Genomic DNA, 144179 nt, shown 5'->3' on the forward strand with positions numbered 1-144179 from the left:
AGCATTTGGTGCAACAGTTAAGACACTGGGTTGTTTGTATCTCAGAGTACCTGGGTATGAGTTCTGGCGTTGCTTCCAATTCAGCTTCCTGTTAATTGGGAAGATACTGGGAGGCAGCAGATTATGGCTCAAGTACTGAGTCCCCACCATTCATGTGGGAAACCTGGACTGAGTTTCAGGCTCCTGGCTCCATCTTGGCCTAGTCCTGGCTGTTGGCTGTTGGCTGTTGGGCATATCTAGAGAGTGAACCATGAAGAAGGTCTCTCTTTCTCTCTGCCTTTCAAATAAAGTGAAAAAAAAAAAAAAAGAAAAAGAAAAAAAGCAGATTGTAGCTTACATTAAAATTATCAGTATTTTTATTAGAATCAATATAGTACTGATCTAGTCCTGGTCGGGGTGCTGGATTCTGTCCTGTTGCCCCTCTTCCAGTCCAGCTCTCTGCTATGGCCCGGGAGTGCAGTGGAGGAAGGCCCAAGTCCTTGGGCCCTGCACCCCATGGGAGACCAGGAGAAGCACCTGGCTCCCAGCTTTGGATCAGCATGGTGTGCCGGCTGCAGCGCACTGGCCACGGTGGCCATTGGAGGGTGAACCAACGGCAAAGGAAGACCTTTCTCTCTGTGTCTCTCTCTCTCTCACTGTCTACTCTGTCTACTCTGCCTGTCAAAAAAAATATATATAGTACTGATAGTTAATGTATTAAATGCTTACCATGTGTGTACAAAATCCTTCTGAAGAACTCCTCAGTTGTCTTTACCACAATCCTTTGAGAGGTATTGTTATTTCCTATCACAGATGATGAACAGTATTAGAGTAGTTACATAACACGTTCAAATGTATCACTAGTAACCAGAAACTGCTTCTGAACCAGTATCATATGTAATCTCTTGCTATTTTTCCATTATTTCATTTTTCTGTCTAGAAATAAGAGCTATCTATTATATTTAATGCCCCTCAGTAAATATTATAGGTTGTTTCCTAGATGACACTCTTAGTGATATATATATATATATATATATATATTTCATTGGAACTAGAAATAGCATCTAAAGATTTATTTATTTATTTTGAAAGAGTTACAGAGAGATTTTTCCATCTGCTGGTTCACTTCCCAGATGGCTGCAATTGCCAGCACTAGTCCAGGACCAAGCCAGGAGCTTCATTTAGGTCTCCCACGTGGGTGGCTGGGGCCCAAACACTTGGGCCATGTTCTGCTGCTATATCAGAAGTGGAGCAGCCAGAACTCCAACCAATGTCCATAGGGAATGCTGGTATTGCAGACAGCAGCTTTACCCACTATAGTACACACTGGCACCACCAGTATTTTCTAAATGCTATTGTTGGCCAAATACTGTTATATTTATGGGACATGGTAAATACTAGATACTTAGTTAATATCTAATTACTGTCTTGAAGATTTATTTATTTGAAACGCACAATGACAGAAGAAAAGACAGCCATCTTCCAGCCACTGGTTCACTCTCCAAATTGTTGCAAAGACCAGAGCTGATCCAGGCCGAATTCAGGAGCCTGGTATTCCACCCAAGTCCCCTACATGTGTGGCAGGAGTCCAAGCACCCTCTGCATCCTTCCCAGGCCAAGAGCAGGGAGCTGGGTCGGCAGGCAGCAGCTTAACCTGCTACACCACAATGCTGGCTCTCCACTTTCGGTAAGTAGAGACATCCATGAGAGTGTGTACAACAGAACCTGGCCAAGTTGAGCTCAGGAAGACTGAAGAATTTTGGGGGGGAGAAAGTGGCAAAAAGCCTTTCACCAAAAAAAAAAAAAAAACAGCTGATTGAAGACCCTGAAGCTGGAAAGTCTGAGGCATTGTTAAGAGATTAAGCAAAGCTACGGTGGCTCACCCTTGGCATAAGATGGGACCCTGTGATTGCAGGATCTTGTGGCCAGTTTTATTAAACAGTGTGCACCCTGGCTGAAGTGAGAATGCATGTTTGCCAACCAGTAAAGAGGCTACTACCAAGGCATCCTTCTTATCTTTGGTAGTGATGATGGAGATGAAGAGGGATCAATGTGCCAGGTATTTGGGAGGCAAACTTGTTAGGGTTTGAGAGTTTATTGACAGAGGGTATGACGGGGGCGAGGGTATGAGGGAGACAGAGGGTGTGAGAGAGGACTACTCTCAGGAGAGTGGCTTGTGCACTTAAGATTTACAGTGGTGCATTTCGCCCAGACAATGGAAGAGAACTAAATTTAGGGGTCAAATGCATTCCATTTTATTGAATGTGGATCTAAGTGCCAAGAAGACGTTCAAATTCCAACCCTACTGATGAAAAGTGTATGCATCACTGTGGATCACGTAAGAGAGATCGGGCCTGGATATATACGTGACCACAACCCTTCAAGTGCCGGCATCCCAGCTGTGCCACATCACCTCGCACATAAAATTTTTGGTATGTCAGAAAGGCGGGGAATTTGGACTATTTCCTAAAACGGCACTCAAATTTTGACAAGAACCACCTTATTAAAATGCTTAATTTTACTCTCTAGTCCCGAAGCGGAATGCCCAGTTGATGACCGCATCACTTTTAAAGTTCGACATTCTCCCACCTTCCCACAGGCTTACGGTTATGTATTCATTCTATCATCAACCTTGCCTTAAACTGTTTCTTTACCGCCACTGCCAGTTTTGCTCAAGAGAGCACAGAGACAAAGCTCGGCCTCCCGCCAGGCTTACAGGTGCGGCTTCAACTGTGACGTCTCGGCTGACGCAACCTCAAGGGCGGCGGCAGGCGGAAGAGGAAGTAGGGCTGCAAAGGGGGCGGGGCAGGTGGCGGAAGTGGAGGGCCGGGGGGAAGTTGTTGCCCTGAGCCCTCTTCCGGCGCGAGCGGCCGGAAGTTGTGGCCCGGCTGTGTCAACCCAGGAGCTGCGGGCTGGGAGTGCGGCTTCTACCGGCGCCATGGGCGGGAAGAACAAGCAGCGAACCAAGGGGAACCTGAGGGTGAGTGCAGGGTGGCCTGGCTAGCCGGCGACGCCTTGCCGGACGGCCTCAGCGGGAGGGTGTGTGGAGCGCAGGTGTGGGGAAGTGTGTGTTTGCGTGTGGACTGTGACCTGTCTGTTGTGTGTGTGCGTCCGAAGCGGGGTGGGTTACCTCTGAGCGCGTTTGAGGAATTGCTCCACAGAAGGTGTTCCGAGCCACAGCTGTCCCCACCCGATCACCCGCCTAACAGTTTTCCGTAGGAGAAGGTTCAGTGTCAGCTTCACTCGGATGGCCGCCTGGCCGAGGTCGCGGTGGGGGACGGTGCTGGGAGCTAGGGGACTTGGGTGGGAGGAGGATAAAATGAGTTTGGTGTTCTGGGCACTTCCCGTCGCGGTCCTCCTCCGAAATCTGCAGTGGCTTCCCCGCACCCCTCGGGGTCGAGGCCAAAGTTCTCACCACGGAATGCGGGGTTTATGTTGGTCAACCTGTCGCCGCTTTCCGTGTCGGACCCCATCTTCGACTCCCTCTTCCTGGCTCACTCTTGACCTTGCCTGGCGGTTTCCCAGTGCTTTTCTGTTAAGTGGCTCCAAATTTTGCTCCATACAACCCAGTGAAGTCTCCTGTGATCTCCCGATTTTAAATCGTGGCTCTCTCAACATCCGTGTTCTCTTTTCTTGCTTTATTTTATTACGTGACAATGTGACTTTAAACCTACAGGGTAACTTACCATCTTGTTTCACAAGGAGATGTATTTTGAAGGCAGATGTTTCTATTTAGGGCTGTCATGTTGGAGCCTAAAACAGGGACTGGCATATAGTAGAAGTTCATAGGTAGTTGTTTAAAGAAGGCTCTCAAGTTTTTGTTTGTTTTTTTGTTTTTTAAGATTATTTATTTGAAAGACAGAGTTACAGAAAGAGAGAGGGAGAGACAGAGGGAGGTCTTGCATTGACTGGTTCACTCCCTAAATGTCCAGATGGCTGGGGCTGGGCCAGGCCAAAGCCAGAAGCCAGGAGCTTCTTGCAGATCTCCTACATGTGTCCATGGGCCTGGCAACCTGGGTCATCCTCTGGCACTTCTCCAGGTATGTTAGCAGGAAGCTGGATAGAAGTGAGCAGCTGGGACTGGAACCAGTGCCCATATGGTGCTGCAGGTGACAACTTAACCTGCTACACCAGAACACCAGACTCCCTCAACCCCTGCCCCAGGTAGATTCGTGTAAACCCATATGATTATGGATTTTATAGTTTTTTATATATATATATATACATATATATATATATATACACATATATATAAAATGATAGTTTGTTATAGCACAGTCCAATAGTATTAGCATGCTTTCTCTCCTGTTTTTGATTCAGTTAATTGTAGTGATTTCATTGCCATATTTTCTTAGATCTGTCACTTGAAATGTTTAACATAATATCAAAAATTACAGTAACTTACCTTGTTAAATATTGTGCTAAGTACTTTGCTTACCGCAACCCTGGCCCCAACCCATATATTCTTTTTTTTAAAAAAAGCTTTTATTTAATAAATATAAATTTTGAAAGTATAACTTTTGGATTATAATGGCTTTTCCCCCCATAACCTCCCTCCCACCTGCAATCATCCCATCTCCCATTCCTTCTCCCATCCCATTCATCAAGATTCATTTTTAATTATATACAGAAGATCTACTTAGTATTTACTAAGTAAAGATTTCAACAGATTTCACCCACACAGACACACAACGTATAAAGTACTGTTTGAGTAGTAGTTTTACCATTAATTCGCATAGTACAGCACATTAAAGACAGAGATCCTACATGGGGAGTAAGTGCACAGTGACTCCTGTTGTTGATTTAACAATCGACACTCTTATTTATGATGTCAGTAATCATCCAAGGCTCTTGTCATGAGCTGCCAAGGCTATGGAAGCCTCTTGAGTTCACAAACTCCGACCTTATTTAGACAAGGCCATAGTCAAAGTGGAAGTTCTCTCCTCCCTTCAGAGAAAGGTACCTCCTTCTTTGATGGCCTGTTCTTTCCACTGGGATCTCACTCGCGGAGATCTTTCACGTAGGTCATTTTTTTTTGCCAGAGTGTCTTGGCTTTCCATGCCTGAAATACTCTCATGGGCTTTTTAGCCAGATCCAAATGCCTTAAGGGCTGATTCTGAGTGCTGTTTAGGATATCTGCCATTCTGTGAGTCTTCTGTGTATCCCGATTCCCATGTTGGATGTTCTCCTTTTTAATTCTATCATTTAGTATTAGCAGACACTAGTCTTGTTTATGTGATCCCTTTGACACTTAATCCTATCATTATGATCAATTATGAACTTAAATTGATTGCTTTGGCTAGTAAGATGGCATTGGTGCATGCCACCATGATGAGATTGATTTAGAATCCCCTGACACGTTTCTAGCTCTACCGTTAGGGGTAAGTCTGAGTGAGCATGTGCCGAACTATACATCTCCTCCCTCTCTTATTCCCACTCTTATATTTAACAGGGATCACTTTTCAGTTAAATTTAAACACCTAAGAATAATTGTGTGTTAATTAAAGAGTTCAACCAATGGTATTAAGTAGGACAGAAACAATACTAAAAGGAATAAAATAGTAACTTGTTCCTTGACAGTCAGGACAAGGCTGATCACAGCCCATATATTCTTTACTTATACCTAGATTCATGAATTGTTAATATTTGGTCATATCTATTTTTTTCTTATTAAAGATTAAGTTATTTACTTGAAAGACAGTTACAGAGAGAGAGAGAAAGATCATCTTCCCTCAATTGATACACTCCCCAAATGGCTGCAATGGCTGGTGTTACCCAGGCCAAAGCCAGTGCCTGGAACTCCATCCAGGTCTCCAACATGCGTGGGAGGAGCCTAATATTTGGGCCATCTTTTGCTGCTTTCCCAGGTGTATTACCAAGGGTAATAATGGATTGAAAATGGAAAGTCTAGACTAACTGGTGCTCATAAGGTATTCCAGTGTTGCAGGCTGTGGCTTAACTTGCTTTGCTACAGTGCCACCCCCCATATTTATTCTCTTTCTTAATTGTACTTTCCTGAAATATATAAGGTAATTGTGCAATTCAGATTTTAGATTCTTTTTTCTTTATATTTTTATTTATTTATTTGAGAGGTAGAGCTACAAAGAGAGGGATTGACAGAGAGCAGGGTCTTTTGTCTGCTGTTTCATTCCCCAAAATGGCTGCAATAGCCGGAGCTTTTGCTGATCTGAAGCCAGGAGCCAGGAGCTTCTTTTGGGTCTCCCATGTGGGTGCAAGGTCTTCCACCACATTCCCAGGCCATAGGTAGAGAGCTGGATTGGAAGAGGAGCAACCATGACAGGAACTGATGCCCACATGGAATGTCGGCACTGCAGGCGGACGCTTAGCCTACTACACCAGAGCTCAGGCCCCAGACTTTAATTCTTTTTTTTTTTTTTTTTTTTTAATGAGACTTGTATTTGTTTCTTTTTTACCGGGATGTGGGTACTTCAGGCCAGGATGTTAACCCACTGCGCCATGGTGCTGATCCCATAATTCTTAAATACTTTATTGTATAACATCTTTTTTTTTATTTTGACAGGCAGAGTGGACAGTGAGAGAGAGAGAGACAGAGAGAAAGGTCTTCCTTTGCCGTTGGTTCACCCTCCAATGGCTGCCGCGGCTGCGCACTGCGCTGATCCAAAGCCAGGAGCCAGGTGCTTTTCCTGGTCTCCCATGGGGTGCAGGGCCCAAGCACTTGGACCATCCTCCACTGCACTCCCGGGCCACAGCAGAGAGCTGGCCTGGAAGAGGTGCAACCGGGACAGAATCCGGCACCCTGACCGGGACTGGAACCCAGTATGCCGGCTCCGGAGGATTAGCCTATTAAACCGTGGCTGCGGCCAACATTTTTTTTTTTTTTTTTAAAGATTTATTTATTTGAAAGGCAGAGTTACACAGACAGAGAAGGAGAGGCAGAGAGAGAGACAGAGAGAGAGAGAGAGAGAGAGAAAGAGACAAAGAGTGATGTCTTCCATTCGCTGGTTTACTCCCCAATTGGCCGCAATGGCTGGAGCTGGGCCGATCTGAAGCCAGGAGCCAGGAACTTCTTTCAGGTCTCCCATGTGGATACAGGGGCCCAAGGACTTGGGCCATCTTCTGCTGCTTTCCCAGGCCATAGCAGAGACCTGGATTGGAAGAGGAGCCTCCGGGACTCGAACTGGCGCCCATATGGGTTGCTGGCACTGCAGGCGGAAGCTTTACCCACTATGCCACAGCACCAGCCCCAATGTATAACATCTTCTAAAAGTAGTTCTTTTCTTCTGCATAATCATCAGCAGTTATAACATGCAGAAACTGTAATTTTCGTGTATAATGTACCATCTTGTATTGATATTTCTTACGTTGTCTAAATAGTATTCTCTATAACCTTTTTTTTTTTTGTGTGTTTCTTTTTTTACGATTTATTTGTTTATTTGAGAGGCTTAGTTACAGACAAGAGAGAAGGAGAGACAGAGGGAGAGATGTTCTATCAGTTGGTTCATTCCCCAAATGGCCGCATCTGATGGACCTGGGCGTATTTGAAAGCCAGGAGCCACAAGTTTCTTCCAGAATTCCTATATGGGTGTAGGGGAGCAAGCACTTGGCCATATCTACTGCTTTCCCATGCCATTAGCTGGGAGCTGGATCGGAAGTGGAGCAGCCAGGATTCCAACCAGTACCCAGATGGGATGCGGGCTGGCCCCTCGACTATTTTTGATACACAATTTTGAAACCATCTGGGATTCAATTAAGGATCAATCACTCATTTAGATATCACTTAGGTCCCTTTAATCCAATTTTCCGGTCCTTATTGTGTGTGTGTGTGTTTTTTTTTGTTTTTTGAGGTGGGCATATTTTATGACATCATTAATTTGGAAGAGTCTGGGCCATTTATTTTGCCTAAATTTGTTTTATCTAATTTTTTTTTCTTATTGTTAGATCCAGGGTAAAGGTTTTTTTTTGTTTTTTTTTTCCAGGAATACTTTTTAGATGGTGATTCTTTCCTAGTGTATCACATTAGGGGCATATGGAATCTCTGCCCTATTATTGGTGCTATTTCTTTTCTTTCTTTTTTTTTTTTTTTTTTTTAGGATTTATTTATTTACAGAGAGGCAGAGAGAGAAAGAGAGAGGTCTTCCATTCACTGGTTCACTCCCCAGATGACCGCAATGGCCGGAGTTGTGCTGATCCGAGGCCAGGAGCCAGGAGCTTCTTCCAGGTCTCCCATGCAGGTGCAGAGGCCCAAAGCCTTGGGCCATCTTCTACTGCTTTCCCAGGCCATAGCAGAGAGCTGGATTGAAAGTTGAGCAGCCGGGACTCGAGCCAGCGCCCATATGGGATGCCAGCACAGCAGGTGGCGGCTTTACTCACTACACACAGCGTCGGCCCCATTGCTATTTCTTTAGTTACTTGGTTAAGCTGGTGTACATTATAAAGTTATTTTTTAAAAAGATTTATTTATTTGAGAGTCAGTTACAAATGGAGAGGTAGGTCTTTCATCCTCTGGTTCACTCCCCAAGTGGCCACAATGGCCAGAGCTGGGAGCTCTGAATCAGGAGCCAGGAGCTTCTTCTGGGTCTTCCATGGGGGTACAAGGGCCTAAACATTTGGGCTGTCTTCCACTGCTTTTCTAGGCATATCAGCAAGGAGCTGGATCAGAAGTGGAGCAGCCAGGACTTGAACTGTGCCATATAGGATGCCTGAACCTCAGGCAGAGGTTTAACCTGCTGTGCTACAGTGCCGGCCCCTAAAGTCATCTTTTTCCATTGACTAATAAACAGTATGTGGAGTGGTAGCTTGAGACTGTGAATGTCCTGTTCTCTCACAAACTTTTACCTACTGGCTTCAGCACCCTTGATGATTCCTGCCGGAATCAATTACCATGATGGTTTTAAAAGTTGTGTTTAAGGACTGGCATCGTGGCACAGTCATTTAGGCTTCTGCCTGTGATGCCTGCATTTGTATGAACGCCAGGTACAGGTCTCAGCTCCTCCATTTCAGATCCAGCTCTCCACTAATGTGCCTGGGAGAAGTAGTGGAAGGTCCTGGGTCCCTGCCACCCATATGGGGAGATCTGAATGGCACTCCAGGCTCTTGGCTTTGGCCTGGACCAGGCCCAGCTCTTGGGGCCATCTGGGGAGTGAACCAGCAGGTACAAGATTTCTCTGTGTCTCTCCTCTCTGTCACTCTGCCTTTCAAATAAATAAATATTTAAAAAAATCCCTGAGATTCAATATATGCAATAGTCCAAGAAATGAGCTAGTTACTTTTGCCTCATTTTAAAGATGATAGAACTAAGATTAAGAGAAATTAACTTGCCTAAGCTCATGTAGCTAGGAAGTTACAAAGTTGGGATTTGATCTTCAGAGTGACATTCAGTCAACAAAAGATTGATCACTGGATGCCATGTATTCAGAGATGATAGACGGATGTCTGCCAGCCTTGAACTATTAGTCTCTTACAAATATATAAGGAAATATTGTAATTATTTAAAGAATAGTGATAAACATATGAGCAAAAAGTACATGAATGGGAAAGGATGGTGATTTGGACATGAGGGAATAAGGTGTCCCAAACATGAGTGTTCTGAAGTACAAGTAGGGTTTTTGTCAGGCATTGAAAGTGAAAGATGGGGGCCAGCACTGTGGCGTGGTTGGCTAAGCCTCTGCCTGCAGCACTGGAATCCCATATGGGCGCCAGTTCAAGTCCCGGCTACTCCTCTTCCCATCCAGCTCTCTGTTGTGGCCTAGGAAAGCAGTGGAAGATGGTCCAAGTACTTGGGCCCTTGCACCCGTGTGGGAGATCCGGAGGAGGATTCTGGCTCCTGGCTTTGGATTAGCTCAGCTCCAGCCATTGCAGCCACCTGGAGAGTGAACCAGTGGATGGAAGACCTCTCTCTCTCTCTCCTCTCTCTGCCTCTCTGCCTCTTTGCCTCTCTGTACCTCTGCTTTTCAAATAAATAAATCTTTTTTTTAAAAAAAGTAATTGATGACATCTTTTTTATTTCTGTTCACTTGGTTCCCTTTAGAAAGTAGGCCAGAATATTCCTTGTCAAATAAATTTCCCAAACGCAATTTTGCTGGATATTTGTGTGTTGTGTATGTGTGTGTTTTAAGATTTATTTATTTATTTGAAAGTCAGAACTATAGAGAGAGAAGGTGAGACAAAGTAAGAGAGAGAGATCTTGCAAAGGCCAGGGGTGGGACAAACTGGAGCCAGGATCTTCATAAAACACATAGGCAATCTTCTGCTGCCTTTCCCAGGCCATTAGCAGGGAGCTGGAACAGAAGTGGTTCAGGTGGTACTCAAATCAGTGTTGCAGGTGACTGTTTTACCTGCTATGTCACAATACCTGCCCCTGGTGTTTTTTGTCTGTTTATTTGTTTTATGATTTATTTATTTACTTGTTACAGAGAGGAGAGACAGATTTCCATTTGATGGTTTACTTCTCAAATGTCTGCAAAGGCTGGATCTGGGCCACATCGAAGCCGGGAGCCTGGAACTCCATCTAGGTCTCCCACATGGGTTCAAGGGCCAAAAGATTTCACGTGTGTTTTCTCTTTGTAGTAGCTTCTTAACTTTTAGTATGAGAAAATTATTGTATATCAGTCAAAACACTGATTGTGATTCAAAACAAATAAATAGAGTTGTATCTTAAATTGATTTTTATATCCATAATAATATAATTTTAGATCACAGAGTTCAGGTTAGGCTTTGTGTATGTGGAAGTGAGTGTATCTACCAGTAAGGAATTCCCAGTTTATAAGCAGCTGTCATTATACCTGCCCCATGGTGATTTCTTAATAAATATTTGTTGAATGAATAGATGAATTGAAAACATGGGTCCCATTAATGAGCCAACTTTACATCACTGTATGGTATAGCTATGTGTATATGCATTCATTTATATGAAAATTAGAAATTAAAATTTCACAAAATAGTATTTACGAAAATCTTAACCACATTTGATATGTTCAATTTTAAGAATGTTCCGTTTCTTTAAAATTCTAGCATGGGCCATTAAATTATGAGCCACTAACGGATTTATATATATATACTATTTATTTAATTTTAAAATATTTATTTTATTTATTTGAAAGACCATTACAGAGAGAGGTAGAGACTGAGAATGAGAGAGGTCTTCCATCCGCTGATTCACTCCTCAAATGGCTGCAACTACCAGACCTGAGCCAATCCAAAGCCAGGAGCTTCTTCTGGGTCTCCCACATGGTTGAATTGGTCCATTCTCCGATGCTTTCCCAGGTGCATTAGCAGGGAGCCAGATTGGAAGTGGAGCAGCCAAGACTTGAACTGGCGCCCATATGGGGATGCTGGTGCTGCAGACTCGGGCTTTAACCTGCTGCGTCACAGCACCAGCCCTTATATACACAATTTAAAAAACACTGTTTTAATGTTTAGAAAACCAGTACATAGGGGCCAGTGTTGTGGCATATAGGGTAAAGCTTGTGTGATGCTAGCATCCCTTTTGGGTTCCAGTTCATGTCCCAGCTGCTTTACTTCTAAATTAGTTACCTGCTAATGGCCTGGGAAAAGCAGTAGAAGACGGTCTAAGTGTTTGGGCCTCTGCCACCCACTTGGGAGACTCAGAAGTATCAGCCATAGTCGTTGCGGCCATCTGGGGAGTAAATGAGCAGAAGAAAGCACTCTTTTTCTGTCTCTCCCTCATTTTCTGTAATTCTGACTTTCAAGTAAATAAATATATACTTTAAAATACATGTCTTTCTTCCTTTCCTCTCTTCCCCTCCCCTCCCCTCCTTTTCAGATTTATTTACCTGAAAGAGTTACAGAGAGAGAGGGAGAGATTAGTGAGAGATATCTTCTGTTCCCTGGTTCACTCCCCAAATGGCCACAATGGCCAGGGCTGGGCCAGGCTGAAGCCAGGAGCTTTATCTGGGTCTCCCACATGGGTACAGGGACCCAAGCACTTGGACCAATCTCTGCTGCTTTCCCAGGCCCATTAACGAGGAGCTAGATAGGAAGTGGAATAGCCAGGACTGGAACTGGCACCCATACGGAATGCTGGCACCCCAGATGCCATCTTAACCTGCTGTGCCACAGTGCCAGCCCCAAATGAATAATATTAAAAAAGAAAAAAAAACAGGAAATAATTTCTAGGATCATTATTGACAGGTTCTTGGTAACAGAAACATTCATCTTTGGCTGGCGCCGTGGCTTAACAGGCTAATCCTCCGCCTTGCTGCGCCGGCACACCAGATTCCAGTCCCGGTTGGGGCACCAGATTCTATCCCAGTTGCCCCTCTTCCAGGCCAGCTCTCTGCTATGGCCCGGGGAGGCAGTGGAGGATGGCCCAAGTGCTTGGGCCCTGCACCCCATGGGAGACCAGGAGAAGCACCTGGCTCCTGGCTTCGGATCAGCGAGATGCGCCAGCCGCAGTGGCCATTGGAGGGTGAACCACTCTGCCTGTCAAAAAAAAAAAAAAAAAAAAGAAACATTCATCTTTGAGTAACATTGCAACAGATGAAAGCTTATGTTAGGAAAAAAAATGTAGTCAAATAACTGTTTGAACCATGGGACTTGTCCAGGAATTAAAAGTTACATTTTGGGGGCCAGCGCTGTGGCGCAGCAGGTTAACACTCTGGCCTGAAGCGCTGGCATCCGGGCACCAGTTCAAGACCCAGTTGCTCCACTTCCGATGCAGCTCTCTGCTATGGCCTGGGAAAGCAGTAGAAGATGGCCCAAATCCTTGGGCCTCTGCACCCGCATGGGAGACCGGGAAGTGCTCCTGGCTCCTGGCTTTGGATCAGCGCGGCTCTGGCTTTGCGGCCAGTTGGGAAGTGAACCAACGGATGGAAGACCCCTCTCCTTGTCTCTCTCTCTGCCTCTCCTCTCTCTGTGTAACTCTGACTTTCAAATAAATAAGTAAATCTTAAAAAAAAAGAAAAAGTTACATTTTGAACTCTACTTAGACTCTGGCTTTTTTGTTCTTCTTTCTTATCAGCCTTCAAACAGTGGCCGAGCTGCGGAACTCCTTGCCAAAGAACAGGGAACGGTTCCTGGATTTATTGGTTTTGGAACATCACATAGTGACCTGGGCTATGTTCCTGCTATTCAAGGAGCTGAAGAAATAGACAGTCTTGTAGATTCTGATTTCCGAATGGTGCTGCGGAAACTGTCTAAGAAAGATGTCACAACAAAATTAAAAGTAAGCTTTCTTTTCATAAAAACTATTAAGACATTTTTTTGTTAAAAAAGTCACATTGGCATATCCTATATGGAAATGAATAATTTATCACTGATAAGTTTTTTTACATTTGTACTTTTTTTCTGAAACAAGCATAAATTTACTTGATACTTATCTTCTGGGTTAAAGATTAGTTCATTGCTCTGGACTTTGTAGTTTCTATATTAGGGAATGTGGTTTTGATTCTTTTGAATGGGTTGGTTTGTTTGTTTGTATGCATTTTATTTTTTTCTTAAAACAGTGGAACCATTTCTTTCATAGTTGCCTGTGAAAAAACACCTCAAATTAATCCCATATGACACAAACAGAAATAATGTATTCTCTTGTTATATGACATTCACTAAGTTTCCAGATCAGCATAAATGTAATCCACAGCTAATATCCTGGATGTTAATGATGTTAATACTTTTAGGCTATGCAGGAATTTGGAACCATGTGTACAGAGAGGGACACAGAAATAGTAAAAGGAGTGCTTCCGTATTGGCCAAGAATTTTCTGCAAAATTTCACTTGTGAGTATTAAGACTTTACTAGTTAATTTCCTTTATATGTTCTTCAGTTGAAGTCACTAGAACTGTTGGGTTTAAATGGTTTATTTTTGGCTAGGGTTATGAAATGTTGTCAGCATTATTATTACGGATTGGATTTTTGGCTTATAAAGAGTGTTAGGAGAGCCTTTTTTTCACAAATTAGTTCATTACTAGAGAATCATCCAGATGCTTTCCAGTCGTAATAAGTTCTGACAATTATTTTATTCCTTTGGATGTTTATTTTCTCTAGGAGAATAAGAATGAGTTGAATATATCTTTTTTTTTTTTTTTGACAGGCAGAGTGGATAGAGAGAGAGAGACAGAGAGAAAGGTCTTCCTTTTTGCCGTTGGTTCACCCTCCAATGGCCACTGCGGCTGGCGCATCTCTCTGATCCAAAGCCAGGAGCCAGGTGCTTCTCCTGGTCTCCCATGGGGTGCAGGGCCCAAGCACTTGGGCCATCCTCCACTGCCTTCCCGGGCCATAGCAGAGAGCTGGCCTGGAAGGGGGCAACCGGGATAGAATCCGGTGCCCCAACCGGGACTAGAACCCGGTGTGCCGGCACCGCAAGGGGGAGGATTAGCCTGTTAAGCCACAGCGCTGGCCAAATCTATCATTAAAATAATCTTAGCTCATTAGGAAAGGGAGAAAAGAAAAAAATTATTTTTTTTTTTTTTTTTTTTTTTTTTTTTTTGACAGGCAGAGTGGACAGTGAGAGAGAGAGACAGAGAGAAAGGTCTTCCTTTTGCCGTTGGTTCACCCTCCAATGGCCGCCGCGGTAGCGCGCTGCGGCCGGCGCACCGCACTGTTCCAATGGCAGGAGCCAGGTGCTTATCCTGGTCTCCCCTGGGGTGCAGGACCCAAACACTTGGGCCATCCTCCACTGCACTCCCTGGCCACAGCAGAGAGCTGGCCTGGAAGAGGGGCAACCGGGACAGGATCGGTGCCCCGACCGGGACTAGAACCCGGTGTGCCGGCGCCGCAAGGCGGAGGATTAGCCTAGTGAGCCACGGCGCCGGCCGAAAAAAATTATTTCTAATAAAAAAATCTCAAATTCTTGATGCTTCAAACTTAGATTAATTTAGTACATAACTGAATTCTTGATAATGTGTCATTTATTGAATGCCTATATATGCTTGAATTTGTTTTTATGGGTTATAGTTTTTTTAAACCACATTTATATTTTTAATAGGATCATGACCGCCGGGTTCGAGAAGCCACGCAACAAGCTTTTGAAAAACTTATCCTTAAAGTAAAGAAACACTTGGCTCCCTATTTAAAAAGTTTAATGGGCTATTGGCTAATGGCTCAGTGTGATACATATCCACCAGCTGCGTTTGCTGCAAAAGATGCATTTGAAGCTGCTTTCCCGCCAACCAAGCAACCTGAAGCCATAGCATTTTGTAAAGATGAAATTACAAATGTAAGTTTCTATGTCTTTTTTGCTTAAGTATTTAAAGAATATAAAGCATAATACAGTGACAATCCTTCTGCTGCCATTGTAGAAGAATGAGTAAATATTTTCAACAGAAGATTGCCTTTTTTACATAGTGTTTGACAAAATTGACCATTTTAAACAGAATGTGTACTTTGATTGAATCTTTTTCTTGAATTTAAAGTGTTCATTTTTTTTTTTAAAGATTTATTTATTTATTTGAAAGGCAAAGTTACAGAGAGGCAGAGGCAGAGGCAGAGAGAGAGGTCTTCCCTCCGCTGGTTCACTCCCCAGATGGCTACAAAGGCTGGAGCTGTGCTAATGCGGAGCCAGGAGCTTCTTCTGAGTCTTCCACAAGGGTGCAGGGCCCCAGGGAATTGGGTCATCTTCTACTGCTTTCCCAGGCCATAGCAGAGAGCTGGATTGGAAGTGGAGCAGCTGGGACTCAAACTTTCACCCATATGGGATGCTAGCACTGCAGGTGGCAGCTTTACCTGCTACGCCACAGCCCTGGCCCCTGGATTTTAACTTTTTCAAGTTGAAGACCAATTTATTAGAAGTTAGGCAAATGAAGAACAAAGTGTTTGCATTATAGCCAATATGTCATACTGTCTATAAGACATTTTCCACGAATATACCATTGGGCACCATTCCCATGGGTGTATGATCTTGGGGGATGTTCTGTGCCTTCATTTCCTCACATATAAAATGATAATTAACTTGTATTCCATTAAGTGGCTGTGAGGATATTTTACTGTGTGTAGTGTGGTTAAAGTGAGTTCTTGGGGCAGGCCTTTGGTACATTGGTTAAGATGCTGCTTGGGTTACCTGCTTCTTATACTGGAGTGTCTGGTTCAAGTTCTAGCTCTTCCATTTCTTTCTTTCTTCTTCTTCTTCTTCTTTTTTTTTTTTTTTTTTTAATTTATTTTGTTTATTTGGAAGACACAGTGACGGGGCGGGGAGTGAGGGGAAGGGAACACAGAGAAACAGGAAGAGGTTTTCCATCCATTGGTTCACTCCCTAAATAGCTACAACGACCAGGCTTGGGCCAGGCTGAAACTAGGAGCCTGGCACTCCATCCAGGTCTCCCATTAGGTGGCAGGGGCTGAAGCACTTAGGCCATCTGCTGCTGTACATTGGGAACTGTGTTGGACATGTAACAGCTGGGACTCGAACTGCCATTCTGACATGTGATACTACCCACATGATGTAACCCACTGTCATAGAGCAGAGTACAGTGTAGTCCTTCTTTGTGGGCAGTGCTGCTCTCAAAAAGAGAGACGAGGGAAGCAGTGTAATTTCTCTCAGATTTACTGTAGTTTTTTTTCCCTACTTTACTGCTCTGTGCAAGAGAAGGAGGAATAAGTAGCCAAAAGTATGTGGAGAAAAATTTCTCATGATAGAAACTGGCGAGTGGAGAAGTACCCTTTCCTTCTTACCCCAAAAGCAGGCAGCTTGATAGGAAAAGTAACACAGGTAAAATTTGAATCTATATAATTTTACTGTTCGCTAAGATGAGGTTTATGGAGACTATTAGACACACACACACACACACACACTCTAAAGTATTTCCATCTGTTGGTTCAATCCTTTAATACCAGCAACAATTGTGACTGGGCCAGGCTAAAACTGAGAGTTAGGAACTCATTCCAGTGGTTCCATGCAGGTGGCAGGTACCCAACTACTTGAGCCATCACCTGCTGTTTCCCAGGCTGTGCTTTAGCAGAAAGGTGGAATTGGGAACAGAGTCAGTGCTAGAGAGCAGGTACTCCGATAGGGAATGTAGGTATTATAACTGCTAGGCTAAACACCTGCCCCTTGGGGATCCTGTATATATTATGTTACATGTTTTATATATACATAAAATTGGATTTTACTTAACTGTGTCCTGTCCATTCACCATTGACAGTTCAGTGACAGCTCAAGGCTCTGGTATTTTTTTTCTTGTGTAGGTGCTGCAAGATCATCTTCTAAAGGAAACACCTGATACACTCAGTGACCCACAGTAAGTTGTATTGTTTCTGTAACACATGTTAAAGATTTGCTTCACTTACAGGTAATCAGATGATAATTTCACTGTGACTTTTTTTTTTAAGAAGTGTTTCTAAATACGGAGATGAAAATACTTAATTTAATGCTGTGTGCCTGGTGCTGCATTGAGTGCTTTTACTTGCAGATTGTCCTGCTGTTCAGCTAGGATTATCAAGAATCTATTAGAATGATTCTACTAGAGTTGTTTTCGATGTTTCCTACATTTACCTTTAAAGTTTGGTTCAAAGTAGTTGAGAAACTACATGCAATTCCACTGAAAAAATAGGAGAATATTTTACTTTCATGCTTATGTTTTAATCAGACTTGTAAGAATCCATAAGGTGAAGTAGACACCAGGCATATTTGTTCTATAGGATTGCCTTAGTACATGCTACTGAGAGTAATATACTGGCTAACTTTTTTTTAAGCCACAGCTTTTCATCTACTTTCACCTTGCATTAGAAGTAAAATAAGTAGTTAAAATTCTGTGTTTGTATCTTGTGAGGAATTAGCACAGAGCAAATAGGAAAATTAAATAAAGCAACTATATTAGATACTTAATGATAACACATGTAATATAGAAGTGCCATGTATATAGTTTGGCTTTTCTCAATCTTTGTCTATCTTCATTTCTTTTCACATCAAGGACTGTTCCAGAGGAAGAAAGAGAAGCTAAATTCTATCGGGTTGTAACTTGTTCCTTATTGGCATTGAAGAAATTACTTTGCCTCTTACCTGATAATGAACTTGATTCTTTGGAGGAGAAATTTAAGTCTCTTCTATCACAGAATAAATTTTGGAAGTATGGAAAACACAGTGTGCCTCAGGTACCTTGATCTTTTTTTTTCCTCATAATAATTTAATTGCCAGTTTATTCCTCTAGTTAAGAGATTCAGAGACAATTTGAAATTTACATTCCTTTCTCATATTTCTGTTATTAAGAGTTTGTTTTTTCACTGCCTTCCAAAAAAGTGATTGACAAGTTCTTTTATTGTGTCTTTTTTAGTTTTCTATGTAACACAGTAGTATACACACACAGAGTTGTATTCCTATTTTGGAAAACAGAAGATGCAGGTAGGCAAAAAGGAAATAAAATACCGATCACACAGAGATTGACTCTTAACCTTTGGTATATAGTAATCCAGACTTTTTGCCATGTGTTATAAATAAATATATGTATTTGGTGTATACACACACATAATATATCACACACACACACAAATCTGCAATGTGGTATTTTCACTTTACAATATACAAGTGAATGAGACTCCTTATTAAATGAATGGGGTTGGGTCCAAAGGTGAGATGTTGAGAAGAATCATTGAAGGATCAGAATAAAATGTTAGCAAATATCTAGCAAGAAAATGCAGACAGAAAGCAGGCAGTGGCAATGTTAATAACAGAAAATAACTGAATTTTGGGGAAAATGCATTAAATGGTATAAGGAAGGTCCTGAGAGTACCTGTGGTTAGAGGGCAGAGCCCTGAATTTCTTTCTCAGACTCCTTCTCTCTTCCAAACACCTTTCCATCTCATCTCCCTCCTTGTCATTTCTTTATTCTTAAAATGCATGTAATCTATGTCTTCCTTAAATTCTTTGAAAGACTGAAGAAGCAGCCTCTGTCTGAAATTCCCTTCCGTCTGCTGGTGTTCAGATTCTCCATGGGGTGTTCTCCCGACCTCTTTGTACACTGCACTTGGGCTTTCCTTCATTTTCTTTACAGGGTTTTTGCGTGATGTTCTTTCCTGCGTTACTGTGCTGACGTGAGGTAGTTTCCTGCTCTTTTTCTTGCCTTGAGAACACAGACTGTGGGACCTCTTCCTACCCTTGGCCACAAGCAGGCAGGTCTGCAAGGCAGTGAGTCAAGTATCTTAATCTTTTTAAAGATATTTCTCTGGTTCCCTCCCCCCCCCAATTTTTTTAGTTAATATTTATATTTTTGTGTATTTTTTTATGTTCAAAACTCTGTAAGCACATCTTTGTGATGGATCAATCTGGATTGAATTATCTTTCCTATTGGAATGTTAGGCTATTTTCACTTTTTTATTTAGTTTGGGCCTTGGATTTAGAGCTGAATTATCATTCTCCTCTGTTCCTGGCATCTTGAAATTGTTGGTATGTTCAAGGCTCTTTTCATTTTTTTAAATTTTTAACATTAAAAAAAATTTTTTTAAGATTTATTTATTTGAAACAGTTACAGAAAGAGGTAGAGCCAAAGAGGGAGAGAGATCTTCTATCCACTGGTTCACTCCACAAATGACTGCAATGGCCAGAGCTGAGCTGACCCAAAGCCAAGAGCCAGGAGCTTCTTCCGGGTCTCCCACGAAGGCGCAGTGGCCCAAGGACTTGGGCCATCTTCTACTGCTTTCCCAGGCCATAGCAGAACTGGATTGGAAGTAGAGCAGCCGGGACTTGAACTGGTGCTCATATGGGATGCCGGCACTGCAAGCTGGTGCTTTAACCCACTGCGCCATAGTGCCAACCACTCATTTTTTTTTTTTTAAGATTTATTTATTTATTTGAAAATCAGAGTTGTGGAGAGAGAGAGGGAGAGACAGAGAGAGATCTTCCATTCACTGGTTCATTCCCCAGATGGCCGCAAAGGCCAGGGCTGGGCCAGATGGAAACCAGGAACTTCTTCGAGATCTCTCCCTGAGGGGAGCAGGGTCCCAAGCACCTGGGTCATCTTCCACTGCTTTTCCCAATCCATTAGTAGGGAGCTGGATCGGATGTGGAGCAGCGAGGACAGGAACTGGCATTCATATGGAATGCTGGTATTTCAGGTGGTGGCTTTATCCATTATGCCACAGCACCGGCCCCCAAACTCTTTTCACTTATTTATTCATGTATTTGTTTTTCATTGGATCCCTATCTCCTTCTGCATTTTCCATCTCCAACAACTCACCATTATAATGTTTTTGACACATGTCCTATTGTTTGCATAATTGATTCTCATTATTCGTTGTTTATTTTTTAATATTTATTTTATTTATTTGAAAGAGTTAAGAGAGTCAGAGAGATAAAGAGATCTTCCATCTGCTGGTTTACTCCCCAAATGGTTTCAGTGGCTGGGGCTGGGCCAGGCCAAAGCCAGGAGCCCGGAGTTTCATCCCAGTCTCCTATGTGGGTGCAGGGGCCCAAAGACTTGTGCCATCTTCTGCTGCTTTCTCAGGTACATTAGCAGGGAGCTGGATTTGAAGTGGAGCAGCCGAGACTTGAATCGGCATTCCTGTGGGATGCTGGCACTGTGGGTTGTGGCTTCATCTGCGTGCCACAACGCTGGCACCTGTAATTATGTTCCATAAAGTCATTTATTAGAGTATTGCTTCTAGGAGAAATAGAGGAAATACTGTGAACCTCTAGTCACAGCATTTTAGTCAACTGATCAATACATAACCTTGTTTTAGATTTCTGTTTGAAGACCTTTAAAATACTTGTATATTGACCTGTTAATAGTGAACGCATGACTTACAGCACTAGAACTTGAGCCTGCATGTAACTTATCTAACACAAAGTAAGGCACTGAACAGGAAGTGGAGTAGCTGGGATTCAAACTGGCCCACACGTGGGTTGCCAGTGTTGCAGGCAGTGGCTTTACCTGCTTCGTCGGCCCCTGGCACTCTGAGTTTTGATTTCAGGGTTATAGATTTTGGGAAGTAGGTGAATTTGCAGAAATGGAATCTGCAATAATGGGGATTGACTTGTGATTTTGAAAGCGAAACTTTTCTGTGTGCGTGATTTTAACTTATAGAATATTGTGTTCAAACCCAGATGTCGGTTTCCTAAGCAGCACCAAATGCCTGCCCCTGATTCTCTTTGTTGCTAAACTGCCTTTCTTAATCTACTCAGTCCACTATAGCAAAATACTATAAACTAGGTAGTTTATAAATGATAGCAATTTATGTCTCACAGTTCTTGAGTCTGGGAAGTCCAACATCAGGGCACCAGGAAATTCAATTTCTCATAAAGACTTGCTTTCTCTATTCAAAGATGACACCTTGTTTCTGAATTGTCACATGAGAGCAGAGGCAGAAACGCTAACTTGCATCTTCAAGTTTCTTAATAAGGGCACTAATGCCATTCATGAGGGTGGAGTCCCCAAGAGTTAGTAACCTCCCCAAGGCTCCACCTCTTAGGACTGTCACACTGGCAGGTTAAGTTTCTTTTTTCTGCCTTTTTTTTTTAAGATTTATTTATTTGAAAATCAGAGTTACACAGAGAAGGAAAGGCAGAGAGAGAGAGAGAGAGAGAGAGAAAGAAAGAGAGCTCTTTCATCCACTAGTTCACTCTCCAGTTGGCCACAACAGCCAGAGCTGTTGCGATCCAAAGCCAGGAGCTTCTGAGTCTCCCACGAGGTCACAGGGGTCCAAGGACTTGGGCCATTTTTTACTACTTTCCCAGGCCATAGCAGAGAGCTGGATTAGAAGTGCAGGAGCTGGGACTTGAATCGGCGCCCATATGGGATGCCAGTACTGCGGCTTTACCCCCTACTCCACAACGCTGGCCCCACGAGTAAGTTTCAGTATCTGTTTTGGAGAGAAACATTTAGACTATAGAACTATTCTTAAACTATGAATTGAGTTTTATATTTAAATTAATTTAGGAATCATGCTTATTTTTTTAAGATCTGCAAAACTGTTTCCAGAATCCCTTTCAGTGCAGATTTCTTTAATATTACTTTTGAAATACAATAACTATTGTAGATACAGAGTTTGTGACTGATAAATCTAAAATATTAAAGTCATTCAGATCCCTGCTATTTTTTGTTTCTGTTAACCATGGCTCACGGTGTCTTGGTTTATATGTATTTGACTTCTTTAGAGGCTCCAGAAGAAGGCTCTGCCACTAAAGAGGATTTGTATTTTTTCTGCCAATGAAAGAGAAAATCAAATGAATTCTTCTTCTTCTTTTTTTTTTTTTTTTGTACTTTTTTAAAATAAGGATAAGGGAGGAAATGTACAGTTTGGCACATGTTCCCATGGACTTACCCCTAAGGGTAAAGCTAAAAACTTGCCTTAGGACTCCAAATCCCATTAAGCTGGGTGGTACTAATGCCATAAAGTTAAAGTGGTCATTTTAAGTGCGATCAGATGGATAGGAATAAGTGTTAAAGAGATCACATAAGACCGGCACCAAGGCTCAATAGGCTAATCCTCCACCTGCGGCAGCGGCACCCCAGGTTCTAGTCCTCGTCAGGGCGCCAGATTCTGTCCCGGTTATTCCTCTTCCAGTCTGGCTCTCTGCTGTGGCCCGGGAGTGCAGTGGAGGATGGCCCAAGTGCGTGGGCCCTTCACCAGCATGGGAGACCAGGAGAAGCACCTGGCTCCTGGCTTTGGATCAGCGCGGTGCGCCGGCTGCAGCGGCCATTGTGGGGTGAACCAACGGAAAAAAAAAGAAGACCTTTCTCTCTGTATCTCTCACTGTCCACTCTGCCTGTCAAAAAAAAAAAAAAAAAAAAAAAAGGGATCACATAAATAAGACCAAGTGTCTGCTAATAACAATAGATAGAATTAAAAAGGAGAGAATGATCCAACATGGGAAGTAGGCCACACAGCAGACTCATAGAATGACAAATGCCCTAAATAGCACTCTGATCTCAGAATCAACTCTTAAGGCATTTGGATCTGGTTAAAAGGCCCATGAGAGCATTTCAGGCATGGAAAGCCAAGACACTGTGGCAAAAAGTGACCTATGTGAAGGATCTCTGTGAGTGAGAGCCCTGTGCAAAGAAGGGGCCATCAAAGAAGGAGATACTTTTCTCTGAAGTGAGGAGAGAACTTCCACTTCGCTTATAGCCCTGTCTAAATTCTGTTGGATTTTGTGGTCTCAAAAGGCTTCCATAGCCTTGGTAGCTCATGACAAGAGCCTCGGGTGATCACTGATATCATAAATAAGAGTGTCAGTTGTTAAATTAACAACAGGAGTCCTGTGCACTTACTCCTCATGTAAGACCTCTTTCCTTAATGAGTTGTACTATGAGAATTAACTGTAAAACTTGTCTTCAAACAGTACTTTATATTTTGTGTGTCTGTGTGGGTGCAAACTGTTGAAATATTTACTTAGTATAGAGTTGGTCTTTTTTATATATAAAGATAATTAAAAATGATCTTCATGGAGAATGGGATTGGAGAGGGAGTATGAGGTGGGATGGGAGTTGGGGTGGGAGGTTGGATATGAGGGGAAGAACTGCTATATTCCTAAAGCTGTAACTATGTATTTATTAAATAAAAGCTTTCTTAAAAAAATAAAAATTTATTTTATTTGAAAGTCAGAGTTACAGGGTGGGAGAGGCAGACACAAAGAGAGAACCGTCTTCCATCCTCTCTAAAAGGCTGCAATGGCCAGCGCTGGACCAGGCCAAAGCCAGGAGCTGAGAGCTTCATGTAGGTCTCTAACGTGTGTGCAGGAGCCCAAAGACTTGGTCCATCTTCTGAGGCTTTCCCAGGCACTTTAGCAGGGAGTTGGATTGGAATTGGAGTAGTGAGGACTCGAACCTTGAACCAGAACCCATATGGAATGCTGGCATTGCAGGTGGCAGCTTTACCCACTACACCACAGCGCTGGCTCCCAAATTAATTTTTTCTATCTTTTCATTTGTTTTGGTGATTGCTGTTATCTTTTTAAAAGATTTATTTATTTATTTGAAAGTTACAGAGGCAGAGACAGTGATGGAGAGAGAGTGCTTCGATTTGCTGTTTGACTCCCCAGATGTCTGCATCAGCCAGGGATAGGCTGGGCTGAAGCAAGGAGCCAGAAGCTTCTTTTGGGTCTTCAGTGTGAGTGGCAGGGGCCCAAGTACTTGGGCCATGTTGCTAGGCCATTAGCAGGGAGCTGGATCAGAAGTGGAGCAGCTGAGACTTGAACCAGCACCCACATGGAATGCTGGCATCACAGGCAGTGACTTTACCTGCTATGCCACAGTACTGGCCACTGCTATTTTTTTAAGCATTTAATACTCTAAAGAAGATTTTGAAAAGTATTTTAAGTCCATTTCATTTTATTAGTGGGAGGATTAATATGAATAATCTGTCTGTAAAACATCTTGTCAAACTTTACTAGATTTTAATTTAGCTTTCTTTTCTTTCAGATCCGCTCAGCTTATTTTGAGTTAGTTTCTGCTTTGTGCCAGCACATTCCACAGTTAATGAAAGAGGAAGCATCCAAAGTGAGCCCATCAGTTCTACTAAGCATTGATGACAGTGATCCCATTGTCTGTCCAGCACTCTGGGAAGCAGTACTCTATACAGTTACAACTGTTGAGGTATGTAAGAGAGGCACAGATAGGGCATTGGAGAATACTTGTCTTTCGAGGTGTGCTTTAGAACCCTTAGATATCATACAAGAGAGAAATTATCAGATTATAGTATCTAAAGCTTACTGGAAAACTGCCTTCTTAGAAATAAGATACTTAAAAAAAAAAGAGATGCTACTTAATTCAAACTTATTGTAAATCTCAAACTACATATAAAATGATGTAGAGTTTTCATTTTGCATTTCATTGAGCCAGTATTAACTGTTCTTTGAAGTTTATGTGACACAATACAAAAATATAATATAGCTAACCCTTTTATAAAGCAGCTTTTTTACAGAAATCCTTTTTTAAAATATTTATTTTATTTATTTGATAGATATAGAGAGAGATAGAGACAGAAAGAGAGAGGTCTTTCATCTGCTGGTTCACTCCCCAAAATGGTTGCAACAGCCAGAGCTGAGTGGATCTGAAGCCAGGAGCCAGGAGATTTTTCTCAGTCTCCCATGTGGGTGCAGGAGCCCAAGGTTTGGGCCATCCTCTGCTGCTTTCCTAGGCTCATTAACAGGGAGTTGGATCGGAAGTGGAGCAGCTGGGATTCAAACTGGCACCCATGCCACAGGCTGAGACTTTAACCTGTTGCGCCACAGCATCGGCCCCCCACCCCCACCCCCCTTTTTTTTTTTTTTTTTTAAGATTTGTTTGAAGGGCTGAGTTAGAGAGAGAGATGTCTTCCTTACCCTGGCTCACTCCACCAATACCCTCAATTGTCCAGGCTGGGCCAGGCCAAAGTCTGGCCTGGAACTCCACCTTAGTATCCCATGTGGGTGGCAGAACCCTAGGTGCTTGGACCATCTTCTGCTGTTTTCTCAGGGGCATTAGGGGCCAGCTGGATCAGAATTGGAGCAGCTGGGACTTGAACTGCTGCTCATATGGGATGCAAGCAACCTAGATGGTGACTTAACTTGCTGTGGCACGACACTAGCTCCAATCAAGTGTTTCTGATTAACACTGTCCTGTGGGTGTGTGTAATACATCATTGTTATATATAATGGGATTATAATGGCAGAGTTAGTTTTTAATAGTGGTGAGGGATTTAACCCTGTATATAAAATGCTTGCTTTTTTGAGACTCTGAATTGTTTCTTAATTGGGAAAAGTATGTTTAAAATACCTAATTATTGTTAAATGTTTGCTTTGGTTAGGACTGTTGGCTTCATGTTAATGCAAAAAAAAGTGTGTTTCCCAAGCTATCAACTATGATTCGTGAAGGTGGTCGGGGTTTAGCCACTGTCATATATCCTTATCTTCTGCCATTTATCAGCAAACTTCCTCAGTCCATTACAGATCCAAAAGTGGATTTCTTCAGAAATTTCCTCACTTCTCTTATTGCAGGGTAAGGAATTAAAATTCTTTATTTTTAAAGCAAAAGAGATTTGTTGTTTTTATACTCATTTTCTTGTTAATTTTTTAAAGATAATTTTACTGTTCATAAAATAAAGTTTTCAGAGAATTATGTTTCGAATGCTTTTCTTGGGTACTTTGTTTTTTTAAAAGATTTATTTATTTATTTGAAAGAGTTACAGAGAAAGAGAGGGAGGGAGAGTCAGAGAGAGAGAGAGATCTTCTATCTGCTGGTTCACTCCCCAAATTGCCACAAAGGCCAGAGCTGGGCTGATCTAAGACAGGAGCCAGGAGCTTCTTCTGGGTCTTCCATGTGGGTACAGGAGCCCAAGTACTTGGACTTCCATTTCTTTCCCAGGCACATTAGCAGGGAGCTGGGCTGGAAGTGGAGCAGCCAGTGAGCCAGTGCTCACATGGAATGTTGGAACTATAGGTGGTGGCGTAACCCGCTATACCACAGTGCCAGTCCCTGTATACTTTGAGGACTTTAATAGTGCAAAGAAAATCTGATAAATATGGTAAGGTAGCTCCTAGATGAAAATAGTCTGTTTTTAAAATGTTGATAAATTAAAATGCCTAAGTGCAAAAATTGATCCAGTGAAGTTTAAAGTTTCCTTATAAAGCAAAAGGCAAAAGCTAGGAGCTGGGAATTCAATCTAAGTCTCCCACATGGATGGCAGGGACTCAACTACTTGAAGCCAATACTCTGTCTCCCAGAGTCTCATTGGGTGAAACTAGAGTCAGGTGCGAGAAGTGGATATTAAAATCAGGCACTCTGTAAGGGATGTGAGCATCTCAACACGCAGCTTAACTGCTAGGCCAAATTCCCGACTCCCCCTAGTGTTTTTTTTAACTATTTTCTATTTGATTAAGTTTTCTCTTCGAAATTGGCAGTTAGGGCCAGCGCTGCAGCTCAATAGACTAATCCTCCGCCTGCGGCTCTGGCACCCCAGGTTCTAGTCCCAGTCAGGGCGCCGGATTCTGTCTCGGTTGCTCCTCTTCCAGGCCAGCTCTCTGCTGTGGCCCGGGAAGGCAGTGGAGGATGGCCCAAGTCCTTGGGCCCTGCACCCGCATGGGAGACCAGGAGAAGCACCTGGCTCCTGGCTTCGGATCAGCGCAGTGCACCGGCCGCAGAGGCCACTGAGGGGTGAACCAACGGCAAAGGAAGACCTTTCTCTCTGTCTCTCTCTCTCTCACTGTCCACTCTGCCTGTCAAAAAAAAAAAAAAAAAATTGGCAGTTAGATTGTCATGAACATAAAATAAATCTTTTAGCTTTTCCTGATATATTTTGAAAGTACTTTTTTTTCATATTTCACATTCATAGTCTCATTGGGCTGTATGTATTTTGGTTGTTTGTTCTTAGGTTTTAAGATTTTTATTTTTCAAAAATGTATTTATTTATTTGAAAGAGAAGTATTTGAAAGAGAGAGCTAGAAACACAGAGAGAAAGATCTTCCATCTATAGGTTCACTCCCTAAATGGCCACAATGGTCATGGGCTGTTTCCAGGAGCCAGGACCTGCAGCCTGGTCTCCCACTTGGGTGGCTGGGGCCCAAGCACTCTTACTCTCCTCTGCTGCTTACCCAGGCTCATTGGCAGGGAGCTGTATTGGAAATTTAACTGCTGGTTCTCCAACTGGTGCTCATTTGGGATGTTTGGTTAACCTGCTATGCCATAATGCCAGCTCCAAGATTTTTATTTAAAAAAGTTCCTGTTTGGGTTTATACCTTTGTTCTGCCTTTGTTTTGCTTTTATTTATTTATTTTTTAAATATTTGAAAGGCAGAGTGACATAAAGGGTGAGACAGAGAGAGAGAGAGAGAGAGAGAGAGATCGATTGATCTTCCATCCCACGGTTCACTCCTGCCATAATGCTAGCTCCAAGATTTTTATTTAAAAAACTTCCTGTTTGGGATCATGCATTTGCTGTGCCTTTGTTTTGCTTTTCTTCTTCTTCTTCTTCTTTTTTTTTAATATTTATTTTATATATTTGAAAGGCAGAGTGACAGAGAGGGTGAGACAGAGAAAGAGAGATCTTCCATCCCTTAGTTCACTCCCCAGATGGCTGCAATGGCTGTGGCAGGGCTAGGCTGAAGCCAAGAGTCTGGAACTCCATCTGGGTCTTCCCTGGGGTTGGCAGGTGCCCAAATACTTGGGATATCTCCTGCTGCCTTTCCAGGCTGCTGATTGGAACTGGAACAGCTGGGACTCGAATCTGCGCTCTGATATGGGATGCCAGCATCACAGGCAATGGCTTAACCTGCTGCAGTGCAATGCCAGCCCCCTCCAATATCTTTATTTTGAAAATTCTGAGTTCTTATTTTCTTCTTCATGAGAGAATAATATACAGTTTTTTACTATTTCCTAGGCTGTCAACAGAGAGAATCAAAACCAGCATTTCAGAGTGCTCCGCAGTAATATCTGCTTTTTTTGAATGTTTACGTTTTATAATGCAGCAAAACTTAGGTGAGGAAGAGATTGAACAGATGCTCGTAAACGATCAGGTATTTATCATGTGAAAAATCACCAGTGCCTTTGTACACTGACTATAAAGATAAAATTTGTTGTGATTATTGCCATTTTCAATGGTTAGCCTTCCTTGTAAAGATTTCATTTGTATAATTTTTGAGTTGAATATGTGTTTTGGTAAACATTTCATATTGTCATTGCTACGGTAATGTTCATAATGCCTGAGCACTAGTCAGTCTTTGGTTTTAAAAACCTTGGTTTAGAGAGATGCAATGCATAGCAGAATTTGGGAGGTGCTGTTTGTGATCTCTTTCATTGTTTAAATGATGCAATAATAATCTCTATTGAAATATTTATTCTTTTGTTAACAGCTGGGCTGGGTTTTAGAACCAATGATGAGAGCAAGCAATAAGCCATATGGTTCCTACGGTGTAAATTTAATAAGAGAATAGAAGCCTAGAACCTAGTTGATGTCTCAGATAGTTAACTTCTTTTATCTTTATAATTTAAGAGAGAGTTATGAGTTTTGTGGGCCCTGAGTTTATAGTCTCATGTCTTAGATTTGTCAATAATTAAATAAAATTTGCAAAAACTTGAGTAAACTCAGTAGAAGTAAAAGACCTTGATTTTTAAAAAGGTTATTTATTTGAAATGCAGAGTAACAGAAAGAGAGAAAAGGTGGGGGAAAGATACAGAAAGGCAGAAAGAGAGAGAGAAAGAGGTCTTCCATTCACTGGCTCACACCCCTAAACACCAATAACAGCCAGAACCAGGCCAGAAAGAAGCCAGGAACTTGGAACTCCGTCCAGATCTCCTACATGGGTGACAGGGGCCTGAGTACTTTGGGCATCATGTGCTGCCTTCTCAGGCACATTAATGGGAAGCTGGATTTAAAATGGAGTAGCCAGGACCAAGAATCTCAATCATTAACATCATAGTCAGGTGAAATGTGGTGAAATCATTAAGCTCTGTGGTATGATATGAAAATGATCTGCAAGTTAACTTTTTTCCAAGTTCTGTGGTAGGATTCATGTTTTTCAGTTAATAAATATAAAACTATATAGTTTTTTTTTTTTTTCCAGAATACCTTGTTTAACTTCCATTTCTCTTGATAACTTTTTTTTTTTTCAACATTCTTTTTCAGTTGATCCCTTTTATTGATACGGTTCTCAGAGACCCACTATTGCAAAATGGGCAACTATTTGACTGTTTAGCAGAAACATTAAGTTCCTGGGAAGCCAAAGCAGACATGGAAAAAGATGACCAAACAGCTCAGGACTTGGAAAACGTCCTGCTAAATTTCTGGGGAAAATTGTCAGAGATCTGTGTGGAGAAAATCAACGAGCCAGAAGCTGATGTTAAATCAGTTTTGGGTGTATCTAACTTACTGCAGGTCCTTCAGAAGCCAAAGAGCTCAATCAAGTCAAATAAAAAAAAAAATGGTAAAGTTAGATTTTCTGATGAGACACCTGAACCTGAAAGTAATAAAGAGAATGAAAAATGTGTATCATCAGAAGGAGAGAACAGTGAAGGCACTGAATTAGTGGCTGAGCCTTCTCTCACTCATAATTCTTCAGACCTTTTGTCTCCTCTAAGGAAAAAACCTTTGGAAAATTTAGTCTGTAAACTTGCAGAAATGAGTATTAATTATGTCAACGAACAAAAGTCAGAGCAGCATCTAAGGTTTCTTTCTACTCTGCTTGACTCCTTCTCTTCAAGCCAAGTGTTTAGTGTGCTTCTTGGTGATGAAAACCAGAGTATTGTCAAAGCCAAACCTGTTGAAATAACCAAACTTGCACAAAAAAATCCTGCTGTGAAGTTTTTATATGGGAAACTAATAGGTTGGCTAAATGAAGATCAGAAAAAGGATGCTGGTTTCCTGGTGGACATTTTGTACAGTGCCCTCCGTTGCTGTGATAGTGATATGGAAAGAAAAGATGTCTTGGACAATCTGACTGAGGTATTAATGGCGTATATCCTTCCCCAACCCACTATTATTTATTTATTCCAAAGGCAGAGAGAGAGAGAGAGAGCAAGCGAGCAAGCAACAGACAAAAAGGCAGAGATCTTCCCTTTGCTGGTTCAGTCCCCAAATACACTACAACAGCCAACACTGGGCCAAGCTGAAGCCAGGAGCTGAGAACTCAATCTGGGTGTCCCATGTGGGTGGCAAGTCTCTAAGCACGTGAGACATCACTGCTGCCTTGTAGGGTGTACATTAGTAGGAGACTAGAATTAGGAGTGAAGCTGGAACTTGAACCCATGTACTCCAGTGTGGAATGGGGCATTCCAAGTTGTGTTTTAACTGCTATTCTAGATGCTCATACATCACTGCTGTGTATCTTCCTTTTTCTTTTAACTTTTATTTATCTATTTGAAGGCAGAGTACAGGGTATGGAGGGTAGATCTTCTATTTGCTGATTCATTCCCTAAATGGCCACAATGGCTAGGGCTGAGCCAGGCCAAAGCCAGGAGCATATAACTCCATATGGGTCCTCCACGTGGGTGGCAGGGCCCCAAGCACTTGGGCTGTCTTCCATCTCATTCCCAGGCACATTAGCAGGGAGCAGGATTGGAAGTGGAGCATTCATATGGGATGTTGGCATCTCAGACAGTGACTTAACCTCCTAGGCCAAGATGCTGGTCCCTGTCTTTCTAAATGATTTTAATAAAAGATGTACAAAATGAACCTGCATGTGAATTATTTTGAAATTTTTTGACTGAATGTCACTTTAAAGATCAGCAATATATTCTTGATTGTGATTTGAGACTGCTTGGTAGATGTTGAGCAATACTAAGGTGATAAAGTTGGAATAAAAGGGTGAATTCTTTCAGTCATACATTTTAAATTTGGACTAGCTAAAAAGGTTGTATTGGTTAGAATTTATTTTTAAGTTTTGTTGCTTATTCTAGCAGATTGTTTCTAATTCTGTTTCTTCTTTTAGGAGCACCTGCAGTGGAATTCTCTTCTTCAGGTTATTGAAAAGGTATCTTGAGGATTTTTTAATTTTTCTTTAATTTTACTTATAAATATAGAAAAGTTAAAATTCAAGGTCTTATTTACACACTGAATATGGTCAGGTGGTCAGGTATTTATGTTAGAGAACTTCTTTGCTATTGTAACTTCCCATAATTTAGGAAGATAGCTGGTCTTTATCTTCCATATGTTTATTTTTCTGGATACGTATATCAGGGAAGAATGTACAAGTTCTGGAAAATCCAGTGTGTCATCCCTGCCAGGTGATACGGAGAGTTCTGTGTGTTTTATTTTCTTTTAGTTAAGGCCACAGGTTTCCGGTCTTACCCTAAAGAGTTTTACTTCTGTAGAAATACTTTGGCTATAACACATCAGGAAATTAAATTTTTCATATGCAGGAATACTATACAGGAAGATTAAAACTTCAGCTTTATGTGACTTGCCTCTTGACTAAATAAGAAAATTAGTGATAAAAATCGAAAGAATACAATATATACATAATTTAGAAAAAATTTAAATGGCCTAAGTTTTCTTTCCCAACAAAGATTTAAATGTATAACTAACACTTTTCCACTATAGGTATATTATTAATTACTTTAGCTGTTTTTACTTTTTTTATTTGAGTGTTAGAGAGTTAGACAGGATTCTTTTTTTTAAGATTTTAAAAATTTATTTGAAAGGTGGAGTTACAAAGCGACAGAGGCAGAAAGTCTTCAGTCTGCTAGTTCACTGCTCAAATGGCTGCAACAGTCAGGGCTGTGCCAGACCAAAGCCAGGAAGCAGGAGCTTCATCTGAGTCTGCCATGTGGGTACAGGGGCAAGAGTACTTGGGCCATCCTCCTCTGCTTTTCCAGGCCATTAGCAGGGAGTCTGGATTAGAAGTGGAGCAACTGGGACTCAAACCAGTGTCCATATGGGATGGCGGTGCACAGGTGACAGTTTAACCTGCTATGCCACAATGTGGCCCTTAGAAACAGGTTAAAACAGAGAACTACTATTTACTGGTTCACTCCTACAGATGCCTACCCAGGCCAGAGCCAGGAACTCAGTCTAAGTCCCTCATGTTGGGGGCAGGGGTTTGAGCCATCACTTGCTGCCTCCCAGGGACTAAGTTGTCAAGAAGCTGAAATCAGAAGCTGGGACTGGGAATTAAATCCAGATGCACTGATATGGGATGAAGATGTCTTAACCCATATCTTAATTCCTAAGTCAGCCACCTACCCCGTTTTTTTAAAAAGCATCTTTTAATTGTTTTTCTGTTTTATAGGGATGTCTCTTTTGAGCTTGCAAATTTCATTTATTCTATTTTTAAGATTATAATAAAAAGTATATAACAAAACTTAACCATATTAACCATTTCTTTTTTTTCCCTCACCCCGCCCCCCATATTAACCATTTTTAAGTATGCAGTTTAACTGTGATAACTATATTCATTCACATTGTTACGTAACCAATCCTTGGGACTTAACATCTTGCAAAACTGGAACTGTGCTCGTTAAACAATAAGTCCCCATTTCCCACTAATTTATTTTTATAAAATATAGAATGTTAATTTATTATTCAATAAGAAATATAATTTAGACTCCCTATTTGTGTTCCTTTATCTAGTGCCTCTTCTCCCTGTGGGCAGGCTACATGGAAAGCCAGATTATCTGGGGCCGACATTGAGGCCCAGTGGGTAAAGCTGCCACCTGCCAGGCTGGAATCCCATATGGGCTCCAGTTTGTGTCCTGGTTGTTCCTACTTCCCATCCAGCTTCCTGCTAATGGCCTAGGAAAAGCAGTAGAAGATGGCCCAAGTGTTTTGGCCGCTGTGTCTACATGAGAGACTTGGGTGAAGCATCTTGTTTTTGGATTCTGCCTGGCTTAGTCCTGGCCTTTCTGTCCATCTGGGGAGTGAACCGGATGGAAAAATCTCTCTCTGTCTCTCCCTCTCTGTAACTCTGACCTTCAAAGTAGTTAAATAAAAATTTTTTTTTTTTTTTTAAAGAAAAGCCATATTATCAGAAAGCAGCTTCATAAGCCCAGAATCAGAGCAGAGGGAATTAATGATTTGTAAGAGTAGCCTGATGAATTAATTTCTAGTTTAGAAATGTACCTGCCAGGTAGTTCAGGTGATTATATCAATATAGAAAAATATCTTCTTGGATGTTGTATGGAAGTTCCTAGCCAGTGTTTGCCTCCTGTACTGCTGTGACTTAGTGGTTCCCTTACACCCCATCTCCTTGCAGCTGCAGATTCTTTCATCAGATATGTTACTACATTCAGATTCATGGCTTGTTAACTTGAGAGGAAATTTTAAGTTTATTTTCTATATCAGGATTCAGTAAATTATTGGTAAACTACATTAGGATAGCCAGTATTAAAGCCACCTAAACTTTAGTTTTTTCTTGTTTTATTGAACCTAGTGCTTTATGAACACAATCCTAAAGTCAACTTTGTTAAGAACAAATAAAAAAAAAAAAAACTTAAATTTTGGGACTTGAAAAGGATCTTAATGATTCTTTAAGTTAATTTGTTTTTAGTTTTTAAATTAGCATATAGGTCCCAGTTAAGAAATTTCTCTAAAATCATAAGGCTAGTTTATTGGTAAAGCTTGGACTAAATACAAGCTCTGGTTACCTATAATTTTTTAAATAAAAAGATAAGCAGTTTTTCAGGCATTACCCAATCCACACTTGGATTTTTTTTTTCCAGATTGCTTTGAAATGAACCAAGTTGCAAATTCCTTTCTTCTCAGCCCTTACAGCAAAGAAGCTCTGGGAATATGGATCAGCATGCTTTTTAGGGGTGGATTTACAAGTTTTTTTCTTGCTTCCCCATCCCATGAAAATAAACAACTTGCTTGCTGTCAGATACCTGGCCTCAGTAAATGTATTTCATAGAATTTGGGGGTTAAGTCCCACTTTTCATGTTGAATTTTTACATAATTAATGAACAGAAATCTCTATAGAGTGTTATTTAATCTATCACTAAAGTTCATCCATCCATTATTCAGTGCACATACTTGAAGTATTGATAGCAGGTATCAAAGAAGTTTAAGACATTCTCTACCCTCAAGAAACTTAAAGTCTCATTGGAAAGACAAGATATACACAGATGAACCATTTACATATTAATACAGTCCAGTAAGTGCTATAGAAATGCAGAGAGAAGCTGTGATCATTGTGGACTGGAGTGGATGGGGTAGACTTTTATAAACAGGTGGGATTTGTGCTGATTTTTGAAAAATGGAGTAAAGAGGGGGAATGTTTATGGTTGGGAAGAAAGCATTAGCGCAGCCAGGAAGTGAGTATAAGCAGGTTTATGGGGGAGCAGGGAAGAGAGCAGCCTTCCTAGAACTTCAAGAAATGGGGGAAGGGGGTAGGATTGGGGCCACGGTAAGGAAGGCAGGTAATAAAGTGCTGATCATGGGTCTAATCTTTCCTTTAATTTTATGGTTTTAGGCATGTTCTAGTTCCGATAAACATGCTTTGGTAACTCTTTGGCTAAAAGGTGATATCCTTGGAGAGAAATTGGTAACCTTGGCAGATGGTCTTTGTAATAAAAAGGACTTGGAATCCACTTCAGAATCTTACTTCTCAGAAAAATGGACTCTTCTAAGCTTGGTCTTGTCTCAACATGTTAAAAATGGTAGGGAAAAAATATGGCTTTTGTTTTCTAATGAGGGGATAATCATTTTTTACCTTTTAAGGGGATTCCATGCTGTTTGTTTGCATATTCAGTGAGAATAACAAGACTTTCTTATTCAAATATCTTGATTTTGTAAACATCCTAAATAATTGTTAATCTTTGGAGTGTGACTTGGAAGATAACTTAATTTTTAGCTTCATATTCTAAAAGATTTTTAATGTAACAAAGGGGCTCACTGTAATTTTGTAGACTATTGCTATTTTTTACATAATTTAAAATAATTTTTTTACCTGTGGGCATTTATGTGTAACAGGACAGATTGATTTGTTGATACAGTTTTCTTTAGGCTGATACATAAACACCTTTTTATTAAACACATGGAAAGACTCACGTGGTTATTGACTCAAAGTACTTAAAACATTATTTAAAATACATTATTAATATTTTTTATTTTTTGTCTGAAATTTTCTTCTTTAGATTACTTGATTGGAGAAGTGTATGTTGAAAAAATTATTGTTAAACTTCATGAAACTTTATCCAAAACAAAGAAATTGTCAGAAGCTGAAAATAGTGATTCGTCGGTGTCTTTTATCTGTGATGTGGCCTATAACTATTTCAGCTCAGCGAAAGGATGCTTGCTGATGCCATCTTCAGAAGATTTATTATTAACACTGTTTCAGTTATGTGCTCAGAGCAAAGAAAAAACACATATACCAGGTAATAGCCTACTGCTCAAATGTTTTATTGGAAATTTCCAGTTCTGACTTTCATAGTGTGTAAGTGCCCAAGCTTTATTAATTGAATCACAGTGTGTTTGAAAGTTTAGAGCATTTTGAGTAAATGGCACCAGTCTTAAATACTTTCAGCTTTGGCAACCAACGTAAAGATGTTTGTAGACTTTATGTCTAAAGGAAATAATTTTGTAAGCGACCATAATAGATGAGTTAGAATCTTGGCCTACCTCCCCAACCACTGTTCATTAGCTTTGATAAATTGCTTAATTTCTTGATGGCTCCGCTTCCTCATTCATAAATGAGGAATAATAATGTTCCATATCTATTTTAGTAAAAAAAATTCATTCTTAGTATTTATCACAATGAAATTGAGATTATCTTTGTGAGGACTATGTTCTTGTTTTATTGTTACTTCAGACTTAGAAGTATTCCTGAAACGAACACTAAAAAATACAAAATGCTTTTTTATTTTTTAAGATTTATTTATTTATTTGAGAGGCAGAATTAGAGAGAGAGGGAGAGACAGGTGTTCCAGTTCACTCCTCAAATGGCTGCAGTGGTTGGAGCTGGGCCTACCCAAAGCAAGGAGTGAGAAGCTTCTTCAGATCTCCCATGTGGGTGCAGGGGCCCAAGCACCTGGGCCATCTTCTACTGCTTTCCCAGGTCATCAGCAGGGAGCTGGATGGGAAATGGAACAGCTGGAATTCGAACTGGCCCAAATGGGATGGCAGCTTTGCAGGCGGATGCTTAATCTACTATGCCATAGTGCTGGCCCCATAAAATACTGTTAATAGATGGCCTTCCTTCTTCAACCTTCTAAGTTACCTATTTGGAAGAAGTATGATATTTATTTATTTTTAAAGATTTATTTACTTTATATGAAAGGCAGAGTTACAGAGAGAGACAGGTCTTGCAACTGCTGGTTTACTCTCCAAATGGCTGTAACAATCAGAGTTGGGCTGATCCAAAAGTCAGGAGCCTGGAGCTTCTTCCATGTCTCCCATGCAGGTGTAGGGACCTAAGTACTTGGGCCATCCTCTACTGCTTTCCCAGTCCATAAAAGAGAGCTGGATCAGAAGTGGAGCAGTTGGGACTTGAATCGGCGCCCATTTGGGATGCTAGCCCTGCAGGTGGCGGCTTTACCCGCTATGCCACAGCACTGGCCCTGATATTTATTTTTATATCTCCAAAGGAACAACTTTTTTATAGAGATGTTTACAGCAGAAGAAATAAAAGTTTACCATTTAACATTTATGTGACTGAAGGTCACTTGTATTATGGGTGTTATGACACTTTTGGTAATAAAAGTTTATTTTACATTTTCTTTTTAAAATGGTTTCTTGAATCAAATCTATAATGAATTATTTCAGATATTTTGTAACAAAGTTAATTCAGTGAGTAAAAATTTCTGTTGATATCTTGAATTTAGATTTTCTTATTAGTAAACTGAAAAATACTTGGCTCTCTGGCGTAAATTTATTGGTCCATCATATTGGCAGTACATATAAGCAGAGTACCTTCCTACGTCTGTCTGCTCTGTGGCTGAAGAATCAAGTTCAGTCTTCATCTTTGGATATCACAAGGTAACCTTTTTTGTGCTCAGTTGTACAGTGTCTCTTATACTTGATTACTGTCCATAAACAAGATCTCTTGATTACTGTGTATACCTTAGAAAAATTATTTGTTAATAGAAGAAATCTATAGGACTTTAAGAGAAGATAGAAATTTTTCCAAATATGTATTAATGATCACTCAGGTAAACTGACAGTTAGTTGAGGAATAATTTGTTATAATGCATCTGCAAGACTCAATTTGGAGTCAGTGATGTGATACTGGTACTGTCCTGTGTAGTAGGGTACTGTGGCATGTTAGCCATAACCTCTCATACTATTTGTTCTTGGTTGTTGGGACACGTAGTCTCTGTTTCAAACTGTTGGAAATATATTGCAGATATAAATACAAATACAAATCCAAGTAATACAAGAGAAAATAGAGAATGTATACAGAAGCTGTTGGGGTTGGGTCAAAGAATTATGCTCTTTTCAGGGAATAAGATAGCTATAGTTTAGAAATACCTGCTTTGAAATAGGTCAGGTCCCCTTCGTTCTGAGATAGAAGCAGTACTTCATTTCAAACCATAAATGTTGGATTAAGCCCCCAGCTGGACTCTGTGTGTGTGTGTGTGTGTGTGTCCATGTCCCAGGGGATCACTTTTATTTTTATGTCTTTTTTGTTCAGAAAGTTATTATCTGTTATAAGATATTTCATATGTGCCAGGGTTCTCAAACTGGTCATAGCATAACTACAACAGTTAAGTTCTTTGCATTATTTTCAGTCTTCAAGTCCTCTTGTCTGCTGTTGAAGATTTGCTAATTACATTTCTAGAGAGTGAAGATACTTGTCTTCTGGGAGATTATATTACAAGTGTAATGCCAGCCAGCAATGAATGGGAAAAGATGAGACAATCTCTTCCTATTCAGGTATGTTTGAGGTTAGTGAGTGAGTATCTCATTCTGATTTTATACAATCTGGAGTATCTCTCTTTGCCTTTATGTCTTGTAGCCCTCACAGATTGTATGCTTACTGTTTGTAAGATGTTTGACTGTGGACATAGCCATGGTACAAAAATGAAGAAGGCTTAAGGGGTCCTTAGGGAGTTCTACTTATTTATTTTCCCTAAGGAGGTTGGTTTTTTTTTTTTTTTTTTTTTAAGATTTGTTTATGTGAGAGGCAGAGAGAGAGAGAAAGAGAATTTTCCATCTTCTGGTTTACTCCTTAAATGGCTGCAACAGCCAGAGCTGGGACAATCCAAAGCCAGGAGCTAAGAGCCAGGAGCCAGGAACCTCTTCTGGGTCTCCGATGCGGGTTCAGTGGCCCAAGCACTTAGGCCATATTTCACTGCTTTCCCAGGCCATAAGCAGAGAGCTGGATCGGAAGAGGAGCAGCTGGGACTTGAACCGGCACCCATATGGGATGGTGGCACTTTGAGCACTGGACCCTCCTTAGGGAGGGGTCCCTTAGGGATAATTCCCTATATTAGAAAAACTTATAAGTATTATAATAACTTCATTTTTGTCCCCTGTCTGAATTTTGTTTCTAGTAAATAATGTAGAGTAATGCTTTTATATGTTATTTAATGTATTCTTTTTACAGTGGTTACACAGACCTCTTTTAGAGGGAAGACTGAGTTTGAATTATGAGTGTTTCAAGACAGATTTTAAGGAACAAGATACAAAGACACTTCCCAGCCATTTGTGTACTTCAGCATTATTGAGCAAAATGATCTTAGTTGCATTGAAAAAGAAAATAGGCCTTGAAAATAATGAGCTTGAGGAAATAAGTAAGTATACATGAACATTCATATGTAATAATTTTCCTTATACTGTACTTTAAGTGTTTAAAAATCTTCAGTTTCCTATTGATTATTTTAGTGATGGGAAACATGAGGTGGATTAAGTGAGAACAGTTTAATTGCAAATCAGATGGGAACATACTGCAATTACTTCATAATATTGTTATCTATAGAGGGTAATTTTATATGAAATCAGTTACTCAAGTTGTTATGATATCAAGTATAAGCACCTACCCTAAAGAAAATGGGAAGTGAAGCTTTGGTGTTTTATCAAGGATTCTGGATTTTGCTTGATTTTTGAACCTCATACCTTTATATTCAGCAGGCTGTAATGTTTACCTGGCAATTAGAGGTTCAAATATTGCATCCCAGAAGGACTTATAACTTCAGCACATTTCTTCATTTTGGGACATGGCTTAGAATTGTAGATAGTGGTCTAACTTAAGTTCTGTAACAGTTTTGTTTGCTGTAACAGTTACTAGTAGAGAACAATGAATGCTCTGGGAAAAAGCTAAAACACTGAAATATCTTTCTAGGTGAGCCAGCTGCTTATTTAGTTAATGCTAAGAAAATAAGCCTATAGTTTATATTGCTCAGAGTAAATGTGTCAAAACATAAAACTGGAAATTAAAGAGTTTTTGTAATAATTTACTTTTTTTGTGTTGCTAATCAGAAATTGGCAGTCATTTTTTTTTTCCTCATTAGCCTTTAATAGTTAGATATTAGCTGATTGGGTTACATAGCTTGAAGGAAAGGAATAGGGACTGGAGTTGTGGCATATTGGGTAAAGCCACTGCTTGTAACGCTGGCATCCTGTATGGGTGCTGTTTTGAATCCTGGCTGCTCCACGTTGATCCAGCTCCCTGCTCATGTGCTTGGGAAAGCAGTGGAGAATGGCCCAGTGTTTGGGCCACGGTAACTCTGTAGGAGACCAGATAAAGCTTCTGGCTCCTGGCTTTGGCCTGGCCCAGCCCTGCCCATAGCAGCCACTGGAGAGTGAACCAGCAGGTTGAAGATCTCTGTCTTTCCCTTTCTCTGTAGCTCTTTCAAACAAACAAACAAAAAAAGAATAAAAGGAAAGGCATACATTTTGAATCAGATCTCAAGGCTTCTGACTCCACAATCTGTGCACTGTTTTTATGTATTAGAAACCTATGATGGCTAGGTTTTATAATATACATTAAGTTAGTTAATTCTCTTAACAGTCCTGTGAGATAGTTTGTGGTATATATAGCTTGAGGTAGACACAGGTTTGAATCCAGAAGAGTCTAGCCAAGGCCCATGTCCCGCCTTTATCATGCTGTCTCCCACATCCTACCACATGGGTGTAAAGTTATAATCCCAGTTTGGCCCTTTATTTGTTTTCCCTGATGCAACTTATTGCCACTTGTGCCAAAATAGTAAGAAGATTCTTTCATTGTCTCCAATGTTTAGGTCCCTGTTGTATTCTTGACTAATTAGAGAGTACCAAGTAAGACTTGGGAGAGGAGTGATATTTTGTACAAGACATGTATTCATTATACTTGAACATGTTTTTGTTTAAGATTTATTTATTTACTTGAAAGGCAGAGTTATAGAGTGAGAAGGAGAGACACAGAGAGGGATCTTCTATATTTTAGCTCCACTCCCCAAATGGCTGCAACAGTCAGGGCTGGGCGAGGGTGAAGCCTTGAACCAGGAACTTCATCCAGGTATCCGCATGGGTGCAGGGGCCCAAGTACTTGTACCATCCTTTGCTGCTTTCCTAGCCACATTAGCAGGGAGCAGGATTGGAAGTAGAGCAGCTGGGATTGGAACTGGTGCCCATATGGGATGCTGATGTTACTGGCCTAATGTGCTATGCCATGGTGCTGGCTTCATACTTGAACATCTTTTCTTTCTTTCTTTCTTTCTTTCTTTCTTTCTTTCTTTCTTATTTATTTATTTATTTATTTATTTGACTGGTAGAGTTACAGACAGTGAGAAAGAGAGAGAGAAAGGTTTTCCTCCCGTTGGTTCACTCCCCAAATGGCTGCTATGGCCGGTGCTGCACGGATCCGGAGGCACGAGCCAGATGCTTCCTCCTGGTCTCCCATGCAGGTGCAGGGGCTTAAGCACTTGGGCATCCTCCACTGCCCTCCCAGGCCACAGCAGAGAGCTGGACTGGAAGAGGAGCAACTGGCACTAGAACCAGGCGTCCACATGGGATGCCGGCACTGCAGGTGGAGGATTAACCAATTTAGCCACGGCGCTGGCCCCCATACTTGAATATCTTAAAGCTGATTTGAAAATCATGTCATAGATACTTTGAGATGAGTGATTGTAGCAGTGTTAAAAAATGGGACAGGGAAGTGAAAATGATTTCTTCACAAAGTACACTCGATAATGTGATGCTATTACTGTTAGTTGCAGAACTGCTGTATTCACTGCAGTGGTGTGAAGAACTAGACAATCTACCTGATTTTCTAACTGGGTTTTGTGAAATGCTTCAAAAAATGAGTATTACATTTGACAACTTATGTGTATTTGGTAATACTTCTGGCCTTTTACAGCTGTTATTTAACAGGTAAGAATCCCTTTCAGTTTCTGTATTTTATATGACTGTTTTACTTATGTCTGGCTTTGTCCTCTGTGTAAGCTTACTTCCTGCTCTATTTCGATCACAGAGTGGTTCTGAATATTCCCTATTAAAATTTAGGGATATTAAATCCTTGATTTATTCTTCCAGGAGAGATATTTGGACTTTGCTTGTAGTATTAAATCCATAAATACTTTTAAGGGCCAAATAACAATGAAAGAAATAGAAGCCTATAGGAGTTGTTTTAATTTGTAGTATGTGACCTATTGTCTTCCTGCTCTCTTATGTTGTTAAAAGTTATATGTTGTTAAAAGTTGTCTTAGTATTGTTCTTTAAAAAGCTATTTATTTTAAAGTCAAAGAGAGAATATCCATGCTCTGATTTACTCCCTAAGTGCCCGTAACAGCCAGACCTAGGCCAGGCCAAAGCCAGACTCCTATAACTGAGTCTGAGTTTCTCACATGGCAAGGACTCAAGTACTTGGGCCATCATCTGTTACCTCCCAGGGTGTACATTAGCAGGAAGCTAGAATTGAGAGTAGAGCTGAGATTTAAATCCAGGTACTCTGATTTGGGGTGGGGATGTTCTAAATTGAATTTTTTAAAAAAAATTTTATTTATTTATTTGAAATGCAGAGTTACAGAGGGGCAGAGACAGAGAGAATGAGAGAGATCTGCCATCTATTGGTTCACTCCCCAAATGGTTGCAATGGCCAGAGATGGGCCAATCCAAAGCCAGGAGCCAGGAGCTTCTTTTTGTGTTTCCCACGTGGGTGCAGGGGCCCAAGGAGTTGGACCATCTTCTACTGCTTTCCCAAGCCATAGCAGAGTGCTGGATCAGAAGTGGAGTAGCCAGGACTTGAACTGGTTCCCTTATGGGATGTTGACACTGCAGGAAGCAGCTTTACCTGCTAAGCCTCAGTGCTGGCTCCCTCGCATATGTTTTGAGCCTGCTTTGCAGTATCGGGACCCAAGTTTCCTCTCTAGTCCCACTCCACATTTTGACACAACTTTCCTCAGAGAAGGGTAGTACCCCTTAGTTCTTCAATTGACACAAACCTGGGTCACCTCTGGGAGCTATCCTTTTCCCAGCTGTAGCCTCTGGTCTTCAAGCCTAATCTTTGTTATCGCTCTATTGAAATTTTTTTTTTCTTTTTTGACAGGCAGAGTGGACAGAAAGGTCTTCCTTTTTGCCGTTGGTTCACCCTCCAATGGCCGCCGCGGTAGGCGCGCTGCGGCCGGCGCACTGTGCTGTTCCGATGGCAGGAGCCAGGTGCTTATCCTGGTCTCCCATGGGGTGCAGGGCCCACTGCACTCCCTGGCCACAGCAGAGAGCTGGCCTGGAAGAGGGGCAACTGGGACAGGATTGGTGCCCCGACCGGGACTAGAACCTGGTGTGCTGGCGCCGCAAGGGGGAGGATTAGCCTACTGAGCCGTGGCGCCGGCCTTTGAAATTAAACAGATTAGGGATTGCCTTAGAAGGAGTACTCAGCCAGTTGTGAAGAATATTGAAAGCCTAAACTCCCAGTTCTTTGGGTAACTAATCGCAGTTGCCTGATGCAAAGCCTTGGGGGAATTGATGCCCTCAGAACAGAAGGCAATTTATTTACTTTTACAAAGATTTGAAAAAACTTAAATATGCGTTCAGAATGTAATATAAATTTTTTCTCTTTTTTAGGTCCAGAGAAAATGGCACACTTTGGTCTCTTATTATTGCTAAGTTGATCCTTTCCCGAAGCATTTCATCTGAAGAAGTAAAACCATATTATAAGAGAAAAGAAAGGTATCCTTATTTCAAAAGTTTTTACTTTGTAATTTTTTATTATTTTTCATCTTGGCACTCCCCAATTAATGAGCAATCTCTAGTGAAGGAAATGAAAAATTAAAGGAAATGGAAAGTAAAGACTTTAAAATAACTTAAATTGCTTAAGATTAGGGGCATACCTTTTTTTAAATAAGCATTTTTTATTTTCTAATATGTACTGTGGCATTCTGCACTTGTTTTAAACAAATAACATTTCATAAACTTACTCTCTTTTCCCTAGAAGTCTTCCTGGTAAAAATCTTTTCCCCCTTTCCAATACCCTCTACCACTTTATTTGCTGTATAGAAGTAGTTGGGAAAATCACTTACTACCCTTGTCTTACACAAGGATCATCCTGTTGAAGAATGTTCTACAACTACAATAAATATGTATTTAAGATAAAGTAAAGTATACATTTAAATTCATACTTTAAGCCGGCGCCGCGGCTCAATAGGCCAATCCTCCACCTTGTGGCTCCGGCACACTGGGTTCTAGTCCCTGTCGGGGCACCGGATTCTGTCCCAGTAGACCCTCTTCCAGGCCAGCTCTCTGCTGTGGCCCGGGAAGGCAGTGGAGGATGGCTCAAGTGCTTGGGCCCTGCACCCCATGGGAGACCAGGAGAAGCACCTGGCTCCTGCCTTCGGATCAGCGTGGTGCGCCGGCCACAGCAGCCATTGGAGGGTGAACCAACGGCAAAGGAAGACCTTTCTCTCTGTCTCTCTCTCTCACTATCCACTCTGTCTGTCAAGAAAAAAAAAATAATCATACTTAGCTGATTTACCAAGAAATGTTTTGAACTTACTGATAAACCAAGAGAAATTTTTGTCTAACTGTTGTACAATATCATAACAAAGAAACTGGCATTGATTATAATCAATCTGTTGACCAGATTTACATGTGCCTATATGTGCTAAGTCCGTGTAGGTCACATGTATGACTACCACAGCCCAGGTGATAGAACAGTTTCATTATAAGGATCCCTTGTGTGTAACCTCAGCCAACTCCTTCCTGTTATGCTAATCTCTGGAAACCACTAATTTTTTCTTCATCTCTTATAAATATATTATTTGAGAATGTTATATAAATGGAATTATACACTATGTAGACTTTTGTTCAGTGTAATTTTTAAAATTTCTGATGATAAAGGTAACATGGAATTAACTAAATTACTTGAACTAATTACTAATGAGATGGATATATAGTTGACATACCAAAATCAATAATGTTCTAATTTGTTCATAATCAATTAAGACTGAAAATGAAAATTTTGTATTTATAATTGCAGCAAAATTATAAATACCAAGAAATAAATTTAGCAAAAAATTTGCAATTATATAACTTCTAATAAAGATTGCAAAATAAGATGGGAAGATACATTGTAAAAATGATTGTATCAATTTATAATTTCAATGCAGTCTCAGTCAATTTGTATTATAAACATAAAATACATTTAGAGGAAAATATGCTCAAGAAAATCCAGGAAATCTCAGAAAGAAAAACATGAAAAGTATTTCATCCTACCAAATATAAAATGTGCTATTACAATAATTAAGCAGTATAAAACTAAATAGACAGATCAGTAGATCAAAATTATCCCCAAAAACTGTCCACGTAATTTAGATTACATAATGTTTTTATTACAGAATATACATAAGTGAGGTGAGTCAGTAATAAGTATTGGTAGGATAATCGGACATATATTTGGAAAAAATTGCAAGATCCCTAAGTTATATTATCACAAAAATACAATTTAGATAAAAGCAAAGTTTAAAAAATAGGTATATAAAAATATTAGGGGAAAATAAGGGACTCTATTAAAAGGTGACTTAGAGAAGACTTTCTTAAACAAAGTACAAAACCCAAATCCATAAAGTAAAAGATAGATATTTGATTGTGTGAAAATTCTATCTGCCTAAATTTCTATCAGTGGATCAAAAGAGAAATAAAAGTGTGGAATAGTATTCACCTTTAAAAAGAAATTTTTTTTTTGACAGGCAGAGTTAGACAGTGAGAGAGAGAGAGACAGAGAGAAAGGTCTTCTTTCCGTTGGTTTACCCCCCAAACTGGCCGCTACGGCTGGTGCACTACGCTGATCTGAAGCCAGGAGCCAGGTTCTTCCTCCTGGTCTCCCATGCGGGTGTAGGGCCCAAGGACCTGGGCCATCCTCCACTGCCCTCCTGGGCCACAGCAGAGAGCTGGACTGGAAGAAGAGCAACTGGGACAGAATCCGGCGCCCCAACCGGGACTAGAACCCGGGTGCCGGCGCCACAGGCAGAGGATTAGCCTAGTGAGCCACGATGCTGGCCGGAAGATCTCTCTCTCTGTGTGTCTGTCACTGTCACTCTGCCTTTTTAAATAAGTAAATCTTGAAAAAAACAATTATGTATGGTCAAAAGTTCTACATACTCATTTCAAAAATTAGAAATATGTAGAAAAAGTAACAAAAAATTGGCTAGGATCAGCAGTTGTCAATCTCTTATCACAGTTTATTTTCTTCTATACCATTATTTCATATAGTGGAATTATTAATCTTTTGAGTAATCTGAATAAAAAGAATTTTATGGAATAGCTACATATTTAGAATAAATATACTTCTTATTTTTCTTTAAACAGTTTTTTCCCACTAACAGAAGGTAATTTGCATACCATTCAAAGTCTGTGTCCGTTTTTGTCAAAAGAAGATAAAAAAGAATTCAGCGCTCAATGTATCCCTGCTCTTTTGGGCTGGACTAAAGAAGATCTTTGCAGTATTGATGGTTAGTTCACCGACAATCAAAATCTTGTAGATTTAATCATTGTTTTGGGTGAAGGTATTATAGAACCAAACATAGCTGAAATAAATTGAATTACAGCTGATTGATTCTTAGTTTATGCTTTTCTTGTGTGATAAATTGACAATCGTTAATATATTTCTCTCTGGAAGGGTGGCTGTTCCAAGTTGTAGTACAGACATGTTACAGAATTAAGGGAGGATTGATATGCATGAATACCCTCTGATCATTTATTTTCCATTTATGAGGGTCTTCCGAATGTTCATGAAAAAATTTTATTAAGAGAAGCTTTATTGGGGTGGACCATTGGGCATAGCAGTTAGGATGCTGCTTAGGATGTCTGCATTCCATATCTGAGTGCCTGGGTTCAAATCCTACCTCGGTTCTCAGTATCAGTGTACACTGTGAGAAGCAGCAGATGATAGAGCTCAAGTGCTTGGATCTCTACCACTCAGGTAGGAGACCTAAACTGAGCTCGGGGCTTTTGGCTTCTATCTGTTCCAGCTCAGAGGGTTGTGGGCATTTGGTAAGTGAGCCCATGGGTGGAAAAGATCTGTACATCCCTGTCTCTCTGCCTTTCAAATAATAAAAAAAGATATTTTTATACAAAAAATATTGGATATCTGTACAGTTTTTTATTAGAACGTATTTTCCATGAACTTTTTGAAGACCCCTTATGTAACTATTTCAGCTATGCTTCATTGCTCTCTGCTCAACCATTGATAAAGGCAAAAGAAGGAATAACTTTCATTGTATTTGAAACTTTTTTGAGCACTCATATTAGTTCATTTGTTTACTAATCTAAATAACATGAACACTTGCCAAATGAGAGTTCTTATTGTAGAGAGGACAGATGTAATAAAGTTATATCAAGCGATATCTGATGGAGCAGAATGATGTTCCTTGTGTAGAAATGACAGAAAGGAAGGAGTTTTTACTCTGCTTTGAGGGTGTCCGAAACGACCTCACAGAGAAATAGAAAGACATATTTCACCTGAGTGTTAAAGAATAAATAATTTTCCATGTGGACGTAGTTGAGAAAGGGCAATCCAGATACACAAAAACACACAAGGGTTCAGATAATTCAGTTTGGCTGGCATTTAAGATAGACCATTAGAGACAGAGGGTATTAAATGCACCAGAAGATGGCTTATGTGAAATATTAGGGAATCTAAGGAGACCAGAGTTACTGGATACTTTAGTATATTCTAGTATCAGTCTGTTTTTAAACTTTTCAGTCTATAGCTGTGCTGTTTTGATTGTTTTTATTTGGGAGGTAAGTATGCTCAGTATGTTCTTTACTTAAGAAACCAAAAAAGAAAAGACAGCATAGACTTGTTTAAAACACAGTATCATTCACTCACTACCCCCCTTCAATTCCCTTATTCTTTGTGGCATACTGGGTTTGGAAATGGACTGTGCTCAGTGGAACTTACAAAGTCATTTGTTGACTCCTTGATCTAAGCCTTTTTTAAAGTTCTTAACCTGGATACTTCTTAAAAAGGTTTTTTACAGAGCAGAAGAAGCTCTTTTTTATGGTAACAGCTTACTTTAAATATTTTTAAAATTTTTGATTTTGAATTTTATTTTAGGAGGTTTTGGACATCTTGCCATTTTCAATTCTTGTCTGCAGACCAGAAGCATAGATGATGGAGAGTTATTACATGGAATATTAAAAATCATAATATCCTGGAAGAAAGAGCATGAAGATATTTTTCTTTTTAGTTGGTGAGTGATACTTTATACCTGCTCTCCTCAATTACAATGTGGATCCAGATTATGAATCCTGTAGTTACAGTTTTGTGTACTGTAATGAGATGGATGTTTAAGTCCGTCATTTATGAGTAAATAAGATTGTAAACAGGGACAAAGTGTTGTGGTGTGGTGATTTAAGCCGCTGCTTGTAACATCCACATCCCATCAGAGTGCTGGTACAAGTTATCTCATGCTTGTCATGCAGTTTCATGCTAATGTACCTGGGATGCAGCAAATAATGGCCCAAGTACGTGGGTTCCTGCTGCCCATGTGGGTGATCGAGGAGTTGCTGACTCCTGACTTCAGCTTGGCCTGGCCTTGGTTTTGGACATTTGGAGAGGGAACTAGTAGATGGAAAATCTCTGTCTTTCCTCTGTCTCTTTCATGCTGCCTTTCAAAATTAATTAAAATTTGTAAATGGGATATTTTCTAATTGAATGTCAATATAATTCCTTAATGCATTTTTATTTCTTGTTATTTTGTTTTTGTCTTTATCACAGTAATCTATCAGATGCAAGTCCAGAGGTACTGGGTGTAAATATAGAAATAATTCGATTCCTTTCCCTATTTCTGAAATACTGCTCATCTCCTTTGGCAGAGAGCGAATGGGACTTCATTATGTGTTCCATGTTGGCTTGGTTGGAGGTAAAGTCACTTGCTATGTTTTCATCTCTGTTGGTTTTTCGTGGGTACCTATTTATTAATTGTATTCAATTTAACAATTGTAATTAGTTCCTTTGTAAGCATTTAGAGCAGTATAGATATTTTCCCCACCAGCTACTATTTGACTTAGGTTCTTTATTTTTTTAAAGATTTATTTGAAAGTGTTACAGAGAGAGAGAGAGAGAGAGAGAGAGGTCTTCCTTCCCCTGGTTCACTCCCCAAATAGCCACAACAGCCAAAGCTGAATCGATCCAAAGTCAGGAGCCAGGAGCTTCTTCCACATCTCCCACGTGCATTCAAGGGCCCAAGGACTTGGGCTATCTTCTGCTGCTTTCCCAGGCCATAGCAGAGAGCTGGATCTGAAGAGGAGCAGCCGGGACTTGAACCAGCGCCTATGTGGGATGTTGGCGCTTCAGGCTGGGGCTTTAACCCGCTATGCCACAGCACCAGCCCCAGGTTCTTTTAATGATAAAGTACAACTTGTAGGTAGCTGATAAAATTAGAAATGTTTTTAATGTATCTGACTTGGTAAATTATAGATGATAATTTTCTTTCATAGTTTAGAAATAAAAAAGGAATTTTGGAATAAATTGTTAACTAATGATTCTAATTCCTAGTATTTAATTTTTATTCAGTTTTCTATCAATTATCTTGGTATGTAAAATGTATACATCCTTCAATGGCTTTTTTATTTTAAAATCATAGAAATGAAAGAGGGTTTTCTCTTTATTGCCTTTATCTATAGTATTCTGGTTAATGTCTGCATACCTATTTCATTTTTGTTATTTCTTTAGACAACAAATGAGAATCAGGCATTGTACTCTCTGCCACTTGTCCAACTATTTGCCTGCGTCAGCTGTGATTTGGCCTGCGATCTCAGTGCTTTTTTTGATTCCACAACTCTGGATACCACTGGCAATCTTCCTGTAAATCTAATCAGTGAATGGAAAGAATTTTTTTCCCGAGGCATCCACAGTTTGTTTTTACCTCTTTTGGTGACTGTTACAGGCAAGTGAAAAGGGGCATGGTCATGAGATTCATTGAAAATGCCTTATTAAAAGATTTAAAACAAAAACTTTGGTTCTTTAAATCAAATAATACTAAATAGTAAAAAAAGAGCCAGGAGAAAAAGTGTGGCATCACAGAAGCATCATGTATGCTTCTCTTTTACAGATGAGAATTGAAAAATGGCAAGGTATCCAAGGCCATCATAAATTAAAATAATGAGGCTGGTGTTGTGGCATAGCGGGTAAAGCTGCTGCCTGCGATGCTGGCATCCCATGTGGGCACCAGCTCAAGTCCCTGCTGCTCCACTTCTGACCCAGCTCCCTGCTAATGGCCTGGGGAAAGCAGCGGAAGATGCTGCCACCTACGAGGGAGACCTGGATGAAGCTTCTGGCTCCTGGCTTTGGCCTGGCCCAGCTCTTGCCATCAAGGCCATCTGGGGAGTGAATCAGCAGGTGGAGTTCTCTCCCTGTAATTGTGACTTTCAAATAAATAAATCTTTTAAAAATAATAAATCAGATGACATGAGTATATTATATAGTGGAACCTCTGTATTAAACAGTCATTTGCTGCCTTTTTAGAGGATGAGATGAAAGTCATGGGGATATATATAGTTGAGATGAACTGAAATATATATTCACTTAATATTTCTAGTTAGAACTCTCAAGTAACTTTATGTATAGCTTTCATTTCATTTTTGTAGAGGAGATATGATTGTGAATCAGTGAAACTATGTTATTGCTAACTTTATTTTGAGATCTGAGTGTGTCTTTCCTTTTTGTCACCAGAAGAAAACAAAGATATGTCTGAAACATCATTTCAGAATGCAATGTTGAAGCCCATGTGTGAAACATTAACATATATCTCAAAGGATCAACTGTTGAGTCACAAACTTCCTGCAAGATTGGGTACTAGCCAAAAAACAAACTTACCAGAATATCTCCAGACTGTGTTGAATACTTTGGTCCCATTACTCCTCTTCAGAGCTAGGCCTGTGCAAATTGCTGTTTATCATATGTTGTACAAGTAAGCATTCTTCCTATTGAATCAGTGTTTCAGTGGTCTCAAAAAATAGACTACATATTTAGTTTTTAATCTTTAATTAAAAATGTGTCAGAGTAAAAATATAAAGAGACCTGACTGTATTTAATAATAGAAACCCAAGTTATTTGGTCTTTTAGGTCATTGTTCTCTGTATACAATTTGTATTTAGATAATCCTGGCCATAAATATTTATTGCACAAAACATTCATTGAAAAATATGTTCATTAGGAAAAAAGTACTGGTCTTTCTGCTCTTAAACATTTAACAATGGCCAATTTAATGTGAAGTATTATTCTGATTTTCAGATTGATGCCTGAATTGCCACAGTATGATCAAGATAATCTAAAATCATATGGAGATGAAGAAGAAGAACCAGCCTTGTAAAGTTTTTCCTTTTTTAAAAAATAATTTGGTTTATTAAATTCTCGTAATCCACTTCACTTGATATCTTGAAGACTGAAGCAGTGCAGAAATTCTGAACAGATAGACCCTTTTTCAATTATCTGAAAAATGTAAATGTAATACAGAGTCTATCTTATAATAGAAGATGTTGCATATGACAAGTATTAAGGGAAAGGATAAGTAGCATGTTGGAGACCAGACAGGGCATGGGAGGCTGGGGCAGTTAATGTACATAGACCTTCTATTGTGAAAGAGACATTTAAACTGGACTTTTAATGTAATATTTTAGTAGGCAAAAAAGATAATATAAATTAAGGAAACACCATGTGCAAAATGCACTGAGGCTCATATGTTCAGGATATACTCAAAGAATGGGAAATATTTGTCATTTAATATTTTAAAATTTTTAATATCTTCCTTCACTGTAGTATAAATGAATTTCTTGCTGTTGACCATGTCCATAGTACCCAGGACAGTTCGTTTTTGACTGCAGACTCTTGAGTAGTACTCATTTGTTGAATGAAAGAATAAATGAACCAGTGTGTACAGAGTAGGCAGAGTATAGTTAAAGATAAAACTGGAAGGTCTGGAGTTAGGGAGCAGGGTAATAAATGGCCTTACAGTGACATTTTCTACGACATGGAGCATTAATTGGTAGAAGATGGGTTCTATTCACTGATTCTGGCAATGGTGTGAAGTGTGAATTACGGATAGAAGCAAGCATAGGTGAGAGGCAATTCCAGGAGATAAGTGGCAATGCATGGAGAGAGTGTGGAAAGTGAAGGGATTTCAGAGCTGGTTTTACTAAGATCTAGTGACCACTTGTATGGGGTATAAAATAGAGAAGACATGGTGTTTGAGATAGAGATGTTGAAGGCAGAAGTTGAAGAAAGCCTTTTTATGGGCTGGGGAAGGAAGCCACAAGGGAAGAAAGACCAAAAAGGTAAAAGGAGAGAAGCAAACTAAAGTATCATATAATACAACTCTGAAAGGAGTAAACACTTTTTGAGAATCTCAAGTGTTTACCTTAGTTCAATAAAGAAGAAAATAAACTTATACTGTCATGAATTAATATGGATTTTTAATTTATTAGAAAGGGGTAGTTGTATGATTTTTTTTAAAAAGCAAGTAATTATTCATTCTGATTTGTAGTTTTGATTATGATACTTCTTTATATGCAATATTGCGAAGTAGACAATATGCAGTAAAATAGAAACAGGACCAAGTGTCTTTACTCATCTTTGTCTTTATAGAATGATAAAGTGTCAGTATCAAAGCTCTGTGGGCTCTCCTGACTAGCTTTTGGACTAGGCATTTGGCTTCTCTGGATGTGTGATTTTCTTTTCACCTGTAAAACAGAGTTGAAATAGATGTTTTCTACAAGTGTCTTTCCTTGAAGTGCTAACATCCAGGTTCTATATTTTTATAACATATCTTTCAGATTCTGCAGTTGTCATTATGTGAAACAAATTGGATCTGTAAAGGGTATCTTCTCAATACATTTTTGGAAAATTGAGGAAAAGGTTGCTGAAATGCTTAAAATTCATACATGTTGTCAGTTTGTTGAAAATGTGATGTTTCATCCTTCCTTCTCAGGTCACCACCAGCAGTGCTGATGTCTCTTCTTAGCAAAGAAGAGGACTTACTAGAAAATGTTTTGGGGTGTATTCCTGTGGGACAGATAGTTACTATTAAACCATTGAGTGAAGACTTTTGTTATGTCCTGGGATACCTCCTCACTTGGAAATTAATACTTACTTTCTTTAAAGCCGCTTCATCTCAGGTAAATAAATATGTGAAAACTTTTGGAAGTTTTATTGTAATGTGTTTCTCTGTTAATTTTCTAGTCTCTTCCTTCCCCACCTTTTGAATTAAAGGGGAAATGTCTTATAGATCAATGTAGTGCTATTACTTCATCTCGGACATTCTGTTAATAAGCTTATTCCTGTTACTACTTCCTCACTCCTTTGAACACATTTTTTAAAAATATGTGTTTTTTTAAAGACTTATTTATCCAGAAGAGTTACAGAGAGAGAAAAGCAGAGGCAGAGAGAGAGATCTTTCATCTGTTAGTTCAACCCCAAATCGCTGCAACGGCCAGGGCTGGGGCTATCTGACGCTAGGAGACAGGAGCTTTATTGCAATCTCCCATGTGGGTGCAGGAGTCCAAGCCCAGGCACATTAGCCGGGAGCTGGATTGGAAGTGGAGCAGCTGGGACTTGAACCAGGGCCAATATGAGATGCCGGAACCACAGGTCGCAGCTTTACCTGCTGTGCCACAACACTGGCCCCTCTCAACACATTTTTTTTTTTTTTCTTTTTAAAGATTTCTTTATTTGTTTAAAGGGCAGAGTTACAGAGAGGCAGAGGCAGAGAGAAAGGGAGAAGTCTTCCATCTGCTGGTTGACTCCCCAAATGGCCGCAGGGCCGGAGCTGGGCTGATCTGGAGGCAGGAATCAGGAGCCTCTTCCAGGTCTCCTGTGTGGGTGCAGGGGCCCAAGGACTTGGGCCATCTTCTACTGCTTTCCCATGCCATAGCAGAGAGCTGGATCAGAAGCGGAGAATCAAGGACTCAAGATGGTGCCCATATGGGATGCAGAAACTGCAGGCGGAGGCTTTACCCACCCACTACACCACAGTGCTGGCCCCTCCAAACATATTTTTTACAAAAGTAATTAATCTGTGAAGTGTAACTTTTTTGTGTCTAACTGAATATAGTCACCAAGTCCTTTTGTTGCAGAAACTTTTAACATTCTCATAATAATTAAAAATAATTGTGTCTTGTGAATTTTGGAGGGCAGGAGCAAATCCTGACTCTTGTGAAGATTTCATTTGATAGATCAGTGTAGAATTACCTTACTTGAAAATCAGTGTTCAGAGAAAGATTTATGAAACATTACTGTGTAATTCCAAGTGCTTTGTCTAACTGATGAAAATAGCCTGCCGGCGCCGTGGCTCAATAGGCTAATCCTCCATCTTGCGGCACCGGCACTCTGGGTTCTAGTCCCGGTCGAGGCGCCGAATTCTGTCCCGGTTGCCCCCCTTCCAGGCCAGCTCTCTGCTGTGGCCAGGGAGTGCAGTGGAGGATGGCCCAAGTGCTTGGGCCCTGCACCCCATGGGAGACCAGGAGAAGCACTTGGCTCCTGCCTTCGGATTAGTGTGGTGCTCCGGCCGCAGTGCATTGGCCGCAGCGGCCATTGGAGGGTGAACCAATGGCAAAGGAAGACCTTTCTCTCTGTCTCTCTCACTGTGTCCACTCTGCCTGTCAAAAAAAAAAAAAAAAAAAAAAAAAGCCAGTCATAACGGTTTTACCCAAATTATTCTAGCAGCCACTAGGTGTCTCTCTTGCCTTGTGTTTAGAAAGAAAGATCTCATTGCCCAGAGACTGGAGATACTCCAGCTTTTCTTTCTTTTAGGGAGATCCCCACTTGAAAATCTCAACCCAGTTTTGGTTTAATTAGACTGATAAAATGTGTGCCTTATTTAACCGGTCAATACAAAAAAAGACAGAGTTTCAGTTCATATTTAAAGTGTGATTAAAAATTTAAGACATTCATTTCCAATGTGATTTTTCAGAATCCTTAAGTAATTATGTTGTTGTTCATACCCATACAGTGGTGCAATTATATCAACCTATATAGTTTTAAATTTTATATGTAAGGGTAAAATCAAATCACAGGTAACATTGATTTAGTTGTTAAGCAGATTAATTTTATTTCTCTTCAGATCTGTCACTTTAAGTATGTTTGTGATGTAAAGCTGGTTTTATTGGTTGATTATGTATTTCAAGAGCTCCTTGTTGAACTTTTACATTTGTTTCTCAGAATATTGCTGATCACTAAAAAGTCATAGCAGTAGATTTAGGATTTTTGTATAAGTATTTTTGTCATTCAGAAATTAGGAAGATAGGCAGTCATCATCTTTTTCATTAGAGCCAGGATGGGGGCAGGGATGTAAAGATTTAAACATGGGGCCGGCGCCGTGGCTCACTTCGTTAGTCCTCTGCCTGCGGTGCTGGCATCCCATATGGGCGCCGGGTTCTAGTCCTGGTTGCTTCTCTTCCAGTCCAGCTCTCTGCTGTGCCCAGGAGGGCAGTGGAGAATGGCCCAGATGTTTTTGGCACCTGCATGGGAGACCAGGAGGAGGCACCTGGCTCCTGGTTTCAGATCAGTGTAGCGCCGGCTGTGGCAGCCATTTGGGTAGTGAACCAACAGAGGGAAGACCTTTCTCTCTGTCTCACTCTCTCACTGTCTATGACTACCTGTCAAAAAAAAAAAAAAAAAAAAGATTTAAACACAGCAGCATTTACTATTGAGCCTAAATTTTGAACTGAGCTGTGAACAGAAAAGCTGGAATAACCCAGTAAATAATGTTAGTTAGGTAAGTCCTGAAATAAATCTAGATTATTTTTAAAAAACTTCAATCAGTCCTAAATTATGAACTATTTTTAACTCTGTTTTAAAAAAAAACTCTTAGCAAATCAGATTGAAGCAGGAACAAAACTGTGTATGTGTGTTTGTGAGAGTGAGCAAGTGCTTTATTGAGATATATTTTACATATCTTAATATCTATTTAATGGATATAATTTGATATTTTTAATATACTAAGGTATTTCAAAAAATTTCACAGGAAATGGAATTAAAAGGTAACTATTGGCCGGCGCCATGGCTCACTTGGCTAATCCTCCGCCTGTGGCGCTGGCACTCTGGGTTCTAGTCCCAGTTGGGGCGCTGGATTCTGTCCTGGTTGCTCCTCTACCAGTCCAGCTCTCTGCTGTGGCCCGGGAGTGCAGTGGAGGATGGCTCAAGTGCTTGGGCCCTGCACCCACATGGGAGACCAGGAAGAAGCACCTGGCTCCTGGCTTCGGATCGGCACAACGTGCCTGCTGCAGTGCGCCAGCCATGGCGGCCATTTTGAGAGTGAACCAGTGGAAAAAGGAAGACTGTTCTCTCTGTCAGTCTCTCTCTCACTGTCTAACTCTGCCTGTCAAAAAAAAAAAAAAGTAACTATTTCAGTGCAAAAAAAATTTTTTTTAAATCCTTGCACATTTTTTCATAATGTGCATTTTCCATGAACTTTTTGAAAATCCCGTGTATTCATTGAGCTATAGGTCTAGTGCCACTATCTTATTTTAGAACAATTTCAGCATCCCCTAAACAAACCCACACCTGGAAGCAATCACTTCCCATTTCCTTTCTTATCCCATTAGTTCTGACAACCACTAATCTGAGTTCTGTCTCTGTGGATTTGCTTTTTCTGTACATTTCATGTATGTGCTGTCTTATGTCTGCTTTATTTAGCCTAGCATAATTTTTTTAAAGATTTATTTATTAGAAAGTCAGAGTTACACAGAGAGAGGTGAGACAGAGAGAGAGAGAGGTCATCATCCACTGGTTCATTCCCCAATTGACCACAATGGCCAGAGCTGTGCCCATCTGAAGGTAGGAGCCAGGAGCTTCTTCTGGGTCTCCCACGTGGGTGCAGGGGCCCAAGGACTTGGGCCATCTTCTGCTTCCCCAGGCCATAGCAGAGAGCTGGACTAAAAGTGGAGCAACCGCGTCCCGAACCGGCACCCATATGGGATGCCGGCGCTTCAGACCAGGGCGTTAATCCACTGCATCACAGCACCGGCCCCCAAACATAATGTTTTCAAGATTAATCAGTGTTGTAGTATGTATCAGTACTATGTTTGTCTTTATAGCTGAAGAGTATTCCATTGTTTGGGAATACCACATTTTGTTTATCTGTTTATCTTTTGATGGACATTTGAGTTGTCTTCACTTTTGGCTATTATGAGTAAAGTTGCTGTGAAGATTCAAGTCCACGTTTTTGTGTAGACATGTATTTCAATTTCTCTTTTATACATATGTGTGAGATTTCTAGGTCCCATTTGTGTGTTTTTTAAATCCTCTTGATAATGTCTAATTAATTACTTAAAGAATTTTCTTTTCCTCCAATTTTTTATTTTGAAAAAAATTCAAACTTAGATGTTAAGATTCTTTTTTTTTTTTTTAAGATTTATTTTATTTATTTGAAAGAGTTGCAGAGAAAGGTAGGGCTAGAGAGAGAGAGAGGTCTTCCGTTCCGCTGGTTCACTCCCCAAATTACTGCAATGGCCAGAGCTGAGCTGATCCGAAGCCAGTAGCTTCTTCCAGGTCTGTCACGTGCATGCAGGGGCCCAAGGACTTGGGCCATCTTCTACTGCTTTCCCAGGCCATAGCAGAGAGCTGGATCAGAAGAGGAGCAGCCAGGAATCGAACCGGCGCCCATATGGGATGCTGGCGTTGCAGGATGAGGCTTGAACCCCCTGCGCCACAGCACTGGCCTCGAGAAGTTAAGATTCAATGAAAAGTCATATACATGTGTCCTACATCATAAATTTTTAAAGCTACTATAATTACTCGTGCTTTCTATTTTTTTCTGCAGATGTATTTGAAAGTAAGTTACGTACATCACGATGCTTTATCAAAATTAAGAATATGTCTGCCAAAAACTAGGACATAGTCCTACATAAGCATAACATAGGAATTTAGTTTTGATGCAATAATATTATCTAATTAAGATTTGGATTTCCCTGGTTATCATAGTCATAACCTTTATAGTTTTATTTACTTCTCTATCGAGGATTGACTCAGGGTTTATATTTGTTTTCTATATTTCTTTAGTTGCTTTAATCTGTAATTCCTGTACCTCATCTTTCTTTCTCCCTCCCTCCCTCCCTCCCCCTCTCTTTTTCTTTCTTTCTTTCTTCCTTTCAAGATTTATTTATTTTTAAGGCAAAACTATAGAGAGAAGGAGAGAGAGAGAGAGGAGAGAGAGAGAGAGATCAGGATCTTCCACCCACTGTTCTTTCCCCAAATGGCTGCAGCAGCCAGGGGCTGGGCCAGAGTGAAGCCAGGAGTTTCTTCCAAGTCTCCCACATGAGTAGCAGGGGCCCAGGCACTTGGGCCATCTTCTGATGCTTTCCCAGGTACATTAGCAGGGAGCTGGATTGGAAGTGGAGCAGCTGGGACTCTAACCAGCTCCCATATGGGATGCTGGCACTGTAGATGATGGCTTAACCTACAGCACCACAGCACTGGCCCCTTCTTTTCTTTCTTGTCATTGTTTGAGCCAGCTGTTATATAGAGTGTCACAAAATCTTGATTTGTCTGATGTTTCCTCATGATTAGATTCTGGTTAATTTTCAGCTCAAGAGTACTTACTGGGGCCAGCGCTGTGGCATAGCGGGTGAAGCCACCAAATGCAGTGCCAGCATCCCATATAGGTGCTGGTTAAAGTCCTGGCTGCTCCACTTCCAGTCCAATTCTCTGCTATGGCCTGGGAAAGCAGTGGAAGATGGCCCAAGTTCCTCGGCCTCTGTGCCCATATGGGAAGACCCAGAGGAAACTCCTGGCTCCTGGCTTCAGATCAACACAGCTCTGGCCATTGCAGCTAATTGATGAGTGAACTAGCAGATGGAAGACCTCTTTCTCTCTCTGCCTCTCCTACTCTCTCTTTGTGTAACTCTGACTTTCAAATAAATACATAAATTTTTAAAAAAACAAAAAAAGAGTACTTACTACAAAGGTTCTTATGTGTCTGCAGTGCGTTAACTTAAGCGGGCACGTACTGTCAGTGTGTTCTTTTATTGGTGATGTTACATTTGATTACTCAGTAAAGGCTTGTTTGATTTATTTAATGTGAAAGTCCTTTGATGAATATATTTTAAAAATGAACTAAGTCCTACTATGGTTTGATCCTTGTATTTGAGGTTTTATAATATTCAGCTAATGGTGTCTTTGTATTAGGAGGAGATGTATGATATAGTGCAAGAAAATGTGTTAAAGCAGGTTAAAAATGCCAAAGAGAACTATACAGTGATTGTGAAAAATGAGAACTCCATTATTGAGGCACAAGCAGGAGTTGTGAAGTACGATTCTCACACATATGCCTTCGGTGCTCTCAGTAGTGCCAGTTTTTCCTGTTCCTAAAAAAGGAAGCTAGAAACCCATATGTTTATGAAAAATTTCCCGACTGATGAAATGACTGTGAGGAGACCCCAAGACATTTTGGATTGCTAGTTTGCACCCTGCCCTACAAGGATGCTGTAGGGTTTGGTACAGGATGAGATCAGCCATGAAAATGAGATTCATTTTAAGCAAGAGTCATCAGTTGATGTGGAAGGAATGTATGGAAGACTTGGGAAGAGAGTAAGCGAGTCGTCTTTGGAGAGCGTTGAGTAGATTTTCTGGACTCTAAATAGAGTCCAAGCCAAGGTGAATGTATGAATTTGGAGATGATTTGAGAAAGATAGTAGCAACGTATGTCTAATAATGAGAGGTTGGTCAGAATGTCTGCTGGTTTGTAAGGGAAAGAAGCAGTGCCATGTGGCATGGCACATTTGGAAAATATGAATGACATATAATTGTAGATCTCTTCCATGTAATTATAAATTTTTTTAATTAATGTATTTTTAATTGTGTTCTTGTTGTTAGACTTATATTTGTTCTTTTCTACTGATTGTCTTGATTTAATTTGGTTTACCAGCAAATTATTTACTTTCCACCAGCTTCGGGCACTGTACTCAATGTACCTTCGCAAAACGAAGAGTTTGAATAAATTGCTTTATCACCTGTTCAGACTGATGCCAGAAAATCCAAGCTATGGAGAGACAGCCATTGAGGTCTCAAATAAGGACCCTAAGACATTCTTTACTGAGGAACTCCAGTTGAGCATTAGAGGTCAGTAAGCTCTGTGTTTGTGTTCTTTCTCCGAGATTAGGTTCAGATGAAATTATATTAAACTTTTCCCTGGGGGTATGCAGAATAATCCCAAATGTTTCTCAGCTGTAAGGTTGTTGAAATGTAAGACTTTTCTGTATCTCTATAAATATGACAAATAATTAAAACTTACAGATAAAGTTGTAAAGAATTTAATGAATTTTCAGAGGTTAGTATTGCAGAATGTTATCATATTCTATAAACAAATGTTATATGATAACATTTTGGAGGCATGTAAATAAATAATCTTCCATTAGGGAAACAAAGATACATAAAAAGTAAGTTTAGGTTTTAGCTGAGAGGATAGCCACATATGCATCTAGTTATACTACAGTATTGTAAACAGATACCAAGAATAGCGATTTTTTAATGTACTGTGGATCTGAAGAAGGACTACATCTTGGGAGTGTTGAGGTCAGTATTTTAAGACTTTGGAACGGGGGCCGGCGCCGTGGCTTAACAGGCTAATCCTCCGCCTTGCGGCGCCTGCCGGCACACCGGGTTCTAGTCTCGGTTGGGGCGCCGGATTCTATCCCGGTTGCCCATCTTCCAGGCCAGCTCTCTGCTATGGTCCGGGAAGGCAGTGGAGGATGGCCCAAGTGCTTGGGCCCTGCACCCGCATGGGAGACCAGGAGAAGCAAGTGGCTCCTGGCTTCGGATCAGCGAGATGTGCCGGCCGCAGCGGCCATTGGAGGGTGAACCAACGGCAAAAGGAAGACCTTTCTCTCTGTCTCTCTCTCTCTCACTATCCACTCTGCCTGTCAAAAATTAAAAAAAAAAAAAAAAAAAAAAAGACTTTGGAACAGCATCTCATGAGCTTTGAGGAAAGTAAAGGAGGCCAGATTCCTTTTTATAATTTGCTAGTGGTCTTCAAAAAGTTCATGAAAAATGTTTGTTACAAAAACCCTATGTGTGGATTTGAAAAATTTTTTGCACCAAAGTAACCTTTTTTTTTTGAAGGATGTATTTATTTATCTGAAAGGCAGAATGAGTGAGAGAATGAGAGAGAGAGAGATCAAGATCTCTATCCACTGGTTGACTCTCCAGATTGCCACAGCTGCCAGGACTGGGCTGGGCTGAAGCCAGAAGCCAGGAACATGGTCTGAATCTCCCTCTTGAATGGCAGGAATTTGAGTACTTGAGCCATCTGGGAAGTAGAGACCAATATAGGATGCAGGTGCCTTGGCAGTGGCTTCACCTGCTATACTACAATGCCCGCCCTATGCACCAAAATAAACTTTAAATTTTTTCCACAGACTTTTTTTTTAATCAAGGATTTTAAAAAAATTATTTATTTATTTGAAAGTCAGAATTACACAGAGAGACTAGGAGAGGCAGAGAGAGAGAGAGAGAGAGAGAGGTCTTTCATCCGCTGGTTCACTCCCCAATTGGCTGCAACAGCTCGAGCTGCACTGATCTGAAGCCAGGAGCCAGGAGCTTCTTCTGGTCTCCCATGTGAGTGCAGGGGCCCAAGGACTTGGGCCAGCTTCTACTGCTTTCCCAGGCCATAGCAGAGAGCTGGATCAGAAGTGGAGCCGCCAGGACTTGAAATGATGCCCATATGGGTTGCCTTACCTGCTACGTCACAGTGCCAGCCCCTCCACAGACTTTTGAAGTACCCTTGTATATTATAAGCGGTCTTTCATGTGAAATATAGCACGTTATTTCTAGGAAGGTTTTTCAGTCTCAGCTGGCATTTTCCCTCTTTTTATTCTTTTGGCATTCTTACAATCCTTTTTCAAAAAATTTTTTTTACTTTCTTTTATGTTTTAAATACACAGAGAGATATGTCTTTGATCTGTAGGTTCATTCCTTAAATGCCCACAACAGCCAAAGCTAAACCAAGCTGAAGCCAGGAGCCCAGAATTTGATACAGGTCACCCGCATAGGGAATAGGGACCTAAGTACTTGAGCCATCACCTGCTGTTTCCCAGTATACTTATTAGCAGGAAAATGGATCAGAAGTAGAGTAGTTGAGACTTGAACTAGGCACTTCCCTATGAGATACAGACAAGCAGCAACTCAACTGCTCTGCCAAATTCTCTTATGTTTCCTTTGGAATGTGTGGGGGTTACTGATACTTGAGTTCTGGTTTCTTTAGTGTCTTTGTCCTGTTAGCTGTAGCACTGTTGTTGAGGTATTAAAAATGAATTTCTAAGGAAAGTACTAGTATTAGTGTAAAAATATGTAAAGTATATAAAATATGTAAAAATAATGTTTCTAAACTGAAGAATTTTTTTTCCTCAGAAACAGCAACTCTTCCATACCATATTCCACACTTGGCTTGTTCAGTCTATCATATGACATTAAAAGACTTGCCAGCCATGGTTAGGCTGTGGTGGAATAGCAGTGAGAAGCGCGTTTTCAATATTGTTGATAGATTTACAAGCAAGTATGTCAGCAATGTTCTTTCTTTTCAAGAAATATCTTCTGTGCAAACAAGTACACAACTATTTAATGGTATGACGGTGAGTGTTTTCTTGAGTTTCTCTAGAAAAGTTGAATATTGGTTATGTCTGTCATTATGAACGTCATCATAAAAATGTAGTCCTTGATTAAGAATTTACAGGAATTATCTATGTTATTTTCTGATTCTTGTGTATTAAGTCTCATACCATATGGGCTGGAACAGTGGTATAATTTCATTTACCCACCAAATAGTTTTTTTTTTTTTTTATTCATTAGTTCATTCAAAATAAATATTGGAATACTTGCAGATACCAGGCTGTATGTACCAGTCACCTGGGTTCACAGATTCCTGCACTGTTACAGTATATCTTCAGGTAGAGGAAAAAGGGCAGCACTGGTAGTGTTTCCTGCATTGGAAACTTAAGAGTGACAATATTAAGAGAAAGAGAGTTCTGTGATCTGAGCAGGAAAGGCTCATCTGGCTGGGGGTATCTAATGAGACTTTATGAAGGAAGGTTACTTGGGGGTTAGGAGAAAATGAAAAAAAGACATTTAATTTAAAGAAAATAGTATTGCAGCAGCAAGAAGCATTGAAATGACACTGTAATTTATTTTTATTTGAATGGCAAAGTGACAGAGAGATATCTTTCACCCACTGATTTACCTCCCAGAAACCCACAACAGCCAGGATGATGCCAGACTCCCAAAACACAGTCTGGGTCTTTCACGTGAGTGGCTGAAACTCAAATGCTTTAGCCATCATCTGCTTCTTCCCAGGTATATTAGCAAGGAGCTAGTTTGGAAATGGAGCAGCTGGAAATTGAACTGGCACTCCAATATGGGAGGTAGGCATCCCAAGCAGCAGCTTAACCTGCTCTGCCACACACCTGCCCTAAGATGATATACTCTAATTTCTGTGATTACCCAAGAAATGATGATTAACCAATTATTCATATAGAGTAGGATTCCCAAAGGTGAATTGTCTGAGGGAAGACACAAATTAGAGGTATGTTGGGCAAGACCTCAGTTAACAGTCTAAAAATATTTGGTCCCATTCAGCCACTGAAGATTTTCTATTTAGGCAGGAGTCTATGAAATTGCTGTGATTGCAGTACATAGCATGGGCAGTACATAGCATGTTGGGATACAGCGTGGATTCAAATGAATAATTCAGAAAGACTCAGGGTGGACATTATGAGCAAAGGAATAGGATCTGAGTGAGGCAATACTGGTGGGAATGTAAAAAACAAGAAATGTGAGAGATTTTGTAATGGTGATTTAGTCAGATTTGCAACTAATATCTGGGTTAAGGAAGAAGGAGAAATCTAAGATGATGCTGTGGTTTTTCTCACGGGAAGTAGGAAGGTCACAAGATTAAGTGTGTAAAGGACAATAATACATGCTTTATGTTGGGGTTGCAATGTTAGCATGAAAATTTAAAAAACCAAGTATAAATGCTGTGACTTATGATGGTTGGCCCTGAAGCTCAGGAAAGTAATGTGGTCAAGAAAGATCTGGCAGACGTAGAATTGATATTTGATGCCCTGTATGTGAAAGAGAATGGATAATTAAAAACGCATGCTGTCATTTGTTCAAAAGTGATTTAACTATTATGTGGCAAACCTACCATAATAAAACACTTTTTTTTTGAACATTTATTTGTTTATTGAAAGTTAGAGTTATGCAGAGGGAGAAAGAGAGAGTCTTCCATCCAGTGGTTCACTTCCCAATTGGCCTCAATGGCCTGAGCTGAGCCGATCCGAATCCAGGAGCCAGGAGCTTCTTCCATGCCTCCCATGCGGGTGCAGGGGCCCAAGGACTTGGGCCATCTTCTACTGCTTTCCCAGGCCATAGCAGAGATCTGAATTGGAAGTGGAGCAGCCTGGGCTTGAACTGGCACCCATATGGGATGCCAGCACTGCAGGCGGCAACTATACCCGCTACGCCACGGTGCCAGCTCCCAAACATACTATTTTAGATGAACAGTCTATTTCTTTTAAAATGTCAGTGTCATAAAATCACATAAAACATGACAGGGATTTTAACCTATATGTTAATTATCTCATGTCAGATAAGTGAATGTTTTTCTGCTTTGTCCTTGACTGAAAACTGCTAATGGTCAACCTGTCAGCATTAGTTTTTCTGAAAGATTTATTTATTTTTTAAAGGTTTTTTTTTTTTTTTTTGACAGGTAGAATTATAGACAGTGAGAGAGAGAGACTGAGAGAAAGGTCTTCCTTCTGTTGGTTCACTCCGCAAATGGCTGCTATGGCCGGCGCTGCGCCAATCCAAAGCCAGGAGCCAGGTGCTTCTTCTTGGTCTCCCATGCGCAGGGGCCCAAGCACTTGGGCCATCATCCACTGCCCTCCTGGGCCACAGCAGAGAGCTGGACTGGAAGAGGGGCAGCCGGGACTAGAACCTGGTGCCCATATGGGATGCCGGCACTGCAGGCAGAGGATTAACCAAGTGAGCCATGGCACCGGCCCCTATTTATTTATTTGAAAGTCAGAATTACACAGAGGAAGAGACAGAGAAAGAGAGATCTTCCATCTGCCGGTTCACTCCCCAAATGACTGCATCAGCTGGAGCTGGGCCAGGCCACAACCAGGAATCAGGAGCTTCTTCTGGATCTCCTATTTGGGTGCAAAGGCCCAAGCACTTGGGCCATCCTCTGCCACTCCCAGGCACAAGAGCAGCAGGCTGTATCAGAAGTAGAGCAGCCGGGTCTCTAACTGGTGCCCATATAGGTTGCTGGTGTTGCAAGTGACGTCTTTTACCTTTTGTGCCACAACACTGGTCCTTCAGAATGTTTGAAAGAAAACAATTTGGTTAAAAAAAAATGTCCTTTCTTGTATTGCAGGTTAAAGCTCGAGCTGCTACACGAGAAGTGATGGCTACTTATACCATTGAGGACATTGTCATTGAACTTATAATACAGTTGCCTTCAAATTATCCTTTGGGTTCAATAACAGTGGAAAGTGGGAAAAGAGTAGGTGTGGCTGTTCAGCAGTGGCGGAACTGGATGTTGCAATTAAGTACTTACCTCACTCATCAGGTAAGGTTTCACTTACAGGTTTGGCTTTACAAACTAGGGAAAGAATGGTTAAACACAAAATGTATCTCTTAAGAAGAAAATATAGGCTTCCCTTGGAGATATTTAGGCTTTGGTTCTAGACCAGTATGGTAATTTGAGTATCAGCAGTAAAGAAACTCATTTGAGTTTTTTGGTTTCCCAATGTACATAGAAGTTATGTTTATACTGTAGTCTTTTAAATGTCTAATAACATTCTATCTTAAAAAATATGCATACCATAATTACAAAATATTTTATTGCTAAAACAAAATGGTAATAATAATAATCTGAGCCTTCTCTGAGTTATAATATTTTTGCTTGTGGAGGATCTTGCCTTCATGTTGATGGCTAATAGCTGATGGGGCTGTTGCTGAAAGTGGGGGTGGTAGGCAGTTTGTTAAAATAACACAACAGTGAAGTTTGCTGCATCAGTTAACTCCTCCTTTCACAGCAGACTTCCTGTAGTGTGCAGTGCTGTTTGATAGTGTTTTACTCAAAGTAGAACTTCTTTCAATTTTTTGAAAAATATTTATTTATTTGCAAGTCAGAGTAACACAGAAAGGAGAGGCAGAGAGAGAGAGAGAGACAGAGAGAGACAGAGAGGTAGAGACAGAGAGATCTTCGTTCACTAGTTCACTCCCCAGTTGGCTGCAACAGCAGGAGCTGCACCAATCCGAAGCCAGGAGCCAGGAGCCAGGAGCTTCTTGTGGGTCTCCCACATGGGTGCAGGGGCCCAGGGACTTGGGCCATCTTCTACTGCTTTTCCAGGCCATAGCAGAGTGCTGGATCTGAAGAGGAGCAGCCGGGACTAGAACCGGCACCCATATGAGATGCTGGCGCTTCAGGCCAGGGTGTTAACCTGCTGCGGCACAGTGTCGGCCCCTAGAACTTCTTTCAACGTTAGAGTCGCTCCTGAAACCCTGCTGCTGCTTTGTCAGCTAAGTGTAGGTAATACTCTAGGTCTTCTGTTGTCCTTTCAGCGGCAGTACTCACAGCACATCTTCATCAGGAGTAGTTTCCATCTCAAGAAACCACATTTCTCTCCTCATCCATAAGAAGCAGCTTTTCCTCCGTTAAAGTTTTAATGTGAGATTGCAGCAATTCAGTCACTTCTTTAGGTTCTACTTCTAACTCTAGTTCTCTTCATATTGTCACCTCATCTGCAGTTACTTCCTTCGCTGAAGTCTTGAACCCCCCAAAGTCATCCATGAGGGTTCGAGTCAACTTCTTTGAAACTCTGAATAATATTGATATTGCTCTTAGGAAGCACATATGTTCTTAATGGCATCTAGGATTCAGAGTCCTTTCCAGAAGTTTTCAGTTTACTTTGCGTAGATATGTATTAGAGGAATCACTATGTATGGCAGCTGTAGCTTTATGAAATGTATTTTTTAATTCATAAACTTGAAAGTTAAAATTAATGATCCATGCATGAACTACTGAATGGATGTTGTGTTTGCAGCTGTGAACATAACATTAATGTTCATCTCCATCTGACTCTTGGGTAGTCAGGTGCATTGTCAACAGGCGGCAGTATTTTGAATTGTGTTTTCTGAGCTGAAGCAAAATATTCAGAATACATGTTGCAAGCTGATGTGTTATCATCCAGGCTTTGTTGTTCCATTTATATAGAGTCCGGGCACAGTAGATGTAGTATAATTCTTAAGGTTCTTAAGATTTTCAAAATGGCAAGTAAGCATTGGCTTTAAGTCACCAGATATGTTAGCACCTTACAGGGAATTCTACCTGTTCTTTGAACACTGACGCCAGGCATGGATTTCATGTAAAAGAGCTGGACTGCATCTTCTTCCATCACTGTGTTGAAAATGTGTTATTTATGGGGCCAGCGCTGTGGCACAGCGGGTTAAAAAGCCCTGGCCTGAAGCGCTGGCATCCCATATGGGTGCCGGTTCTAGTCCCAGCTGCTCTACTTCCCATCCAGCTCTCTGCTGTGGCCTGGGAAAGCAGTAGAAAATGGCCCAAGTCTTTGGGGCCCTGCACCCATGTGGGAGACTTGGAAGAAGCTCCTGGCTCCTGGCTTTGGATGGGTGCAACTCCAGCTGTTGTGGCTATCTGGGAAATGAACCAGCGGATGGAAGACCTTTCTGTCTCTACCTCTCTCTGTAACTCTGTCATTCAAATACATAAAATAAATATATATATTTTTAAATGTGTTATTTAACACAGCTACCTTCAGCAGTTCTCTTAATTAGGTCTTCTGGGTAACTGATGAATCCTCTATCAATATGCACTGCTTCACCTTGTACTTTAATAGACACACTTATTTCCTTCAACATTATGAATCAACCTCACCTAGTTTCAGAATTTTCTGCTGTAGCTTCCTTACCTCTCTCAGCCTTCATAGAATTGAAGGGAGTTAAGGTCTTGCTCTGAATTAGGTTTTGGTTTAAGAGAATGTTGCGGCCGCTTTAATTTTCTATCCAGGTCATTAAAACTTTCTCAGTATCAGCTGTTTTGCTTTCTTTTCATTCAAGAGTTTATTTGCCAGAGCAGCAATATTAATTTCCTTCAAGTTTTCCTTTGCATTCAAAACATGGCTAACTGACACAGCTGGGCAAGCTTCCAGCCTGTTACCAGCTTTTAACATGTCTTTCTCACTAAGTTTAATAATTTCTAGCTTTTGATTTCAAGTGAGAGATGTGTAACTCTTGCTGTCACTTGAATTCTTAGAGGCCACTGTATGATTAACAGTTGGCCTGAGTTCAATATTTTTGTGTCTCAGAGAATAGGGAAGTCTGAGGAAAGGGAAAGGGATAGGTAACATCTGATTGGTAGAGCCACTAGAACATACACAGCATTTATTGATTAACTTCATAGTCTGATGTGTGCATCATTCATGATGCCTTAAAACAATTAGCAATAGTAACATGGAAGATCACTGGTCAGGGGGCTAGTGTTGTGGTGCAGTGGGTAAATCTGCTTCCTGTGCCATCTTTCCATTTTGGAACACTAGTTTTAGCCTTGAATGCTCTGCTTTCTGATCCAGGTCTGTACTAAAGCACCTGGGAAGGCTACAGATGATGGCCTAAGGACTTGGGTCCCTGCCATCTATGTGAGATTCTGATGGAGTTCTATGCTCCTGGCTTCAGCCTGGCCCAACCCTAACCATTGCAGCTATTTGGGGAGTAAACCAGTGAATGGAAAATCTTTCTTGGTCTCTCCCCCTCCTCTACTTCTCTCTCACTTTGCCTTTCAAATAAATAAGTCTTGAAAAAAAGAAGATTACTGGTCACAGTTACTGTAACAGGTATATAAATGAAAAAGTTTGAACTATTGTAAGAATTACCAAAATGTGACACAGAGACACAAAGTGAGCATCCGCTGTTAGAATTGTGGTACCTGTAGACTTGCTTAATGAAGAAAAATTTCATCAGTTTCCTGAAACTTGGAAGGTTATTTTTAAACCAGCACTCATAAAACTTCAAATATGTAAATGTAGTCAGGTAGATTTTCTTCTTTAAAATGTAACTCTAAAATTTGAGAAAGTGAATAAAAGAATCATTGGTGGTCTTCAGTGTATAGTGTGACTCTTGTTTTCTTTTTGTTCACAGAATGGAAGTATTATGGAAGGATTAGCATTATGGAAAAACAATGTAGACAAGCGTTTTGAGGGTGTGGAAGATTGCATGATCTGTTTCTCAGTCATTCATGGCTTCAACTATTCCCTTCCCAAAAAAGCCTGTAGAACATGCAAGAAAAAATTTCATTCAGCCTGCTTGGTAAGACTATAGAGAAACTAACTAGCTTATATTTTGTGCATTTTATATATGATACCTAACTTTGAAAAAGAAAACTATGTTAAATTCTATGTTAAATTAACTATGTTAGTTAAAACAGGAGACATATTAAAAAGTGATTTTTCAAAATCTATTAAAAGTAGTTAGTAATTTGCTGAGACTGGTGGCCTCAGAACACTTTAATAAATGGATGTTTCTAAGTGGAACTGAAGCTCATCATACTGCATTTGCTTTGAGGGAGATATTACTTTATCTTATCGGTTGTGTGCATGAGCTGAGGTGTAAAGAATCATAGCATAGCCATTGAAAACATTTAGGTCTGTTGATTTTGAAGATGAAAGAGCAAAAATTTTACTATTCTGTCTTTTTCAGTTTATCACTTGAAGGTTGCTTTTGATGTGTATATGTGAGATAACAGCTGTGAAAAGAACTTCTAACAGTTAAAATCTTTTCTTTTTCAGTACAAATGGTTTACATCTAGCAACAAATCTACTTGTCCTCTCTGCCGTGAGACCTTTTTCTGAGATGCTTTTCCATTTGAAGTGATCCCTGACTTGAACAAGTGAAGGCATTTGGTTTAGATCCATCTGGAAGCATTGATGTGAGGAGGCCAGTGAGCATTATTTTTAAATAGGACCTTTCTGAAAAATTATTTTGGTTAATGTAATGATCCTAAAATCAAGTTTACTTATCTTTAGATTGCTTTGTAAATGTTTGGAAAACTTTTCTTTTACAAAAGAATATTACATATTTGAGAGAAAATATTTATATTACGGGTTTAATCTCTTTGTATATTTAATGAAAAAAACCCTAAATTACAGAATTGGAATATGTGAAAATACAGCTGTATTATACTTATAAATCCATTCAGTTTGTTGTTCTATGTTCTAGAATAGTCCAAGTGAGGCAAAATGAATTGAGAGAGCTTAATTACATCTACCGATATTTTAAGACTTATTTATTAGTTTTGACAAACAAATCAGTAGTTACAACCAAATTGGTAATATTCTAATTTTTTAGATTATTTTAATGATAAAAATTACACTAAGCTGTTAATATGGCTTATCTTAAGCTATTTGAAGCATGCTGTGATATCCTATGTAAAAGAGTAAACTGAACTTAAAAGGTGCCTCCATTTATCAAGGGTCATGAGATTCAGAAAATTCCAATTCATTACACCTATTTTTGCTTGTGGAAGAATTATATCCATGCATTAGTGAAATCTGAATTGTAAACTTGAAAGTGAATGTATTACTCAGCTTGTGTGAGTATCCAGAGGGTAAGAATGTGGTAGAAGTAGTAATTTGATTATTTCATTTATGAAGCAGAGTGGTAACTATGCCTCTATTGAGAGGGAAGAATAAATATTATTAAAACATAGATATTGATAGAAAAACAACATTTAAAAATGTAGGAGACTTTCAATTTTGAAAGCAAATCTTGCTGTTCTTACCAGCCAGAGTTACACTAAATAAGAGTTTTTTTCAGCCTTTAGAAATGAAAAATTAAGGATTTTAGTACTAAGTAATATTCACTATAATGGACTGAAGTGTACAAATAGGTGAAAGCCCAACTTTTGCCACAGCATGATTACCATTAAAATTGTTCCCCAAACATAAGAGTATGAAAGTTTGGAACTTGAAATAATTTTATTGCAGTCTTCCATTTCATGGGAAATTAGTTAGGTTACTTAACAGATCATCTAATCATCTGTGTTGCAAATGTTTAATTGGCAAAAAGCAACTCGTGTTAAATAAAATTACTGCTTACCATCAACTGGGTAGAATGACTATTATTGACATAGTATGAATGTGTTCAGAGGATTATAGTTGAGAGTGAAGTATTATTATGTGGGAGTTACAGGTCTCTTGAATTGTATGTGCAGATACAGTGTCCTACCTAGTTCTGCTTGTCTCTTTAATTTTTCTGCGTAGTATTTATTATCTTCTAGTCTTGAGGCTCAGACTTAGTAAGTGAAATATAGATAAGCAAAATTCTACTACCTCTTCTTAACCCCTCTCTTTAAATAATTCTCTGACTGTAATCCCAAAGGATTGTGTTATTTCCACGTCAAAGTTACGTATCCTTTAAAAATTGTTTTGTAATAAGACATTGTTTATACATGTCCACTACTGGTATTTCTGGACTCCTAACCCAAACCTAAAGTAGAAAAGGAAAGGGAATAGTGGAGCATTTTTTCCATTAGGGCATCATGTTCTTGGTGAATCACTATACTGAAGGATAATTAAAGATCTACTCTTCATACTTAGACTAAATACATTTCTTTATGACTTGTAAGTATAATTGTAAAGCTTGTTATGATTTACATGCTAAAGAAAAAGCTTTCCAAGACTGGAATTCAGACTATCACATTAATTGTTTACATAGTATTGATGACTAAATAACAACCCCTAAAGCTTTAGTGTAAGGTCATTTTAAAATTTCATGAAACTCAAACTCATTAGCAAAATTATTTATTTAAAACCCCAAAGTCAATTGTGAATTTTAAAATTTATTTTTGATTCTTATTTATCACATGCTCTAATGTATGTACATACGTTTCTGTGGCCTAAATAATATGTTATGATTTGGTACATTTTTGTAGTGTGAGTAATTAATGTTATTAGTTAATTGTTACACCATATGTGCCCATTAAAATTCTTTTTAATTACAAAATATTTCAGATATACAGAAAAAATTAATATAAATGCCCTTGTAACTCTTCACATACTATTTTGCCATATTTGCTTCTGATTTTTAAAGAAATAAAATGTTACTCTTTTGTACTCCTCCCTGGCACAGTTCTCCTCCTTGCCCATCTACTTCCACCTTCCCTCCCTCTTCCTGACCCTGAGACTTCCCTACTGTTCTGAAGTTGGTGTGTCTCCATACCATTCAAGATTTTATACTTTGCCATATTTGTATCCAAAAATAGTATAGAATACTTTTAAAAATGTATATTCAGGCACTGGCGCTGTGGCGCAGTGGGTTAAAACCCTGGCCTGCAGCGTTGGCATCCCATAATGGGTGCTGGTTCGAGTCCCAGCTACTCCACTTCCAATCCATCTTCCTGGAATGTACATGGGAAGGCAGCAGAGGATGGTCCAAGTGCTTGGGACCCTGCAAGATCTGGAAGAAGCTCCTGGCTCCTGGCTTCTGATTAGCTCAGCTCCGGCCATTGTGGCCATTTGGGGAGTACACCAGCAGATGAAAGACCTCTCTCTGTTTCTCTACTTCTCTCTGTAACTCTTTCAGATAAACAAAATAAATCTTAAAAAAAAGTTTATTTTAGAAGAAAGTATATTTATGATTTCCTACCATAATGTAATTTTCTGTAATTTGCTATTTTATTTAACTGCTGTTTAATATCATATCAGATTTATTTATTTGAAAGTCAGAATTAACAGACAAAGAGAGAAAGGCAGAAGGAGTATATTTTTTATCTTACAGAATTTTTCAGGTCAATTTAATCAGATTTATCACTTGCTTTTTTTATGGTTGAGCCTTTTTGTGTTAGGTTTTGAAAATTTGTTTCTTCCCTAAGGTTTAAAAGATTCTAATATATTTTGAAATCTCAAAATGTGCCTTACTCAGTTGGACTTAATCCCTGAGATTTAAAAGATTCTGTTAGTTTCCTTGAGGTGTAAGTAAATTCTGTGCTTTGTTCTAAAAGTTTTAAAGTCAAAATACGCCTGATTCACTAGGAATTAATTTTTGTGACAGTTGTAAGTTTTGTGACAGTCTTCATCTGTACTGATAGCCAGTTCTCATGGAATCATTTATTAAATAGTATACCAAGTCCCCTATGATTTTTGTGGTCATCTCCTCTTTTATATTACTTAATTTTCTAATGTGTTTTGGGCTCTAAGAATTCTGTTCCTTTGATCTGTTTATCTTTGCTAATTCTACACTACTTAAATTTAAAGAATAGCTTCATAATTAGTCTTGAAGGTTAATAGTTTTTTTTTTTAAAGATTTATTTATTTATTTATTTGAAAGTCAGAGTTACACAGAGAGAGGAGACGCAGAAAGAGAGAGGTCTTCCGTCTGCTGACTCACTTCCCAGTTGACTGCCACGGCTGGAGCTAGGAACTTCTTCCGGGTCTCCCAAGTGGGTGCAGGGGCCCAAGGACTTGGGCCATCTTCTACTGCTTTCCCAGGCCATAGCAGAGAACTGGATTGGAAGTGGAGCATCTGGGTCTTGAACCGGTGCCCATATGGGAAGCCAGCGCTTCAGGCCATGGCATTAACCCACTGTGCCACAGCACCGGTCCCAATAGTAGTTTTCTAATCTTGTTCTTTTTCAAGACTGCTTCCTGATGCTCCCAGATTTGTTTAACATGAGCATTTGTTCTTGTCTTAACGGAAGAACGTGATGGGTGTCCATTTTAGGTTTTTTTTTTTTTAAGATCTATTATTTATTTATTTATTCGAAAGACAGAGTGAGCTCTACCATCCAGTGGTTCACTCCTCAAATGCTTGCAACAGCCAGTGCTTGGCCAGGCAGAAGCCAGGAACCAAAACCTCCATCTGCATATCCCACCTGGGTGGCAGTAGCCAAAGTATTTGGACCATCATCTGCTGCCTTTCTGGGCAAATTAGTAAGAAGCTGGTTTAGGGATAGAGGTGCCAAGACTTGATCTGGTCCTCCAACATGTTGTGACAACCTGCACCTCAATGGTTTTTAGATCTTATCGTCAAGGTCTTACAACCCAATATTTCTCAGGATCTTTGTTTTGTATTCTAAAATTAAAGACAAAAATGTTATGTATCTGTAATGGACTCCTCGAATCTCTCCATAGATTCGCCTATTTTATTAAACTTCTTTGCAGAAGGACTTGTCACAGCGACATTTTCCATTAGGAGTTATCATGAAGGTCTACAATATACAGTATACAATATACAGTATATTTGATAATGTCATATGTGTGTGTGTGTGTGTGTGTTTTGAGGAGAATAACCTTGGATGGCACCAAAGTATCAAGTAAATTGTGTATTTGGTGTCTGAATTTTATACGAGTATTTGAAACCACTGTTTCCATGGCATTCCAGGGTAATAGGCTATTTTAGAAACCTGCTTCTCAGCTATTTGCAATCTACTGTGCCCAATTGAAGATCACAAGTTTGACTGCTTGGGCTTACATGGTTTCTGGTAAGGTACTGAATTCTGAGAGGCTGGTGTCATTACATAATCAGCAGGCAATGTATTTTTCATTGTTGAAGACCCCATAACAAGCAGTATTTGTGAGAATTTAGTAGGTGAGGGTTTTTTGTTTGTTTTTGTTTTTTGTTTTTTTAAGATGTGTTTGTTTATTTGAAAGGCAGAGAGAGAGAGAGAGAGAGAGAGGTCTTCCATCCGCTGGTTTACTACCCAGAGGCTGCAATGGCTGGAGCTGTGCTGATCCGAAGCCAAGAGCCAGGAGCTTCCTCCGGGTCTCCCACGTGGGTGCAGGGGCCCAAGGACTTGGGCCATCCTCCACTGCCTTCACAGGCCACAGAAGAGAGCCGGAGTGGAAGTGGAGCTGCCAGGGCTTGAACTGGCATCCATATGGGATGCTGGCACCACAGGCTTTACCTGCTTCACCACAGCACCAGCCCCTGAGTTTTCAAAATGTCTCTTCTTGGCATGGATAGTTAATGTATAAAACCACAATCGTTGTTTTCTCCATCAGCTAAGAACAATAGAGTTTCTAGATTTCAAAAGGTTCTACCATCTTGATAATATCCTATATGTGGTACCATTGTATTTGTTTTTGGATATTGATCTTGTACCCTGCAGCTTTGCTGAAGTCATTTATCCTTTGTATTTTTTATATACACAAGCATGCCATCTGCAGTAGAAATAGTTTTATTTCTTCTCCAACCTGGATGCCTTTATTTCTTTATCTAACTGCCCTGGCTAGAACCTTCAGTGTTGAATAAAAGTTGATGAGACATCTTTGCCTTTTTTCTGATCATATGGGGAAAGCTATCAGTCTTTAATCATTGTGTTGTTAGCTGTGGGTGATATAATCAGATCAAATGGTAAAATTAGTATAAGATCTGGAGTTGTTTCAACTAATTATTAATCTAGGCTTCAGGTTTTCTGAGGCAAGGGAAGGTAAGCTGTTGGGTCCAAGGACTGGCTGAAGGAGGATACGGATTTTTGATGTTTGCCATGATGTTAAGAAACAGCAGTTTGTCAACCTCAGCACTATTGGCATTTCAAGCTCCATAATTCTTTGGGGAATTGTCGCAGATGTTGTACGTGTTTAGGAGCATCTCTGACCTCTATCCACTAGAGATGCTAGTGCAAAAAACTCAATTATGACAGTCAGAACTGTCCAGACATTGCAAAAGATCCCCTCAGTGACAAAATTGCCCCTGGTTGAGAAACATTGCCTTAGAACATGGGCTAATCAAACAGCATTTAGTAGAAATACAATGTTACTTATATGTTATTTAAAATGTTTCTAGTGGGCACATTAAATATGTAAGAAAAATAGATGAAGTTAATTTTGATACTTTAACTCAGTACATTCAAAATAGTTCAACATGTAATCAATATAAAATTATTAATGGATATTTTACATTTTTTCTCATGTTTTTGGAGTCTCTTTTGCATTTAAGTTTGTAGCACATTTCAATTTGGATGTGAAATTTTCATCAGAAATTCTGTATTTTTGTTTAGATTTCAGAAAATTTGCAATTGAAAAAATAATTCACATACTGAACTTGTTCCAAGCACATTTAAAATTTTTCCAATAATTGCACCAAGTGTCTATTTCGAAATTTAATTAAAATTACATAAAATTTTCAATTCAATTAGGCCATATTTCAGGCACTCATTAAACACATGTGGCTAGCAACTACTGTACTACATATTACAGGCCTAATCTTAATGTGTATAGAAAGAAGGGATCGGGAGCAGATGTCTGCACAGCAGGAAGTTGCTGTTTTGGATGCCCACATCTCATTTTGGAGTGCCTGGTTTCCTCACTTCTGATCTACCTGCTGATGTGCACCCTGGAAGGCAACAGATGATAGTTCACATCCTTGCCCCCTGCTCCAGGCCTGACTGTTTTGGACATTTGGGGAAGTGAACCAGTGGATGGGAAATTTCCCTCTGTCTTTCAAGTAAAACAAAAATAATTTTTTTTTTAAAGAGAAGGATTCATGATAATCTAGAAAAAATAGTTTGGACTCTTAAACTCCAAATACTTCACCTATGTCTGGAGATAATTTTGAAATTGTAGCTCATTCTTTGGTTATTTTTAAAAACATATATAATAATATGTACAGATTAGTAGTACATTGATCAAATGTAGAATTTTCCACTTTAAAAAATAATCCTTGGCACCAGCGCTGTGGTGTAGTGGGTAACGCTGCCGCTTGCAGTGCTGGCACCCAAATGGGATGCCAGTTTGAGTTCTGGCTGCTTCACTTCTGATCCGGCTCTCTGCTATGGCCTGGGAAAGCCGTAGAAGATGGCCCAAGTCCTTGGGCCCCTGCCCCAAATGGGAGACCTGGAGGAAGCTGCTGGCTCCTGGCTTCGGGTTGGCACAGCTCCAGCCGTTGCAACCATCTGGGGAGTAATCTTCCATCCACTGGGGACTCTCTCTCTCTCTCTCTCTGTCTCTCTCTCTGCCTCTGTGTAACTCTGCCTTTCAAATAAATAAATAAGTCTTTAAAAAAGTCCTTGTGTAATAATTTGACCTGGAAGTTCTGTTTGAATGGGTTCCTGTCTATTGTTTGAAATGGCTGTGTCACAGAGAGGAAGGTACTATATCTTAATGCTCCCAAAACAATAGCTGTAGGTTATTAGAAATGTCCACTATGTTGGTGATTTTAGTGCTTGAGGGATCTGATGTTCTCTGATAGTGCAATTAGTGGACAAAGTAGATCCTTCTTTCTAGGAGTTTAGAAAAATGTGAGGGAATTCGTAAGTGCTAATGTCTCTTGGTGTGGCATTAGTGGAGAGATGTTGGATAGTTGTCCTGTTTTTCAGCCAAGATAAGACATTGTTTCCCTCACCCTTCTGCCTACAGGTGTCATTAATCATAGGTTCCTGATGTTATAGAACAGAGAACCTTTTAACCTTACTTCTGGATAAGATATTTTTATCTTGAGGACCTGAAGTTTGATTGTTCACATTTTGAAATGCTTAGTGGCCGGCGCCGTGGCTCAACAGGCTAATCCTCCGCCTACCGCCGCCGGCACACCAGGTTCTAGTCCTGGTTGGGGCGCCGGATTCTGTCCCGGTTGCCCCTTTTCTAGGCCAGCTCTCTGCTGTGGCCCGGGAGTGCAGTGGAGGATGGCCCAAGTCCTTGGGCCCTTCACCTGCATGGGAGACCAGGAGAAGCGCCTGGCTCCTGCACCTGGATCAGCGCAATGCGCCGGCTGATTGGAGGGTGAACCAACGGCAAAAGGAAGACCTTTCTCTCTGTCTCTCTCTCTCTCTCACTGTCCACTCTGCCTGTCAAAAAACAAAACAAAACAAAAAAAAACCTCTCTCTCTCTCTCTCTCTCTCTTTGCTTCTCCTCTCTCTGTGTTAAAAAAAAAAATGCTTAGTGACATGTTGGAAATCTTCTAAATTGATATTTCGGAGTTCATTTTCAAAAAAAGGACAAGCCTGTTTACCTTTACATAGCTTCTTAGAGATATCCCGGAAATATTGCTTGATATTTTTCATGTCTGTTTTTTGAGTTTCTTACCTGATTATCTATTTTGTTTAGAATTTTTAATTTTTGTTCAATCCCTGAGGGAAAAGCTTATGAAGTGGCTTTATGTAGTGCATATCCTATATGCTTACTTTCAAGGTAATTTCTTGAACTATGAAGAGCTAGGTTATTTAAGCTGCCTTCTATGTTAGTGGTTTTATTTGCTGATTTTAACCACTTTGCTCCTATGTGAGTAATTAATATAGTGAACCAATTGATATAGATTTTTAGTCCAGGACATGTAGTATCTGACAAATTAAGTAGATATTAATTTATCAGATACTAATAAATACTGATCCCTGTGGCAAATTTGTCTTTCTGAGGTTAGGAAAATCCTTAATTAAAGTGCTTAACTTGACTCTAGATCAGGTTCAAAGTCAGTTTCTGTGGATATTAAATGATGTAACTGTTCTGTCCTTAGGAAAACTTTGCGGAAACGATTACTTGTATAGGAGATAAAGAAGATGCAGAAGGATCGCAGGGGTTTAGGTTTTTGGTAAAAATAAAGCTGGGTAGAGGTGCAGGGAAGGGAGGTTTCAGATGGTTTGAATGGGAATGACCTAGTGTCTCTGAGAGAGGCCTTCTTCAAGTTTTTCATTTTGAGGCCTCAGTATAATGATCAAAATTAACTGTTGGGTACTTCAGGGTTATTTCCCCCTAATTATTCTAGAGCTCCTGTGAAGTGTGTTAATTTTGATGTGTCAGCAGTTTCCTATAATGGCTACTATAATTCCAGTTATTTTTAGCAAAATTTTGTCACTTGCCCAGGTTAAACACAATAATTAGGATTACAGTAAAAATTCTATCAGGAGGAGGTTTTGACTTTGACATAGACAAAACAACGATGAATAAGAACAAGGCTACTGCATTAGTTAAAGCTGTGTTGTTAATGATAGATGTGGTTTCCCAACCAAGCAGAACAGAGGAAAGATCAGTGATTCCTATAATCGACCCTAAAATATGGACTAAACCAAGCAAGCTTCTTTCATGGGGAGTACTCTTAGGAAGGTTTCAATAGAGGAACCACCAAAACTGTGTTTGAACATTTTAGCAGCCAGTTGTCATCAGTCCAATGGACCATTAGTCTTTAGGGCCATCTTGTATTGTTGTGGAGACTTAGAGTAGCCTGTACTTCCAACTTCCAAAAGTGTTATAAAGCACTTTTACACTTTTAACAGACATAAGACAATAAGGAACAAAATAATAACACAAAGTAAGAATTTGTACAACAGGTGAACAAAAAAGTGAAATCAAGAAATGGGAGCATAGGAGGGATAATGGCAAAATTTGTGCCAAATGTTTACCTCAACCTGATGTTCTGATTAGCTTAAATATATATAAAGACCTGGTTGTAATTAATTACCTTATATAAAGATCCATGAGGATTTGTTTAAAAATCAAAGATAAAATAAATACAGCAATAATATATCAAGGAAACCAACAGCTCAGATTGTTTTTAAGAAACTTACCTGGCAACAGATCTTAGGAACACTGGGATTTGGATCTCAACATGGTAGTGATGTTGGTCCAAGGATCCATTGCAATATTAGCCAGATGAGGTCTTTCTGAATAATCTTGGTGTGAGATTTGTCTAAGGAAAAGATCAAGATCACGACACTTGATGTCTGAAATGAAAGCTGTATTGCTTAAGGAAGGGAGTTCTGTTGCTTAGGCCCAGTCATTTTGAGGAAATCCAACTGTTAATGTGACAGAGGTCTTGAGTCAGGGATTGTTTTGGTGTTGTGTTGGTTACAGAGGTGGAGTGAATTGACGTCATGCTTACAGACATGGTTATTCTGGCAAGACATGTTGGCCAGCTGGCTTTCTGCGGCAGGTTTACTGATAAATTTACTGTCAATTTGTTGACCTTTAGAAGTAAGTATGAGGTTGTCACTGAATGGTTGGTTTCTAGAGGCAAAGGTACTGAAGCAGATTCTCATTGACTAAGATTAAACAGGGACAGGGTATCACTGATTGATCAAGTAGGTTTAAAACTGGCTCTTATTTGCTTGTTACCAAAGCTGTAAAGTAGTCTTTGATTAAAACTGTAGAGAGAAGCGGCATTTTGATTAATAGCTTTGCTCATTATGTTTTTTTAGTCTTTACTAGATCCAACTTTTTTAAAAAATGAAGTGAAATTTATATAACATAAAATTGACCATTTTAAAGTGGATAATTTAATAGTGATTAGTGCATTAAGTTAGTTACTACCTATCAACCCCTATCCCTGGTAACTACCAGTCTGCTGTGTCATATAAATTTATCCATTCTGGATATTTCATATAAATGGAATCTTATGGTACATGATCTTTTGTGGCTGACTTAGTATAGTATTTTCAATGTTCATTCATGTAGTGTCAGTACTTCATTGCTTTTTGTGGTTCAGTAATATTCCATTGCATGAATATACCATGGTTTGCTTACTCATTCTTCAGTTGATAAACATTTGAGTTGTTTCTGTGATTTCATTATTGTGATTAGTGTTTCTGTGAACATTTGTGTCCAAGTATTTGTATGAGTCAAGTTTTCAGTTGAAGTATGTACATAGATGTAGAATTGTTGAGAATTCTTGAACTTTTCAAGGAAGTAACAGTTTTTCAGAGCAGCGTCAGTATTTTATATTTCTACTGAGCAATGTATGAGGATTTCACTTTTCTTCACATCTTCTTGTTATTGTGCATTTAAAAAATGATAACCATCCCAGGATGCATCAAGCATCTCATTGTGGTTTTGATTTGAATTTCTCTGATGATTGCGACATTGCAATTTCATGTACTTGTTTACCATTTGTATTCTTTGGCGAAATGTCAGTTCAGGTGTTCTTTGTCCCTTTGTAAAATTATGTGTTGTTGGGGGGCCAGAGCTGTGGCATAGTGGGCTAAGTCTCTGCCTGCAGTGCTGGCATCTCATATGGGTGCTGGTTTAAGTCCTGGCTACTCTTCTGCTGATCCAGCTCTCTGCTATGGCCTGAGAAAGCAGTAGAGAATGGCTCAGATTCTTGGGCCTCTGCACCCGTGGGGAGACCTGGAAGAAGCTCCTGGCTCCTGGCTTCAGACTGGCCCAGCTCCAGCCTTTGCAGCCATCTGGGGAGTGAACCAGCAGATGGAAGACCTCCCCTCCCCTCCCCTCTCTTCCCCTCCCCTCCCCTCCCCTTCTCTAACACTGCCTTTCAAGTACATAATAAATCTTTTAAAAAATTATGTGGGACAGGCACTGTGGCATAGCGGGTAAAGCCGCCACCTGCAGTGCCAGCATCCTATATGGGCACCGGTTCAAGTCCCAGCTGCTCTACTTCCAATCCAGCTCTGCTATGGCCTGGGAAAGCAGTAGAAGATGGCCCAAGTCCTTGGGCCCGTGCACCTATGTGGGAGACCCAGAAGAAGCTCCTGGCTCCTGGCTTCAGATCAGCACAGCTCTGGCCATTATGGCCAATTGGGGAGTGAACCAGTGGATGGAAGACCTCTCTCTCTCTCTCTCTCTCTCTCTCTCTCTGCCTTTCCTTCTTTCTCTGTGTAACTCTGACTTTCAAAGAAATAAATAAAATCTTAAAAGGTTAAAAAATTATGTGTTGTTGAATTATTTTATATATTCCTTTTTGCATCTTTGAAAATTCTGTCATCACTTTGACAGTATTATTCCATGGTCTTTTGGAATTCCATTGTTTGTGCTGCAAAGTCATCTGTAAGTTTGTTATTTTTTGAAGAAATGTGTTCCCCCTCCATCATTTTCTTTGTTTTTGGTTTTAGGTAGGTTTATTTTTTATTTTTAATTTTTTTAAAGTACTACTTTTTTATTTTTTATTTTATTTTATTTTATTTTATTTTATTTTTTTGACAGGCAGAGTGGACAGTGAGAGAGACAGAGAGAAAGGTCTTCCTTTTGCCGTTGGTTCACCCTCTAATGGCTGCCGCTGCTGGCACGCTGCGGCCGGCGCACCGCGCTGATCCGATGGCAGGAACCAGGTGCTTCTCCTGGTCTCCCATGGGGTGCAGGACCCAAGCACTTGGGCCATCCTCCACTGCACTCCCTGGCCACAGCAGAGAGCTGGCCTGGAAGAGGGGCAACCGGGACTAGAACCCGGTGTGCCGGCGCCGCAAGGCGGAGGATTAGCCTAGTGAGCCGTGGCGCCGGCCTTAGGTAGGTTTATTATGATGTCTCTTGGTGTAGATATTTTCTGCTAGGGGTTGTAATTTGAATATGCTGTGTAATGTCTTTCATCATTTTTGGACAGTTCTCAGGAACGGTCTTTTCCAGCATCACTTTTATCCTCTTCTTTCTCTCCTCTCCCACCATTTGATTTTTTTTTTTTTTTTTTAATTTTGACAGGCAGAGTGGATAGTGAGAGAGAGAGAGAGACAGAGAGAAAGGTCTTCTTTTTTGCCGTTGTTTCACCCTCCAATGGCCACTGCAGCCGGCGCATCATGCTGATCCGAAGCCAGGAGCCAGGTGCTTTTCCCGGTCTCCCATGCGGGTGCAGGGCCCAAGCACTTGGGCCATCCTCCACTGCCTTCCCAGGCCATAGCAGAGAGCTGGCCTGGAAGAGGGGCAACCGGGATAGAATCCGGTGCCCCAACCGGGACTAGAACCTGGTGTGCCGGCGCCGCAAGGCGGAGGATTAGCCTGTTAAGCCACGGCACCGGCCATCTCTCCTCTCCCACCAGTAAGCTATATACATCCTGGACTGTTTTCTGTTTCGTTGTTTTGTTCTTTTTTTTCTCTTTTTGTTCAATATGTATTTTTTTCTGTTAAAATCTTGTACATTTTCATGAACATATTAATTGGAGTTACCTGGAAGTGATTTGGAGACCTGTGTTTAATAATTCTTCATACAGTTTTTCGCTCAATTTTCAATTCTTGGCCTTCTAGTATGGTTGACAGTTTTTGTCTGATATCTTCTTTTCTTTTTCTTTTTTAAAGATTTATTTATTTGAAAGTCAGAGTTACACAGAGAGAGGAGAGGCAGAGGTCTTCTGCCCACTGGTTCACTCCCCAGATGGCCACCACAGCCAGCACTACGGTGATCCAAAGCCAGGAGCCAGGAGCTCCCTCTGGGTCTCCCACGTGGGTGCAGGGGCCCAAGGTCTTGGGCCATCCTCCACTGCTATCCCAGGCCATAGCAGAGAGCTGTATCAGAAGTGGAGCATCCGGGACTAGAACCGGTGCCCACATGGGATGTGGGCACTTCAGGCCAGGGTGTTAACCCACTTAGCCACAGCGCCAGCCCCATGATTAATATTTTCAGTGAAAAGTTAATGAGTTGAAGCATTACTTGGTGATCTGATCTTTCAGAGAGAACTTATTTTTTGTTTTTAGCAGGCAGGCAGAATACAAGCACCTTTATGTGGGAACCAGCTGATGGAAGAAGCAGGGCCTCAGTCCTTTTGAGGGCTGTTTTTTTTTTGTTTGTTTGTTTTTTGTTTTTACTTTTTATTCAGGAATATTTTTTTCTTAAGATTTATTTATTTATTTATTTAAAAGGCAGAGTTAGTGAGGGGAGGGGAAGGAGGTGGAAAGGGAGAGACAAACATTTTCCATCTGGTGGTTCACTCCGCAAATGGCCCCAAGGGCTCAAACTGGTGCCCATATGGGATGCCAGTGTCACTGGGAACTGGCTTTACCTGCTGCACCACAGTGCTGGTCCCTATTCAGGATTCTTTTACCCTGGCTAACCCTGAATTCTAGTTTTTGTATCCCCAGACCTGTAAGACTGCCTAAAATTCGGCTCTCTTTTTGGTCTCTGGATCACTATTATCTGCTTATTGACCCCGTGTTTTAGCTTCTTAACCCTAGACTACAACTTAAGAGTTAGCAGTTGCCTCTAATAGAAAAACAGCACTAATTATCAATCTTACCTCTACACTTCCTCTTTGGGTGTGGTCTTCATTCTTCAATTTCCTACAGCCTTGGTGGCTCTCTGATTTGCTCACATATCCCCATTTCTGCTTCTGGGTCTATCTAACCTTTGTCTAGAATAATTAGTCTAATAATAATTTCATTCTAGCCCAAATTAGAAGTTCCCACAGTCTGTTCTGTGACATATTCTTCCTCTAGAAGAAACAGCTACCTAGTTATTCTTTGATTATCAATTTCAGTCTTTCTCTTTCCTTCCTCATTTTCTAGGATTTATAATCTTTATAGCAATAATAAGTGTACAGTATTTTAGTATGCTGTACTGAGTACTTTTTGGAAGCCTTTTTCCCCTCTCAATCCATGTAGTGCTTTTATACATTGACAAACTCATGCTTGGATGGATGGAGTCTGGGATGTAAAGACAGTGGTCAAGGCAGCTATAGATCACATGATCCTTTTAAAAAAAGATTTCTTTATTTATCTGAAAGGCAGAGTTACAGAGAGGCAGAGAGAGAGGGAGAGAGGTCTTCCATCTGCTGGGTCACTCCCCAAATGGCTGCAATGGCTGGAGCTGGGCCGATCCTAAGCCAGGACCCAGGTGCTTCCTCGGGGTCTCCCACGTAGGTGCAGGGGCTCAAGGCTTAGGCTGCCATCTGCTGCTTTCCCAGGCCATAACAGAGAGATGGATCAGAAGTGGAGCAGCTGAGACGCCAGCCAGCACCCACATGGGATGCCAGCACTGCAGGCAGCAGCTTTACTCACTACGCCACAGTGCCGGCCCCATAATGATCCTTTTTTAATTTGATCTCTACAAACTAGGATCCCGTCTGCTTTGATTCAAGAACTTTAACTGTGTTTTTTAGTTTGAATTTAACTTAGTCTTTTTTACCTTGGATATTTTGTAGACTATCACAATTTTAGTTTACAAAAGAGACCTATTAGGAGACTAAATAATAATGGCTAAGTAATGGCTAACAAATGGCTAATAATAATTTGTTACAGGTTAAGACAACAAATACAGAAATCAGCCATTGCATTAAAGCATTTTTACACACAAATCCTCACTACAGTCTTTATTATTAAAGACTATAACCTCATTCAAAAGTGCTTCCTAACTAAGCGATAGGTGCCTTTCACTATCCACCTTCTACACTGTCCCTCACGTAAATTTATGAGTTTGATTTTGGCCAGTAGGCACAAGTAGTTGAACTTCAATTCATAAGCAGAGACTCTTAATTGATATTGCATTTGCTTCTAAATCCCAAACACATATTTACCATTATCTAAAACAAGAGTGGACACTAGGATTTTTTTTTTTTTTAATAGACTCAGTTATTTAAAAGGCAGAGTTAAGGAAGGAGAGAGAGGTAAAGGTCTTCCATCTGCTGGTTCATTCCCCAAATGGCTGCAACAACCAGGGATGGCCAGGCTGAAGCCAGGAGCCAGAGCTTCCTCTGGGTCTTCCAGGTGAGTGCAGGGGCCCAAAGACTTGGGTCATCCTCTGCTGCTTTCCCAGGTAAATTAGTAGGGAGCTGGATATGAAGTGTAACAGTCAGGATGCCAGCACTGCAGATGGTGGCTTAACCTGCTGTGCCATAGTGCCAGCCCCTAGGACTGTTCAGAGGTAATTTTACATGGAGAATTTTAAGTGAGTCTCTTTTCATTATCTTCACATCCCATGTGTTCTCTCCAAAATTTAGACCTTGCCGTATCTATGCCTGTCTTACACTGGTTCTTTCTCACCTGCTCTTTCACAAATGTCTTCTGGTTCACAAAAAGTTCTCACTTAACTCTAATTTCATAATGGTGAAGATAGGAAACAAGAAAATTAGAAGAAACAGAGAAACTCTTGGAATCTAGAGAGATAATTTGAAATACGTTGAGAAAAATAATCTGCTATTGACTAACAAGTTATTTTTTTGCAACTCAATGGTTTTCAGTTCTTTGCTTTCAATAAAATTAAAGCTAATCAGGCTGCCAACCAATAAATCATTAAAACTTACTTCATTTTTTGCATATTAATAAGAACAAAAATTAATGAATGCATATTGAGTGGCAAAGAATTGAGTTATTACAAAAGAATTCTCTTTTTACATGAAAAGTATTTTTTAGTGATTTCATCTATAAATAGGAAAAATAGGAATGGAATTTATAGCTGGCGCTGCGGTTCATTAGGCTAATCCTCTGCTTGTGGCACTGGCACCCTGGGTTCTAGTCCCTGTCGGGGCGCTGGATTCTGTCCCGGTTGCCCCTCTTCCAGGCCAGCTCTCTGCTGTGGCCCGGGAGTGCAGTGGAGGATGGCCCAAGTGCTTGGGCCCTGCACCCGCATGGGAGACCAGGAGAAGCACCTGGCTCCTGGCTTCGGATCAGCGTGGTATGCCAGCCACAGCGGCCATTTTGGGGGTGAACCAACAGAAAAGGAAGACCTTTCTCTCTCTCTCTCTCTCTCTCTCTCTCTCTCTCTCTCTCTCTCTCATTGTCTACTCTGTCAAAAATAAAATAAAATAAATAAATCTTTTTAAAAAGTGTTATGGGGAAAGTAACTTCTGAGCCAGAGACCCTGTCTCTAGGAGTCTTGCCGCACAGCCATGATGCTCATCTGGAAGTCTATTCATACACAGTTACTGCTCCCAGCCTCTGTTCTCTTTCTCCTACTTGGCTGAGGTGCATGTTAGAAGACAGTTCTGGGGCCAATGCTGAGGCATGGTAGGCTAAGCCTCTGCCTGTAGCACCAGCATCCTGTATGGGTGTTGGTTCCTATCCTGGCTGCTTCTCTTCCAATTCAGCCCTCTGCTGTGGCCTGGAAAAGCAGTGGAAGATGGCCCAAGTGCTTGAACCCCTACACCCACATTGTAGACCTGGAAGAAGCTCCTAGCTTCTGGCTTTGGATCAGTTCAGCTCCGGCCATTGCAACCATTTGGGGAATGAACTAGCAGATGGAAGACCTTTCTCTCTGTCCCTCTGTCTGTAACTCTACCTTTCAAATAAATAAATACGTAATCTTAAAAAAAAAAAAGAAAGTTCTGCATGGGTCACCTGTATTTCTGTATGTCTTACAAGAGAAGCACTGCTTTTTATTCTGGACTGTTTTCAAAAATATTTGCATAAAGGGGCAGGCTCTGTGGCCTAGCGAGTAAAGCCACCGCCTGCCTGCTGGCATCCCATACAGGTGCTGGTCCAAGTCCTGGCTGCTCCACTTCTGATCCATCCCTCTGGAAGATGACCCAGGTCCTTGGGCCCCCGCACCTACCTGGGAGACCAAGAGGAAGCCCCTGGTTCCTGGCTTTGGATCAGCTCAGCTGTGGTGGTTGCGGACATTTAGGGAGTCAACCAGTGGATGGAAGACCTCTCTGCCTGTCCTTCTCTCTGTGTGTAACTCTGACTTTCAAATAAATAAATCTTTAAAAAATATTTGCATAGTGAACATTCTTGGAAGACAGGGATAATCTTTCTGTCCAAGGAAAAGAGAAGACATCTCTAGATCAAAGAGCAGGCAATCTTACTCTCAGACCAATAATGCTTCCGCAACAAAGAAAGGCATGAAAATGCCCCAAATGAAAGGTTAAGTTTCCCTACATTCATGGTTTCTCTCCTGTAATGCAGCCCACTGTATGTGTAGGTATCCATCTGAGCTCATCCTTGTTGCTCCCAAAAGAGTTGGGACAAGGGAAAACTGATGAAAACATGGCAGTGCTCCTGGTAATTTATTATTCATATGGTGACTAATAAAGTCCGCTGTGACTCAGGAAACTTGCTTCTTCTGCCAGCAGTGGAACTGGCAGATTAATTTGTTAGATTGTGAGTAGGGTAAAAACTAAGATGGGTTAGTTTTCTTGAAAATGCAGTGTCCTGCAGTTTTCCCTCATAGGACTGCCATTAGTGCACTTACTGCAGCCAGTGGGTTTTCATTCAACAGTACACTCCCCAAATGTACTGGCACATTTGCAAAAACATTTCTGTAAGACCTACCACTAAGTGTTATTAGTTAAAAGCCAAGTCTCACCTATAATTCATTCACTCATACCACACCCTTAAGGAGGTTTTTCTTGCCATTTCTCCTGCTTCTGTCAATGAGCCAGGCCATTCTGACTGGGATTTGAGTATCTGTGAGAATAATAGGGAAACTCAGCAAAAATGGTTTTCACTTGGTCATCTTAGGCAAAAATCACATTCAAGGGAATGTCAAAAAAGCATGGTCTAAAAATGAAGTTGAAGTTTTGACTGTGAAATCCTTTTTGAAGACCTCAGAAAGGTCCTAGGCAGTATCTGAGGGCATCGTTCATCAGCAAAAAGGTCCTCTAACTATTCTAGGGTGTGCCTCAGGTTCTTTCAGGTAGTAGAACTTCTAGAAGTGCATAAACTCTTAAGATATTTCAGCAGAAGCTCAAGGTAGAGAAGGACTTATCTAGAAAATATTTATAGGTATGGTGTAATGGAGTTCATCCCAAGATTTGCAGGAGACTACAGTTTTTTTTTTTTAAATTTTATTTAAGATATACAGACTTCATGCATTTCATATAAACGAATTTAGGAATATAGTGATTCTTTCCACCCTACCCTCCCTCTTGCCCGCACTCCCACCTTTCTTTTCCCTCTCCTATTCTCATTTTTTACAAAGATCTATTTTCAGTTAACTTTATACTCTTAAAATGGATCCTACAAAGTTCAGCAGATACTATGAACAAAATACAAACACTGTTCCTGAACAGTAGAGACAAAGCCTGTTCAAAATCATTGCATCTCAAAGTGAGACTATAGTCTTTTTTTTTTTTAACTTTTATTTAATGAATATACATTTCCAAGTACAGCTTATGGGTTACAATGGCTTCCCCCCTCCCATAACTTCCCTCCTACCCGCAACCCTCCCCCCTCCCACTCCCTTTCCCCTTCCATTCACATAAAGATTCATTTTCAATTCTCTTTATATACAGAAGATCAGTTTAGTACATATTAGGTAAAGATTTCAACAGTTTGCCCTTATAGCAACACAAAGTGAAAAAACTACCATTGGAGTACTAATTATAGCATTAAATAACAATGTACAGCACATTAAAGACAGAGATACTACATAATAGTTTTTTTAAAAAAAATTAATTAATTTTCTATGCCATTTCCAATTTAACACCAGGTTGTTTTTTCATTTCCAATTCTCTTTATATACAGAAGATCAATTCAGTATATAATTAGTGAAGACCTCATCAGTTTGTACCCACATAGAAACACAAAGTATAAAAATACTGTTTCAGTACTAGTTATAGCATCACTTGACATTAGACAACACATTAAGGACAGATCCCACATGGGGTGTAAGTACACAGTGACTCCTGTTGCTGACTTAACAATTTGACACTCCTGTTCATGGCGTCAGTAATCTCCCTAGGCTCTAGTCATGAGTTGCCAGGGCTATGGAAGCTTTTAGAGTTCGCTGACTTTAATCTTATTCCGCTAGGGTCATAGTCAAAGTGTAAGTTCTCTCCTCCCTTCAGAGAAAGGTACCTCCTTCTTTGATGGCCCCGTTCTTTCCACTGGGATCTCACTCACAGAGATCTTTCATTTAGGTCTTTTTTTTTTTTTTCCATGATATCTTGGCTTTCCATGCCTACTATACTCTCATGGGCTCTTCAGCCAGATCCGAATGCTTGAGGGTTGATTCTGAGGCCAGAGTGTTGCTTAGGACATCTGCCATTCTACGAGTCTGCTGTGTATCCCGCTTCCCATGTTGGATCTTTCTCTCTCTTTTTGATTCTATCAGTTAGTGTTAGCAGACACTTGTCTTGTTTGTGTGATCCCTTTGACTCTTAGACCTATCAGAGCCATCAATTGTGAGCTGAAATTGATCACTTGGACTAGTGAGATGGCATTGGTACATGCCACCTTGATGGGATTGTGTTGGAATCCCCTGGCACATTTCTAACTCCACCATTTGGGGCAAGCCCGATTAAGCATGTACCAAATTGTACATCTCCTCCCTCTCTTTTTCCACTCTTATATTTAACAGGGATCACTTTTCTGTTAAAATTTAAACACCTAAGAATAATTGTGTGTTAATTACAGAGTTCAACCACTAGTACTAGAACAACAACAACAACAACAAATACTAAAAAGGATAAAGTATTACATTGTACATCTAAAGTCAGGACACGAGCTGATCAGCTCGTGTCCTGACTTGAGACTATAGTCTTGAAAGGAATTATAGCAGTGGAAATGGGATTTGACTGAAAGGTACACATGTTACACGAAAAGAAAAGAGGCTTTGGATATCTACGCTTCTATTTGCAGGATCCTACCTGAGAAAACTACCCAGAGGCAAGTACCTTTTTACCTCTAATGAAACGTGAATGATAAATCAGAGAGAACCAAGTGCCACAGAGAGTCATTTCTGGGCAGGAGTAGGACTGAATCCTAACCAAGAATATTCTGACAATGCCCTGATGAATTTCAGAATTGTTTAGGATCATTGATACCTTTTTTTTTGACAGGCAGAGTGGATAGTGAGAGAGAGAGACAGAGAGAAAGGTCTTCCTTTACCGTTGGTTCACCCTCCAATGGCCGCTGCGGCCGGCGCATCGCGCTGATCCGAAGCCAGGAGCCAGGTGCTTCTCCTGGTCTCCCATGCAGGTGCAGGGCCCAAGCACTTGGGCCATCCTCCACTGCCTTCCCGGGCCATAGGCGAGAGCTGGCCTGGAAGAGGGGCAACCGGGATAGAATCCGGTGCCCCAACTGGGACTAGAACCCGGTGTGCCAGCGCCGGTAGGCGGAAGATTAGCCTCTTGAGCCACGGTGCCGGCCTCATTGATACCTTTTTAATCTCCTATTCTCCTCCCTGTTCTGGGAGTGTCTGTATGAGTGTCCCAGCATTTTATGTTGGGAGTGGGGAGGTAGATCACTTGTCTCTTCAGCTTCAGAGGTCTACAGATAAAGGAGTCAGTATACTCGAGCTGTATGAGGGTACTTCAAAATGTTTGTGTTACATGTATATTATAGGAAAACGATGTCTTTCACAATTTTTGCACCAAATAAATTTACGTTTTAATTCCATTTTCCCATAAGCTTTTTGAAGAACCCTAGTATGTAAGGAACTACTATACCTGAAGGGTACCATATCCACCTAGACCCAATTTTGTAGTCCTGTTTTGCTCTAGTGCCCTCCATTTGAGTATATTTACGATCACTTGCACATTAGCAGTCTTAGAATAGAACAGACCCATCCAGTGCTATAGGTTAGAAGCAAAGGAAATTCTGTAGGGTAAAAACAAAATGACATTTCTGACTTTGAGCTGATGTCTTAATGGAATGAGCCATTGGGGATAAGAGGGACTTTGTCAGGTCAAGAGAAAATGTTGGAAGTGATGTTATGTCATTTCTGACAGGATTATAAAAGATTGCAGCTTCCATTTAGGTCTTCCTGTCTCTCCCTGGTTACTTGCTCAGAAATGATGTCATGAATAGTCTTAGGAAGAGGCCCACATGTCTAGAAACTAAAGTCACCTGCATACAACTATGCATAAGAGATTTCTGAAGACCCATCGTATGCATGGATCTCAATTTTTTTTTAAAAGGCAGAGTTAGAGAGAGGGGCGGGGAGAGGCAGAGAGAGGCCTCCCATCCGCTGGTTCATTCCCCAGATGACTGTAATGGCTGGAGCTGGGCCAGTCCAAAGACAGGAGCCAGGAGCCACATGGATCTCCCGTGTCGGTGCAAGAGCCCAAGCACTAGGGCTGTCCTCTGCTGCATTCCCGGGACCATCAGCAAGGAGCTGGATTGGAATTGGAACCATCGGGACTTGAAATGCGGCCCATACTGGATGTCAGGGCTGCAGGCAGCAGCTCAACCCAGTACGTCACAACGCCAGCCGTCAGATCTCAATTTCTTTTTTTTTTACTCCAAAATGACCTTATCTTTTAATCCACTTTCACTGAACATATTGAAGTACCTTGTGTATAAGTGAACTTTGTTTCAATCTTGAGATAACATCAGTTTATCTGACAGCTTTATTGTAATCTCAGAAACCCTGAGCCAGAATCCAGAGTCCCCCTAGTCCAGCTCCGTAACTAATTGCTCCCAGATCTCTGTCAGAAATAAGCCCTTCTTGTATGCTGCTAATTTGAGGGGGAATACTTTATTATGCAGGGAGAGATAGCTATAATGAAAAACCTGAACACTAGCAAGGTCACCAATCTCAAGGCAAAAATTGTTTTCTCTTTTAAAGGTTTATTTATTTATTTGAAAGAGCTGGAGAGAGAGAAGGAGAGACAAAAATACCTTCCATCCTCTGGTTTATTCCCCAAGCCAGGAGCTTCTTCCAGGTCACACAAGTGAGTGCAGGAGCCCAGGGAATCGGCCCATCTTTTGATGCTTTCCCAGGTGCATTAGCAGATAGCTGGATCGGAAGTGGAGCAGCCAGGACTTGAATCGGGGCCCATTTGGGATGCCAGCACTGCTGGTTAACCTGTTAACGATGTAGCTGTAGCTTCCAGTCCCACTTGTGTGTCCTTTTCTAATCATATTGTGTTTCTCTTGACTCCAGAAAGTTTTTTACATTTAAGAGCTCATGAAATTAGATTATTAGGCCCACCTGGATAATATAGGATAGTCTCCCTATTTTAAAGTCCATAACTTTAATTACATTTGTTAAGTCCATGAACTAACATATTCACAGGTTCCAGGGATCTGGGTATGGGCACTTTTCAGAGTGAAGGGTCATTCTGTCTCCCATATGTGTGTATTCATCTCTAAACAATATATTAATGAAATTTATACTATTAAAACTTTTTATACATTTTAAGATTTGTTTATATTTTATTTGAAATCTTTTTAAAAGATTCTACTTATTTATTTGAAAGGTAGAGTTCCAGAGAGGCAGAGACAGAGAGAGAGAGAGAGGGAGGTCTTCCATCCTCTAGTTCACTCCCCAAATGGCTGCAATGGCTGGAGCTGGGCTGATCCGAAGCCAGGAGCCAGGAGCTTCTTCTGGGTCTCCCACATGGGTGCAGGAGTCCAAGGACTTGGGCCATCTTCTACGGCTTTCCCAGGCCATAGCAGAGCTGGATCAAAGTGGAGAAGCCAGGACTTGAACTGGTGCCCACATGGGATGCCGGCACTGCAGGTGGTGGGTTTACCCACTACACCACAGCACTGGCTGAGAAAGAAATATTTGATCTAGTGTCTCACAACAGCCAGGGCTTGGCTAAGCTGAATCCTGGAGCCTGGAACTCCATCTGAATCTCTCACATTGGGTGGCAGGGACTCTAATTGAGTCTTCAGGTCTGTCTTCCAGAGTGCACATTAGTAGGAAGCTGGATCTGAAGCAGATCTGGGACTTGAGCTAGGCACTCTGACCTGAAATACAGGCATCCCAAGCAAAGTCTTAACTGCCGTGCCAAACACCCAGCGCTTAAAATTTTTTGAGTTTTCTATTCAATGTTTGTGAAATTTATCTGTGTTGATGAGTAATTCACTTATTTTTACTGAAATATTCCACTATTAATTTCTCTGTATTTTCCTCAATGAATTTGAGGTTTTCTCCAGTGTTTCCCACTATAAACAATATTGTTGTAAGCATTTTTGTACACATCCTTGATACTGTAGTATCTAGTTGTGGAATTGTAGATCACTTTACCTGAGGATATCAAATTGTTTCCATTTCCCAGGAAGACTGTGCCACTTTATACCCTTGCCAGCAGTCATGAGTTCCTGCTGTTCCATATCTTCACCAAACTTCTTAGTTTTTGCCAATCTGCTGGGTCCAAAATGATATTGGTTTACATTTTCCTAATGAGTAATATGATTGAAATTTTCACATATTTACTTGCTATTTTATATTTTTTCTGAATGTCATTTAAGCATTTTTTTATTGGATTTCTATTGTTCAGTTTTTACTTGTTGATTTGTAAGAATTTTTTGGGTATCTTGGATGTTAATCTATATACATGTTACAAAAATCCTGTTTTGTGAATTTTCTCATTATTTTAATGGAGCCATAACTCTTTCATTTTAATGTAGCTAGATATATAGTTCCTTGAAGTCTGTACTTTTTTCTTGTTATATAGGCAAACTTTCTGTCCTGCAATCATAAAATTATTATCCTATAGTTTTCCTCGGCTTTAAATTCAGTCTTTCTATTTACACCTTAGTCTGTTTTAGTGTTTTGCATGTAGTATGAGATAGGAATCCCATTTCAGTTTTTCCCCTGAATATAGGTATTTTTACTAGTATTAGTTATAGAAAACTCATTTTGATATGCAATCCTATCTCTATCTTATGTGTTTCTGTCTGCATGTTTCTTTTTGGGCTATTATGTTTCAATTTGTATCTTTGGGCCCAGACAAAACTGCCTTAAGCTGTTATATTAATTAATTACTAGTCACATTTGAGAAGTTCAAGTTCATCCATGCTCCTCTGAGTATCTGTAGTGTCTTGGCTGTTCTTGGCCATTTGTTCAGGTTCCATGAAAAGCTCTTTTGGGATTCTGACTGGAATTGTACTATATATATTCCATGTATATATATTTATATATTATGTGAATAGGAATATTCATGGAATATATAAATGGGACTATGTTTACAAACAGGAATAAACATGGAATACATAACTCTCAATTTACTTAAGTCTTTACAATATCCTTTAATCAAATTTTGAAGATTTATGCATGTTATTCTTATACATGGTAGATATTCCACAGTGCCTTGTTTATAACATAACTGGGAAGTGAATCAGTGGATGGAAGACATTTCTCTCTGTCTCTCCCTGTAACTCTACTTCTCAAATAAATAAAATCTTTAAAAAAAAGTGGCTGTGGGGAATATCTCAACATGCTCCACACCACTGGACCCCTTCAAATTTCACTAAGGTAGGTCACTGAATTTTAGATTTATTTGCTCTACTCTGGCATGCAAATGTCTTACCAACATGTCTACAGTGGCTGCTACTTCTTGCTCAATTGGTCCAATCCAATTGAATGGATTCATGTAGTATCTTGTGGAAGCAGAAGATAATCAAGATCCCTTTAAACTAAATTATGACACAGGGCTGGAGGGTTTATCCGAGTGTAGGACAATGAAATATTGTGGCCTTGACAGCTGAAAGCAAACTGCTTCTGACCAGTGTTTCTAGATAGATGTGAAGAAAGACTTTTGCCAGATCAACAGCTGTGTAGCACATACCAGGGGATGTGTTAAAATTGCTCAAGCAATGAAACAACATGTACAGCAGTTGCAACTGAAGTCACCACTTGGTTAAGCTCACAGTAATCCACTGTCACTCACTAATATTATCATTGTGTAAAAATGCCACCACAAAAGTAAAATGTGCTGGGCATTTATTCTAGTGGTGAAGATACCCATGTGCCACATGCAGTGCCTTGGTTTGACTCTCAGCTGTAGTTCCTGACTCCAGCTTCCTGCTAAGGCAAACCCTGGGAGGCAGCAGGTGATGCCACCCATGTGGGACACAAGATCCTGGCTCCTGGCTTGATTTCTGGCCATTGCTGGCATTTGGGGGTAGGAGGGAGAGGAGGTGAACCAGTAATGGGAGCGCTCTGTCTGCCTCTCAAATAATATATATATAGTTCCTCCATTCTTGTTATTTACCTCCTGACTCTCTTACATATACATACAAGCATACTTTCTCTGTTGGTTTTTTAAAAATATACATATGGGCCGGTGCTGCGGCTCAATAGGTTAATATGCGGCGCCGGCATACCAGGTTCTAGTCCCGGTCGGGGCGCCGGATTCTATCCCAGTTGCCCCTCTTCCAGGCCAGCTCTCTGCTATGGCCCAGGAGTGCAGTGGAGGATGGCCCAAGTGCTTGGGCCCTGCACCCCATGGGAGACCAGGATAAGTACCTGGCTCCTGCCTTTGGATCAGTGTGGTGTGCCGGCCGCAGCACGCCGGCCACAGCGGCCATTGGAGGGTGAACCAACAGCAAAGGAAGACCTTTCTCTCTGTCCACTCTGCCTGTCAAAAAAAAAAAAAAATATATATATATATATATATATATACACATATGAAAGCATATTTAAAAATGTTTGTGAAAAAGTAAAATTAAAAGATAAACCTATTTTGATAGAAAAATAGTCTGGCCGGCGCTGCGGCTCAATAGGCTAATCCTCCGCCTGTGACGCCGGCACACTGGGTTCTAGTCCCGGTCAAGGCACCGGATTCTGTCCCGGTTACTCCTCTTTCAGTCTAGCTCTCTGCTGTGGCCTGGGAAGGCAGTGGAGGATGGCCCAAGTGCTTGGGTTCTGCACCCGCATGGGAGACCAGGAGAAGCACCTGGCTCCTGGCTTTGGATCAGCGCGGTGTGCCGGCTGCAGCGGCCATTGGAGGGTGAACCAACGGTAAAGGAAGACCTTTCTCTCTGTCTGTCTCTCTCTCTCACTGTCCACTCTGCCTGTCAAAAAAATAAATAAATACATAAATAAAGAAATAAAAATAGTCTATGTATTTTTTTTTCATAAACATGCTCTCCATGGACTTTTCAAAGACCACTTGAGCAGATGATGCTGGTCTGCAACTTGCTTTTTTCACTCAGTAGCACATCGTGAACCCCTTCTGGTTCAGTCTGTTTAGACCTGCCCATGTTTAATGCTTAAACAATCAGTAAAAAATGGATATACTGTCACTGGTTTCACCAACCTCTTAACTGATGGACATTTACACTGATTGCATTATTTTGCTATTATAATGCTGAAACTGGAGTGGGTGTTTGATGCACTGGTTAAGTAGCTGCTTGAGACACCATATCCCGTATGAGAGTGCCTGGGTTCATGTTCTGGAAGTGTTTCCAGTGTAGCTTCCTGCCAGTGCAGACCCTGGGAAGCAGCAATGATGCCTCAAGTGACTGGGTCCCTGCCACTAACATGAGAGACCTGAGTTGAGTTCCCCGCTCCTGGCTTAGGCCTGGTCCAGCCCTGGCTGTTTTAGCTATTTGGGGAGTGAACCAGCAGATAGATCTCTGTTTTATGTCTCAGACTTGCAAATAAAATAAATAATAAATAAAGTTGAACAATCTTTCATATATCATATAAAAATAACTTTTATATATAAGATACAAATTATAAATATAATACACATACTCACTTGCATCTGTGTAAACATTTCTGCAGGCCTGAGTCCCTGATCAAAAGGAATGCCCCACCTTTCTACCTTTTTATTCATGACAAATTTCTGATAAAATTCCTTACTAACCAAGGAATAGCTTCAGTTTCAAAATACAGAGAACACATTCAGCTTCCAGCAGTTCTCATCACACAGGTATATCAGGACTTGGTGAACTTGAGCACTGAAAGGATTTCTTGGCCTGCTTGCCTGGACAGTGCAGTGGTCCCATGCAGACCTTTTATCCTCATCGTTTCCAAAATTTCTTCTAAAATGAAGATCGAAACAAAAGGTAAAATCAAACTACTTGGTGATGTGTATGACTACTAAAAATTTTAATAGGATGATAAGCACAGATTATTTACAAATTATATTCCTCTGACAAAACAGCATATAACAAGTATACAACATGGATCAAATAAATGTCTATGAGAGTGAACCTGCAATTCAAAAAGGCAACAAAGTGTTGCTCAGGATCATGAGAAATGAATAGTCCGCTTGAGTGGTTCTGTTCCTTGTCCTTCATTTTGGATGAAAAATGTCAAAGGAATAAACAAACTGAATAGTGATATCATAAGGTGAGAATAAGTATCTTATTTCTTTCAGGCATATTGAATAAAGTAAAACCCTCTTTTTATAAATAAATAAAACTGAAAAGACTGAACTAAGAAAATGGAGTTACCAAAAAAATAAAGAAAACTAGTAACGATGATGTGACTTGAGTGGCTGAAGACATAAGGTATGAGATGAAAATCACACTTGAGGTATATGGAAAAAGAAAAAAGATATAGTCAATTCAGTTATAAAGTAATCTGAAAATGAAGATATAAAAAATCCCAACACTAGGACAGCTTATGAACTAAAGATGAATTAAAGAGTACTAGGATGTGGAGAGAACAGGCACAGTATTATGCGTCAGTGTTAGAAAGAATTAGATTTTGTATTTCAGAATTTGTTTATGAATGGGAAAGAAAACCACCAAAAAGGGAAAATAATACTATTTTAAACCAGAAACATTTACCTCTTAAAAATCTCTCTCGGGGCTGGCACTGTGGCATAGAGGATAAAGCCACCACCTGCAGTGCCGACATCCCATATGGATGCTGGTTTGAGTCCCGGCTGCTCCATTTCCAATCCAGCTCTCTGCTATGGCCTGAGAGAGCAGTAGAAGATGGCCCAAGTTCTTGGGTCCCTGCACCCTCACTGGAGACCCGATAGAAGCTCCTGGCTCCTGGCTTTCAATTGGCCCAGCTACAGCCACTGTGGCCATTTGGGGAGTGAACCAGTAGATGGAAGACCTCTCTTTCTCTTTCTCTCTCTCTCTCTGCCTCTCTGTAACCCTGCTTTTCAAAGAAATAAATATTTTTTAAAAGATTTATTTATTTGAAAATCAGAGTTATATAGAAAGAGAAGGAGAAGCAGAGGGAGAGAGGGAGAGGGGGAGAGAGAGAGAGAGACCCTCCATTCGCTGGTTCACTCCCCAGATGGCTGCAACGGCTGGAGCCGCACTCATCCAAAAGCCATGAGCCAGGAGCTTCTTCCGGGTCTCCCACGTGGGTGCAGGGGCTCAAGGACTTGGACCATCTTCTACTGCTTTCCCAGGCCATAGCAGAGAGCTGGATCGGAAGTGGAGCAGCCAGGACTCAAACCAGAGTCCATATGGGATGCCGGTGCTTCAGGCCAGGGCGTTAACCCGCTGCTCCATAGCACTGGCTCCAAGAAAGAAATCTTTAAATAAAACAAAACAAAACAAAAAAAACTCCTCCTTTAACATTGATTTATGTCTATTAGCTGTTGTCAGTGATTAAATATATTAATATCCCAGGTTACTTTATAAATTATAGTTGCCTATATTATTAACTTCTGATTTTAGCAAAATAAACAATAACATGAAACTTGTAACTTAAATAAAATTTAAAAAATAATTTAAACAAGGCACACACACACAAAAATAGTTAAACAATAAACTATCTTGTATTACCTGGATTATTTTCTTTTATGGTAACCAAGTAGAATAATCCTCTTGGGGACAGCAGCTCTGCAACTAGGGGGAAAACTCTGTCCATGACTTCTCGGCCATTTCTGCCACCAGCCCAGGCCGCCTGTATCCCATGACTTCCTACCTGCGACCAATTAGAAAGACTGTTTTCTTTGATTCTAGTCAAGTTCTATTTAGATAACAAACTCAATCTTTTTGACAAGTAACATCACCAAACAAGTATATATTTTGTAGTGTTGACAAAGAGGCAGTAAACTTGAATCTAAGTTCTGCCATTTCCTAGTTTATGTGACTGTGAGTAAGTTAGTAGTCTTTGTGAATTAGAAAACAATAATTCCAGGGCCGGCATTGTAGTACAGTGCGTTAAGCCACTGTCTGTGGGGCCAGCATCTCATATGGGCGCCAGTTCAAGTCCTGACTGCTCCACTTCCAATCCAGCTCCCTGAGAAAGCAGTGGAAGATGGCCCAAGTGCTTGGGCCCCTATACCTACATGGGAATCCAGAAGAAGCTCCTGGCTGCTGGCTTCAGTTTGGCCCAACCTTGGCCATTGTGGCCATTTGGGGTGTGAACCAGAGGATGGAAGATTCTCTCTCTCTCTCTCTCTTTTTTTTTTTAAAGATTTTATTTATTTATTTGAGAGGTAGAGGTACAGATAAAGAGGGAGAGACAGAAATAAAGATCTTCCATTAACTGGTTCATTCCCTACATGGCTGGAATGGCCAATCTGAAGCCTGGAGCCAGGAGCTTCTTCCAGTTCTCCTACATAGTGCAGGGGCCCAAGAACTTGGGTCATCTTCCACTGCTTTTCCCAGGCCACCAGCAGGGAGCTGGATAAGAAGTGGCGCAACCAGGACAGGAACAAACACCCACATGAGATGCCAGCCTGTACTTGTCCCTACTTTATATGCAATTATATGCCTTCTGATATTATTTGTGTAGTGTGACATATTTCCTTGTTAAAAATTCTTTTATCCATAACCATACATATATAATTTTACAAAGAGAAGTCATACACCTCCTTTTAAAAAGCTGCACTTTTTCCTTTTCCTGTTTTGCTTCCCTGCCCCTGGCCTATCTTCTACAAATAGGGATTTTTCCTTTTGTCCCTGTTTTACAAAGAAATTATTATATTCTATATTTTTACCTCATCTTTTTTTTTAACTTTTATTTAATGAATATAAATTTCCAAAGTACAGCTTATGGATTACAATGGCTTCCCCCGCCCCCCATAACTTCCCTCCCACCCGCAACCCTCCCCTTTCCCGCTCCCTCTTCCCTTCTGTTCACATCAAAATTCATTTTCAATTCTCTTTATATACAGAAGATCAGTTTAACATATATTAAGTAAAGATTTCAACAGTTTGCACCCATATAGAAACACAAAGTGAAAAATACTGTTTGAGTACTAGTTATAGCATTAAATCACAATGTACAACACATTAAGGACAGAGATCCTACATGAGGAGTAAGTGCACAGTGACTCCTGTTGTTGACTTAACAAATTGAAACTCTTGTTTATGGCGTCAGTAATCACCCTAGGCTCTTGTCATGAGTTGCCAAAGCTATGGAAGCCTTTTGAGTTTACCGACTCTGATCATATTTAGACAAGGTCATAGTCAAAGTGGAAGTTCTCTCCTCCATTCAGAGAAAGGTACCTCCTTCTTTGATGACCCCTACACAGTTATTGAGTTATTGACACTATTTGCCTAATTTGCTTGGAATCTAATTTGTTATTCCCACACCCATCATAAACTTCTCAATATAATTTTCGAAAAAGTAAATCATATTAGGAAATTTGTCAGTTTCTCTGGTTTTCATCAGGGCTTCCTTTCCCTGCCATTCCTTTTGCTTTTCTCAGGGGTTCAGTCCCCTCTTTTTCTGAGACTGCCATTTTCCTTTTCCCTTGTTAGCTCCCTTGTTTTGGTGGTACCCACTCTGGATATTTTGTCAGGTAAGATGATCTTTGGGCAGCGTGCACAGAGCTGACATCCTCTGCCAAGCCTACCTCTTGTCACTGCACCAACATGAAGTGGGATCCCTCTGTGGGATGACTACCCTAGGATGCTCAGGCATTCTATCTGCTTGCACTGGAGATGACCCTACAGTGAGATCACTGTGGCACCAAGCACATTCCTCTAGGCCACAGAAGGGAAGTTTCGATCCTCACGAGGGAGGATCCTGCTTGTCTGCTACCAGAGCCAACTGCTGTGTCCTCTCCTGATTCTCAGAGACCAAAAGTGCAGGCCACCAGCACCTTACTTCGTGTTTCTGGATACACTAGTAAGTGCAACCACCATTTTTTATAAGCACAAATTTCAATTATTTGTATAATGATGTCTCCTGGTTCTAATCACTAAGTCTGTTAGCTTTTACCTTTATTCTAAGACATCTTCAAAAAGTGCATGGAAAATGTGTATTATGAAAAAGTTATGCATGATGTCAAAAATATCTTTCATGTAAATAAACTTAGGCAGAAAGGGAAAGAGAAAGATGGAGAAATCTTTGATCTGCTGCTTCACTCCCCTAGCGCCTCAGGAAGGCTGGGGCTGGTCTGGGACCCAGTCTAGGAGCTAGGAACTCAATCCAAGTCCTCCACGTCAGTGGCAAGAATAGAATTGCTTGATCCATCACCACTGCCTTCCAGGGTTCCATTTGCAGGAAACTGGAGTCAGGAGCCAGAGGTGAATAGCAAACCCAGGAACCCCTCTATGGGACACAGACATCCTAACTGTTAGGCCAAATGTCTATACCTAAACTTACCTTTCAATTCTGTTTATACCCTCATATTTCCTTTATGTGGTTTCCAGACCATTAATTTAGGTCTTGACAGTGACCATATCCTGTATTAATTTACTTCCTATTGTTTTACTGTATAAAACATGTTTTTAAGCTCCAGGATAGCTATGTTGTGCTATATTTTGATCTTACTCTTTAACTAATTGCTCAGCTCATGGGGATTGTGACACTAGTTTTGTTTGCTGGGACTACAAAAGAGCTCAAGGCATGGCCTACACTCAAAACATCTGTATGTCTCAGCAGCTGGAAAGATAAGAAGCACACAACTTAGCACCAGGAAAGGGGGTAGAGAAGGGAAGGCCGGTGGAGTCACCATGTTCCCAGAATCTCTTATTCATCCACGAGTCTTCCCAGTAGTTTGCAGAAATAATAGACCATTATTTATTGTTTTCTTTCCTGTTATATAACTAGGCTCAAATTATTTGCTGTCACAAATACATATGCAAATAAATAAATTTTGTGAGTTCCAATTTTTATGCTATTATTGAAGGGCTTTCTTAAATTAGCTCTCAATGACTGTGATTATTAGAATGGAATATTTTTGTCACTCTTTTTTTTTTAAGGATACATTCATTTGAAAGGCAGAGTTATAGAAAGAGAGAAGGAGACAGAGATCTTCCATCTGCTCCCCATATGGCTGCAATGACCAGGGCTGTGCCAGGCTCAAGCCAGGAACCAGGAGCTTCATTCGGGTCTCTCACGCGGGTGACAAGGACCCAAGCACTTGGGCCATCTTACACTGCTCAGTAATAGGGAGCTGGAACAGAAGTGAAGCAGCTAGCAACAGGCATCTCTGGCACTGCAGGCAGTGGCTTAACCCACAATACCGCAACGCTGGTAACTTTTGTCCCTCTTGAGATTTACTCCAACAGTGCTTGTCTAAAGAGTTTTACGCTTCAATTTCCTGGGGCCAGCGCTGTTGCGCAGTGGGTTAAAGTTCCAGCCTGCAGTGCTGGCATCCCATATGTGCACCGGTTCGAGTCCCGGCTGCTCCTCTCCTGTGCCAATCCAAAGCCAGGAGCCAGGAGCTTCTTCTGGGTCTCCCATGTGGGTGCAGGGGCCAAAGGACTTGGCCCACCCTCTGCTGTTTTTCCCAGGCCATAGCAGAGAGCTGGATCGGAAGTGGAGCATCCGGGTCTTGAACCAGTGCCCATATGGGATGCTGGCGCTTCAGGCCAGGACGTTAACCCACTGCACCAACAGCACAGTCCCCCTAAAATAATTCTTTAAAAAAAAAAGTTTCAATTCCCTCATCCTCTCTTACCTTGTGATACTTCTCACCCGAGTTCAGGTGTCAGAATAGCAACAACTTTTTGGTTGCTTCCCTGTCCTCAGCAGTAATAGCAGCCAAATGGACCTTCCCCATCTTGGATTAGAGGTGAATGTACCATTTGTTAGCCTTGGCAGAGAATAATCATGAAAGAATAAAATAGGTACAATAATTAAAGGAAAGCCAGTCCTAGTCCATTATTAAAATTTGTCTGCCTTAACCATTTTCCTGGGAAAAAATTAATTTGGTTTGATTCTTAATTACTAAAATTATTAAAAAATCATGCATTTCAAGATGATTTATTTTAGGGGGCTCACGTTATGGTACAGCAGGCTAAGCTGCCACTTGTATGGTGGCATCCAGTATCACAGTGCCAGTTTGGGTCCCAGCTGCTCTGCTTCTGATCCACCTTCCTTCTAACGCACCTGGGAAGGCAGCAGCAGATGGCCCAGCGCTTGGGTCCCTGCCACTCATGTAAGACCCAAACATAATTCCGGGCACCTGGCTTCAGTCTGGCCTAGCGACTTAGTTCCAGCTATTGTGGCTATTTGGGGTGTGAACTAGAAGATGGAAGGTCTTTCTTTCTTTCTCTCTCTCTCTCTCTCTCTAATGAAATGTCTCTCTCTCTCTGACTCTCCCTGTCAAAAAAATAAATATTAAAAAAAAGATTATTTATCTTTCTTCAGCCTGAAGTAAGTTTTACTTTCTGGTAATATTTGTGAAAGGAGGAAACCTGAGATGTTCAGAAGGATTTCCTATGTAAATTCAAGGCTGACTAAGAAATTCTGTTTCACAAATGTGTTATTCACCATAAAGAATATATAGGGCCTGGCGCTGTAGTGTAGTGGATAAATCGGCCGCCTGCTGTGCCGGCATCCCAAATGGGCACCGATTCAACTCCTGGTGCTCCACTTCTGATCCAGCTCTCTGCTATGGCCTGGGAAAGCAGTAGAAGATGGCCCAAGTCCTTGGGCCCCTGCATCCGCGTGGGAGACCTGGAAGAAGCCCCTGGCTACTGGCTTTAGATTGGCCTAGCTCTGGCTGTTGCTGCCATATGGGGAGTGAACCAATGGATGGAAGACCTCTCTTTCTGTTTCTCTGCCTCTCTATAACTCTGCCTTTCAAATAAATAAATAAATCTTAAAAAAAAAAAAAAAAGAACATATAACAGGGTTGGGTATTTGGCCTTGCAGTTAAGATGCTGGATTACGATGTTGTTATCCCATATCAAAGTGCCTGGGTACAAGTCCCAGCTCTGTTCCTAATTCTAGCTTTGTGCCCGTGAAGACCCTGGCAAGCAGTGCTGATGAATAAAGTACTTGGGTGCCTGACATCTACCTGGGAGACTTGGATTGAGTTCCCAGCTCCTGGCTTTGGCCTGGTCCAGACCTGACAGTAGCAGGCATTCAGGGAATGAACTAGTAGATGGAAAGTCTCTCTCTGCCTCTCAGAAACTAAAAACTGAAGGAAAAAAAAAGAGAGAGAGAAAGAGAGAGAGAGACTATATAACATATACATAGCATATATATTCACACACACAATGAATAGATGAATTAAACACCATGGCTTGCTCTGGATGGAGATTTTAGGACAGATGTAAATTTGTAATTCCATCAGTTTCCCTTGTCTACCAATAGTATTCCATTATGGATAACTAGGAGTACAATCAGATACCTTATGTTAGCAGTAGCTGACTGATGTCATACAGTAAGTTCATTTGATTTGAGAAACAAAACAGCCAAAATTATTGCTAACTAAATCTGTTGTAAGCCTTACCTCTTCAGGTGGAGTCACCACATAGGGAGGATTAAATACTAGGAGATCAACTTTTCCCTTCAATCTTGGTAGCAAGCCTTTGACCTAAATGTATTCAACAAGAATCAGAGTTTTGTATGTTACACGTATAACACAACTTTACAGCTACATCTGCTAACTTAAACATTTACTTTTCTATAACCAAAAGAAATGTTGTGTGGTTTTTTTTTGTTGTTGTTTTTGTTTTTTGACAGGCAGAGTGGATAGTGAGAGAGAGAGACAGAGAGAAAGGTCTTCCTTTTTGCCGTTGGTTCACCCTCCAATGGCCGCTGCGGCCGGCGCATTGCGCTGATCCGAAGCCAGGAGCCAGGTGCCTCCCCCGGTCTCCCATGGGGGTGCAGGGCCCAAGCACTTGGGCCATCCTACACTGCCTTCCTGGGCCATAGGCGAGAGCTGGCCTGGAAGAGGGGCAACCGGGATAGAATCCGGCGCCCCAACCGGGACTAGAACCTGGTGTGCTGGCGCCGCAAGGTGGAGGATTAGCCTGTTAAGCCACGGCGCCGGCCAAAAGAAATGTTTTATGAAATGCCAGGAGACATATCTGCATAAGGAAACTTTAAAAGATGAAATTTTCTGCTTTCTACTTCTTCAATTACTTGTTAATGTTTTGACTGAAAGAATCAGATTTCAAAGAAAGAGTTGAAAACAGTGGCAAAAGATACTGAAAATAACAACTGGTATTTTAAAAATCTTTATGCTGGGTGCAATGTTATATAAAATAAGAAGAAAATATATTTTTGAAGAAAGCAGTTAGGGCAAATGGTCATTGAAAGAATTCCTCTGACTGAAAACTGCTTGATTGGATTATTTTATGACTTCACAGGCATGGCCAAGTAAAACCCCTGTATCTGGATGAGTTTTCACACCTCCTATCCCCTGACCCACAAACCATTTCCTTCAATTATCACTTTGTCCTGACAAGAATTCTAAGCCTGTTTCTTGAGATGAAGTATTTTTTACTGAAGTATCTCAAAGCAATTCCAAAACTGTATTTTATTAACATTCTCACATTTTTCCCATATCTGCACAAATACCTACCATTATTTGCTGGATATTTTTCTTTAAATAAACTTTGTAAAAGAAAAATCTGTTTTACTATCAGAAAATGGAAGATCAGTACAGGTTGAACATTCCCAATCTGTAAATATGAAATTTATAACCTTGTGAACACCAACATGACATCACAAGTAGAAAATTCTATACCATGAAACTTTGTTTCATGCACAAAATTATTAAAAGTATTGTATAACACTGCCTTCAGGCATGTGTATAAGGTGTACATGAAATGTAAATCTTTAGATTTAAGTGTCATCCACAAGATATCTCATTATGTACATTAAAATATTCCAAAATAAAATAATTTGGTCCTACACATTTCAGGTAAGAGATACCCAGCCTGTGTTACTTACTAGAAATAGAAATTGCTGTAAGAATATGTGCAGGGGTGGGAGCTGTAGTACAGAGAATTCTCAAATGGGAGTGTGGGTTCAAGTCCCGGCTACCCCACTTTCCTGATCCAGCTCCCTGTTAATCAGGCTGGGAAGCAGAGATGATAGCCCAAGTACTCAACCTCCTGCCACCCACATGAGAGACCAGGATGGAGTTCCTGGCTTCTGGCTTCAGCCTGATCCATCCCAGCTGTTACGGACATTTGGGCCATTTGGGGAACAAACCAACAAAGGGGTGATCTCTCTTTCTCTGTTACTCTGCCTTTCAAATAACAAAAATAAAAACATACACAAGTAAAAAACACTGCTATATTAACTGTTGTCAGTGTCACTAACCCATGCCTATCCTCTACTTGTAAAAAGCTCATTTTAAGCATTAAAATGTATTAAAAGCACCTAGCCAACACCCTCTCCTTAGAGTGACCAGGATGTGATTCTAAGCTGTCTGACACCTACTCACACTATGTCAGACCACTGGGTTACTTACACATTTTTATGAAATGATGTCTTTGGATTTTGATTTTATACATGGGTTTCTACAAGCCATCCGTTTTTATCATCCAAATAAGTCTGTTGTAACTATGTAGTTTAAAGAGAACACATAAGTAGTACTTTTGAAGAGATGTTTATAAAAGTAACTTTCTTTTCTTCACTTATTTAAAAAGAAAAAGATCACCATTTTTGGGAACAGTAATTCAGATGCTGCCTTGTTTCCAAGTTGAAAGATGACTAATCTGTTATCCTCCCCAGGAATAACACTGGAGTGAGGAAATACATTGGAAATAACCAAAAGCTTTCTTTCAATTCCATAAAGCAATTAAAGTTTTTCAAATTATAAAAACTCTAAAATGTTAATTTTCCAAACATGATAAGGAAATTATAAAATAAGTTTATTTGCAATTACATGATGGTCTATGAGGTACTATGTACTAATTATCACTGCAGTACAAGATTTTAAATGAGAAAATTGATATTATAAACACAGAAAATCTTGGGGTTAAGTCACTATAGGCTGGATATAAAGTCTGGGTACAGGCATCCCTCACATTCATACTCAGTGTTTGAATGGTCTTACAGTCCTGGAATATATCCAAGAACCTAGGAGTAAGTAAAAGAGGCCTCTGATGAGCAGTCTTAAACCCATACAGCAAAACACACAGACTTTATTCATATAGAAGGCACTTACTCATAGCCCCTTAACTCTTAGTTTACACAGAAGTCTAACTTGATTGGCTATCTGATTTTCTAGCACAAAGCACATGGGGAAGGGGGAGAGAAGTTCTATCAACAGGAACAGTGGCAGGCCCACATCCCATATTGGAGTTGCTGGGGTTCGAGTCCCAACTCCACTCCAGATTCCAGCTTCCTGCTAATTCAGACCCTGGGAGGCAGCAGGTGATGATTACAGTAGTTAAATCACTGACACCCATCTGAGATACCTGGATTCAGCTCCCAGCTCTCAGCGTTGGCCTGGCTCATCCCTGGCCATTGTGGGTATTTTGGGATTAAATCATTAGATGGGGGTGCTCTCTGACTAAAATGCATAAAAATTTAAAGCTAGAAATGCAATGCAATGCAAATGCTATTTTGTAAACAGGTAAAGTCAGCTAACCAAAATAGATTATATTTTATATGAGTGTGGGAGTTGATGCCAGTGTTTTGCATGAAGGCAGATGCAACAAGTTTGTAAACTGACCACAGTATCCTTGCTCATGTCTATCTACTGCTTATTTCTTTGTCAAAAGTCAATGTTCACTGTCATGGTCAACTTTAACTACTGAAGGACTGATTCTGGAATGTCCTAGAACAGCTGTGGGACTTCTAGCTTTGGAATCAGAAGATACAGGCTTAAACCCTGGATTTAACATTTTATCAACTATGTAACTTTCAAAAATCCATCTTCAGTTTTCACGCCTGTAAAAAAGATATCCTAAATTTCTTGTATCTGTAAAGTTATACTTCAATAATACTAAGTATAAACACATTAAAGTGCACAATTTTTTTTCAAATCACCAAACTGGTCACATGTAAATCATTTGAGTTCCTTTTTTGATACTCAAGTTTTTTATGAGTAATAAAAACTCCTAGTAAAAGAATTTATTCCTTAATTACTTTTAAGGTACAAAATCATTTGTAAATTTTATTTTATTTTTTTAAAGATTTATTTGAAAGTTACAGAGAGAGAGAAGGAGAGGCAGAGAAAGGTCTTCCATTTGTTGGTTCACTCCCCAATTGCCTGCAATGGCCCGAGCTGAGCAGATCCGAACCCAGGAGCCAGGAGCTTCCTCTAGGTCTTTCCACATGGGTGCAGGGGCCCAAGGATCTGGGCCATCTTCTAATGCTTTCCCAGACCACAGCAGAGAGCTGGATCAGAAGTAGAGCAGCGGGGACTTGAACCGGCGCCCATATGGGATGCCAGCACTGCAGGCAGCGGCTTTACCCACTATGCCACAGCACCTGCCCCTATTTTTTTTTTTTAATATTTTTCATCGGGGCCGCCACCTCCAGAGGAAGCTCCTGGCTCCTGGCTTCAGATTGGCACAGCTCTGGCCCTTGTGGCCAACTGGGGAGTGAACCAGCAGATGGAAAGACCTCTCTCTCTCTCTCTGCTTCTCTTTCACTCTCTGTGTAACTCTGACTTTTGAATAAAATAAATAAATCTTTGAAAAAAATATTTTCATCTACTTGAAAGGCGAGAAAGAGTGAGAGAAAGAGATGAGGTGGGAGAGTGATAATAATCCACTGGTTCACTCCCCAAATGCCTGCAACAGCCAGGGCTGAGCCAAGAGCCAGGAATTCTATCTGGAGCTCCCATTTGGGTGGCAGGGACCTGAGCACTTGAATCATAATCCAATGCTTCCCAGGATGCATTAGCAGGAAGCTAGATTGGAAGTGGCGCAGCTGGGACTGGAACAGGCACTCTGATATAGGATGCAGGTATCCCAAGTAGCAGCTTAACCCACCGCACCATAATGTCCAGCCCCATTTCTAAGTTTTAAAAAGCAGGAAAGCCACTTACCCTCAGCAGAGAAAGAATAATGCAAGTCAAGAGGGACAGAAAGCAGTTTGCATTTCTTATGTCTACCTGCTGTGTGCTACTACAATTTTTACTTATAAAAATACATTTCAAATTTATTACTAAAAAAGAACATCCATAAATTTAAAATATCCAAGTCCTCACTAATATAATCTAAAATATTTTAGCAAGAAAGCATGATGTTAACTTCTTAAAATGCATGATGTTAACGTCTTAAAATACAACAGTGTTCTGTAGTTGTCATTTGGCACTTTTCTCCCTTTCTTCTGATTCAGTCTCCTTGACTTTTGTTGGGGAAGCTCTAAACTATGGAAAGATTATATTAATCAAGCATTTACTTTGTAAATAATATCCTGTTTAATGGGTCAGAAGCTAATTAAATCATTACTAAAGTTTCTTTGACCTAAAATATTTTGACCTTAACTTATCTGAGGGATAAATTGATTATTATTGGACAAAAATTAGTAGCTTACCAAATCTGTAATTACTGGTTGAATATGAACTCGGTTACAACGTGCTGTCTCCAGTGTACAAGCTGCTGCCTCAGGGTTGATGTCAGTGCACCTGTAGAAAAGGAAGAAATTTAAGCTGTTAACTAACTCAAAGAATATTTTATTAATTCCAAACAACAAATCTGGGGAAAAAGTCAGAATGCCTTAATAATGGCAAAGAAAAAGAGCACTGCTTTGTTACTGATGGAAACAGCTGTGGGATAGCAGGTGCTGCAATGCCAGCCTCCCATATGGTCACCAGTTTGAGTTCTGGCTGCTCCAATTCAGAATCCAGCTTCCTGCTAATGTGCCTGGAAAAGCAGCAGAAGATGGTCCAAGTACTTGGGCCCCTGCATCCACATGTGAGACCTGGAAGAAGCTCCTGGCTTCTGGCTTCAGATTGGCCCAGCTCTGGCCTTTCTCGCCATTTGGGGAGTGAACCAGTAGATGGAAGATTCTCTGTCTCTCTCCCTCTCTCTCTCTAACTCTGCCTTTCAAATAAAATAAATACATCTTAAAAAAAGACTGTTGTACTAATATAATTTATGTAGGAGAGAATACATATACATGCACACCCATATCTGAAAGAATTTCTAAAATAATGATATGTTCAATGAAGGAGTACTATGAAGCCACCAAATTAAAATTTAAAATGAATTCTTTTGTTAAGATTTATTTATTTTTTAGTTTATCTGAAAGGCAGAATTACAGAGAGAGGAAGAGAGACAGAGAGAAAAAGATCTTCCATTTGCTGGTTCACTCCCCAAAAGGCCTCAATGGCTGGGGCCTGGCCAGGACAAAGCCAGGATCCAGGAGCTTCCTCCAGGTCTCCCACATGGGTGCAAGGGCCCAAGTACTTGGACCACCCTTCAGTGTTTTCCCAGGCACATCAGCAGGGAGCTGGATCAGAAGTGGAGCAGCCAGTACTCGAACCGGAGTCCATATGAAATGCAGGCACTGCAGGCGGTGGTTTTACCTGCTAAGCCACAATGCCAGCCACAAGATGATTTAAAATTATGCTACTTCCACAATTATGTAGTATGATGGAACAGTTCTGAACATGAAGTTTTAATTTCTAGAGAAGCATAATTTGCAATCTGGGTCCTTATTATTCCATGCTTACAAAAATTATTTCATTTAAGCAGTCATACTCAAAGTGGACGATCTGGATGAACCTGGTACACTTACTTACATGTACAGAGCCTGAGGACCTATCAGAGAGGCCAGGAATGCAGACACCACACCAGACCCGGACCCTACTTCAAGGCATATTTCCACACTAAAAATAAACCACAATAAAATGTTAGTACATTGGTATTAAAACACAACCACAGAAAATAATTCTGCTAGTTATAGTGTGTATTTCTCCAGTAACACCACTCCTCTGCAAATATATGTTAAAATTTATGACAACCATTTTGTGCTTGTTTAACATTGCTTAATTCTTTTTTTTAAACTTTTGTTTAATAAATATAAATTTTGAAAGTACAACTTTTGGATTATAGCGGCTTTTTCCCCTCATAACCTCCCTCCCACCCGCAACGATCCCATCTCCCACTCCCTCTCCCATCCCATTCTTCATCAAGATTCATTTTCAATTATCTTTTTATACAGAAGATCCACTTAGTATATACTAAGTAAAGATTTCAACAGATTGCACCCACACAGACACACAATGTAGAAAGTACTGTTTGAGTACTAGTTATGCTGTTAATTCACATATTACAACATATTAAGGACAGAGATCCTACATGGGGAGTAAGTGCACAGTGACTCCCATTGTTGATTTAACAATTGACACTCTTATTTATGACGTCAATAATCACCCGAGGCTCTTGTCATGAGCTGCCAAGGCTACGTAAGCCTCTTGAGTTCGCCGACTCTGATCTTATTTAGACAAGGCCGTAGTCAAAGTGGAAGTTCTCTCCTCCTTTCAGATTTTGAAAGGTACCTCCTTCTTTGATGGCCCGTTCTACTTAATTCTTTTTTTCTTTTTAAGATTTATTTATTTATTTGAAAGTCAGAGTTACAGAGAGAAAGAGAGGCAGAGAGGTTTTCCCTCACTCCCCAGTTGGCCACAAGGGCCAGAGCTGTGCCAATCTGAAGCCAGGAGCCTGGAGCTTCTGCTGGGTCTCCCAAGCAGGTGCAGGGGCCCAACGACTTGGGCCGTCTTCTACTGCTTTCCCTGGCCATACCATAGAGCTGGATTGGAAGTGGAGTAGCCGGGACTGGAACCAGTGCCCATATGGGATCTTCGCACTGCAGGCGGTGGTCTCACCCACTGCCCAAAGCGCCAGCCCCTGCTTAATTCTCTTAAAAAAAGATTTATTTATTTGAAAAGTAGAGTTAGAAATAGAGATAGAGATAGAGATACAGATCGATCTTCTGTCTACTGGTTCATTTCCCAAATGGCTGGGGCTGGGCCAGGTGGAAGTCAGGAGTCTGGAACTCCATCTGAGTCTATAACATGGATGGCAGAGGCCCAAGCACTTGAGCCACCTACTGCTGCTTTCCCAGGTGCATTTGCAGGGAGCAGGATCAAAATAGTTCTATATCATAGTAAGTGGCTTTATAGTAATTTCTTTTTTTTTTTTAAAGATTTACTTATTTACTTGAAAAAGTTACACAGAGAGAGGAGAGGCAGAGAGAGGTCTTCTATCCACTGGTTCACTCTCCAGTTGGCTGCAATGGCCAGAGCTGTGCTGATCTGAAGCCAGGAGCCAGGAGCTTCCTCTGGGTCTCCCACGTGTGTGCAGGGGCCTAAGGACTTGGGCCATCCTCCACTGCTTTCCCAGGCCATGGCAGATAGCTGGATTGGAAGTGGAGCAGCAGGACTGGAACTGGTGTCCATATGGGATGCCGGCACCCCAGGTGGCGACTTCACCCACTACGCCACTATGTGGGCCCCAATAGTAAATTCAACATCACATAAAAAGTATGGAATAATGTTATTCTAGGGTTGGAAATAATAGGAAAGACATCATCCATTCCCACAAGCAGCTCCTAGTTTTAGCTACCTTCTGAAAGGGTTACTTACAAAAGAAGTATCTATCATTTTTGAGTTGCTAGCGTTAATAAACCCATCAGAATATCCTAAGGTAAACACACCCCTCATTTTACTGATAATAGAGCTAGAGTAGCAAAGAAATTCTATATTTGTACAGCTTATATGCAGAACTGTAAAAATACCTGAGTATCTAATCTTAGAATAATAATATTAAAATGTTGTTAAATATAAAATCTTCACTCTATTACATTTTACCCTTAGTAAAATAATTCCCTTGCCTACAATCATATCCATGCCCCAAAGCACCAATTATCTTACTACGAGGATCAGTTTCACAGCATTTGCTAGCACTTAACTTTCCAGAAAACTACCCAGTGAAAAACTGTAGAGTTGTCTAAGTTTGGAGCCTATCCACACATCTGACAAGCCTTTAATGTGCTATAATAAGTTCTGTGACCCTTACTAGGTGGTTTCTCTTTGAAAATGAACTACCATGGCGTCCTAATTAGAATTCCAAGACTGGAAATATCAACTCTTTTCACAGCACATTTTGCAATGCAATTTGTACTTGTATAAATGGCATGCTCCACCCTACAGTCCAGTAAATCTCAAAGCTCCAATGTCTACAATGAAAAGCTAGTTTAAAAGGAGTTTGGGTTTACACATAGAAAAATATGATCAATTTTAAGAGGGACAAGTAAATACAATATAGATCTTTGAAACTTAACAGCTGTTCGTTTTACCCTGAGAAAACCCAGTTTTGATCTTTAAATAAATCTAAAAACACAAATTCCTTAAATTAAAAAATCATAATGTAGGTAGTTTTTTAACGTTATGAATTTAAACTTTATGGCATCCACTTCAACAAAGCAGTTTTAGTGGTCAGAAGATGCTGCATGTAACTAATTTTTTTTTTTTTTTTCCTGACAGGCAGAGTGGATAGTGAGAGAGAGAGACAGAGAGAAAGGTCTTCCTTTTGCCGTTGGTTCACCCTCCGATGGCTGCTGCGGCCGGCGCATCTCGCTGATCCGAAGCCAGGAGCCAGGTGCTTCTCCTGGTCTCCCATGCAGGTGCAGGGCCCAAGCACTTGGGCCACAGCAGAGAGCTGGCCTGGAAGAGGGGCAACCAGGACAGAATCCGGTGCCCTGACCAGGACTAGAACCCGGTGTGCCGGCACTACAAGGTGGAGGATTAGCCTGGTAAGCCACGGCGCCGGCCACTAAATTTTGACTAAATGAAAAATTTAGGGCCTCAGTTGCCCTAGCCGCATTGTAACTGCTCAGCTACAGAGCTAGAGTGGATTTAAAAATGCCTTCCCGCCTGGCTCCTGGCTTTAGATTGGCTGAGCTCCAGCCGTTGTGGCCATTTGGAGAACAAATCATCTGATGGAAGGCCTCTCTCTCTGCCTCTCTGTAACTCTGCCTTTCGAATAAAATAAATAAATCTTAAAAAAAAAAAAAATGCCTTCCCACTCCAGCATCTCAAGACCTTCCTTCATTTTGGTGCCCTTCCGTTGCTAGAGGGTGATCTTCTTGTGCTAAGTAACTCAATGCCACGCCACTTTTAACAGCTACTAAAAAGTTTTTTTTTTTTAATTTTAAAAATGTAAAAAAATTTGTTAAGCGGCGATGTTTCGGACTTTTGTTCTTCTCAATGCATGATACTATCACCGCCCACCAGGGTCTGTGTTCTGCAGACTACAGCTCAAATGTAAACCGGCAGCAAGCCATAGGGAAGGCACCCGGAGCTCAAAAGCCCAGAGCAGCACCTCGGTATCCTTAGGACAATTCTCACTTCCGCCCTCTGCCGTCAATCAACGGCAGGTGCAGCGACACCGCCTCCTCTGGCCGTCTGCCGCCAGCGCCCCAGGACATCCAAGCCCGCTCCCGCCGGGGCCCGAGCCCTTCTCGCACCGCGCCAGCTCGGCTGCAGCCGCCTCGAGCGCATCCAGCAGCAGGAATGTGTCCTCCGCGGGCTCGTACACGTCGCTAAAGGCCCCGTGACCCACGTGGCCATACAGCGGGGTGGGGAAGCCTGCCGCCGCCATCTTCCTCCTCTCCGCTCCAGGCGCATGCGCCACCAACACGCATGCGCACGCGCTCGGGCGCGCCCGGGGAGGGCGGCCGGGGCGCTAGGGGCCCTGGGGGCGGAGCGTTTCTTTGGGCCTTGGTGATTTTGATTGCTTAGCGAAGCTCTTGAAATTTATAAATAAAGAGTTATGTACCGGCAGTTATTAATATTTGCCGCCACCTTTTGTACATTTTATGGGCTAGCACCTGTTGGTGGGCATCCTGTTTGTTTTTGCTGAAGTGAGTGTTTCTACATTTGGAAATTTTCTAATATTCCTGGTTTGCAAGGATCTGAAAAAAATACATAATTAGCAATTTTAAGGGTTTTTTTTTCCCCTAAACTAAACGCTGAACGTTAAGCTTTGAGCTTAAGATTTTTCTTACTTGCTTTTTTTGTTACAAAAACTGCCTTCCCGTTGCTGAATCTTGAGTGCACGTTTATAAACCTACTTGAGCAAGGTGCAGCTTTCTTGTAATCCGCTGCTGCGTTTGGAATGCTAATAATCTTACTCTGTTTTTTATCAGGTTTATGCTATCCTCACAGACTGAACGATTCTGAAACATTTGGTAGAATTCACCCATAAAACTGGCTGGCTTGGTGCCTTGTCTAGTGGCTGGATCGCTGACATTTTGGGCATCTTCTATAGGTTATTAGACTAGTATGGTATGTGTATTTTCTTCTGAGTTAATCTCTGAGACATACATCCAAAAATTTTTATAAACTGTTTATTAAAGATTGAATAAAAATACAGAAAAGTACTTCTATTACCTTTTTAAAAACCCTGAATACCTACCACCTAGAAATTAACAGTTAATATTATCTGTTTCCTTAAAATATTTTTAAAATTCAGGAACCAAAATATTACAAATAAGGTAGATGTTCTTTCTGTACTCACTCTTAGTTTCATCTTACAACCCTCACTCCAGGATAACTTTTCTCATGGACTTAGTGTGTAACCACCTAACCCATGTTTTTGTGCCTTTATATTCATATGTTCATAAACAGCATTTAGTTTATGTGTCTTAAAATTTAACTGGTAATAGGTTGGGCGTATTATTTATCAAATTTCTTTCCCGGGTAAAGCTTTTGTTTCTTTGTTTTTTAAAGAATTATTTATTTACTTGAAAAGGAGTTAGAGAAAGAGATTGATTTTTCTATTTGCTAGTTCGCTCCCCAAATGGCCAGCAAACCTGGGACTAGAATAAGCCAAAGGCAGGACCTGGGAACTCCATCTGGGCTCCCAAGTGAGTGCAGGAGCACAATTATTTAGACCATCTTCTGCTGCTTTCCCAGACACATTGGCAGGGAGCTGGATCAGAAGTGGAGCAGTTGGCAATGGAACAGGCACTCATATAGGATGCTGGTGTTGCAGGTGGCGGTTTGACCCACAACTGCCCCTGTTTGTTTTTAAAGATTCTTTATTTGACACTGACAGAGAAGAAGGGGGAGACAGAAAGAAGGGCCTTTCATCTGCTGGTTTATTTCTTGAATAGTCATGACTGGTCCAAGCTGAAGCCAGGATCCTGGAATGCCATCTGGCTATCCCACTTGGGTAACAGGGCCCAAGAATTTGGGCCATCTGCTGCCTTCCCAGGCTCAGTAGCAGGGAGCAGGATCAGAAGCAGAGCAGCCAGGGCTCAAACCAGCACTCAGATATGGGACACCAGCCTTACAAGTGATGGTTTATCCCACGGTGCCACAACACTGTCCCCCAAATTTCTTTTTCACTCCATGTGATATGAAATTTATGTTTTTATTTATGTTAAGCTAATTTACTCCTTTTAACTGCCATATGACATTTTATTATATGAAAATATAAAACATTTTATATATGAAATGGATATCACTTGGTAAACATTTAATTCTTTCCAGGTTTTCACAGTTATGAACAACATTGTAATTAGCTTTATTTTTCTTTCTATTTATTTTAAAGGCAGAGACACTCCAAATGCTGGTTCACTCCCACAATTCCACAAGACTTGGTCCTAGGTGCTCTAATAGTCCTGTCCCTGTAATTAGCTTTTTTTTTTAAATTTTTATTTATTTATTTTTTGACAGGCAGAGTGGACAGTGAGAGAGAGAGAGAGAGACAGAGAGAAAAGTCTTCCTTTTGCCGTTGGTTCACCCTCCAATGGCCGCCGCGGCCGGCGCACTGCACTGATCCGAAGGCAGGAGCCAGGTGCTTCTCCTGGTCTCCCATGTGGGTGCAGGGCCCAAGGACTTGGGCCATCCTCCACTGCACTCCGGGACCACAGCAGAGAGCTAGACTGGAAGAGGAGCAACCGGGACAGAATCCGGCGCCCCGACCAGGACTAGAACCTGGTGTGCCGGCACCGCAGGTGGAGGATTAGCCTATTGAGCCACGGCACTGGCCATAATTAGCTTTTTTTTTTTTTTGACAGGCAGAGTGGACAGTGAGAGAGAGACAGAGAGAAAGGTCTTCCTTTGCCATTGGTTCACCCTCCAATGGCCGCTGCGGCCGGCGCACCGCGCTGATCCAAAGGCAGGAGCCAGGTGCTTCTCCTGGTCTCCCATGGGGTGCAGGGCCCAAGCACTTGGGCCATCCTCCACTGCACTCCCTGACCACAGCAGAGAGCTGGCCTGAAAGAGGAGCAACCAGGACAGAATCCGGTGCCCCGACCGGGACTAGAACCCCGTGTGCCGGCACTGCAAGGTGGAGGATTAGCCTGTTGAGCCATGGCGCCGGCCCAATTAGCTTTCTTAAACATGTTTTTTTCCTGATATTTTGCAGAAGTTTCCTGGGATTCAACCACGAGTGGATCAGCTGATTTTTAGTGTATGCACATTTTCAATTTTACTGAGCATTTTCAATTTTATTTTCAAAATAATTCTGTTTATACTCTCTTGGTGGCTGACTTAATATTTAATTTAAGATTCTTAGACTTATTTTATTTATTTTACACTGAATTGGTTTGACTGCTAGTCAAATAGATAGAGAAATCTCTAAATATTTTCTGGTCCTTGTGTTTTTATTCTTTTTCTCTGTCTTTGATGTGTCTACCTGGGAACAGATTCTGAGGTGGAGATCTGTGTACAGGTAAAGGGGAGAGAAGGAGGGTAGGGCAGAGAGAGAAGTTACATTGAGATAAACAACAATGTTCTAGGTTGAATTTACAGGGAGTGCTAGAGCAGGAATGACTCCAGACTGCTGAGAATCCAAGAAAAGAGGATAGTGTGCCTTTGAGAGGATACATTAACTTGGGCAAAGCAGCTCTCGTTCCTGAGGGCAATTCCTAGAGAGAGACTGGAAGTGTCAACGGTCAACAGACAAGGTGGTCAAGTAACTACCATGGTTCTTAAAAGGAGAGCTGGATGGGGTACCACTGTGCCTACTATACTGTCTGTGTCATTTTGAGCATCTGTTAGGCTTCTAATTAGCATATCCGTGCTTCAACTTGATATATGCTACTTTTTGGTTTATTTGATGGGATTTTTATTTGGTAAGAACATTTTCCCCTAATGTTGTTTGGTTTTTGTTTTTCTTTTTCCCATAATAATTTTTGTCTCATATAATATTTTTAATTATGCTGTTTGCAAAATTTTCATTTGCTTGCTGGATAAACTCCAATCTCTCATGTGAAGTTTTCTTTACTCAATAAATTGTATGTCTTCTTCCGTGGTGTTGGTGTTTGATGCCTGGCTAAGGCTCTGTGGCCTGTGTGTGTAGTCATTAACAACTACCAGTTAGCTGCCAGTGATTTTTACAAAAGAAAATGTCTCATTCCTATGCAAGGTCTTCTAGTAGCTTCTTTTGAAGAAGTAGAGTTTCCTGTCACTGCTGTGCATGGCCTGTGACCCAACACTCACACCCAATGCTCCAATCTGTCTCTTTCTCAACACCAAGGTGGAGAGTTTCGGACGAGTTGCCTGGTGCTCTTGTGAATAGTTAGAAGGGTTAATAGGTGGTTAGGAAGGGCCCCTGTGGGAATGAGGAATCAAATGTTTGCATGAAACATGCCATCCACTCGTTAGACAAAAGACATTGCCCCCAAGAAAATGAGAATTTTGATAGTTAGGGAACACAATGTGTCCCATACCTAAAGGAGCATGTTCTGAACTGTTGCATTTCTCAAGTGGTCAGCAAAGTAACATGTGTTAACTAGTCAGTAACAATGACTATTACCCAAGATACATAGAAAAAATAAAGTGGACCCCTGACATATTGGAACTATGTAAAAGAATTGATCAATTGATATGCACTCTTCAAATAAGCTCCCAGTACTCAGATTTTGATGGATGGTTCCTTTGGGGTCAATCCTGGGTAGCAGGAGTCTTGATTCTCAATCTTCTATAGTTGGGGTCGGCGCCGTGGCATAGTAGGTTAAGGTTAAGCCTCTACATGCAGTACTAGCATCCCATATGGGCACCGGTTGGAGCCCTGGCTTCTCCACTTCCAATTTAGCTCCCTGCTATTGTGCCTGGGAAAGCAGCAGAAGATGGTCCGAGTGCTTAGGCCCCTGCACTCATATGGGAGACCCCAAAGAAGCTCCTGGCTCTTGCCTTTGGATATGGCCAGCTCTGCCATTGTGGCCATTTGAGGAGTGAACCAGTGGATGGAAGACCTCCCTCTGTCTTTCTCTATATCAGCTCTGCCTCTCAAATAAATAAAGTCTTTTAATTTTTTTTAATTTAAAATTTTTATTTTAAAATTTTATTTATTTATTTGAGAGGCAGAGTTACAGACAGAGAGGGAGAGACAGAGGAAAAGGTCTTCCATCCTCTGGTTCGTTCCCCAAATGGCTGCAACTGCTGGAGCTGCACCAATCTGAAGCTGGGAGCCAGGAGCTTCATCCGGGTCTCCCACGTGGCTGCAAGGGCCCAAGTGGTTGGGCCGTCTTATACTGCTTTCCCCGGCCATAGTAGAGAGGTGGATTGGAGGAGGAGCAGCTGGGAATAGAACTGGCGACCATATGGGATGCCGGCGCTGCAGGTGGAGGATAAACCTATTGCACCACAGCACTGGCCCCGATAAATAAACTAAAAAGAAAAAAAAAAAAACCTCTCTATAAAATCTCTCAATAAAACTTTCACTTTGCTCAAACCACCCCCTCCTTATTGACCACATTGTAGTTCTTCATTGCTTTGAGACACAAACCCGACTCTGAATTCCTGAACGTTATAATATTGGAACAAGTCACCCTGGAGTTGCTTCAGGATTTCCTATAGTTTTTTGTGTCCACATCCTGTATGCTAAGAGTTCTAGAATCACTCCTCCCTTTCTTCGGCAGTCAATCCATTCTACTGTTTTTCTGGGGGCGGGGCAGGGATAGTTGGAAAGCTGTATTACCTCACGCAGTGTCTTTTTTTGCCTTCCTTCTAGTCTGTCCTCCTGACTTACTGAGGCTGTAGAGTTCCTTGAAGCTCTGGTGTTAGATGTTATTTAGGTATCACCAACCATATCCAACCGCATGCGATTTGGAAGGTGGAAGTCTCTGAGGTACAGGCTGACTTCTGCAGACTCTGCCATTTCTCCTGGCAAGCAAAGTTGATTTTCCTGCAGTAGCTGTTCAAAATCCCTACTGTTAAGTCTCTTGCATTCTGGATATTGAGAAACAGGGCACAACTGCTTCATTTTGCTGCTGTGGTTGCTGGCATAGGTAGCTTGGGTCTAGAGATTGCAGCTGTGGCAGCCGAATCCCGATTCTATGGTTTTCTGAGTGTGGCAAGAGCAGAAACACAGTTTCACAGTGTGACTTCAGGAAGTGTTCCTGGAAGTCCAGGGCAAATCTAATCTCAGATCTCTCAATGATTATTACACCCCCTGAATAATCTCCAAATAAATTCCCTTTAGCTTAGGCTAACTAGATTGGATCCTGTTGTACGCAATAGAACCCTCACTAATTCCTTGCATTCGTGTTGCTGTCATGACTTCTTATTTCAGAGCTGTTTTTGATTATTTTAAGGGTATTTGATTCCCGTTGCTAGCAAGTATGGCATTTTAATGGTAAGACCATACACTCAGCCATTTTGATTTTATCTTCCTAGTGAGAATTAAATCTCAGAGGTAGCAGAGTCTAATAGATCATAACATGTTTTATCAAGTTTTATTTCTACTTTTTTTAAAAAAACAGATTTGTTTATTTATATCAAAGGCAGAGTTACAGAGAGAGAGAGGGAGAGAGAGAGGGCAAGACAGAGAGAGTGGTCCTCCATCCTCTGGCTCACTTCCCAAATGGCCACAATGGCCAGAGCTGGGCCAATCCAAATCCTGGAGCCATGAGGAGCCTCTTCCGGGGCGCCCATGTGGGTGCAGGGGCCCAAGGACTTGGGCCATCCTCTGCTGCTTTCCCAGGCCACAGCAGAGAGCTGGATCTGAAGTGGAGCAGTCGGTGCTGCAGGCAGAAGTTTAACTAACTATACCACAGCACCGGTCCCTTATTTCTACTTTAAGAAAGTTTTGGTCCAAATCTATTTTGTTTAAGATTTATTTATTTATTTGAAAGGCAAAGTTAGAGAGAGAGAGAATCTTCCGTGTAATGATTCACTCCCCAAAAAGCCCCAATAGCTGGAGCTGGGCCGATAAGAAGCCAGGAGCCAGCAACTTTTTCTGGTCTCCCATGTGGGTGCAAGGGCCCAAGGGCTTGGTCCATCTTCTTCTGCTTTCCCAGGTACTTTAGCAGGGAGCTGGACTGGAAGTAGAGAAAATGGGATTTGAACTGGTGCCCTTGTGGAATGCTGGAGCTGAAGGCCACAACGTCCACTCTTTGTCTGAACCTCTTTAAGCATGAGGTAATACCCCTCCCTTTTTCTGGAAAAAATATTTAGTGGGTTCCTGCTCCACCTAAGCCTAAATTGCAGGTGACTCTCTTCCCAACATTCGGGAGTGACACCAACCTTGATGAAATTCCAAGTCTTCTCTTGAAATAAGGGGATTCTGTAGCAACTTCAGTTAGTTCTAACATAGTGTAGTGATTAGTGAAGTAATATATAAGCCTAAGATCATTTTTAATGCATCCTTAAGAATGATTCTAGGGGCCAGTACTGTAGCGTAGCAGATAAAGCTGCTGCCTTCAGTTCCAGCATCCCATACAGGTGCGGCTTCAAATCCCAGCTGCTCCACTTCTGATCCAGCTCTCTGTTATGGCCTGGGAAAGCAGTGGAAGATGGCACAAGTTCTTTGGCCCCTGTAGCCACTTGGGAGACCCAGAAGAAGCTCCTGGCTCCTGACTTGGGATCAGCACAGCTTCAGCTGTTGTGGCCATCTGGGGAGTGAACCAGCAGATGAAAGACCTTTCTCTCTCTATCTCTACCTCTGCCACTCTGTAACTCTGCCTTTCAAATAAATAAATTAATTAATTAAAAAAAATAAAATGGTTCTAAACTTTTATTTATAGCAGTCATTCAAAATATATTTTGTTTCTTAAAGCTTCATCTCCTCAAGGTTAAACAGTGTACTTACCACATTATAACACAGATTGAAAGAAAATATTTGTGAAAGATATACCTGAAAAGGCACTGCTAGGCAAAATATACAAAGGACTCTTTTTTTTTAAAAATTAATTAATTAATTTATTTTTTGACAGGCAGAGTGGATAGTGAGAGAGAGAGAGACAGAGAGAAAGGTCTTCCTTTTTGCCGTTGGTTCACCCTCCAATGGCCACTGCGGCCAGCGCATCTTGCTGATCTGAAGCCAGGAGCCAGGTGCTTCTCCTGGTCTCCCATGTGGGTGCAGGGCCCAAGGACTTGGGCCATCCTCCACTGCCTTCCCGGGCCATAGCAGAGAGCTGGCCTGGAAGAGGGGCAACCGGGATAGAATCTAGCGCCCCAACCGGGACTAGAACCCGATGTGCCGGCGCCACAAGGCAGAGGATTAGCCTGTTAAGCCACGGCACCAGCCTACAAAGGACTCTTGAAACTGAATAATAAGAAAAGAAAAACTTAATTTAGAAATGTGCAAAAGACCTGAACAGATAGCTCACCCAAGAAAATATACTCGTGGCAAGTAAGCTGCTGTGGTTTAGATATCAGCTTGAGTTTTGAATGTCCCCCTGCGGCCCACGTGGTAAAGGCTTGATCCCCAAGTCTTATGTCAATAGTACTAACATGATAGATTTTTAATCTGATTATGGTATTTAGTAGGTGGGCCTGGTGTGAGGTCCCTACGTCTTTGGGGGTGTGCTTTTAGAAGTTAATTTTCATGAGAGGATTTTAATTTTTTTAATTTTTAAATATTTTTATTTATTTGACAGGTAGAGTTATAGACAGAGAGAAACACAGAGGGAAAGGTCTTCCTTTTAATGGTTCACTCCCCAAATGGCCGCTGCGGCTGGTGCTGCGCCGATCCGAAGCCAGGAGCCAGACGCTTTTTCCTGGTCTCTCATGCGGGTGCAGGGGCCCAAGCACTTGGGCCATCCTCCTCTGCCCTCCTGGGCCACAGCAGAGAGCTGGACTGGAAGAGGAGCAACCGGGACTAGAACCAGCACCCACATGGGATGCCGGTACGCAGGTGGAGGATTAACCAAGTGAGCCATGGCGCTGGCCCCCAAGAGGGTTTTTATAAATACTAAGTTTGACTCAAGCTTTCTCTGCTTCCTGGCTCCCCCGTGTGATTCTTCTTCTGCACCCATTTTGGCAATGCCATCTGTCACCCTCAACAGACCCTAAACCAATGAGGCTGCCTGATTTGTTACATGAACTTCTAAAACTGTGAACAAATAAAAATTTTCTCTTTACAGGTTTGATTTTCTCAAATCTGGAAGGAATGGAAAACTGACTAACACATAAATATGTGAAAGTATGCTCAAAATTATGTCATTAAAAATTGCAAAGGAAAACAACAAGGAGATCTCATTGCATACTTATACCAAACTATACCATTGCATACCAAAATCCAAAACACTGACAACAAATACTGGTGAGGGTATGGAACAATAGGAATTCTCATTCATTGCTGGTGAAAATGCAAAATGATATGACCATTCTGGAAGACAGTTTGCTAGTTTCTTATGGAACTAAATTTACTTTAGTTATGCTATCCAGTTTTACCTTGGGATTTACCCAAATGAGCTTGTTAGATAGCAAGATAGGCATTAACCTATGTGTGTGAGAAGTGAAAAAAAAAAAAAAAAAGAAAAAATGGAAATTTCCTGTGGTTGAATGAGGGAAGGGACCCAGATGTCTTAAAGGCAATCCAATATTTACAGGTCAAATGTCCCGCCTGATAACAGGCAGGGGAGATTCAGTACCTAAATTTTCCTATCGAATAACAATCCAGGGAAAGGGACACCTGCCTCCTGGGAACATCCCAGGGAAGGTCCAGCACCCAGGGACCTTTCCATCTATAACAGTCTGTTATAACAACCTATGCAGGGGGGAATCTTGCTCCCAGGAAGTTTCATTCTCAGTAACATTCCAGAGGGGAAATGGGGAAGGAAACATAGCAAGAAAAAGTTTGCCACATACCTGTAAAAACCCCAGGCTATGCATAAATGGGGCACTTGGTTTTCTGCTGAACTGTCCACCTGTCCTGTCAGGTGTATTTTATTAAGCTTTGCTAGTGTGCTTATTGCCAGTCTCTATCTTTTATCTGAATTTCTTTCTTTTTTTTTATTTGACAAAAGATTTGTTTTGTTTTCAGAATGTAAAAATAACTCATACAACTCAAAAATAAAAGGACAATCTAATTTCAAAATGAGTAAACAATTTAAACAGAAATTTCTCCAAAGGTGATATACAAATGGCAAAAACAAAAACAAACAAAAAAAACCCCTCATCATTAATCAGCAAGCTGAATTTTTTTTGTATCCCTAATATTTTTTTTTATTTAATGAATATAAATTTCCAAAGTATAGCTTATGGATTACAAAGGCTTCCCCCCACCAACAACTTCCCCCCCACCCGCAACCCTCCCCTTTCCCACTTGCTCTCCGCTTCCATTCCCATCAAGATTCATTTTCAATTCTCTTTATATACAGAAGATCAGTTTAGTATATATAAGGATTTTAACAGTTTGCCCTCACATAGCAACACAAAGTGAAAAAATACTGTTGGAGTACTAGTTTAATGCTAGTTATAGCATTAAATAACAGTGTACATCACATTAATGACAGAGATCCTGCATGATATTTTTTAAAAAAGATTGATTACTTTTCTATGTAATTTCCAACTTAACACCAAGGTTTTTTGTTGTTGTTGTTTTCATTTTCAATTATCTTTATATACAGAAGATTGCTTCAGTATATACTAAGTGAAGATTTCATCAGTTTGCACCCACACATAACCACAAAGTGTAAAAATACTATTTCAGTACTAGCTATATCATTACTTCACATTGGACAACCTATTAAGGACAGATCCCACATGGGACGTAAGTACACAGTGACTCCTGATGTTGATTTAACAATTGACACTCTTGTTTATGGCGTCAGTAATCTCCCTAGGCTCTAGCCATGAGTTGCCAAGGCTATGGAAGCCTTTAGGATTCGCCGACTTCGATCCTATTCCGACAGGGCCATAGTCAAAGTGGAAGTTCTCTCCTCCCTTCAGAGAAAGGTACCTCCTACTTTGATGGCCCCATTCTTTCCACTGGGATCACACTCGCTGAGATCCTTCATTTAGGTCTTCTTCTTCTTCATCATCTTTTTTTTTCTTTTTGTTCCCAGAGTGTCTTGGTTTTCCATGCCTAAAATACTCTCATAGGCTCTTCAGCCAGATCCAAATGCCTTAAGGGCTGATTCTTAGGCCAGAGTGCTATTTAGGACATCTGTCATTCTATGAGTCTGCTGTGTCTCCCCCTTCCCATGTTGGATCCTTCTCTCCCTTTTTTGGTCCTATCAGTTAGTATTAGCAGACATTAATCTTGTTTGTGTGATTCCTTTGACTCTTAGACCTATCAGTGTGATCAATTGTGAACTGAAATTGATCACCTGGACTGGTGAGATGGCATTGGTACATGCCACCTTGATGGGATTGTATTGGAATCCCCCAGCACTTTTCTAACTCCATCATTTGGGGCAAGTCCGATTGAGCATGTCCCCAATTGTACATCTCCTCCCTCTTTTTCTCATTCTTATATTTAACCAGGATCACTTTTCAGTTAAATTTAAACACCCAAGAATAATTGTGTGTTAATTACAGAGCTCACCAAAAAAAAAAATACTAAAATGGATAAAGTATTACATTGTACATCAACAGTCAGCACCATAGCTGATCAAATCACTATTTCTCATAGTGTCCATTACACTTCCACAGGTTTCCCTTTGGTGCTCAGTTAGTTGTCACCGATCAGGGAAAACAAATGATATTTGTCTCTTTGGGACTGGCTTAATTCACTCAGCATGATGTTTTCCAGATTGCTCCATCTTGTTGCAAATGACTGGGTTTCATTGTTTTTGACTGCTGTATAGTATTCCATAGAGTACATGTCCCATAGTTTCTTTATCCAATCTACTGTTGATGGGCATTTGGGTTGGTTCCAGGTCTTAGCTATTGTGCAGATGGCTTTTTTGTTTGCCAGTTTAATTTCCTTTGGGTAAATTCCAAGGAGTGGGATGGCTGGGTTGTATGGTAGGGTTATGTTCAGGTTTCTGAGGAATCTCCAGACTGACTTCCATAGTGGCTTAACCAGTTTGCATTCCCACCAACAGTGGGTTAGTGTCCCTTTTTCCCCACATCCTCTCCAGCAAGCTGAATTTTTTTCTTACAAGTAGACAAGGACCTCTGATACTGTCTTACTGGTAATACATTGGAAACTTAACATCTGTAACAAAAAAATCTGCACACAAACATTTAAAATAGTTTTACTCATAATTATTAAAATTTGGAAAAATTAAATTTTCTTTCACTAAGTTAACGGATAAATAAACTATGAGAATACATACAATGGAATATTATTTGGCATGAATAAGAAGGAAGCTTTTTTTTAAAAAAAGATTTATTTATTTATTTGAAAGGCAGTTATATATAGAGAAGGAAGGAGAGCCAGAGATTTTCCATCCACTGGTTCACTCGCTTAATGACTGCAACAGCTGGGGCTGAGCCAAACTGAAGCCAGGGGCCTGTGGCTTCAATGGGATCTCCTGCATGGGTGGCAGTTGCCCAAGGACTTGGGCCATCTTCCGCTGCTTTCCCAGGTGCATTAGCAGAGAGCTGGATTGGAAGTAGAGCAGGCAAGACTTGAACCAGTGCCCGTATGGGATGCTGGTGCTACAGGCAGCAACTTAATCAATGTGCCACAGCACTGGCCCCATGAAAATGAGCTTTCAAGCTATGAAAAGGTGGAAGAAAGTTAAATGCAATTATACAGTGAAAGAAAGCAATGAGGAAAGGCTACCAATGGTGTAATTGGACATTATGGAAAAGATATAACTATATAGCCAGTAAGAAAAACAGTGATTTCCAGGGGTTAAGGGGGAGGGAAAGATGAACAGGCAGAACACAGAGTATTTCTAGGGAAGGTTTAGCTATTCTGTTGTAGTGGAATGAGAAGGCCATGCCAAGGTGGCCACTGGCAAGCGAGCGTCAGTTAGTCAGGAATTGCTTTGAAACTGCCTAGCAACAGGCTGTGATTGGATGGCTCTGGAAACTGCCTGGCGACAGGCTGTGATTGGATGGCTTTGAAACTGCCTAGCAACAGGCTGTGATTGGATGGCTCTGGAAACTGCCTGGCGACAGGCTGTGATTGGATGGATTTGAAACTGCCTGGCGACAGGCTGTGATTGGAAGGCTGTGGAAACTGCCTGGCAACAGGCTGTGATTGGTTGGGGTATGGACCGCCCCTTGACCAGATTGGCTGGTCTTGGCTATATAAGCTGTTGTACCAACTGTAATAAACGAGTCTGCGGGCTGCTCGCCTCAAGCCTGCTCTCACCGGACTCCCGGGGTCTGTGTGTTGACTCCGCGCCTCTTGCCCCCACCACGCTGCTCTTCTCAGAAACGAACCCACTGCAACATTGTAGAGAATTCAACGGCAACATCTGGCGCCCAACGTGGGGCTCGAACCCACGACCCTGGGATTAAGAGTCCATGCCAAGGTGGCCACTGGCAAGCGAGCGTCAGTTAGTCAGGAATGGCTTTGAAACTGCCTAGCAACAGGCTGTGATTGGATGGCTCTGGAAACTGCCTGGCAACAGGCTGTGATTGGATGGATTTGAAACTGCCTGGCGACAGGCTGTGATTGGATGGCTGTGGAAACTGCCTGGCAACAGGCTGTGATTGGTTGGGGTATGGACCGCCCCTTGACCAGATTGGCTGGTCTTGGCTATATAAGCTGTTGTACCAACTGTAATAAACGAGTCTGCAGGCTGCTCGCCTCAAGCCTGCTCTCACCGGACTCCCGGGGTCTGTGTGTTGACTCCGCGCCTCTTGCCCCTACCACGCTGCTCTTCTCAGAAACGAACCCACTGCAACATTGTGGAGAAATCAACGGCAACATCTGGCGCCCCAACGTGACTGAGAAAGAAACAGCGTGTCGGACTCGGCGAGGTCCCCCCTGGATTTCGGCAAGTAGGCCCCTCGGTGTTTTGTGTGCTGTTCGGTTCTGTGAGGGTGAGCACAGAACCCCCTCCTACGCCCCTTTCCTTGTCCTTGTCCTCAGTCTAAGTGACCCCAGGTTAGCACACACCGCCCTGAAGCGTACGTCGCTTCTCGGCTCCTCCTTTTACTTTCGGTTCGCCCGGCGAATTCACATAAGGGACTGATCATCCCAGAATTCGGAACCAATCATCTTCCCTCACTCGAGAGAGGTGACGCTCCGGAGACACCGTGTGGGCATACGGCCTTGACCTAACGAATCAAGGAAGTCCCCCACTAAGCACAGGACATATGTACGATCTGATACACCACTATCTGTTTGTCTAGCATAGGGAAACCTCCTACAAAATGCCATCCACAGCTGAGGTGCTAGGAATTTGCTTTGTTACGGTAGCAGTGCTATACGTGTCTTTCCTCTGGCTAGAGTTGGCGTACCGTGCCGCTCTTAAGCGCTCAGACCCACTGCAACATTGTGGAGAAATCAACTGCAACATTCTGTGTAATACTATAATGGTGGGTACACATCATTGTACATTGTCCAAACCAAAAAAGTGGTCAATGTTAAGAGTGAACTTTTGGATCAGCATTGTGGCGTAGTGTGTAAAGCCACTGCCTGTGATGCTAGCATCCCACATGGGTGCCAGTTTTTGTCCCAGCCACCCAACTTCTGATCCAGCTCCCAACCAATGGACTGAGAAAAGTGGAGGATGGCCCAAGTGTTTGAGCCCCTTCCACCCCTATGGGAGTCCCAGATGAAACTCCTGGCTCCTAGCTTCAACCTGGTTCAGCCCTGGCCATTGTGACCATCTGGGGAGTGAACCAGTGTATGGAAGATAGACCTCTCTCTCTTTCTCTGTAAGTCTTTCAAGTAAATAAATAAATCTTTTAAAAAATAGAGTGAATCCTAATATAAACTATGGGTTTGGGTGATCAAGATGTGTTAGTGTAGGTTTTTTTACTATAACAAACGTACAATTCTGGTGTACAAAGTTGATGGCAGAGGAAGCTGTGTGTGTATATAGAGGGATATGTAGAAGCTGTCTATACTTTTCAGTCAATTTTGCTGTGACTTTAAAACTGCTAAAAAAAGTTTGTTTAAAAAACTTTAACACACTAAACATTTTTGCTGTTATTTTCTCTGACTCAGAAATGTAATTACAAATATTTTTATTAAAATTGCTTTTTTTTAACTTTTATTTAATGAATATAAATTTCCAAAGTACAGCTTATGGGTTACAATGGCTTCCCCCCTCCCATAACTTCCCTCCTACCTGCAAACCCTCCCCCCTCCCGCTCCCTTTCCCCTTCCATTCACATAAAGATTCATTTTCAATTCTCTTTATATACAGAAGATCAGTTTAGTACATATTAGGTAAAGATTTCAACAGTTTGCCCATATAGCAACACAAAGTGAAAAAACTACCATTGGAGTACTAATTATAGCATTAAATAACAATGTACAGCACATTAAAGACAGAGATACTACATAATAGTTTTTTTTAAAAAAATTAATTAATTTTCTATGCCATTTCCAATTTAACACCAGGTTGTTTTTTTCATTTCCAATTCTCTTTATATACAGAAGATCAATTCAGTATATAATTAGTGAATGGCAGATGTCCTAAGCAACACTCTGGCCTCAGAATCAACCCTCAAGGCATTCGGATCTGGCTGAAGAGCCCATGAGAGTATAGTAGGCATGGAAAGCCAAGATATCATGGAAAAAAAAAAAAGACCTAAATGAAAGATCTCTGTGAGTGAGATCCCAGTGGAAAGAACGGGGCCATCAAAGAAGGAGGTACCTTTCTCCGAAGGGAGGAGAGAACTTCCACTTTGACTATGACCCTATCGGAATAAGATTAAAGTCAGCGAACTCTAAAGGCTTCCATAGCCATGGCAACTCATGACTAGAGCCTAGGGAGATTACTGACGCCATGAACAGGAGTGTCAAATTGTTAAGTCAGCAACAGGAGTCACTGTGTACTTACACCCCATGTGGGATCTGTCCTTAATGTGTTGTCTAATGTGAAGTGATGCTATAACTAGTACTGAAACAGTATTTTTATACTTTGTGTTTCTGTGTGGGTAAAATTGCTTTTAAAATTAATTGAGAAAAGCATATTTATTTATTTTTAAAGATTTATTTATTTATTTGAAAGAGCTACATAGAGAGGAGAGGCAGAGAGAGAGAGTGGTCTTCCATCTGATGGTTCACAATTGGCTGCAACAGCCGGAGCTGTTCCAATCCGAAGCCAGGAGCCAGGAGCTTCCTCCAGGTCTCTCATGTGGGCGCAGGGGCCCAAGGACTTGGGCCATCTTCTACTGTTTTCCCAGGCCATACCAGAGAGCTGGATTGGATCCAGTGTTAACCCACTGCGCAATAGCGCCAGCCCTGAGAAAAGCATATTTAGTTAGTGAAATGTCTACTATTGTGTTGTTACTATCATAAATATTTTACTTGACTTAAACATCTTCAGTAAACCTTATGAATTTAGAGATTAATGGCCGCATTAAAAAATTATTTTCTTGACAAAATTGCTTCTTGTTTTTCTGATGTTGCTGAAGTTAGTATTCTCATCCTATAATGATCTCAGTTAAAAATTGTGAAAGGGAGGGTACCAGCTTTGTGGCGTAGTGTGTAAAGCCACTGCCTGAGACACCGGCATTTCTTATGGGTGCTGGTTCAAGTCCTGGCTACTCCACTTTCGATCCAGCTCCCTGTTAATGGCCTGGGAAAGGCAATGGGAGATGGCCCAAGTGCTTGGGCCCCTGCATCTATATAGGAGACCCCGATGAAGCTCCTGGCTCCAGGATTCGGCCTGGCTCAGCCCTGGCTGTTTGTGGCCACCAGGGAAGTGAACTAGCAGATGGAAGATCACCCTCTCTTTCCCTATCTGTTTCTCCCCCACTCTCTGTAACTCTTTCAAATACATAAATAAATTTTTAAAAATAATGAAAAGAATATGATATTGTGCTGTTGCTAATGCAACAGGAGGCAGGCTCACCTGACAGTACAGCTTCATTCTTTCAGATAAATGATCAAGTTGGTACCTCATCTGGTGGCAGATTTTTACAATTCTAAACATACATTTGCTTGCTTTGGACATGTTCCATACTAGAAACAAAATCTAGGCTCCATGATACTTTCAGAAACAGTGGATTCATATCTTTTACTCTAACTGGTAGTTGTAGAGTTACACATTGAGTCTTTTTTTTTTTTTTTGACGGCAGAGTTAGACAGAGAGAGAGAGAGAGAGAGAGAGAGAAAGGTCTTCCTTCCGTTGGTTCACCCCGCAGATGACCGCTACAGCTGGCATGCTGCACCGATCCGAAGCCAGGAGCCAGGTGCTTCTCCTGGTCTCCCATGAGGGTGCAGGGCCCAAGGACTTGGGCCATCCTTCACTGCCTTCCCGGGCCACAGCAGAGAGCTGGACTGGAAGAGGAGCAACCGGGACAGAACCAGTGCCCCTACCGGGACTAGAACCTGGAGTACCGGTGCCACAGGCAGAGGATTAGCCTAGTGAGTCGTGGTGCCAGCCCACATTGAGTCTTACACCATAGGGAGAGCTGCTTTAAAAGCTGGAGTATTGGCCGGCACTGTGGCTCAATAGGCTAATCCTCCGCCTTGTGGCGCTGGCATACCGGGTTCTAGTCCTGGTTGGGGCACCGATCCTGTCCCGGTTGCCCCTCTTCCAAGCCAGCTCTCTGCTATGGCCCAGGAAGGCAGTGGAGGATGGCCCAAGTGCTTGGGCCCTGCACCCCATGGGAGACCAGGAGAAGCACCTGGCTCCTGCCTTCGGATCAGCGCAATGTGCCTGCCACGGCGGCCATTGGAGGGTAAAAGCTGGAGTATGCGTTCAATTCAATTACATTGGCACAATAGAAAGTCATGTAGGAGAAGGAGACTCTTGCAGCCTGTCCAAATATGGAAAATTAATTTTTAAAGACTTTAAGAGAATCTCTACAGGTGGTCAGATCTTAGGAATGTAAGACCAGAAATGACCTCATCACCTTCAACTGGTCTAAAAGTTATCTTTGGCTGCTGTACACTTCATGAAATCTTGTTAATTATGATTGTTTTTCCTAGTTATAAGTCCTTCTGGATACATTTTTATAAAACATTTATTTTTATCACTTACATAACTATATAAAATATTTTCATTGGTGTCAAAATGTCGTGCTATTGCCAAATAGATTCCATTTCAATTTCTAGAAATTATTGGAAAGCTAATGCCTGCATTTTAATGGCACCCTTGTTGGAGCATTAAATCATGTGTTACTGAAATTCATAAGAGTCATAATTACATTGCAGTTATCCAAAGCTAAAACACAAGAACAGTTATTTTTTGACAAGTTTTCCAGTTAACCACTAAGATTAATGATTGCACTTTCTCTTTTCAGACAAAGTGCAAACAAAAGTCATTGTCTTTCTCAAACTGAGTTTTCATGAAAATGATTAACAAGGACACCATCATTGACTTGTCTTGGAATTTTAGTTCAGGAATCATTAAGCAAATCTTTCTCTGGCTTCTAACACTTCACTGTATTTATTTCTATTTTAATAAAAACAAAAATAGTTTTAAATGTAAGATTAGAAAAGAAAGCCATCTTGCTGGCTGGGCATTTGGTTTCTTCTTAGAGATGTCACTCAAGAAAACTCAGTCTCCCTAGGCATCATCTCAAGAATGTAGTCGTTTAGATGCAAGACTGCAGTTTTGGGCAGAAAATGTCCTTTCAGGGGGTTGTCCCTTAAAGCCACATTTAGAGAACACGAGAAAAGAGCTTTCAGCAGGAATCACACTCATTCTTGGTCCCCAGCCTGGGGGCATCTGGAAAGCCACCAGGAGAGGCAAAGGCTGCCTTAGATCAAGTCTACTAGAGCATGCACATCACCCAAGGCTCTCTACCAGGATCCTGTGTATCCACGCATCCCTGGCGAGGGATTGAATTTTGTTCCTGCAAAATTCGTTTGTTGAAGCCTTAATTCCCAATAGCATGATGGCATTTGGAGATGGGGCCTTTGGGAGATGTTTAGATGAGGTCATGAAAGTGTGGCTCCCAGGATCTCATGGTGGGAATAAGTACCCTTATAAGAAGAGATACTGGAGAGCTTTCTGTCTCCCTGTCCTTGTGTCATGTGGGGACAGAGTGAGAAGCTGGCTATCCACATGCCAAGAAGATAACCCTTGCTAGAGCCCAGCTGTTGTGGCACCCTGATCTTGGACTTCCAGCACTGTGAGAAATAAATGTCTATTACTTAGAAGCCACCCAGTTTATGGTATTTTGCTATGGCAGCCCAAGCTGACTAATATAGCCCCCAAGGACAAGAGACTTGGAGGCTGAGTACATATGAAAGATGCCATGTGGAATTTAGATGTTGGTCCAGGCAGCTCAGGAACACATGTTTTAAAATTTGAACTATTACCTCAATATTCCGTTTTAATATATAACTAGAACCTCAGAATAAGATTAAACTGGAGACACAGCATTAGAAGGGCAGCATTCCTTGGAAATAATTGATAGTTTGTAAGTAAAGTAACCAGTTTGACTTTATTGATCTGCTATTGAAGGAAAAATTTATAAGTAATCATTATTCTTAAGAAAGTCAAGTTTGGGGCCAGCATTGTGATGTAGTGAGTAAAGCTGCCACCTGCAGCACCAGCATCCCATATAGGAGCTCCACATCTAATCCAGATCCCAGCTAATGGCCTGGAAAAAGCAGTGGAAGATAGCCATTAAGGTCATCGGAGAAGTGAACCAGCAGATGGAAGTTTCACTCTCTATAACTGACTTTCAATGTAAATAAATAAGTCTTAAAAAGAAAGTCAAACTTACAGTAAGTAAAATGTAAAAAAGTATGTAAGTTGTGGAATATTCTGAATTGGACTCTATACATTTTTCATAATGTTAAACATTTGTTGATTTGATTTAAAATATCTTCTCCTTCATGACATATGTTTAACAAGCAATAGGATTCCTATCAAAATGTTATTACAGGGGATGGTGCTGTGGCATAGCAGGTAAAGCTGCCACCTGCAGTGCCGGCAACCCATATGGGTGCTGATTTGAATCCCAGTTGCTCCTCTTCTGATCTAACTTTCTGCATGGCCTGGGAAAGCAGTGGAAGATGGCCCAAGTCCTTGGGCCCCTGCACCCATGTGGGAGACCTGGAAGAAGCTCCAGGTTCTTGGCTTTGGATCGTCCCAGCTCCAGCTGTTGCAGCTATTGGGAGAGTGAACCAGTGGATAAAAAACCTCTCTCTCTCTCTGTCTCTGCCTCTCTGTGACTCTGTTTTTCAAGTAAGTAAACAAATCTTAAAAAAAAAAAACCCTCTATTATATTATGAGAATGTATACTCCATGTTAGATGTGGCACTAATTACTTGGGTGTGAAGGTGAAGATATGCCCTGGCAGATTTGGAAAATAAGCTTAAAAATTGGCAATACAAGTGGTGAACGAAAAATTCTGAGATGTCATAAACTTAATTACAAGCGCTCAGGGAGGACAGAAGATGGGAGAACTAAGGGAGTTAGTCATTTAACAGCCATGAACCCAAAACAACAAAAGACTATTTTGCATTCCTGAATCTACATTTAAAACTCTAGCTCAAATCCCATCATGACCCAGGGTTGTCTAGAAGCCACTTCATCCAATTTATAACCCCAATCAATCCAGAAACAACAAATGCTTCTTATGGACTGTCCTCCTATCCCAACTGCCAACACTATCCCTCCCCCTACCCCCATTATCTTGCCTTTTTTTATGGATAACCAATAAAAGCTCAATATAAGCACCTTCCCCCAAATTGCTCTTGCTTTTAAGTGTGGCAGGCTTATTTCCAACTACTACCTAGGCTCGCTACTGGTATTTGTGAAACTTGTCCCAGGACCTGTTCTTTTTGTCTCAATGAACCCCTTTTATTTCAGGGATCCCTCAGTTTTAAAAGTTTAGATTTAACACACTTGGTGAATTTTTATCTCCAGCCTCAACTAATGTACCTATCATCTTGATTTTCCCTAAGTCATTACAGTACATACTTCCATTATTTCTAGGGGCAAGCAATTACCATGGTGATTAAGATACTGCTTGTGATTCCTGCATCCCATATTGGAGTGCCCGGGTTCGAGTCCTGGCTCTGCTCCTGACTCTGGCTTCCTACTAATGCGTACCCTGGAAGTCAGCAGTGTTGGCTCAAGTGATTGAGTTCCTGGTACCCCCAGCTGTGATCCAAGCTGTGTTCCTTGCTCTCTGCTTCAGCCTAGACCAGCTGTAGGTGTTGTGACAATTTGGGGACCAAAGGAGTGAATGGGAGTGCTTATTCTCTCCCCCTTCTCTGTCTCTAAACTAAAAGTAAATAAGCAAAAAATTTAAAAAATTAAATTACTTACAGGAACTGACAAATTGAAAATAAGTGCTAGACATGTGCCTATATCCTATTCTTTTTTTTTTAAGATTTATTTTATTTATTTGAAAGAGAGTTACAGAGAGAGGCAGAGGCAGAGAGAGGTCTTCCATCAGCTGGCTCACTTTCCAGATGGCAGCAACAACCAGAGCTGCACCAATCTGAAGCCAGGAGCCAGGAGCTTCTTCCAGGTCTCCCACATGGGTGCAGGGGCCCAGGGACTTGGGCCATCTTCTATTGCTTTCATAGGCCACAGCAGAGAGCTGGATTGGAAGAGGAGCAGCTGGGACTCAAACATCCCATATGGGTGCCCATATGGGATGTCAGCACTTCAGGTCAGGTCAGGGCTTTAACCTGCTGCACCACAGTGCCAGCATCTCTAATTATTTGAAATATTTCTTGAAACAAGCAAGGATTCATTCATCTAGAGTATAGTGAGTTTTTATCAAATGTAGAAGTGTCATGACAGATTTTTTTAAAAAAAGATTTATTTGTTTATTTGAAAGGCAGAGTTACAGAGAGGCAGAGTCAGAGAGAAAGGGAGGGAGGGAAGAAGGGAGAGAGAGACAGAGAGAGGGAGGGAGGGAGGAGGGTGGAAGAGAGGGAGAGAGATTTGAGTATCTTTTGATGCTGCTTTTTTTTTGAAGATGGAAGAAGAGAACATGAGCCAATGAAATGCAGGCCTCTAGCAGTTGAAAATGGTAAGGAAACTGGTTCTCCCTGAGAGTTTCCAGCAGGAACACAGGCCCTACTGTGGTGGAATGAGAAGGCCATGCCAAGATGGCCTCTGGCAAGTGAGCGTCAGTTACTCAGGAATGGCTTTGAAACCCAGCTGGCAATGGAACCTGCTTGGCAAGAGGCTGTGATTGGATGACTGGCAACAGGCTGTGATTGGTTAGGGCATAAACCGCCCCTTGACAGGATTGGCTGTCTTGGCTATATAAGCTGTTGTACCAACTGAAATAAACGAGTCTGCAGGCTGCTCGCCTCTGGCCTGCTTTCATCCGACTCCCAGGGTCTGTGTGGTGACTCCGTGCCTCTTGTCCCCACCATGCTCCTCCTCTCAGAATGAATCCTCTCAGAAGTAATCAACCGCAACACTCTACCAAACCATTTTAGTCTTCTGATCTGAAATGTGAAATCACAAATCTTGCTGTTTGAAGTCATGAAGTTTGTGATCATTTATTATAGTTGCAATAGGAAAATAATATATCAATCAACATAGATTTATTTCCTTAACATGGTACAGTTAAAACAAATTCAAAAGCAACTTAAACTTTAGACAACAGTTTTCATCTCCAAGGAAGCAAACACGACAGAAGTGAAAGACTGGCAAATGTAAACTGGCATGTACGGCGCATGGGAAGCTGGGAGGACTGAAAGTGATCTTGAGGTGCTTGTCTAGCCCTTTCATACTCAGGGTGCTCTAGATCTGCACTGTCTCCTACCTGGTGCTACTGAGCACTGGAAATGTGGCTGAATGTAGTGTTTTGTGCTGCAAATATGAAATAGCTAACAATGGGTTTTGTAAAGCAAGGTGCAACATATCTATTAGTAATGTTTTAATAAGTCTTTTTTTTAAGATTTATTTTTATTTATTTGAAAGGCAAAGTGACACAGAGCTACAGAAAGACGCACACACACACACAGAGGGAAAGAGAGAGAAAGAAAGAGATCTTTTATCTGCTGGTTCACTCCTGAAATGGCCACAATAGTCAGGACTGGGCCAGGCTGAAGCTAGGAGCCAGGATCTCCATTGAGGTCTCTCACATGAGTGGCAGGGATCCAGGCATGGCAATCTTCTGTTGCCTTCCCATGCACATTAGCAAAGAGCTGGATTGGAAGTGGAGCTTCCAGGACTTGAATTGGTACTCCGATATGGGATCCGGCATTGCAGGCCATTGGTGGCTTACCATACTGTGCCACAGTGTCAGCCATCATTGGTTAATAATTGTATGCTGATAGTATTCATGACTGAATGATGTAGTTAAACAATACAAATAGGTACTGGTGTTGTGGCATAATGGGTAAAGCTGCTGCCTGCAGTGCTGGCATCCCATACGGGCACCAGTTAGAGCCCTGGCTGCTCCACTTCTGTTCCAGCTTTCTGCTATAGCCTGGGAAATCAGTAGAAGATGGCCCAAGTCCTTGCACCCCTGAACCTGCATGGAGACCCAGAAGAAACATCTGGCTCCTGGCTTTGGATCGGCCCAGCTCCTGCCATTGCAGCCATTTGGGGAGTGAACCAGCAGAGGGAAGACCTCTCTCTCTCTCTCTCTCTCTCTCTCTCTCTCTCTCTCCCTTTCTTTCTCTCTCTCTCTCTGCCTTTGCCTCTCTGTAACTTTGCTGTTTAAATAAATAAATAAATCTTTACAAAATTCAAATGAGGACTGGCACTGTGGTGCAGCAGGTTAAGTCACAGCTGATGGAACAGAATAGAAACACCAGAACTCAATCCATGCATCTACAGACATCTTATCTTTGAACAGGGAGCTAAAAATCAATCCCTGAAGCCAGGATAGTCTCTCCAACAATAGGTGCTGGGAAAACTGGATCTCCGCATGCAGAAGTATGAAACAAGACCCCTACCTTATCCCTTACATAAAAAATCCATTCAAAATAGATCAAAGACCTAAATCTATGACCCAATACCATCAAATTACTAGAGAACATTGGAGAACTCTGAAAGATATTGGCATAGGCAAATACTTCTTGGAAAAGACCCCAGAAGCACAGGCAATCAAAGCCAAAATCAACAAATGGGATTACATCAAGTTGAGAAGCTTCTGCACTACAAAAACAACAATCGGCAAAGTGAAGAGACAACTAACAGAATGGGAGAAATTATTTGCAAACTATGCAACTGATAAAGGATTAATAACTAGAATATATAAAGAGCTCAAGAAACTAACAACAACAAAACAAACAATCCAGTTAAGAAATGGGCAAAGGACTTGAATAGGCATTTTTTTAAAGAGAGGAAATTCAAATGGCCAACACACACATGAAATAATGATCAGGATCACTAGCTGTCAAGGAAATAGAAATCAAAACCACAATGAGGTTTCATCCACCCCAGTTAGAATGGGTTTCATTCAGAAATCAACATAGCAAATGCTGGAGAGGATGTGGAGAAAAAGGTGTCCTAATCCACTGTTGGTAGGAATGTAAACTGGCACAACCACTGTGGAAGACAGTATGGAGATACTTCAGAATACTGAATATAGACCTAACATATGACCCTGCCATCCCGCTCCTGGGAATTTACCCAAACCAAAATATATCAGCATATGAAAGAGTTATCTGTACCCCCATGTTTATCACAGCTCAATATTTAAGATATGGAATCAACCCAGATGTCTATCAACTGAAGACTTGATAAAGAAATTATGGGATATGCATACATTGGAATACTACACAGTGGTTTAAAAAAAATGAAATCCTGCCATTTGCAGCAAAATGGATGCAACTGGAAAACATTATATTTAATGACATAAGCCAATCCCAAAAAGCAAATACCATATGTTCTCCCTTATAATTAAAAGAGTGTCTAAAAGATAATCTACAGAAGTGAAAATGACACTTTGAGATGTGATGGTTTTGAACATCCTTTGTCTCTTTACTCAGTGTATGGTTAATCTTATGTGTTGAAAATAGATCTTAGTAAAAAATAAGAATGGGAGCAAGAGAAGAAGGAGGAAGAAAGGTGGGAGTGCAGTTGGAAGAGAGGGTAGGATGGGAAAAATCACTATGTATTAAATTTGTATATATAAAATGCATAAAGTTTTTATACCTTTAATAAAAAAAACTTCCCTGTAAATATACTGATCACACATTGAAATGGTATTCATTATGATACATTGGGTTAAATAAAATATATTATTCAGTTTAATTTTAACTTTATTTTACTATTTTGAATGTGATTATAATTTTTTAAAGATATATTTATTTATTTGCAAGTCAGAGTTATACAGAGAGAGGAGAGGCAGAGAGAGTGAGTGAGAGAGAGAGAGAGGTCTTCCATCTGATGGTTCATTCCCCAGTGGCCACAATGGCTGGAGCTGCACCGGTCTGAAGCCAGGAGCCAGTAGCTTCTTCCAGGTCTCCCACATGGGTGCAGGGGCCCAAGGACTTGGGCATCTTCCACAGCTTTCCCAGGCCACAGCAGAGAGCTGGACTGGAAGTGGAGTAGCCGGTACTAGAATTGGCAACAATATGGGATACCAGCACTTCAAGCTGGGGCTTTGACCTGCTGTGCCATACCGCCAGCCCCAAATTATAGTGATTTTAAGTCAGATTTTGAAAAAAGATCTGGCAGGAAAGCCTACAGGACTGTGAAAAACACTGTTAGCTCAGAGGTGACATTTTTGAATGGCAAAGATAGAGTTTCTGTGATGGATGATAGTGATCTTTTTACAAATTTTGTTGCTTTTTTTTCCTAAGGATGAAAAGGTGTGCTGTAACTGTGAAGATACTGTTATCATTTTTTTCAACTTTTATTTAATAAGTATAAATTTCCAAAGTGCAATTTTTGAATTATAGTGGCTTTTTCCCCCATAATCTCCCTCCCACCACACCCATCCCATCTCCCACTCCCTCTCCCATCCCATTCTTCATTGATTCATTTTCAATTATTTAATATACAGAATATCTACTTAGTATATACTAAGTAAAGATTTCCACAGACTGCACCCACATAGGCACACAAAATATAGAGTACTGTTTGAGTAGTAGTTTTACTGTTAATTCGCATCATACAGCACATTAAGGACAGAGATCCTACATGGGGAGTAAGTGCACAGTGACTCCTGTTGTTGATTTAACAATTGACACTCTTATTTATGATGTCAGTAATCACCCGAGGCTCTTGTCATGAGCTGCCAAGGCTATGGAAGTCTCTTGAGTTCACAAACTCCGATCTTATTTAAACAAGGCCATAGTCAAAGTGGAAGTTCTCTCCTCCCTTCAGAGAAAGGTACCTCCTTCTTTGATGGCCCGTTCTTTCCACTGGGATCTCACTCACTGAGATCTTTTATTTAGGTCATTATTTTTGCCACAGTGTCTTTGCTTTCCATGCCTAAAATACTCTCATGGGCTTTTTAGCCAGATCCGATTGCCTTAAGGGCTGATTCTGAGGTCAGAGTGCTGTTTAGGGCATTTGCCATTCTACGAGTCTGCTGTGTATCCTGCTTCCCATGTAGGATCGTTCTCTCCTTTTTAATTCTACCCATTATTATTTGCAGACACTGGTCTTGTTTATGTAATCCCTTTGACACTTAATCCTATTTTTTTGATCAATTATGAACTGAAATTGATCAATTTACAAGTGAGATGGCATTGGTACATGCCACCTTGATGGGATTGAATTGGAATCCCCTGGCACATTTCTAACTCTACCATTAGGGGTAAGTCCGAGTGAGCATGTGTTGAACTGTACATATCCTCCATCTCTTATTCCCGCTCTTATATTTAACAGGGATCACTTTTCAGTTATATTTAAACACCTAAGAATAATTGTGTTAATTAAAGAGTTCAACAATGGTATTAAGTAGAACAAAAAAATACTAAGAGAAATAAAATAGGAAGTTGTTCCTCGACAGTCAGGACAAGGGCTGACCAAGTCATTGTTTCTCATAGTGTCCATTTCACTTCCATAGGTTTCCTTTTAGGTGCTCTGTTAGTTGTCACCGATCAGGGAGAGCATATGATATTTGACCCTTTGGGACTGGCTTATTTCACTCAGCATAATGTTTCCCAGATTCCTCCATTTTGTTGCAAATGACAAGATTTAATTTTTTTTTTACTGCTGTATAGTATTCTTAGTATTCTATAGAGTACATTCCCCATAATTTCTTTATCCAGTCTTCTGTTGATGGGCATTTAGGTTGATTCCAGGTCTTAGCTACTGTTAATTGAGCTGCAATAAACATTGAGGTGCAGACAGCACTTTTATTTGCCAATTTAATTTCCTTTGAGTAAATTCAAAGGAATGGGATGGTTGGTTCGTGTGGTAGGGCTATATGCAGGTTTCTGATCAAACAACCTACTTAAGAGTTGGGCCAAGGACCTCAATAGACATTTTTCAAAAGAGGAAATCCAAATGGCCAACAGACACATGAAAAAATGTTCAGGATCACTGGCAATCAGGGAAATGCAAATCAAAACAACAATGAGGTTTCACCTTATCCCGGTTAGAATGGCTCACATACAGAAATCTACCAACAACAGATGCTGGTGAGGATATGGGGAAAAAGGGACACTAACCCACTGTTGGTGGGAATGCAAACTGGTAAAGCCACTATGGAAGTCAGTTTGGAGATTGCTCAGAAACCTGAATATAACCCTACCATACAACCCAGCCATCTCACTCCTTGGAATTTACCCAAAGGAAATTCAATTGGCAAATAAAAGAGCTGTTTCCTCACTGATGCAGATTTTGACTAGTAAGCATGGCCTGTAACAAAAGGTAACCTCTGTAGAGGTGCCACAATTCCAGACAATATTCTTTCAAATATTTTGCAATCCCTATCAAAATATCAATGTCATTCTTTACAGAATTAGAAAAAAATCCTAAAGTTCATATGCAACCACAGAAAGACCCAGAGTAGCTATAGAAACTCTAGGGAAAAAATTAAGCTGGAAGTATCAAAATACATGATTTCAAAGCATACTGCAAAGCTGTAGTAATTAGAATAGCATGACACTGCCATAAAAAGTGACACAGAGATCAACAGAACAGAGTCCAGAAATTGAACAAAGTACATAGGGTCAGCTGATTTTTTACAAAGGTACCGAGAACATACATTCAAGAAAGGATAGTTATTTCAATAAATAGTGCTGGCAAAACTGTGCATATATATGTAGAAGGATGAAATTATATTCTTGCCTCTTATCAGACATAAAATCAACTCAAGAAGAGTCAAAGACCTAAATTTAAGAATTAAAACTAGTCCTGGTTGCCCCTCTTCCAGGGCAGCTCTCTGCTATGGCCCAGGAGTGCAGTGGATCATGGCCCAAGTCCTTGGGCCCTGCACCAGCATGGGAGACCAGGAGAAACCCCTGGCTTCTGGCTTTGGATCAGCGCGATGCGCCGGCCACAGCACGCCGGCCACGGCGGCCATTTGAGGGTGAACCAAGGGCAAAAGGAAGACCTTTCTCTCTGTCTCTCTCTCTCTCACTGTCCACTCTACCTGCCAAAAAAAAAAAAAAATTAAAACTATGAAATAGACAGAAGAAAACAAAGGGGAAACACTTAAAGGCATTGGTGTAGGTGATGATTCCTTGGATATGATCCCAAAAGCAAAGGCAAAAGAACAAAACAAAAGCAAACTAGACAAATTGAGTTTTATTGATTATATCAAGCACAGAAGCTTCTGAATAGCAAAGAGAACAGTCAATAGAATGAAATTATGTACAACTGATTATTAAAATGATTTGCAAGCCACTTATCTAACAGAGGATTTATAGCCAGTATATATCAGCAACTCAAAAAACTCAACAACAAAAAGACAATAATCCAGTTAAGAAATGTGCAAAAGACATGGATACTTCTCAAAAGAAGAAATGCAAATGGCTTACAAATATATGAAAAACAGTTCCATATCACTAGCTATCAGGGAAATGCAAACCAAAACCAAAATGAGATAGTATCTCATCTCTGTCAGAATGGCTGTTTTCAAAAAGACAGGGAGTAATACATGCTGGTTAGCCTGTGGAGAAAGGGGAACTCTTATACATCATTGGTAGGAAGATAAATTAGTGCAGTTGCTATAGAAAACATGATAGAGATGTCTTAAAAAACTAAAAATAGGACTGGCATATGATCCAGCAATCTAACTACTGGATATATGTTCAAAAGACATGAACTCATTGTATCACCGGGATACCTGCTCTACCATTTTTATAGCAGCACCGATCCCAATAGTCAAATATGGAATCAACCAAGGTTCTTATCAGCAGATGTATGGATACAGAAAATATGGAATATATGGAATATTATTCAACCATAAAAAGAATGAAATCTTGTCATTTGCAGCCAAATGTTTAGAACTGGAGGACATCATGTTGAGTGAAATAAGCTAGATACAGAAATACAAATACAGCATATTCTCCCTCATATGTAGAAGCTAAACAAACAAACAAAACCCATATCTCAATCTGAACATAGAATGTTGATTACTAGAGGCTGGGAACAGTGGGTGGGGTAGAAGGAGTTTGGATAAAAATATAGGGGAAGCTGGACACAGCTCATTACTTGTGACAAATATACTGATGAGATGTTAATAATAGTGGAAGTTGAGTGTAGAGTATACGGGAACTCGTGTTACTTTATGATTTTTGTTTTGCAAATTTTAAACTATTGTGAAATAAAATGTTAAAAAGAATTAAGCCAATAATGATCATATATTAATATGTTGTTGATAATAAGAAATTTAATGTAATAACTTATGTATACAAGGTTTTATATGTACTTCTTTTTAATAAAGCCTTTCAACAATCCATTAAAATATCTTATTAACTCCATTTTTCTGTTAGAAAATTGAAGACATAAAGAGGTTAAATGACCTAACTGAAAAAAAAAAGCACCAAAAAATAAACCAAAAAAAATAAAAAGCAACCTTTTATCCTTGTGACATGTGTTCTGGGAAGTTGTCAGGAAGTAGGGAAACCTTTTCAAGAGGCACTTAGATGGGATGGAAATCAACTACCAG

The 144179-nt window shown here is 40.9% G+C and overlaps 2 protein-coding genes and 1 pseudogene across 6 annotated transcripts; 1 reads left to right on the forward strand and 2 right to left on the reverse strand.

Moving 5' to 3' along the window:
• The first annotated feature begins 2848 nt into the window (after nucleotides 1–2848).
• LTN1 (listerin E3 ubiquitin protein ligase 1) lies at nucleotides 2849–71785 on the forward strand. Of its 2 annotated transcripts, none has more exons than XM_062206323.1 (30): nucleotides 2849–2959; nucleotides 12941–13144; nucleotides 13596–13694; nucleotides 14903–15133; nucleotides 17098–17150; nucleotides 17823–18003; nucleotides 24264–24437; nucleotides 25630–25820; nucleotides 28197–28332; nucleotides 29442–30257; nucleotides 31243–31284; nucleotides 34720–34906; nucleotides 35384–35623; nucleotides 37070–37223; nucleotides 37976–38120; nucleotides 38794–38980; nucleotides 41378–41537; nucleotides 43227–43331; nucleotides 45966–46108; nucleotides 47716–47851; nucleotides 48379–48523; nucleotides 49336–49549; nucleotides 50335–50572; nucleotides 50896–50970; nucleotides 52589–52775; nucleotides 59544–59715; nucleotides 62002–62222; nucleotides 65024–65218; nucleotides 68809–68976; nucleotides 69456–71785. In XM_062206323.1, exons 1-30 carry the CDS (start codon nucleotides 2918–2920, stop codon nucleotides 69516–69518), a joined length of 5304 nt encoding a protein of 1767 aa, XP_062062307.1. In that variant the 5' UTR covers nucleotides 2849–2917; the 3' UTR covers nucleotides 69519–71785. The 2 variants fall into 2 exon arrangements, with proteins under 2 accessions (XP_062062307.1, XP_062062315.1); XM_062206331.1 differs by having other exon boundaries at nucleotides 50338–50572.
• Nucleotides 18608–21261, reverse strand: LOC133777071 (transcription elongation factor A protein-like 7; annotated as a pseudogene).
• Nucleotides 71786–90285: 18500 nt separating the features above from the next.
• N6AMT1 (N-6 adenine-specific DNA methyltransferase 1) lies at nucleotides 90286–114557 on the reverse strand. Of its 4 annotated transcripts, XR_009867328.1 has the most exons (8): nucleotides 114419–114557; nucleotides 110691–110777; nucleotides 109481–109571; nucleotides 104484–104567; nucleotides 98623–98764; nucleotides 96732–96909; nucleotides 93164–93280; nucleotides 90286–92588 (listed from the first exon to the last, which is right to left on the reverse strand). XR_009867328.1 is itself a non-coding variant. In XM_062206344.1 (6 exons), exons 1-6 carry the CDS (start codon nucleotides 114550–114552, stop codon nucleotides 96803–96805), a joined length of 645 nt encoding a protein of 214 aa, XP_062062328.1. In that variant the 5' UTR covers nucleotides 114553–114557; the 3' UTR covers nucleotides 96562–96802. The 4 variants fall into 4 exon arrangements, 2 of the variants coding, with proteins under 2 accessions (XP_062062328.1, XP_062062345.1); XR_009867327.1 differs by having other exon boundaries at nucleotides 90286–93280; XM_062206344.1 differs by lacking the exons at nucleotides 90286–92588; nucleotides 93164–93280 and having other exon boundaries at nucleotides 96562–96909.
• Nucleotides 114558–144179: the final 29622 nt, after the last annotated feature.

The sequence above is a fragment of the Lepus europaeus genome, chromosome 2 (genome assembly GCF_033115175.1).
Source record: "Lepus europaeus isolate LE1 chromosome 2, mLepTim1.pri, whole genome shotgun sequence".
In the NCBI taxonomy this organism is placed as follows: Eukaryota; Metazoa; Chordata; class Mammalia; order Lagomorpha; family Leporidae; genus Lepus; species Lepus europaeus.

Excerpts from the sequence above, each read along its gene's own strand:
- LTN1 (XM_062206323.1), top strand. The coding sequence starts at position 2,918 with ATGGGCGGGAAGAACAAGCAGCGAACCAAGGGGAACCTGAGG. Across the intron at positions 34,907-35,383 it reads GTCTCAACATGTTAAAAATG|ATTACTTGATTGGAGAAGTG; the intron begins GTAGGGAAAAAA and ends TTTCTTCTTTAG. Across the intron at positions 47,852-48,378 it reads GATATTTTTCTTTTTAGTTG|TAATCTATCAGATGCAAGTC; the intron begins GTGAGTGATACT and ends TCTTTATCACAG.
- N6AMT1 (XM_062206344.1), bottom strand. The coding sequence starts at position 114,552 with ATGGCGGCGGCAGGCTTCCCCACCCCGCTGTATGGCCACGTGGGTCAC. Across the intron at positions 110,778-114,418 it reads GCTGCAGCCGAGCTGGCGCG|TGTGGAAATATGCCTTGAAG; the intron begins GTGCGAGAAGGG and ends GTTTATTTTTAG. Across the intron at positions 96,910-98,622 it reads CATAAAAGAAAATAATCCAG|AAGAAATTTTGGAAACGATG; the intron begins GTAATACAAGAT and ends TCTTCATTTTAG.